Source organism: Pteronotus mesoamericanus, unplaced genomic scaffold (genome assembly GCF_021234165.1).
Source record: "Pteronotus mesoamericanus isolate MK-2021 breed Mesoamerican mustached bat unplaced genomic scaffold, CSHL_Meso_final contig_78, whole genome shotgun sequence".
Lineage (NCBI taxonomy): Eukaryota > Metazoa > Chordata > Mammalia > Chiroptera > Mormoopidae > Pteronotus > Pteronotus mesoamericanus.
In genome coordinates this window covers 11,515,094-11,622,041 of record NW_026555258.1, presented here as the reverse complement: position 1 = coordinate 11,622,041, position 106,948 = coordinate 11,515,094, and the positions used below count along the sequence as shown (strand labels likewise).

General features: G+C 45.1%; 5 protein-coding genes across 5 annotated transcripts; 2 read left to right on the top strand and 3 right to left on the bottom strand.

Annotated features, from left to right (window-relative positions):
• Positions 1–5,120: 5,120 nt before the first annotated feature.
• FBXW2 (F-box and WD repeat domain containing 2) lies at positions 5,121–35,753 on the bottom strand. Its single transcript, XM_054584467.1, has 8 exons — positions 35,686–35,753; positions 35,475–35,583; positions 30,458–30,967; positions 21,696–21,890; positions 19,303–19,436; positions 15,586–15,672; positions 14,590–14,759; positions 5,121–10,383 (listed from the first exon to the last, which is right to left on the bottom strand). Exons 1-8 carry the CDS (start codon positions 35,734–35,736, stop codon positions 10,095–10,097), a joined length of 1,545 nt encoding a protein of 514 aa, XP_054440442.1. The 5' UTR covers positions 35,737–35,753; the 3' UTR covers positions 5,121–10,094.
• Positions 35,754–39,873: 4,120 nt separating this feature from the next.
• Positions 39,874–40,974, top strand: B3GALT9 (beta-1,3-galactosyltransferase 9). Its single transcript, XM_054584469.1, has one exon. The coding sequence runs from the start codon at positions 40,000–40,002 to the stop codon at positions 40,972–40,974; it is 975 nt and encodes a 324-aa protein (XP_054440444.1). The 5' UTR covers positions 39,874–39,999.
• A 2,824-nt stretch (positions 40,975–43,798) lies between these two features.
• PSMD5 (proteasome 26S subunit, non-ATPase 5) lies at positions 43,799–57,886 on the bottom strand. The gene is made up of 10 exons (XM_054584468.1): positions 57,674–57,886; positions 56,409–56,553; positions 55,310–55,423; positions 54,742–54,870; positions 52,893–53,002; positions 51,206–51,348; positions 50,224–50,415; positions 48,478–48,587; positions 47,924–48,064; positions 43,799–44,433 (listed from the first exon to the last, which is right to left on the bottom strand). The coding sequence occupies exons 1-10, from the start codon at positions 57,847–57,849 to the stop codon at positions 44,176–44,178; spliced, it is 1,518 nt and encodes a 505-aa protein (XP_054440443.1). The 5' UTR covers positions 57,850–57,886; the 3' UTR covers positions 43,799–44,175.
• Positions 57,887–62,021: 4,135 nt separating this feature from the next.
• Positions 62,022–75,573, top strand: LOC129079620 (protein CutA homolog). The gene is made up of 6 exons (XM_054584906.1): positions 62,022–62,141; positions 65,862–66,010; positions 69,864–69,923; positions 71,576–71,621; positions 71,888–71,937; positions 74,995–75,573. The coding sequence occupies exons 1-6, from the start codon at positions 62,073–62,075 to the stop codon at positions 75,095–75,097; spliced, it is 477 nt and encodes a 158-aa protein (XP_054440881.1). The 5' UTR covers positions 62,022–62,072; the 3' UTR covers positions 75,098–75,573.
• A 5,571-nt stretch (positions 75,574–81,144) lies between these two features.
• On the bottom strand, positions 81,145–98,400 carry PHF19 (PHD finger protein 19). The gene is made up of 15 exons (XM_054584905.1): positions 98,334–98,400; positions 95,385–95,585; positions 94,785–94,866; positions 92,613–92,708; positions 91,993–92,093; positions 91,383–91,531; positions 89,853–89,948; positions 89,120–89,188; positions 88,807–88,927; positions 87,348–87,415; positions 86,101–86,262; positions 85,420–85,507; positions 84,586–84,671; positions 83,584–83,679; positions 81,145–82,361 (listed from the first exon to the last, which is right to left on the bottom strand). The coding sequence occupies exons 2-15, from the start codon at positions 95,568–95,570 to the stop codon at positions 82,019–82,021; spliced, it is 1,743 nt and encodes a 580-aa protein (XP_054440880.1). The 5' UTR covers positions 95,571–95,585; positions 98,334–98,400; the 3' UTR covers positions 81,145–82,018.
• Positions 98,401–106,948: the final 8,548 nt, after the last annotated feature.

The window sequence follows — 106,948 nt, the reverse complement described above, 5'->3', positions numbered from 1 at the left end:
ACTCCCACCAGCCATGCCTGAGGGTCCCAGTTTCTCCTTGCCTGTCAACACCTATTTCTTTTCTCTCTGATAGCGGCCACCCTCGTGAGCATGAGGTGGTGTCCCGTTGTTTTCCTCTGGTGTCTTTCGTGGCCTCTCACTCTGCTCCCTCTTAGTCCTTCTTTTTTTAACATAGCTTTATACAGAGTTTGGCCTTGATGCTTCTCTATTGTTTATTTTTATGTAAAATTATATTTTCCTGACTTTTGGGAATGAGGTTACATTCAGAAAGGATTTTTTCAACCTTCACAGAGCCACCTCTCCTGCTCTTTTTGTGTGGCATTTAAAAATAAGGCAGCTTGCTTTCTGGGACTTCCTGTCTTTGTTCTGATCCTTTGTTGAACCTGGTCCATCTCTCTTTTCCTCGTCTTCAAATTCTAGTAGTATCTTACATGTTCCTATATTGACTATAAAGACTCCATAAATAATACAGTATCTTCCCTTCCCTCTCATTCCTCTCTCTCCCCCACCCCCGCTATCTACCCCTGCCCTCTCTCTCGTCTCTGTCCAGCCCATTTTTTATTTTAGTCCCAGGAGTTTTCCCTAGAGTGGGACCCTGTCCTAGAAGACAGCAGGTCGGTCTCATGAGCTTAGAAGGGCTGCCCTGCTCCAGCCCTTTCAGGCGTCCTTACCGTAGGCCCCTGCACGCACTCACCTGCTGTGGGAGAGGACAGAACTCTCCTAGCTCGGCTGACACTTCCACGTCGGCTGCTCAGCTCTCCAGCGATCGCCCGTTGCCTCCTTTGGGTCCTCCTGTTCTCAGGTCCGTCATCTGCTACCCCTGTTCCATTTTTTTCCTTTTCTTTTAACATAAACGCTGTTCTTGTGGAGGCTTTTCGTTTTCCCTATTTGCTTGATTTTAGGGTTTGTGGGGTTACCTTGTCACCTAGTTTTATCATCAGTATTGTTTGGTTTTGGGGTTTTGCTATTTAGTTGCTGTTTTAGGTAGGAGATTGAAAAACTATATTGCTACCGCCAATAACCTGCCACTTTTGTGTTGAGTTTTGTTGTTTAATGATTTTTGTCTTCAAGTTTGGAGAGTGTCTTACATGTTCCTATATTGACTATGAAGACCCCCATGAGTAGTAACACAACCCCCTTAGTTCGGGAACTTTATGGAGGGTGACTTTCTCCGGGAAACTTCAGTGGTCCCCCGTAAGTAGAACGTCTGCCTTCTTTGTGCTTCCTTGCTGGGTCTGTGTGTGTGTCCTACCCCCCAGAGAACCATGAGCTCCCGGAAGCAAGAACCATACACAACTCACCTGTGTATCCCCAGCCCTTAGCACAATGTTCAGTACAGAAGAGGGACCCAATACCCCCTGGAAGAAGGAATTTCAGCCAAATAATGCCTGCAGCTGTATTACAGAACCAAAAATAGCATTCTTAAAAATAATTTATGCTCATTGTAGAAAACTCAGAAAATACAAACAATATATAGAAAATGTTTACCTATAACCTCACCCCTAGAGAGAACCACTATTACCCTGTTGGTGTATTTCATTTTGTCCCATGCACTTTTAAACCATTTAATTTGAAATATGCTGTATGCCATTTTTAAACCTGTTTTCCACTTATGTTTCTGCATTTCCCCATGTGTTAGTCTTCGAAGAATTGTTTAATAACTATGTAATATTCCAGTGTATAAGAGCCATCTTAGCACAAAATTAAAAGCATTTCTAAAGCAGTAAGGATTACTTTATGCAGACTGCCTGCTGATGTCTTGCCATCACATGCGCTATAACAACAGGAAATAAAGTGGGAGGCAACTCCAGTTTTAGAACACATTCAGAGTGGCGGTAACCTTAAGGGTAAGGAAGTCATGAATTCAACCCAATTCATTGCCAGATGCTGCTATTCCCCGAAGTTCCACTAGGTGGCAGAATGGGTTAGAGAATAGCAGTGGTCCTCTGCCTTAGAGGGCGTCACAATCACCTGCCACACCCCAGCTTGAATTTGTGTTAGGTCTGGGGTGGGGCCCACTAATTTGCATTCCCACCAGGTTCCCAAGGCAAACCACACTTTGAGAATTAACGAAGACTAATCAACAGCCCATTATTCTGAGTTTACTTTGGACCAGTTCTAGATGATACCAGTATAGAGAGTAAGATACAATTCCTGTTCTCAAGACTCAGTTTTTGAAAGGGAGAAAAAGAGAAATGAAGCAAATAACACTTATTTTTGGTAGTTTTGTCAGCATAGGCTGACACACAGCCTTCTTCCATGTTTTTGTTTGTTTTACTAATTCCCTCTCATTTAGAGGTCAAGCTTTGTGCCCTTAAAGCTTGAATGATCGACCTGCTCCAGACTGGCTTTACATGGCTAAATCTGCTGAACGAACACACTCGGGAATGTTTGCTCTCCTGTGAAACTCCCGCAGATGGAAAATCTCCTCTCTGACCTCACAGAGGCCTGACACATAAGCACCTGACACCCTCTCCCTGACTCCGCATTAATGAGTAAAAATAAACCACCAGGATGATTCTGTTCTTGCAGTTTCATTTGGATGCCTTCTAGATGAATCCCTCATTTTAAATTTCAGCACAGTTAATTTTGGAAAAAGAAACCTTTTAATTTATGATTGCTCATATTTTCCTTGAACTATTATTGATCACCTGTGGTACATCTTCATTAGGAATTTAAAGATACGGTTCTATATATGACCAATCCTGTCAGCAAGCTGTATCTTCCTAGGACTCTTTCAACAGGCAGTGCATAATCTGTGACATATCACAATAATTACTGGAACATAAATAAGGATTGTTGATAGGTTTGCTTGACACCAATCCTTTTTATGTAATGAAAGAAAATTTCAATGCATGCTTTGTGTTGAATTCTTATTTCTAAAATAGTGATGCCTAGATTAGTGAAATTGTATTTGTGACTCTATCTCAAACAATGTTTCCCAAATTATTTGAAAATGTAATAAAAATAAATGGGTAAAAGGTAAAGACAGAATTCAAAAGACATACAAATGAGCACACATACAAATATGCCTTCACATGTTCAAGACATGTCAATTAAAGCAATCTTGAGATACTTTCCTTAAACCTACTAAATTGGCAAACATGTTTACAATAACCACTCAAAATTGATGATGTGTTGAAATATACACACGCCAATCAGCAAAATGACAACATATATCCCTTTACTCCATTTGGAAAATTACATGATATATGTGAAGCAAAAGCCACAGGTATTTCTTCTTGAACAAAGAGATGCTTAGAAAGCCAGAAATGCTCTTTCTTGACTTGGGCCATGGTTAGAGGGTTGTTAACTCTTAACTATTCAGTAAACTGTGCCTGTGTGTTTTATGTGCTCTTCTGTGTCTGTAACAAAAAAAAAAAAAAAAAAAAAATTAAGAAAAACATATCCTTTGCTTTTACCAGTAAGTCATCTCCTGGGAATACGTTCTAAGGCAATATAAGCAAAGAACTTCTCTGTAGGATTATCTAGAAAGCAAAACTGGAAATTCCCTAATTATCCACCAAAATAGGAATGGTTTAGCAAATTACAGGTAATCACATTACAAAGTACTATGGTAATTGCAAAGACTTAAAGCACATTGCTGACAGCAGAATACAAAACAAGGACTTGCTATCACATAGATCTATACACATGTGCTGAAGGATTAGAAGGGAATATTATAAGTCATGATGATACAGGAACTCTGGGTAATTTTCTCCATAAATTGGTGTTGTTATTTTACCACACAGAGAACAGAACTTGTGGTTAAAATGGAGACAAAGCACAGGGACCTTCCACTGGCAAGGACTACATGTCTAATCACAAAATGATCATCAAATGTTCTGGCCCGAAGTGCTCAGAACACTGTAGATGCTTACAGGATATGGCAGAACAGGGAAGTTGGAGAGGAAGATCTGTGTGTAATTGGTCTTTCATTTTGCTTCAATGTTGATATTCTCAAAGATATTTTTCCTCCGTAACACATAGCCCCTGAGATAATCTATGACATTTATTAGAGTAACTTATCAAGAATTTACTGAGCATCATGAAAGAACTCAATCTTACAATGTTGCTGGGGAGATGAGGTATTCACCCAAATTTTGAAAAACTTATCCCTGGTGAACGTTCATGGTTTGCCAATTGCAAAAGGTACTTCATGATGAACTGCCAAATTGCAAAACTACCCTAGACAAAAACGTTGAGTTGGGTGGAGTGGGGGATGGTAGCCAGCAGAGGCTTTGATGATAGTGGGAGGCCAGTGGGGTCCTAGAGGCTGGCCCAAGCCAGGTGGAGAGGCACGGGGGCGGTAGGGGCAGGGCTTTCCCAGGAGGATGAAGAGCCAAAATGCAATGGCAGGAAAAGAAAGTGCAAGAACTGTCGGAAGAGAGGAGCTGGGGCTGTTATGGTAAGATCATAAATCTAGACACCTGCTGAGAGCAGGGAGTCATTAGGTGGTTTGAACCGAGGATGCGTGCATGCCAAGCGGAGGCTGGGGAGACCCCTGGAGGCAGGGCGAAAGCCGGTTCAGCAGGTGCTCACAAGTGGTGAGGGAGGAACGTAGCTGTTCGGGGTTTGGACTGAGGAGACTTGTAACAGGGAGAGATGGGGAGGGAAACAATGCAGGAAAAATGCAGGCTTGTGAAGGCTAAAATCGCAGCCCCAATCTCCACCTCACCATTTATGGCTCCACTAAGTAATGAGCCACATTTCTACGCCTCAGCTTTCTCATCTGCAAGTGGAATGAAAATCTGCCCTATTACGGTGCTTTTGGGAATCAAACGTACAGGACCATGTCTGATGACAAAGGGCCCTACACATTTAAATTAAGATGAAAGAATGAGCCAACTTGGGCACGCACGTGCGGAGTAGAGGAGGGAAAATGAGAGGAAGATGATTGCAAGGCCTCCACCTGACCTGCATAACGGTGCTTCCCCCCCCACCCCACCCCTGCCCCATTTGCATCCACAGGTCAGATTCCTTCTTTGCATTTTACTTTTAAATGTATTGTTTTCCATCTTGGATCTCATTCACAATCGTTATTGTTGGGCTTACGTTTTAGTGCATGCAGAAACAGTAAAGCAAGAGCCAGTTCCCATCACATGAGGGACAGTTCCATTTCTAAAAACAAATCTAAAACACACACACTTTTGAAAAGTCCCCTCTGAATTGGTGGTGGGGGGTGGGGAAGCAAGAAAATAGTCTTAACTACAGAATGTATTTTTAAGGAAATGCAGCTTTATTACTTTCAAGTACAAACAATAACTTGGGCTTGGCTAACCATATGTTGCCTAATTGAGGAACCTGTTTTAATGTATAGATATAAATGATTTCTAGTTAGCACGATCACTCATGGGTAAAAGGAAGTTCTATGATGCATGAGAAGAATGGCTTGTCTTACAGAGACACCTTGTACCACAATCACTCCACTATTTGTTTAAACAATCCCTACTTCCCCCCTGCCCTACAGACAGTTCAAATATAAACTTCACCTCGTTCCCCCTAGATCACAACATACATCAAATTAGTGAAACGTGAGTTAATGAATTTGACCACGTTGCTATAGATGTTGGAGAGCCTTAGTGAAATACGTCTGTTCACAATTTGAGTAAAGGGACTCCAAAAAACTGTTGAGTTTGTATCATCTGAATGAATAATTTACCTGGTTTAAATATGCAAACACACCTTTTTATCTGAGCACATTCCTGGTGGGCAGAAGCAGCTGATTCTTTAAGCTACAATGATTAAGTAGGTTTACACTGGTCAGGACTGTAAGACGAACTTTAACCAACAAAACCATTCTAGAGAAGGCTGGAAACATATTGGAAGAACCTGACAGCAAAACTCCTGTTTGCAGCGAGCATGATCCTCCAGCCTGGTTAGGCTGATGGGAAGGGTGCGAGACCAGCCAGTAACCCATCTGAGGATTTATCCTGAAAAAAGTTCACTTTCCTAGAGCAGCCATGGGGAACCTCTGGTTAGAGACACTGCCAAAGACAGCTAGTGGGCATTTCTGTCAAGGACACTAACCTGCTCCTTTCATCAGACACTTCATCTGGGGACTAAATCCCAACAGCATCTTAAATACCCTGGCCAGCACCAGCATAACCAGATACAAAGGCTCAGTCAGGGGGACAGACATAACAGGGCGTCTCCCTATCCTGACAACTCTGTGTCCGTAAAGGCAAAGGTGCCAGAGCGCCCTGCCCCAGGCTGCATCCTGGAGCAGCCCTCTGATACTGCACACCTCCCTGCAGTGAAAGCAGCTGATTCAGACACCTCGGCCTGCAGGAGGCCCAGAGGAGGCGGCTCAGGACGCTGGAAGTGATGGCGGGAAGACACACCTCTAGGTTCCCGGGCAGCCAGGGCACAGGAGCACAGCTTCGAAGAGCTAGCTGGCGGGGTCTGGCGAGAGCAATGTGTACAGCCAGACTCTGCTTTCCCCAGCTACTTTGGGCAAAATGCTTCATCTAACAGAAACAAATTCTTCATGTCTCAAATAATACTGTTTCCAAATATATTTTTTCTCCTTATTTTATAAATTCATAGCAGTAATCATTCTCCTGAGAGCAAATACTAGAATAATTATATAATCCTCATTCACATTTTACACTAAACATTTTCAATGGCCAGAACAGAGCAATTTTTAAATTTTGAAAAATGAAGTGTAAACCTTAAAAGTTAACAAGCAATGTTCCTCACCTTCCACTGATGAGAAGCTATCCAAACATGAACCTTCCCTCAGAGCTTTTTCAAAGTTGAGCCCCTCCCCGGAAGAAGTCTTTCTTCCTATTTCTCTACGAGGTCTGAAGGTCAGTTAAGGCCCAGTTTTGACAACACTGACTACTTCAAATAATAGGGCTGGAGGAAGCTACCGTATTTTGCCATGTATAATGCACTCCCATGTATAAGGTGCATCCACATTTTTTGGCCCAAACTTTCAGGGGGAAAATATCTTTTGTTTTAAATTTTTAATTCAATTATTTATTTATTTATATTTAGAAACAAAACCAATTATCATATGCCAGGGTATTATTTTGCATACGGATATTGTTATTGCTTTCTAGAGTTATACTTTTAATGCATAAACATAAAAAAAGGAATTAAAAACATTTATATAGATATGAATTAGTACTTACACATGTATAATGGGCATCCTTACTTTTCCCTCAAAAATTTGGGCACAAAAGTGCACATTATACACGGCAAAATACGGTTGCTTCCTTTGGACTGGGAACAAAGTCTGCTAAAAACCTCCCACTCAGCTGGCCTGGACCCCCTCACCCTGGAGCCTGGGTCGGTATGTGCTCTTCATGGCCCTGAGAGAAGCGCTTCACGTCCACCAAACTCAAGTGTCATTCAAGATGTCCAATGTGCTCAAAGGACGGAACCCATCTGCCCATGACTTAAGAATTTTTCAGAACTAAGAATAGTCACAAAAGAGGGAAAGCCCTGATCCTCGCCTCCGAGCTAAGGAAGCAGACACCAGCGTGTGGAAGACAGCCCCTCCCTCAGCGAAAGGCGGCCAAGCAACTACACCGTGGTACCCCTTGGCCACTCCTTTTGCTGCCTCCCCATTTCGCTTCCTTTTTTTACAGGATGAGTTAGTATTCCGTTTTTATAAAAGCTAGCAATAGTATGACCAAGTCTTGCAACTATAAGGCAATTAAATAAAAGGCTTTGGTGCCGTGAAGACCACTGCGAGGAGGAATCGAAGTTAGGACTCCAACCCCAGCCTCAAGGGCTGCCGTCAAAATCAGCCACTCGGTGCCACCTTGGTAACTTGGGTGTCCACACTGAAACGGGAAGTGGGGTACACCATACAAGTTCAGGCTTGTCATTTCCAAACGAACTTCCACCGACAATTGACTACTATAATAAATTTCTTGCTCTTTGAAGCTACGAATATATCTCGAGGCGAGGTGGGAGTAGGGATGGTCATAATAACAGTAGTCTCAGTTACTTGGTTGGCTGCATGAGGCAAAAGGCATTTGCCCTCATCACTGCCCCACGTCTCCTGAGGCTCCTGCAAAACAGATTCCAGCTGCAATTCAGGTTCCACTTCTTGGAGGACCAAGCAGAGCTGATACACAGAACTCAGTATGAGATGGGTTTGGGGGATGGGGTAAGATATTGCTCTTTTACCTAATTCCTTTAGAGTGGCACCGTGGATATTGACTAAAGCTGTCCTTGAAACCATCAATTCTCTAAACCTCACCGCAGTCAGCAGTCCGTTGCCAGGCTCTCGCAAATGCAGATCCTCAGAGAGCAGTGTCCCCACTGCAGAGTTTGCATCCTTCTCAGCTGTGCTGGGAGCCTTTTCCCACCTTACACGGGGACACACTCCATTACCCTCAGCAAGGGGACGGAATAACTCATACTGTCAGGCAGAGGCTCTCACTGAGGTTCTGGTTCTTATGTTCATCTTTAAACTGCTTTCCTGTCTGTGAATGAAGTATACCCCCTCCCCCACTCCCCTGTATCACAAAGGGACAGCTGAATGGCCAGATAATTTTGTTAAAACATTTCCACTGCTGAATCACACAGTATTCTTTAACTTTATAGCAATGAAAGGGTGGAGGATACCAGCTGGCAGCCATAGACATCGTTTGTTTAGCCCACTCTATTTTAAATTACCCTCAATTAGTTGTCAACATCTCTAAATCAGAAATTTCAAATAAAATTCTGTTCCTCCTGAAAAAAAACTGAAGACCTGCCAACGCTGGGCTCATTTCTGCCTAACACTTAGAGCTGAGTAACTGCCCTGTTCTATAAGCTTTCTGTGGTTCGGCCCGATCCGACCCAGCATGCCTCACTCATTTCTGTTATCTGCATAACTCTCCTGGGCATGTGAGTTTGAGAATCCTAATCTGGGGCAATTCCTTCATTGTAAAGATTCAAAGAAAGAGGGCCCAGGGATAGAAAGTGAACCTGCCTGAGGACATATATCAAGTCAGAGGGAAAATTAGGGTCAGGTATCCAATACAGCACATTGCCTCTCTACAGAACCACAACTCCTATCAGCATTCCTTCCACCAATTATTTAAAAATTCTAAGTGGCATATATTTTATACATGCTCCTTTTAGCCTTCTTTTTCATGTATTTGATTTCCTTACAGATGGCAGCTTTGTATGAATGATTTAATTTATATATTATCTCCAACCCCAAAGAAACAATGAATCAGGAATCAGACAAAACAAAAATAAGAACTTTTGCACAATTTAGTATATGCAGGACCAGAATCTTACAAATCATTTAGCTTAACAACTAGTTGTGCAGATAGAGAAACCAGGGTCAGGGGCATGATATGCTTAAGGTCACAGGATTCCTAGGTGAAAGAGCCAATCTTCTACTTCACTGCTCTTTCTACTGCACCATGTCACTCTGTGCAGTCACCTATACCGTGGGAGACCCAGGACCAGCTTGCTCCAGATGAAAAAAACTACAGAACTCTGTCCCATCTTAGACATGGGCCGACCTTGACTCTGCCGAGAACTAGGAGTTAGAATGCATTACAAACAACTTATCAAATTGGTTTTGTACTGGAAGACAAGACTTTCTTTAGAACTGGTATTTGGTGGAGAGTTTTTGAATATTACAGGACTTGGTGGTCTTCGTAACACTGGTTGTTATAAAAGCTAAGCCCCATGTCAAAAAAGTTGCTGTAAAACATCATAGCACCTTTGCTTCATCTTCAAAAGAAAAAAAAGGCAATGGTAAAAGCTTTAATAATAGACTGAGTGTGTGTTTATAGGCAACCAATTAGCAGATTAATAAACCATTTAAATTTCTTTACTTAAAAACCAATAGTCAAGAAAGATGAACCCAAAATGCATCCTCTCATACTGACCAACATAACTAAGTACAAATGAAATCAATGGTGTACTCATTAGCATGCTGCGCTGTATGTCAATAAAACGAGCCCTCCCCCACCCAGAGCCCTGGCCCCCAGCAAACGAGATAAATGATTGTGCACTGCGTGATGATACCATTAGGTGAGAACTTTGGTTCATGCAGTCGGCCACCACAGAGGTTGCACTCAACACCCGCAGCCCAGGCACCCCACGTCAGTCAGCAGTGGTGGCTCGTAGCATCAGCCGTGCTCCTTCCACAACACCAGGTGAATACTGTGGTCAGGCATGCTGGTGGCAAAGACCAAGCCCGTGTCATTGTGCCCATCCAGTCCATTCAGCCAGGAAGCTTCGCCTGCCAGGAAGCTTGAGCCTCTCTTTGATTTCCTGTACTCTGGCAGGGGCCAGCGGCTAATCAGGCTCTCTGTTCGCAAGTCCATGATGTATAGGTAGCGGTTGTCAAACAGCAGGGCAAAGACATCTCCAAAACCAAGCAAGGCCAAGTTTGGTATCTCAGGAGTCTTGATGACCCTACAAGAATGAGAGTAATAACATGAATCAGAAGACAACTTTGTTTTTGTTTATGCTACTGTAATACTCCGTGGAGACATTTATAAGCAATACAAAATTTAAACAAATTTCGAGTTAAAGTTTTTGATAAAAAGGAAAACAGGGACAAAAAGTTCAGCCTACTTTAAAACAGGGTCAGGGGGGCGTTCATAATAATATAACACAGACATGTAAGGAAACAGGCGGTATTTGATGAACGGTTAGTTATAAAAGCACAAAATGCCCATCAAAGCTGTAAAGGACCTTAAAGATTATCTCATTTAACATTCTCATTTACAAGATATAAAGACTGAAGCCCAGCCAGGGTAAATAATTTGGCTAAAGATTCACAACTAGTCGATTACCAGATAGAACTAGAACGTAAGACTCAACTCTTACCACTCAGTGAAAAGATTTATTCATCAAGCCCTAGAATACTGCCCTAGGGGAACCTCCTGAACAGAGGATGAAAACCAAGTGACTCAAGTGCTGCTCTCGGCAAGTAGCAAACACCTACAGGTTCCTCTCTAAAACAGTAGAGACTAAAAATATTAAAAGTTTCCCAAACAATCCAAAAACATTCATTAGTAACAGATTCACAAGAATTTGTTAAGAGAAAACTGGGGGAGTTGGAAGAAGAGCCTTCGCCTTCTCAGGTTCGCAGTTCCCAAGACATCAGCAACAAATGTACAAAATGGGAGAGATCTAGGTCAATGGCTGCACAAATGAAAAAAACCAAAACCAAAACAAAACTGAAGTGTCTGCTGTCTGCACACTTAGTAAAGTAAAAGATTGACAATAAAAAGTGATGTCCTCTTTGAAGGTAATAGGAAAAGAGCTACAGGATGAGGGATCTACAAATTCTTTCTGCAACATTAAGTTTGGGCCCCATGAAAAGCCAAGTTAGCCTATGTTTTAACAAGGACACTACCAACTAGAGTTATGTCCAAGAGGTCAACAGAATGGCAGAGCCTGGTAACCAGGAAAAGAAACAGATGAAGAAGATCAGCTGAGAGCGGGAGAAAAAGAATTGGCAGGGACATCACCATGTAATAGTGAAGGATGTGTAACAGGCCAGACATTACAAGCTCCAGAAGAGAGAATTAGGGTCCATGGGGGAGAAAGTGCACAGAAGCAGATTTCAGTTTGATACTAGAAAGGGAGACATGTTCCTCACACTCCACCTGTCCAAAACGGAACCTATTGGCCAAACCTGTCTCTCTTGTTTCCTTGCTTGCTCACTCATGCAGCTGCTCAAGCTACGAAACATGGCAACCATCCAACTCTCCTCTTTACTCAAACCATAAATTCAATCACCAAGATCTAATGGTTTTACCTCCTAAATTTCCCTCTAATTTATTTACTATTTGAATCGCCACAACTCTCATCTAAGACATCATCTTTCACCTGCACTACCGCCAAGAGTTTCTAATTGTTCTCCCCACATCTACTCTTGGTCCCTTTCAACCAGTTAACCTCACACTAAAATCTAATCCTATTACCATCTCATTTAAATTTTTAAACCCTTCTATGGCTCTCCACTGAACCCACCACACTGGCCTTCTTTCAGTTCCTCATCAAATGCACCAGACTTCCTTCAGTCTCACAGCCTTTGAACAGACTGCTCTCTCAATCTACAATGCTCCTCGATGAATGTCCCTGGCACTGAGTTAATGTAAATACTCAGCCCACACCTCTTACACCTCTTCCTCAAAGATTTCCCTTACTCCTCAATCTACGCGGGCTCTCAAAGTACCCAATACTATATTGCTCTTATCCTAACCATTCAAACATCTGTATACAATTAGCTATTTAATGTCAATCTTCCCTTCTGCTAGCTAGTAATTTCCACCAGTTTGGTAAGTATTTCCGCTGGTCCCCAGGGTACATCACGATGCCCAACACACAGGTAGGTACTTGATAAATATCTAATGAATAGAGTGATGGCGCAATGAACACAGGCAAATAAAAATTCCTACAAAAGAGATCCAAAAGAAACTGGTAGAAACAGCAAGAAAGTCTAGTTAAGTCCCACATCATCGTGCTAGCAGGAAATAACTAGAAACTTAGAACACTGGGCGGCTAGGGGTTAGGACTTCAGCCTGGTAAAAGTGAGCTGACTCTGAACCCTGAAGCACAAAAATGCTGCAGAACAGGATTCAGGTCTTCAGAACAGCCCCTGTCAATGGCTTCAGAATCGTAAGAGGACATCCCTGCACTGCAGTCTAGGCCCCTGAACCTAAATAACCCTGCCCGCTGTACTGATAGAACCTAGCTCAAGTGACTGCATCTTAGATGACTTAAGAACTATGCGGCCACCTGCCATTTGTACTTTGCTTCTTTTCAATCAGCTTCAAAGAGTAAGTAGCCCCTGCATGGTCTTAGCAACTAGGACCAGAGGATTTGTATAAAGATTTCAAAAGAGGCTGATTTCTTTGAGTTGAGGGGGTGGGGAGCAAGAGATTAAATAGCCCCCTTTCAAAGAAAAATCTGAACCTAGCACTTCTTAGCAGCAAACAATCTTGTCAATTTATTGCTTAAAATTAGTGGATCCAAACACGTAACTGAACTTTCAGCCAGGACTCCAGACTTTCTATGCTGTATATTCTTAGTAAGAAGCATACACGAGAAAGAATAATATTAAAACCTTTAGACACTCTAAGCATTAAAAAGGTTATATCTCTATTTTATCTTGCCTTTGCACCATTCCCTTGCAAATTTTAATTCAAAGCATAAACAACACTAAACTGTGAAAGACTCGTTTCTCCATGGTGACTACTTGGATTTATTTCTTTGCAAAGTATCAAGTTCTTTCAGAAGTTTCTTCTCTCTGACGTGCTGGTATCTTAAGCACAAGCTTGCTGGATGATCCAGCCACGGATAAATGGTGGAATGAATGGATGGATACATGGGTGGGTGGGTGCTGGACTAGGGTGTGCTGTGGGATGTTGGGCAAGGCCCCTGTGCTCTCTCAGCTTCAGTTTCTACATTTATAAGATGAAGAGCTTGGACTAATGTTTTCCAGGGTCTGTTCTGGTCTTTTTTTCCCTCAAAGCATAGAGAGCTTGGAGACCGAATTGGTTAGACACACAGGTATGACTCCAGGGAGACATAAATGGGGTTGTAACTTTATGGGCAGAGAAACAGTCCACTAAAGTCCTCTTGGCTAGTATGATCAGACTCCGTACAACCTGACTTCAAACAGTCTTGCATAAAAACAACGAAGGGAACATTCAATTTTCTGTACTTCCCCAAACTACCATGCTGCGGAACACTAATTCTGTGAGCTGTAAATGAGTGCTTCTCGAAAAAAAAGAAAAAGAGCTTTGTGCACTATGAATGTTAGGCACAGTAAGTTAAACAAATTCAAACAGATTTCTTTATGTAGGGTTTCTCAGAACTATTAGTAATAAATATCTGCGCTAAGTCCTGTGCTAGGTCCTCTTTACAGGCATTTCACTTAATCTTTACTTGACAGGCAAGAAATTGAGACAGAGAGGTTAAGAAACCTCCGTAATATCACAAATCTCATCAGAGATGGCACTATGTCTTAAACCAAAGTTTGTTTATCACCTAAGTAAGTTCTCTTAATCACCACAAGGTACTGGTTTCCATCGCCCTCCAATGTGCTAATAGATACTGCCAATTTCCAAGAGGGGTCTATGGTATGTATGGAATCACAATTTGTCCATGGATCTTTTCTTATTTATTTCCCTAGAAATAAACCTACAAGTCTATTTTTCTCTAAATACCTGTCTTTCTACTAGTCAGCAGAAGGCTACTCAATCCTTCAGTGAAGAATTTCAACTAACTAGGAAGTAGAAATTAAAATAGATGTGAAAGATCTTTCCATCCAAGACCCTCATTTTCCAGAAAAGCATTTTTAATTCTGACGGGGAAAGTGACTCAGAGTAAGAGGAGGGATTAGATACTACACTGTCTAGGTTCTAGCATGTAACCCTTCTAATAATGCCTGTAAAACATTTTTATGTGTGAAGTTTTCAGCATATAACCCTATTTATAACTGATGTAAAGATTTCCCAAAAGCAAGTTAGTGACTGGTTTATCCAATATTTAGTCTTGTCTTTACTATTAAACTGCAACAAAAGAAAGAGAAGACAGAAAGAGAGAGAGACAAGGGAGGGACTGCAACGAACTATCAAAAATAAAAGTCCAAGGAAACACTACCTGAGAATATCGTAACTGGCAAAGTCCCATTGGTAGAGGCCCAGTGCCGAACTACAGACAATGTATTTGCCATCAAAATGAAGTCTTGGCTGCAGGCAGATACTTCTATCCTCAGAGACAGACAATGTTTTTAAGCACTTGCAGTTGATTTCTCTCCCAATTGGCCAAATCTACAGATAAAAGAAAATCAGGAAATATGACAGATAACATCACCATAGAAAAGCTTGTCCTTAAAGTGGTTTCTGTTTGCTGAGATCAGATACAGATGGAAGCACACTGGAAAGACAACAGGTTTTATAGTTGAGAGGCATGGGTTCAAACTCTGATTCTTCATGTATGTGCTGTGCTGTCTGGGATAAAATACTTAACCTCTCTGCACATCAGTTTCCACAATGAAGATAATAATGCCTACCACATGAACAATGTAAAAGTTGCACTAAAAAAGTATGTAAGGGTGCTCTGTTAATATTTTTAATTTTTTTTATTATACAAATAAATGTTCATATTTTCATAGTTCAGACCTAAGAATTCAAGAGGGTAGAAGACACGTGTCTTCGGAAAACAGAATGGCCCTACCCGGGTGGCTCAGTTGGTTAAAGCATTGTCTCGTAAGCCAAAAGGTTGCGGATTCGATCCCTGGTCAGGGCACATACAGCAGGAAACCAATGATGTTTCTCTCTCCAATCAATGTCTCTCTCTCCCCCCACCCCTTCCTCTCTCTCTTTAAAAATCAATAAATATATCCTCAAGTGAGGATTTAAAAAAAAAAAAAAAAAAGAATACACTGAAGATAATTTTCTGTGGATTCTCTTTTCTTGATTTAAAAATCAGGGCTAGAAAACTGCCTAGAACATAGAGATAATGAGAATACTGACTTCCCTTGCCAATTGATTTAAGATGGCTTGGACAATGACATTCCTTGAAATTTTCATTTTAATGTTCTTATATTTGCCAGTTTTTCTTTGATAAGGCAATATAATAGAGAAAAGACTTTACCTTGATCTCATATTTGTCTGCACTTAACAGGATGTAGTCTCCAGGGCTGTGCAAGAGAGACTTGACTTTGCACTTCTGCAAAACCACCTAGAAATAAGAACATCCATGTTATAGAAAGATCCTTTCAATGCTACTCCTATATGGTTTTTTTTAAAATAAAATATGAAAAAGAGCTTGAAACGATATTGTATGCTAAAATAGCTGAGCTATAACTCTATGACAAAGTTAACCTCTACTAAGAGTTTTACTACAACCAGAGTATCTAAGTTACCAAGGATCTAAAAGTGTCTAATGTTGGCAGCATTTAATCTTGGCTTTAGTCTGGAGGCAAACATTAGGACTCATTTAAAAATTATAAAGTTACTTTATAGAAAATGTCTGTCTACTTCCACAGACATAGAAGTAGATTGAAATAATCTGTTTTCATAAGCCGGAGCACTATAAAGGTAAAAGCACTAGACTTCTTAGGACCAGAATCCGCTACATATTGACTCTGCAACCTCGGACAAGCCTCCATCTAGCCTCTTTCTCAGTCTCCCCGCTTTTAAAATAGGAGATGAGCCCTGGCTGGTATGGCTCACTGGACTGAGTGCTGACCTGCCAACCGAAAGGTTGCCGGATTGATTCCCAGCCAGGACACATGCCTGGGTTACAGGCCAGGTCTCCAGTTGGGGGCATGCAAGAGGCAACCTATCAATGCATCTCTCATACGTGATGTTTCTCTCCCTCTTTCTCCCTGCTTTCCCCTCACTCTAAGCATAAATAAATAAAAATAAATAAATAAATAATAACATAGGGGATGAGAAGAGAGGTTTCCAGGTAAGATGACGGCATAGGTAGACATGGTTCGCCTCTTCACACAACCACATCAATATTACAGCTAAAATATAGAACCATCACTTAGAACCATCAGGAATTCAGTTGAATGCAAGTCTGACAACTACAAATTAAAGAAACCAATCCATCCAGACTAGCAGGAGCGGGGTGCAGATGTAAAACAGGCTGGTCCCTCACCCATGTGTGGCGGATAAAAATTTGGGAGGTATCTCAAGAACAAGGAGTCCCAGCCCCACCCCAGGACCCCAGTCCAGGGTTCCAGTGCCAGGAAGATAAGTCCCCACAACTTCTGGCTGCAGAAACCAGTGGGGAATGAGTCAGTGGAAGAAACTACTGGAGTCCCAAGCAGTTCCTCTTAAAGAACCCACACACTGAATCACCTACTCAGACTCGCTCCCTCTGAGCTCTATCTAGCACTGGGGTAGCAGCTTGAAAGGCACCAGAGGTATAGGGGGAAAAACTGAAGTGTCTGGCATCAAGGACAGCAGAGGCCATTGTCCCTTTTCTAAACCCTCCTCCCAGGGCTGGCAAGCTGGGCCATATCTGAGACTCCATCAACCTGGCTAACACTGTCTGACCCTCCTTGGAGATACCCAGAGACTCCACCCCACCCAACTTACAGGCCCAGCCAAGCTGCTTTTCCATATGAATGGCTGGCCTTGGATCATGCTTCATAACTTCCTAAATCCGATCAAACAAGCAACAGCTGGCCTCAGTGAGCTCCAGGCCCAGCACTAGCAGAGGCCTGCCTATATGCACAGCTTGGCTTCCCCTGGGAATCTCTAAGCCCAGCACAAGTAGCAACCATCTCAGATTGCTTTATAGCTCAGGCAGGATGGTCCCAGGCAAAACACAGGTGGGGGCTAACCTTGGTCTGAACCACCTGGGAAACCCTGGGGCCAGTGCACCCACTGGAGAGCTACAGACCACGGTGGAGCACCACCACCCTGCCCTCGCACAGTTGATCTTCCACAGAGTGTGGAGGTTGGTGGTAAGTGGTCACAGCCTATCCTGGCAGCTGACTGGCCTGAGTAAATCCCTCCTGTTGATCTGCCAACAGCAACCAAGGCTCAACTACAAGAGGAGGGTGTGCTCAGCCCACATGAAGAGCGCACCTCAAGTACCCAGCTTGGGTGGTAGGGGAGGTTGTGCCACTGGACCCTACAGGACACCTACTACATTAGGCCACATTAACAAGACATGGAGTCAAAGCAGCTCTACCTTATACATAGAAACAAACACAGGGTGGCTGCCAAAATGAGGAGACAAAGAAAGATGGCCCAAATGAAAGAACAGGTCAAAACTCCCAAAAAAGAACTAAACAAAATGGAGATAAGCAGTCTATCAGATGCAGAGTTCAAAACACTGGTTATATAGATACTTAAGGAACTTAGTGAGGACCTCAAGAACATAAAAAAGATCTAGTCAGAAACGAAGATACACTAATTGAAATGAAGAACAATTTACAGGGAAACACCAGTGGAGAAGATGAAGCCAAGACTCAAACCAATGATCTGGAACATAAGGAAGCAAAAACAACCAGTCAGAACAACAAGAAGAAAAAAGAATCCAAAAAGCGAGGGTAGTGTAAGCAGCCTCTGGGACAATTTTAAGAGGTTCAACATTCCCCTCATAGAGGTGCCAAAAGGAGAAGAGAAAGAACACAAAATTGGAAATCTATTTGAAAAAAGAATGAAAGAAAACTTCCCTAATTTGGTAAAAGAAATAGGCATGCAAGTCCAGGAAGCACAGAGTCCCAAACAAGATGGATGAAAAGAGGCCCACTCCAAGACACATCATAATTAAAATGCCAAATGTTAAAGATAAAAGAAAGAATCTTAAAAGCAGCAAGAGAAAAGAGGTTAGTTACCTACAGGGGAGTTCCCATAAGACTGTCAGCTGATTTCTTGAAAGAAACTTTGCGGGCTAGAAGGGAGTGGCAAGAAATATTCAAAGTCATAAAAAGCAGGGACCTACAGCCAAGACTGTTCTACCTAGCAATGCTACCACCTAGAACCAAAGGGCAGATAAAGAACTTCGCAGACAAGAAAAAACTAAAGGAATTCATCATCACCAAACCATTACTACATGAAATGTTAAGGGGACTTATTTAAGAAAAAGATCAAACTGTTAACAGTAAAATAGCAAAAAATTCATATCTATCAACTGAAATAAAAATCTTTAAAAAATTGAATCTAAAAAACTAAGCAAAGAAGAAGAACAGAGGCAGAATCATGGATACAGAGAATGTTTTGATGGTTTCCAGATGGGAGGTGTGGGGGAATGGGTGAAGAGGTGAGGGGATTAAGGAGTACAAATAGGTAGTTACAGAATAGCCATGGGAATGTAAAGTACAGGATAGGATGGAGTAGCCAAAGAACTTACACACATGACCCATGGACATGAACACTATTGGGGAGGATGCCGGAGGGAATAGGGGTGCTAGGTGCAGGGGATGAAGGGGGATAAATCAGGACAATGTAGTAAAATGAGCAATGAAATATAATTTAAAAAAATACACTGTCCTATAGGGGGAAAAAGTGCCCACAATTCCACATGAAAACCATCTTCAACATTTTGGTACATGAACACATTCAGAAATGGGTATCAGATTCTATATAGTTTATTTTATTTTTTGTATGTGACCTGTTTTATTTGCTCCCTGTGCCCATCTATTACACTGTGGGCATTTTCCCATGTCCTTAAGTCATTCATATTCACAGCATGTCTTTTACATGCTGGTCACTGTTGTACACCATCATGGTTTGTGGTTACATCTATTCCAACTTACGGCTCACCTACCATTTACAAGGCAGCACGTACCATCCCTCCACCCCCCCGCCCCCACAAAGACCGACATTAAGGAGACTGTCCTCCTACCTTGGTAACCCATTCCGTATGCCCGGTGAGTGTGTTCAGGCATGTCCCAGCAGATAAAGCCCATACTTTCACAGTGAAGTCTGCAGAGCCGCTCACCAAGATATCCAGCTCATCATTGTAGTCGACACTAAACACTAATACATGTAACAGATGCAAAGTTAAATCATGCCTATCTGAGTCTTATTTATAAGAAAATTCAACAGTGTTTATTCTCCTTAGCTGCTCAATTTTATAATTTCTCAACCAGAGCTATGATAAGAATGGTATTACTCAACTAGCAATTTTATGAAAAAAAAATACCCATTTCAAAATTCTTGTTGGAAATAATGGCATTTCTTCTCAGGACTATCTGCCTGACACTGTACAAAGCTGACCTAGCTTATGCAGGGAAAACAGAATGAACATAGGTGGCCCTAGTCATACTTGCACTGTTTATTGCAGTGAGTCAAAATATCAATAATATGCTGTAAAACAATAACCATGCCCAAGAAAAGCCAGTGTAATGAGAAAACAAAACACAAACAAGGATCTCGAAGGCCAGACTAAGCCATTCCCTCAAAACTGTCTGCATTTCTTCATAGCTATACTTCAACACCTAAAACAATGTCTGAGTATACAGCAGGTACTCAAATATCTGTTTTTCAGTGCCTGCCACACTCTATAGAAACACTGGGAACCAAAGATGAAGACACTGGTCTTTTCTTTAAGGAACTCAGTCTAAGTAAGCAGTGGAGGAAGAAGTCCAGAAAAAACAAAATGTTTACCTCTTGCTAGGGAAACACCAAGGAGAATGACTAACTCTGCCCAGGGGTATCAGGGAGGACTTCAGGGAAGAGGCGATATTGGAGATGGGCCCTGAAGGATGAGTAGAGTTTATCAAGAAAAGACAGAGAATATTGCAGGTAGAGGGAACAGCAAAGGCATGGAGTTAGGAAAAGCCACAGCAATGTCCAGGGAACAACAAGGAGGAAATTTTTTAGAGCAGGGCTCTCAAAGTTCATCACTTATAAAATCACCTGGTAGTCAATGTATACCTTGACACTGTGGAATAGTACACTCAGTTTAACATGTAAGTTCCATGGTAAATCATGTATCTTCAAATATTAATTTCTATAATAAACAAGTGGTAGCAGACAAAAGACTGAGGAAAAATGCATAGGATGACAGACAAAATGAGGGAAAAAAACTGCTTTTAGCAATAAAACAGCTAGGTTTACTTCAAAGAATTACTGAGTGCCAGGTACAGTGCAAGAACTTGGGACCTAATGGTAAAGACGACTGGCAGGGCCCCGGCCAGCGTGGCTCAGCTGGTTGGGCATCATCCCATAACCTAAAGGTCGTGGGTTCAATTCCTGGTCAGGGCACATACCTGTGTTGCAGGGGCATGTAAAAGAGGCAATCAATTGATGTCTCCCTCCTTCTCCTTCTCCTTCCCTTCCCCACTCTCTAAAATCAGTAATAAGCATGTCCTTGGGTGAGGGGGGAAAAAGACAGACAGGATCCGTCTTTCTGGATCTTACTGCCTGGTGGGGAAATCAGGATTACCATACTTCTTTGTATGATGTGTGTTTTGACAAAAATACAGATTATTAGGAAACCTATAGCAGGGGAACTCAACCAGTTTTGGAAGTCGACAAATGCCGCTCATAATACGTGATGCTTAAGAGCATGGTCTATGACTTTCAGGGGGGCATGCAGTGTGCACATGGGGAAAGGAAAGGAGAGAGCTGATGCTCGCAAGTCTGGGGAATAGCTCACCATGGTTTCAGCACAAAATTCCAAAGTTCAATGCAGTGACGGAGCTCAGGTCTCCAGGCTATAACCAAATGACCAGCCTTGGCAAACTAAGGCTGCTATAAAATTATTAGGAGATACTCAAGTGTCTGTTTCTTTTCATCTTATCTCCAGGCAGTGACTTGTTATCAATTGTCAAATAAGCTCTAACTCAATGCAATATGTGCAGATGACACAAAGCGGGAACCACTATCACTCCAAAAGATTTTAGCCCTGTTTCTACAAATAGACTGAATTTTTAAGTGTAGGACTTGCTCAATTTGGAGGTAAGAAACCTAATAAAAGCAAAGGGGACTGACTGTTCAACAGGATATAAATGAAATAGGAGAGCAGGAGAACTGCCCCCTCCCAGCATAAGGGTATATGGAAAAGAGTTTTAAATGGCCCAAGGAAAAAGCAAAATTAGGAAAAAGATACCAAATAAAAATAACTTGAATAGAGGGATTAACTGTCATGGCTGAGAAGGAAAGGGGAGAAAGGCAAGTTAAGTTAAAAAACAAAAACAAAATTAAAAAAAAAAAGGAGATCACATTCCTGGCTCCTGACTTTAGAAATGAGGTTGAAGTAGCTGTAGAAAGCCTTGGAAGAGGGTAACCCACCCGCCCCTGTGTGCCCTCGAAAGTGCTGGGTCCTGGCTCCGGAACTCCATTCCCAGCAGGCCACAGTGTTGTCAAAGGAGCCTGTCACAAGCTTCTGCTCATCAAACTTCACTGCTGCACAAGTATGCGTCTGGATGCCGTAAACGCACTGCCCTGTGCTCACATCCCACAGTTTTGCAGACAAGTCATCTGACCCTTCAAGAGAAACACAGAGATTAGTAAGAAGAAGGAAAGTCAATCCCCAAATCACAGTATTCCTAAAGAACCTCAGCAGTTACCTCACTCCCACTTCATAGCAGAGAAAACCAAAGCACGGAGAGGGTAACACGACTTGTGCAGTCACCAAAATGGTGTTAAGAGCATGGGGGCTGAATGCAAACTTTTTGGTTTAGTCCTTTTCCCTTAACTTTTTAGGTTATAGAGGAATATATATATGTATGTATGTGTGTTTGTGTGTGTGTGTGTGTGTGTGTGTGTGTGTGAGGCTAACGCATCTCTTGGCGCTTCCACTTGTAAAATGTCATAAATCTTTCAGCTTTATGAGCTCTGATTTGAGCTTGAAATGATGGGTATTACCTATGACTGCATGTGTACACTTGCATGTTTGTCCATTACCCAACACCCTGAACAAATAAAGAGTGTTAAACAGTAAAGCTGTTGTTGGAACATGCTCTACTCAAGACAAGTCAAAAAGGAGCTTCAGATCACAGGTTAACTTCTGAAAAGATTAACTGCTCATTTCTCGAGCCATCTTGAAATGCATAAGGGAACCTCTAAGATAACCACAGATAAATCATTCCCAGGCATTCACAACTCAACAAGGAACTTTAAAAGCCTCTTAAGATTCTGTAGAAAAAAGCAGGTTTCATTTCTGCTTCTGATAAAAATATTATATTGATCATGGTGACAATTCAGGACTTTGCTTTAATTATATTTAAAATGCTTATGATTAGTTCATATCTCACAATTTACCTTTAGGATAGAAAATAATAAGAATCAAAGGACATTTTGAGGACACAAATACCATCACTATGACAAGGATACAATAATCTGGAAAGCACCAAATGACCAGTTTTCAAAATAACACCAATCCACAATTCTACATGTAAGGGATGGTCAAGAGCCACTGTTTCAGGCAATGGAAAAATAGCTATCACTATGAAAACAGCAGAGCACAAATTTTAATCTGGGCAAACCCTTAAGAGAACATACTGGAATGGAGATTATATTTGTTGTCACTTTGCTATTTAGAGATTCTGTTTACTTTCTATAAAATAAGGGGTTCGACTTGACTGGTTGTTCTCAGTGGGTATGTAAGACATCAGAATTATCCGAGGAGCTTAATCAAAGCATACATGCACGACTCCACCTTCAGAAACTCTAAATTAGAATAGCTGAGGTGAGGTCCAATACTTTTAAAAGCTTGCCAAGTGATTCTAATGCATAAGCAATATTTGAGAACCAATGTTCTAGAACAGTGCTGTTTGACAGAAATATGATGCAAGCCACATTAGTAATTTAAAATTTTCTTTTACTTGAAAAAGTAAACAATAAAATGTAATATAGTATAACTATCAAATTATCATTTCAACATGTAATCAATATAAAAATTATTAATAAAATATTTTATATATTGTCTTTGAAATCCAATAATGAGTATTTCACATTTCATATCTCAGTTTGGACTAGCCACATCTCAAGTGCTCAAAAGCTATAAGTGGCCTAGTGGCTATTATGTTATTGGACAGTGAAGGTCTAGATAATCTTTAATCTTGGGTATTTTGTGACTGTATTCCTAGTGAGCTAAGGCAGGAAATAATTTTAGGATCTAACATTGGTTCTGATTTATTGTCAGTATTCAACTGGAGCCACATTCATTCATTCATTCAACCTGTATTTACAGAACTTCTATGTCAGGCAGGCCTGGCTCCTGCCCACATGGTGCTTAGTCTACTTGGGAAAACAAGAAGGCTAAACAAGCAACAGTAATTCAGTATAGTAAGTAGCAGGCAGTACACAAGCCCATGGCAAGTACAAAGAAGAGTCAAAAGGAACAAATGCCTCAGATGAAGCTCCATGGAGTTTACCACTGTGCTCCTCAACATCTAGGTGGTCCACAAACGTGTTTTGGGAGATGACATGATTGGCTCCTCAACTAGACTCTTATTTGTTTTTAGGCTGGGCTTTAGCATAAGACTGTTTGAAAAAGGGATTTCAAGACTTAAAAAAAACTAGCTAAAGTCTGAGGTATGAGCAGGTTAACCTCTCCTACCTCAAAGGAAGAGTATATGCCAAAGGTGAGCAGAATTTTTTCAGTAAAAGACCAGAGAGTAAGTATTTTAGGCTTTTTGAGCCATATAGTCTCTTTTGGAATTACTCTCCTCTGCTGGAGCTGGCCTTGCAGCTGGGAGTTTGCCAACCCCAGACATATACCTATTAAAGTACCTATTAAGTATCTCTACATATTACATACATATATGTGAATAGATACTGGGGTCAATGCATAAAGAACTGCTTGGAAGCACCCTGAAAACTGCCTAGGAATAACTGACAATGCTTGTCAAAATGCTCTGTCTGAAACATGGGCACTCATTTTAAAAGCTGTTCAGTATGACTGAGAATGGTGGCAAGGTCCAGCTGGAGAACTGGGTCAGAAGGATCTCGAACTGTGACCTTATTAGTATTTCTAAAAGACCACTATGGCTGCATCACAGAAAATGGTTTCAAGTGGGCAAAACTGGAGGCAGGAAGGCTAAACACCAGAAGAGAGGACAAACAATATGTGGTATGTCCATACAATGGAGTATTATTCAACCTTAAAAAGGAAATTCTGACATATGCTACAACATGGAGGAATCTTGAAAATATTATGCCAGGTGAAATAAGTGGCATAAAAGAACAGGTACTGTATGATTCTACCCATACAAGGTACCCGAGTAGTCAAATTCAGAAACAGTAAGTAGAACAGCAGTTGCCAGGTCCTGAGGGGGGAGGGAATAGAGGTCAGTGTTTAATGAGTACAGTTTCAGTCTGAGAGATGTATAAAGATCTGGAGATGTATGTGAATGTGAATGTACTTAATGGCACTGAAGTATACATTTAAAAAATGGTTAAAGTGATAAATTTTATGTTATATATATTTTGCAATTTGATTTTAAAAAGTTAAGAGTTTAATCTAGTTTACATAGGAAAAAACGGGACCATTCAGCTTTACTCCTGAAAGAAACATGAAAAAACAATCAGACAGAGTTCTAGTGGCACAATTCTACTCTTAATTGCTAAGCCTTGAGGAGCCATTATTCTCTGTTCCTTTTTGGCTGTATGTCAATCTTCGTAATGGATTCCCATTTGCTGCATTTTCTAGCCCAACAGGTTTTCAAAGAGGTCATCAAAGATGCAGCCTAGAAACAAAAGGGGACTAAGTAAATGTAAACTATTTTTCATTAGAAGAGGGGAGGGGAGCCCTCTCAAATGAGAAAATAGGATGAAAACAATACTTTGATATAAAAAAAAAAATTAGAGGGATGGTTATGTAACAAAGGTTAAGCAGAAAAATGAGCTGAACACAAATGGAGTAAACTATCGTATCAAGCTAAGTTTAAATATTTAACTTGTAGAACAGATCTCAGCTCTCAGAAGCTTCTCTCTGAGGCATTTGACTCGGCAGACCAACTGAACAAACATTTACCAGTGCCCTCATTACGACAGGCAATTTTCATTCTTCCTGAACTCTCATCGCAGTTCTGTTTCTTTACCTCTCCCCTTCCCCTAAGTACACTCTTCAAGGATCCACCCCAGGCTCCGTTCTTCTCTACATCTCCTTTTAGAATTTCACGGTTGCAGTCAAAGCTGTGATGACTAACTCCTAAATCTTTTCTCTCCAGCTCTGAGCACTCTCCAGAGCTCTGATCCTGCATTTCCAGATACTTGTGGGAATCTCCACTTACACATCCAAAGGAATCAAGTTCACCCCAAATTGAACTCCATCTACCCTCTCAAATTTATTCCTTCATTTTCCGTTCTTGTTATTAGTACTGCTACCTTCCCAGGTATACACAAAGCTAGAAAACTCAGCTGTTTTTGAAATCTCCCTTTTCCTTGCCACATACACAATTCATTGCCAATTCCTGTCAATTCTATTTCAATGGCTACTCTTCCATTCAGCTGCTTCTTTTTAAAAATGTCTCTACCGTTAAATCTAGGCCTATGTACCCTCATCTAAACTGCAACAGGCTATGCCCTGGACAGGTGGCTCAGATGATTGGAGCGTTGTCCCATACACCAAAAGGGCTGCGGGTTCAATTCCCGTCAGGCACATACCTAGGTTGCAGGTTGGATTCCCCGGTTGGGGTGCATATGGGAGGCAACCAATCGATGTTTCTCTCTCTCCCTCTCTCTAAAATCAATAAACATATCCTCAGATGAGGGTTAACAATAAATAAAATTATGAAATAAACTGCAACACACTAATACTTTAATTTGAAACCTCTAGTTCTCTCTCTGTCCGAGAGTCTCACCAGAAAAGTCCTATCTCCTAAGAGAACATTTTAGAGATTCTTAAGGGCGGCTTCAATCGTCATACTGATTTAGGGGCAGAGGGGTACTACTGGCATCTACTGGGCAGAGGCCAGGAATGCTAGCCATACTGCAATGATTAGGACAGTGCACAAAAACAATCAGCTTGTAGTCTGCATGACATTCTTAAAGGTTTAGCCAGATAGCATAAGTGAAAAGTTTATTCTTAGTTACCTGAGATTAGAACCTGTTTTACAAAACATATTTGCAGTTTATTCTGAATTTCCCAAAAGTTTAACTACCAGGTATATTAAGGAAAAAATACACTTTGCTTTGTTGGAAACTTTACCAAGAATTTTTCACCATTTGAGAAATCACTCCACTGATGGTATCTGTGACACAGCTTTGACAACATTCTGCATTTACAGCTGTCATATTCAAAGTCGGTACATACAGGCGCAAATTACCTGATCACCTTACTGATTTCTAGCATAGCTGTGCTTGAGCACTGCATGTTTAATGTGTTATTTTAAGTTACAGTCTTCTTATTTATCCTCTCACACAGAGTTTAGGCATTATACTGATTTTTAAAATATGTATACTTATAAATTATTTCTATGAATTTTACTTCAAGATAAGAGATTACTGTAAAATATGTTATAAGAAGTAGACCAGGATCTGACAGAAATAAGAAACACTGATGTACTTGAAGCAGAGAGCTCTGATCCTGGCCCTTTTTCTGCTCAGAAATCTTTCAGATTTTTTTCTTATTTACAGAAAACTGTCCAAACTCATGTTCTCGGCATGCAAGGCTCTCACAACACAACCCAAGCCTATCTCTTTATTATATTCTAATAGTCTCTTATATAGAGTCCCTACTTATATCCTAAGGGCCCAGCTAAAATGAATTTTCTTTATTTTCTTCTTACATGCTTCATGCTTAGCCGTGTCATATCTTTGTTAACACCGATCTTCCTATTAGGAAGCCTCTACTTTGAATTTCGTTTCTCTAAAGTCTACCCATTCTTCAAGACTCAAAATAAACACACTACTCAATTTTCTCAAATGGAAGAAATAATTCCTTCTGAACAATTACATGAAAATTTTCTTACACACTTTAACTATATCATTTAATTATACCTATTTTATAGTTCTTGTTTTCTTATTTAACTATAAACCAGATGTTATAATATAGCAGCTTGCAGGTTGAATATGACCCAACCACAATATTTTTCAAATATAAATAATACTTTAAAAAATCAGGGTATTTCACAAAAATCTAGGTGCAGTACTTCCCTTAAAAGTGAGATCTGACAACTCTGAGCCTGAATTCCACATAGCAGTAATTCACGGCAGTGGAGTGGCAGCTACAGGCTCCAGAAGAGCAGGTGTTCTCTGATTAGCCATCGTCCACATGCAGACTTCTACTTAGCCGGGTTACCTTCCTGATCCCAGTATGTCTGTTCTCTGCTTCAACTTATCTGTGTATGCCTTCACATTGTCTTTCACATAGAAGGCATTTTAAAAGTAACTATCTACTGAACAGTATAAAGCATAACAGGTTCCTTTCTTACCATTTCAGCAATGAGCAGGATAATCACCTCATTCCATCTATACCATGTTAATTTAAGCATTAGCCATCAATCTTTTTGGCAATACTATTTTATTGCTGTTCAGTAGGCTAATCCAAGAGCCACTATAAGCTTACTTTTAACTTCAGAATTTCCCAATTCAACCACAGTGAAAAATATAAGCTCTCAAGAAACCAGATGACACAAACACTTGTACAGGCATACCTCAGAGGTATTGCAGGTTTGGTTCCAGATCATTGCACTAAAGTGAGTCACACAAATTTTTCAGTTTCCCAGTGCATACAAAAGTTATGTTTACACTATACCGTAGTCTTTTAAGTGTGCAATAGCATTGTGTCTTAAAAACAACAATGTACATACCTTAATTAAAAAATACTTTATTGCTAAAAAATGCTAACCATCATCTGAGCCTTCAGCGAGTCATAATCTTTTGCTGGCAGAGGGTCTTACCTTCAATTTGTTAAAAAAAAAAAAAAGCAATCTGTGAAGCACAATAAGGCAAAGGTCAATAAAATGAGGTATGCCTATATAATTCTATAACAAATACTTCTGTCACTAGTAACAGTGCTAGGGATGCTATGTTAGAAAAATTAAACTAATGCTTTGGATCATTTTCAAGAGACAAAGCATGACTTTCGGTATACAAACTCAATTAATTTAATCAGAATAAAAATAACAGAACACACATACCCACCTAGAGAATAATTTTAAAATGCAGGGTTGGGTTCAGTTACTGTAGACATTAACTTTCTGGGTAGTTAAAGAATTCAGTGAATGTGTCCCATTTATTTCTGCTCCAAGTAATTGAAGTTTTTGTACTTCAAAAGTAAAGTTTGATGAGAAATTTTTTTCAAAATGTTAGAGGTGGTACTGAAATGAGTCAGCTACCAGTAGTTACCCAGGTGCAAATGAGTGCCAAGCTCAAAGTTAATACTGCACCTTAATCTTTAAAAAAAATTTTTTTAAATACCCATCACTGATCATGGTATTAATCAAAGGACATGGAAAAGCCATCACCACAATTCAGAAAGTACATCGAGGTATAGAAGAACAGACAACATTCCAATAATCAGGCTTATGAAAATAATGTAAGCATAGAGTAACTTCAGTATGACAAACCAAACCAGGAGACACCTTAAATTTAATGTTTACTTTACAAAACAAAGTGTCTAGTATTTCAGAGAATGTAACACTACATGGAAAAAAAATGTACATCTTCAATGAAAAGTAAAATTTTAAAACAATCATGAGAAATAACATATGTCTTAACTATTCAAAAATAGTATAAGCTAGTAGAACTGTGAGAGAGAAGCAGATTATTTAACACTTTGCTGTAGGCATGACACCAATCTATCTGGAAAGGACACTAAGAGGAGCTATAAAAGCATTCACGTTTCTGGATTTGGTGATTATACTTTGAAGTTTCTGGCTCAAATAAGTAATTCAAGGGGAAAAAAACAATGCAAACAAAAGTATTCATAAAAGTGGAAATAACCTAACGAAAGTGGAATATACACTTTTAATGAATATTTTTATATTCATAAATATACTTATAATATAGTTTTATATTCATAAAATGTAAGTATTTTAATGGATATTTTAATAAAAATATTCATAAAGTAGAATATGCACTAATATGGAAATGGCTAAATAATGACACATTTACACAAAGGAACAGTATGTACTATTAAGAATGGCATCTACATAGTTTAGGTAATACTCAAATGTTTATTAGAAATTATCTTGGATGAAGAAAGAACTGAGAGTATCCCATTATATTACATACAATGGAAGTGAATAGGCATTGGGATCATTGATAAGAACTGCTAAGAGGCATTTGAAACACTGCCTAAGAATTAATTACAATGTCTGTCAAAATGCATTGCCTAAAATGTAGGCACTGATAATATGTAGAAACATATACCCATTATAATCGGAAGAGATACATAAGTCTAAATTTTAATGATTATATTTGTTATATATAAGTTAACTTAATTGCCTAGTTTTAAAATATCCACCCTGGCTAGTGTGGCTCAGTGGACTGAGCGCTGGCCTGCAAACCAAAGTGTCGCCAGTTCGATTTCCAGTCAGGGCACACACCTGGGTTTCAGGCCAGGTCCCCAGTAGGGGACACACGAGAGGCAACCACACACTGATGTTTCCCTCTCTGTCCCTTCCCCTCTCTAAAAATAAATAAAATCTTAAAAAAAAAAAACCCAACTGTTGACCCTGGCCAAGTAGTTCAGTTGATTACAGCATTATCCCAATACACCAAGGTTGTGGGTTTGATCCCTTGTCAGGGTACATACAAGCAGCAACCAATGAATGCATGAATAAGTGGAACAACAAATTGATGTTTCTATCTCACTCTCCCTAAAAATCAATCAATAAGAAATTAAAATATCCAACTGTTCTCATTCCCACGACTAAACTCTTAACCTCTAATCCTTCTTAGTCAAGAGTTTAGAGCAAGAAAGAAATACCTCCCTTCCTATACAGTACAGACAAGGAAGGAAACAAATACAGAGAGGTTATGTAATTCTTCCAAGAGGACCTAAATACTTGCTTGAACTAGACACAACCTTTCCACTGGGTTTTCCCCAAAATCATTGCTGATAGGGGGGAAAAAAAAAGAACAGTTCCAGGGTCCCTTACCTGTACAGAGAAGTCCATCTTTGTAGTAAAGTGCATACACTCTGGCACTGTGTCCAATTAATGATGAGGTTTCAAAGGCTTCATGGTCCTCCAGTTGCTTCATTCTCAAAATAGCCTTCAAATAAACCTTCTTCCAGTGCAAAGCGTCCTGAACAGAATCATCTATCTGCCAGCCCAAATTTTTACACGCAGTCTGCCACACCTCTGTACAGGCACTTATCACTTTATTCCACTGTTTAGAGACGAGGCAGCATGTGAGTAAAGTCTGAGGATCGAGCCATTTTAACAAATAAAAACTGAGCTCCAAGGGCAGGAGTTTGAGGAAGTCCCGCTTGAGGAGAGTCTCCAGGTTATTGGAGAGATGCCTGAGCTGGACTGCCCCACTCAGACTAATCAGGTGATCCAGAGTTTCATTTTTCTGCAAGTCCGTCAGAGAAAGAAACGTAACAGAAATGTTATCAAGCCATGTCTCAAAGTCCTTTCTCTCCATAAGGTTATGGAAAAATTTACCTGTGGCACATCAAAATATTGTATTAGTTCTGCTCAAAAAGACCGTTCAAGCAAGACTGCTAACAAATGAAGTATCAAAAATTAGTGTAAAAAACTTGGCATTACAACTTTATGCTTAGTTACTACATTACAACTATACAGTTAATACATTGTATCTGATGTTTCCATGCACACAAAAGAAAATACATTTGAAAAAACATTCTTTAACAAATCATGATCTCAGAAACATAAGTCAATGAAACTTATGTTGCTATGTGTGACTTGCTCCTTTTGAAGTCTAGCACATGCTACATGCATTTTTACAAAGATTTACAAAGCATTCATTCTTTAAGAAACAGTGTATTCTATATAATATACCTCTCCTTCATCAATACCATCACAACAGGACTTCCTTAACATATTCCATTTAGGCATTAAAATCACAAAAATAAGCACCATGATGTGACAACCACAAAGCAAGTCTGGAGCAGAAACCGGAGATATTAGTTATCATGCTAGGCACAACCTGACCTGTTACCAAAATCACAGAACTGATTACTGGCTTTTGCAACAGATATTCAGGCAGAAAGGTTTGGGGAAGAAAGATAAGCAGATTTAGTATGCTACGTGGCTCAGGTATTCTGGTTCTTCCACTTCCTTTATGGCACTGCCTGTTAGAACATGAATTACCAAAGGCCTTATTTGGCCTCACATAGTCTGTTTTTAGAAGCCTTATATGAACTGGTGACAACTCTTAACCATGTGCCTCAAAATAATGTGGGTCCTAGAAACCAGAACAAGTCAGTCAAATTAGTATTCCTGAGGCTTACAAAACACCAAAAACCAGGTATCATCATCTCCACTTTGCCAATAAGGAAGTTACAGGTCAGAGAAAGTAAGCGATTTGCCTGTAGTCAACAGAGCTAAAATAGCAGAACAGACTTGAGACCATTGCTCTCAGTATCAGTAATTTTCCAACCACACCAAACTGTCTTTCTCTGAAGTCAGCTACAACCAGGAGCATCACAACCTGGTGATAAGATCTGGGGGCACTGTGCCCATCTGATTATACTACCTTTCCCCTTAGGAGAATGACAAATTGCTCCAGGGCTAACCGAAACAAAAAAAAGAATTTACAAGTATCCAGCGTTATACAGTGTGTCAAGGTGGCAAATCGCTCAACGCTCAACAATGGGGACTAAACTAATGAAAAGAGAACAAAAATAAAGCAAATCAGTAAACACCATCTTTCTCAATACTGGCCGTATACTGATAAACATTAGTGCTGGGTGAAGGTTTATTATTCTTTTATTTTTTTGTTTAAACATTTCCACGATTAAAAAAAGAAAAAAACTTCCCTCCTAATCTGATCAGTTTTCCACCAAATGTATGTCCAAATTAACTTGGAAAAGGAAAATAAATCCCTTTCTACGTATGTCCCCTAGATCAGGTCTATATATATAAAAAAAAAAACAAAAACAAAAACAAAAAAAAAAAACAGATCTCATCTCCCAACTTTTGTTAATCTAAGGTGAGTAAAAACCATTTTCATTAATTTCCCCAATATCAAATTTGGCAAGAATGTCACTGGGCAAAAAAGCAGTAGAAGCAACCAAACCTTTCCAATCACTTCATCTACTTTTGTTCTTCAGAACAGTGAACAGACTTTAAAATAATACTCTTGAAGCCTCAAGGTTTAGGCTAGGTAGGATTTATTAATTTAGGGATTTACTTGGCTGCCAAAAGATAATCAGTTCACCAAAAGTTTTATTAACCCAAGATAACAAGCCTCTTACTCCTCGATCTTAAGATTCTATCTACAACATTTCTAAAAATTTTTGGCTTAAAACATCTTTTACACTAAGACAAAAAGAACACTTTCCAATGAACATTCACACAATGTCAGAACAGCTAATTATTAATACTGGTCAATTAAAAACATACACCTAAATATCCTCCCAGGAATCATTTTTTACCATATAAAAAAAGGGGATGGGGGAACAAGGGTTTCCTCCAATACCTACACCTCTACTCTACACACACACACACACACACACACACACACACACAATGCCACAGATTATAAAAATGCTTACATTTATGTAAGCTGAACTGTTATTTAAATAGCCACAAGACAAACGGATAACACCCATGATAACATTATCAGACTCCCACCATTAACAAATAACTAAGAGACATCCTACAGCAGGCAATGTGCTCATGACACCAACAGAGGATGAGCACTGTTAAAAAAAACAACAACAAAAACCAGCCACTTCTGAGAGTTATATATTCTTCTAACTCTTCAGAATATTTTTTTTCCAATTCTTACGTTAGGAATTGCCCTCTAAGCTACTGAACCCTTTATGGGTGGCTGTTTTTCCAGTTCTTCATCTCTGATTGTCACGAAAAAGGCATCTTTCTTTCAATAAAGCAGACCCATTAACCCAACTGAATGCATGATTTAAAAACACCTGTTCTTACTTTTCTAAAAAATCAACGAACTTTGGAGGAAACTCTCTTAAGGCCACATGACTAAAGTGCACTCTTTTAGAGAGCCTCTAGGAATATTATGTACTGGCAGCACAAGGCCCCAGGGGGAAAATTTCAGGAAGAGGAATTTCAATTCAACACAAGGAGAAGCTTTTAAATCATCAGAGTTTTAATAATGGAACAGCTGCCTCCAGACTGGTGAACTTCCCATCACTGGGAAGTCAAGGACAACTAGGTAGAGCAAGGTAAATGAAAATGCTTTGAAGTCAGTCAAATCCTTTACTGATTCAGCCACTTCCTATGTGATCATGGGCATGTTCAGCTAACTCTCAACTTCAACTGTGTCATCTGTAAAATGGAAGCTCTCATTTACCTTCACAGCTGGGAAAATCATAAAGAGGTACATGCTTAGCACAGAGCCCCATCTACAATAATACAAATGACACTTTGTGTTAGTTTGGTTTTTTTTTTTTTTTTAATGATAAATACCTGGCAGGAGAGCTTTTAGTTGCCCTGAAGCAGAAAAGGACATGACCACTAACATCCCTTTGAACTCTATGATCTTACTCTTATCACAAAGTTTCTCTTAAAATGGCTTAAGATATATGCAAGAAACACTCAAGGGCTCAAACGTACTGGGAGTTTCATTTTATAATTAAGGGCAGTTATTGACTCAAGGCTATCGTTTGCCAGTAGGTGCATTTTTGTCCCCACTCCAACCATGCGCAAGTTGTCTTGCCCTTTTTCCCTCCACTTCACACTAAACACTAAACTTGCCCTGCTGCCCTCAACAGTCACAACCACAAAGCTCTGAAGTGGGTGGTGGGATGAAGAGGCTCCTGGACTGGGAGACGGGAGACCGGGGTTTGGTCGGCGGTTCTGCCATTCACCCCCTCTGTTCCCCGGGGCAACTCGCATATTTGTATGGGTTCAATGTCTCCTTGTAGACATTACTTCACCTGATTTCACAACCTTGTGGAAGGTATCAGTACTACTGTCCTTCACTGAGAAATGAGGGCATTTATGGCCCAAGAAGTGGCATGGCGGATGCCCCGCGAACCAGCAGGCTCAAACATCTTGCCCAGCCCCCATCCTCTCCAAACAAAGCCAAACCTCTACCTCTAGGTCTTATCAAAGATACGGCGTTCTGGATGACACACAGTGACCTCAATTTCCTATTCTCCACCCGGACCTGGACTAACCAAGGGTGATGGAAGGCATTTGCTTCGGGGGAGGAGGCTTCATCTTCTCTCGCTTATCCGACATAACCAGCGGTTCGGGAGCACAGAGGCTTTCACAGACACAGAGTATCTTTTCAATGTTCAAGAAGCTGGTACCACTGGCTGCGTCCAGAGAAAACCGAAGAGCTGAGGAAGAGGGGCAGGGCCCCCTTTGTGAATTTAAAGCCACGTGAATGTACTATCTATTTAGAAGCCATCTTTAGTTTAAGATGAATTTTTAAAAGCTTTGAAAGAACACAAATAGAATAAAATAAGGGCTCGGCAACTCCACTTGTTGCGGGGTGACCCTGGGCAAATCACTTCACCTATTATCTCAAAAGCCCCGTTTCCTGACTCGTGTAATTGAGTTGTAACCACTTGTAACCACGAACAGCGTCGCCTATAAGGGGTTTCTGTATATAGGATACTGTATGGAAGTCGTTTAGCACCAGACCTGACACACTGGTAAGCCTACAAGAAATGCCAGTAACCCTTATTATTTAGCATTAATACTGTTACTGTATGTCAAGCCGCACCCCACATACACACCTGTTTCCATGCCATACCCACAACTATGGCGCGGTCCCTCACATTAGTACAGAGCTTGTACTTCATACACCACCTCTCCACACTTCATCTTTCAAACTCAGGGCAGCCCTGGACCATCATTGTTAACTCATTTCGTAGCTAAGGAAACTGAGGCAGTAACTCCGAGGCTCAATTTTCCCATCTCTAACATCAACTCCAGATCCCTTCACCCCGTCCGTCGCTCCCAGGTCCCCGGCTCCCGGAGCCGTGTTCCACGCGGCACTGACCTGAGCGAGCGCCCCGGGGCCCGGGACCTCGCGCCGGGCTCACACCGACTAGGCGCGCTCGGGCCGCCAGAGCCTCGCAGCGGCCAGGTCCGCTCCACAGCCATGGCGCCTGCACGGAGAAAAAAGACGAACGGCCGGAGGCGGGTCAGCAGAGGCGCGGGGGCCTAAAAACCCCCTCCCCGACCCGGCCCCGCCTGTACACAGAACAGACCTGGACCAGCGGCCGCCGCTCACGGTCCGCAACCTCACAGGGGAGCGGCATCCGGTGTGGCCTGCGTCATCTCCGCGCGTCCCTCCGCCCGCGGCGCCCTGCGGACGCGGGTGCACTTCCGGCCCCCGCCTCCAGGGGGGAGTGTGGGGGCAGAGGAGAGCGTAGAAGGAGGCGGAGCATGCGCGGTACGGCCCTCTGGACCGCTGTGGAAGGATCCTCGTCCAAAGCTTACTTCCAGGCTGCAGAGCCGAGTCTGTCTAGGCACTTACGACCCTCATCCAATCTGCTCTTGCTTCCACTCTGAGGCACTTTTGCTCTTACCCCCATTTTATGGAGGAGAAGGAGGAAAAATTCAGAGACGTGTCCAAATTCAAACAACCTACTGAGTAACTATTATGCCCCCAGCACTATTCAAGGGTTAGGGAATAAAAAGCGCAAAAATCCCTGAACCTCTGGGGCTTACCTCCTAGTAAAAGAGACAGACAAATTAAATAAGACATGGTGCAAATCTTCAGGAATCTTCAGTGCTAAGGAGAAAAATTAAGCAAGGTAAGGGGGTTGGTGAGGGAAAGAAGAACATTAGATGAGTGCATTTGAATCCCAACTCTCACACTCTGGCTGTGCCTGGTTACTTAAGCTTTCTGGCTTTATTTTCCCCATCTGCATAGCAGTTAGAGTACCCTCCTCATGTGATTGCTCTGAGGATTAAGGAGATGAAACATAAATCTTTAAGTGTCAAGAATTAAAACCATGTGTTTTCTATCTGCCAAGTACTCTTCTAGCCAATCTTTATGTTATAGCACTCAATTCCCACCACCACCCTACATGGTAGTTACTATTATAAGCTCCATTGTTAGAGATGGAGAAACCCAGGTCAAAGTATTTCAACACAGGCCCCCTTCAGAGCATAAGTTATCCTCGTCTTTCTATAAGGGCTCATAAACTTCATGCACACGCACACACACACACACACACACACACACATTTACAGGCATCTTATACCAACACTGCCCAATAGGACTTTAAGCAACATTGTTCTCTATCTGCCCTGTTCAATAGGGCAACCAGTAGCCTCTTGTGTCTATCAGCACTTGAAAATTACCTACTGTGACTGAGGAAACAAAATTTTAATTAATTGACATTTAAATAGCCACATGTGGCTTATGGCTACCATATATGACAGCTTGGTCCAATGATATAGACATAACACATAATATGGATAGTAAGACAGTCACATAACCAGTTAATGGTAGAGCACAGCCAAGGCTCCAAACAGCCTGAGTCCATCTAAGGTACTTGAAACATGTAAAATAAAATAATCAACCATGTTGGATGGAGCCAAGTATGATGTCCTCAAAGTCAGTTCTCAAGAGAGCAAATATGATTAAGTGGGCAACAGGAAGCCTCTGCAGGCTTCTAAGATAAAGAGTCACTGTCGACAACATTATAAGATCATTTAGGAAGACATGGGTACACAGGTCAGAGGACATCTATGAAAGGGATGGCAGTACTAAGGTAATCAAGAAAACCAAGCATGCCTATATATTTGCATCAAATGTGATAGGAGTTTGATGATTCAAGCTGGAAATTCCATATGGAGGTGCTCCAGAGACAATATATTGTTTGAACCTCTTAGAGACGAAGAAACCAAATTCTTTAAGTTTAAGTGGAGAGGAGACCTAAGAGCAAAATTTATGGAAAATTTAAGAACATGAAAAGAAAACTGCAAAATAGGAGATGCTTAATTAAATACCTGTAAGACATATTTAATTATTAGATTTAGTATATGTTTTAAAAATCCCTTTCATTTGAATGGTTTTTGAGATTAGATTTTCTCACTTTGTAAAAATTTCCAGGATTGAGCAATGATTGTTGAGAAAACAGAGGCAACTTTAAGTGTAATGAGTGATTCCTAGTCAAATAATTACAAAAACTGCTGTAAATAGCAAGTAGGAAGATCAATGTGTGAAAAGAAGAAAGAGAAAATAGAGCCTGGCCTGAGAACAGAATGCTCGAATGCTCATTACAACAGCTTATGTGACATAAACATGAAAACATGCTGGATGCTGTGCTTTCCTGAAAATAAGCTTGCTCATAGAAATAATGTTTGGGATAATTCCTACATATATAAGCTGTAGGAGAGTAGCTAATGCTAAACATCAAATGCTCAGTCTCTTCAATTCAAGCTGTAATAGACTACATGCTGTTTTCCATTTTGAGACAGTTATCTGGGAGAGGTAGTTGGATTACATATAATGGATCGAGTAAAGTTCTTCCATAGCCTACACTGGGAATTCAAAATCCTGCCCAATGAAACATACATCAAGCCTCACCATTTGTTTCTTTGGGGAGAAAAATTGCACCCTTTTGTATGACACATATTCCTTGATGTTTAGTACATATCTTGCATGTTCATCTACTGGGGGGCACAAACTACTTCAACTGTTTAATTTCTTGAGATGCAGTCCAAACACACTGACATTTCTCCTTATGTGATGATGCCATGGAGAGGTGATGTGGGTGAACTGTTCTTTCAACTCAACAGCCATGTGTACTTTACCAGGAACTGGCATAAAAACAGGGGTTCAGTTTCAAGAGATACAGAAGATTGGAAGCATTTGAAGAGGTTTGCTTTTCTTTTTTTTACTCTTTGTTCTGGATTCAGTCTAGCTGTAATATGATCAGTGCTTGCTCTCCTATACACCCATCAGGTATTCTGGGACAAAAGCTCAGGCCAACTGGCCAGAAACCTTATCCTTAAAGTCTGCGGCACAAAGTACTTTACTTCAATTGCTGTTAGACTGGCGTGATCCTGAGATACATTTGGGCATAATTTGGCATCTGGACTCAGTAATTTCCAAGGCCCTGAAAATTGCTCACAGGCAACATGCAGGTAAGTTTCCTATAATCTTTGGAGCATTTGCTATCTATTATAATAGATTTTTGACAAGGCTGGAGTTTCTTTGTTGTACAAATAACCAGCACTGAGAAAACGGAAATGAGTTCAGATTATAATTTCAAGAGTTTGTTTGGCTGTTGTTTTTTTCCTACACAACAGACATGGAAAAGTAAAAGACGGGAGCCAGGATTCTTTAGTGGTTAAGAGTGAGCGTTGGAAATTGACATACTTGAGTTCAAATCATGCCCATACCCTGCCTTCTAATGCACTGAATGACAATGGGCATTTTACTAAACAGATTGGATGCTCAGCTTAATTTTAAAGAAAACCTGCCTGAAAGAGATATTACCATGGCTAACTGATTAAGGCATGTAAAGTGCTGAGCACAGTACCTGGCCCATGACAAGTACTCAGTAAGAGGTAACTATTATTATGGAAGGCTTTGTTGATGAAAGCCCAATTAACAGAGACTTAATTCTTTTAATGCTCCAAGGCTGTTATATTACAATACCACATATGCTCTTTTAGATGGAAAGTTCCCATCTCCTTTGATCAAAGTTCCCAGTACTTTGATGAAGTGGTGGAAGTCTGACACAAGTCTGTCCTAGATCTCTGAAGGGGTACTAAGCAGATAGCAGGCAGTAGTCTGCCCACGTTGACAAACATGTCAGATGAATTAAGGGATGTTGTGGAAATAGACAATATCAGAATTCAGTGTTAGATTAAGTTGAAAAGTCATACTGGAAGAAAGTAAATATTTGATAGTAGCTACTGTGCAGTGGCCAACAAAAGCAACTACATCATTGAAAAATAGCCTTTGACCTTTGTAATTAGAGAAGAAACTGATCCAAGTGCTTCAATTCCAGGAAGAATATCATGTATTTTCCTATAGGCTTTTAGAACAATGATGCCACTTGTTACTTTATACGCATATGTCTAAGTCAGATTCCTGTTCGCTTCCTCCGTGTTTAACACAGAGCCTAATATATAGTATCCAAGCTTTCATCCAAACAGGTAAGAAAACAACCAGCTAACATTTTATTCAGTTTCCGCTTTGTGCCAAACACTGAACTCAGCAGCACTGAAGAAGACAGAGGCATGATACTTGCTCTCCAGAGGGCCACCGTCTAGTTGGAGAGACATTAACAAAAAGAAATAGTAAACACTCAAAATAGTGTACCCACCCGCTAAGCACTAAGAGTGCAAGAGGTACATATAGTGTTCAATGGGGCAAAAACAGAAGTGGAGATGAAGGTTGAATGAACATGTGTTCTTTTCTCACACAGGTGACATTCTGCAGACTTCGGACTCACCAGTGGTGTTTTGTTCTGTTTAATGTTATCCTATTTCATGCCTTGCTTTTTGGGGCTGATTTTGTAGAAGAATACTTTCTGCATGCTTTGCCTTATGTAGACATGAAAGTTCTTGAAATTAAGGATAAAGCAAGAAAATTGAACATGGAGCCCCTAAGAAGTAATCTTTCTAAATATTATATCTTGAGCCAATCGGAGGTGTGTAAAGGGAAGAACATATTTTTGCTCTCTCTTATCTTCAGTAGCCCAGGAAATCAGACAAGACGGGACCTCATCAGGAAGACCTGGGGTAATGTGACCAGCGTCCAAGGGCACCCCATTCTCACACTGTTTGCTTTGGGAATGCCTAATTTGGTAACTACCCAACAAGAGATAGACAAAGAGTCCCGTAAGAATAATGATATAATCGAAGGAATCTTTCTGGACAGTGCTGAGAACCAAACCCTGAAGATCATCACAATGACACAATGGGCTGTGACTTTCTGCCCTAATGCCCTGTTCATTCTCAAGGTTGATGATGAGATGTTTGTCAATCTGCCAAACTTGGTAGATTATCTTCTCAATCTGAAAGAACACCTTGAAGATATCTATGTAGGGAGAGTTATCCATCAGGATATGCCCAACAGAGACCCTACTGCCCAGGAATTTGTCCCTCTTAGTAAGTACCCAGAAAAGTACTACCCAGATTACTGCAGCGGTGAGGCCTTCATTATGTCCCAAGATGTGGCTCGGATGATGTATGTGGTTTTCAAAGAAGTACCCGTTATGGTGCCTGCTGATGTGTTTGTAGGAATTTGTGCCAAGTCTGTTGGCCTTATACCCATCCACAGTTCAAGGTTTTCTGGGAAAAGACACATCAGGTACAACAGATGTTGCTATAAATTCATCTTCACGTCTTCAGAAACTACAGATGCCGAAATGCTCTTGGCATGGAAGGAAGTTAATGATGGGAAAGAATGTACACTATTTGAGACTTACTCTGGACTCATTTCCTGCAAACTTCTGACATACCTTGACAGCTTTAAAGGTTTTCATCTTGGTACCATAAAAAACAATGCCATGTATTTTGGTGATTAGGATGTTTTTCTTATAGGTGTGTTCTTTTTAAATTACCGCCTACTTTGTTATAAAAAGAAAACATTTCTCCTTTGTGGTTAATATAGTTTTAATTGTACTCAGAAAGTTGCAAATTGTTTTTAGTGCCCTGATATAGTACATACTGAAATCTCATTTTAAAGAATTTAAGTTAGCGTAGCATGATTCTCTACAAAATAAAATCTCTCATCCAGAAAAGTTAGAACATTAAACTTAATTACAACCCAAAGTCTTGTTTCTCTTTACAACTAGTGAATTTTTTTAAATCACATTCTATAGAATGGTCATGACTCAGTGATAGCAGTGGTGACTAACTTTTGAGAATGCTCAGAATGAAAGAAAACACTAAGTAAGGAAGTTTAAAACTGTTCACCTTGTCTGCAAACAGGAAACATTTTAGTAACCTGGGTGGTAGATTACATTCACCTTAAAAGTTTCAGCTACCTAGTATGTATTAACTTAAACCTCATTAGAGTAACTTCTTGTGAAATGATTTTCATTATGTACTAATTAGGCAGTGCTTTACAGATGGGATGCAACAAATTTCCATTTCATGTTACATATACACTCTGTATTAGTTTCCTAGGGATGTTGTAACAAAGTTACCACAAACAGGGTGATGTGAAACAACAGGAACTTATTTAAGTTCTAGAGTCTAGAATTCCAAAATCAAGGCGTCACCTGGTACATGCTCTCTGAAGCCTAGAGGAAAATCCTCCCTTGTCTCTTCTAGCTTTTGGTGGTTGCCAGCAATCCTTGGCTTATAGACGTATGATCTTAATTTCTGCCTCCTTCTTCCCATGGCCTTCTCCTGTGTGTCTGTGACTTCATATAGTTTTTCCTCCGTGCTGCTGTGTCTCCGTGTCCAAATTTCCCTCTTCTTCTAAGGACACCAGTCATTGGGTTAGGGCCCATCCTAAAGACCTCATCTTAACTTGATTACATTAACATTCAAGCAAATTAGTTGACTTATCTTAAAGTAAGGTCACATTCATAGGTACCAGGGATTAGGATTTCAATATATCTTTTTGGGGGATGCAATTCAACCCACAATACACAGTTCCTGATTCCTCCTGTATTACCTAGACACTAAATCAATAGTTCCCATCCTGGGGTCTTGGGATTTAAGGTGTCCCCAAAGGAATTTATTTTGAAAATCCCTGCCATGACACTTATTAGATTGCATTTTTGGGTATATTGCTAAACTGTCCTGGACTTCAATCTATGTACAAAATCAACCTTGTAGGGATTATGGACTAAATGACATATGGCAAGTGGTTAGCAGTGGATCTGGCCCATAATATGTACTCAATAAAGGGAAGAGACAGAATTTAAGAACATACTTTCTGAGTTAAACAGCTTACAACTCATATTACAACTCCACCCATTTGCTGTGTGACCTTGTGCAAATTCTTTAACTCTGCTGGTTCTCCAGTGTGAACAGGGTAATAACAGAACCTACCTCCTGCGAGTGGGAGGATAGCAACATGAGTTACTACACGAAAAGCTTTTAGAACAATGCCCGACATATGTACCTTCAAAAGATAACCAAGTAACAAAAGGGGAACACCTCTGACTAATCCTCAGAAAGCCAGGTTAACATTCTGACTCTAGGCTGTGTGACTTGTACAAGGTATGTAGGCTTAGTGTCTCTGTCTGCAAAATGATACTTAACCTGTAAGGCTATTATAAGGACAAAATGAGAAAACACACACCAAGTGCCTAATGTAAAGTAAATGCTAGGAAATGGAAACTACTCTTAATAGTAACGATAAAGAATTTTGCAATTTTTCCGTAGGCTTTGGTCATATTGAATTACTTGTAGTTCTCCAAATGTGTTCTCTTGTTTTCATACCTGTACCTCTGCTTCCAGTAAATAATATTTATTAAATGCAAAATGAAAGCATTTGAAAATTTTATTTAATCTTTAAGAAAGTTATAGGCACAAAATCAGAGTATGTAGACCATACATAGGAGAGGTAATCCTCTGAACTCTGACATTATATAAATAAAATCAACCTCATGAATGAGATTAAACAAAAGTCACCTTTAAGAGATAGAATGTTTCTTCCAGGCCAGGAAAAGCTGGCTGTAGCCTAATTAGTTATGGAAACATGGAAAAAGTAGACTTAGGGCTACCAGAGATGGCAGAAAAGAGACGCTCAGTCTGGGGACTAGAGAATTCCAGGCAACCAAGAGCTGTTTTGTTACAAAGTAGGGATGGCTTATTAATGTAACCATGGCTTAAAAGAAATCTTTCTCTAGATTCTGAACTGTCATACTCTGACAGCATTCTCATGCAGAAAGGTCTGGATTGGGGGTTGGTGTCTTTAGAGAGCAGGGCACTGGAAAACAGGCTGATACAATTTTTGACATCGAAAACAAAGGGCATCTTTTGTTAACCCATGGTCTGGCATCCTGGTTTATACGCGGCATCCCCTCTGTTCTGACCCTGGTCATTAGAAGGCCGTTCCCTCTCTCTGGTCAACTCAATACTGACTTGACGGATTTGAAAAATTAAAAGCAAAACCCTCAACGATGATGACCCACCAATAAATAAAGACAGTTTGGGGACCTTTCTGGGTTAGCATGTTATCTTTCCTCCTCCCCCAAAACCACAACAAAGTAAAATTCCTTGATAAATAGCAAAAAGCATCAAAGAATACTAGAACCATTTTAGAAAGGTTTGCTATTTTCCAAAGGAAATATAGTAACAAAAAAATTCAAAAGAGACCTTATCAAAAGTATTTATTCTTAGGGAACATAATTTTAAGATCCAAAATTACTCGTTTTTCAAAGAATACTTACATCCAAGACTCTGTAAATGGAATCAGAAGCAGGAAAAGGACAAAAAAAAAATCATGAAGAGAAACAATTTAGTTCCATTTTAGATGAAGCAGATTTAAAAATAAGATAGTAAATCCACGAAAATTTTCTGGGAGAACAAAACTTCCATCTTCTTGCAAACAGTAAAGCAGTCAAATGAATGTGAAAAAAAAATCTCTTTCAATTATGCCCAAGTTTGCGTGCTCTCTTGGTTTCACACTGTATTTCAACGTAGGAACACGGCAAATGTCCATGATAACTCTGGGGGAGAAGAAGTCTTTGTTTTATAAAATACAGAGGAAGTCAAATGTCTTAGGAGAAATTTTGGTCCAAAAATGGTCTAGAGTCTGGAAGAAATCATTCAGCTCCTTCCACTGCTGTTGTGGAGACAGGTTTCACGTAGTATGGACCTTCACTCAGATAAGTTCTGAGCCTCAAATAATTTGGGTTCCCAAAGATTTCTGCAACTGTCTTAGAATTGGCTAGTGCTTTCACCAGTTCGTATTTGGCATCCTTTGAAGCTTTGTCATGCTCCACGGACCGGTCCATCACATACTCTACAAAACCAGGACTGTTAAACATAAGTTTCTGAGCCCAGGGTTGGTTTGCAATGGCCTGAAATGGAAGGCAGAAAGAATACAATTGCTCTGAGCCTTAAGTTAAGTTTGTTAGTGGGACAGAACAATCCTTAGAAATAAATCTGGCAACACGAACCTTAAAAATGTTAACTTTATGCCTAAGTAAATTCCCTCCTGGGAATCTACTTTAAGAAAATAATCTAAATGTTAGAAAAAACCTTTGTATACAAAGAAGTTCATAATAGTGTGACAGTTACAATATAGATGTCTAATAGTGGGGCACTGGTAAATTATGGTATTTAGTAATAAAAAATTAAACATTAAGAATATTTATTAAAAAACAGGTAAGTCTGTTATGTGAAAAAAATAGATTCAAATTATATACATGGCATAATCATAAAAGTGGAAAAATAAAGACAAAAACTAGAGCAGAAAAGACTTCTAAAAAAATTCTTACACATGTGCATCAGATGGTATTTTCAAGAACGTTCACTGTAGCATCGTTTGTAATAGATACTATCTAAATCTTCATTTACAGGAGAATGATATATTGTGAAATACTAATGACTTTATAATTGCCTCTTTAGTACAGATAAATCCTAAAAACTTTAACATTGAAGAGAAAAAGCAAATTGCAGAATGACAGAAACAGCACGATACCATTTATAAAGTTTAAGAATATGTAAAATACTGTTAATTTGTGTAAAGATATATACATATATAGTAAAAGTATAAAATGATTTGTGGGTTTGTAAATACTGAACTCATGACAGTGACTACATTCAGAGAAGTAGGAAAGGGAGTCAGATTAGGCAGGGGAACAAAGTATGACCGTATGTTTGAAATATTTCAATCAATCAATCAATATTAACACTATTACTAATAGGAAATACACCGAACAGGTATGACTTTAAAAATGTCATTTACATGATTTAAATGATTTTAAAAATGTCTACTCAATCTTTTCCAATTTTTAAAATAATGGGAAAGCAACTTTTAGAATGTTTTTAAAAACCTCACTGCTATGTTTTAAAGAAGAACAAGGAACAATCAAGTTTATAGCTTGGTGCCTTTCTCTCCAAAGGTGTTCTGCAGACCAGCAGCAGCAGAAGTATCATGTAGGAGCTTGTTTGAAATTCAGGATCTCAGGCTCCATCCCAGAATCACAGAATCAGAATCTACATTTTAACAAGATCTTAAAAGTTTGAGAAATATCAGCCTAGTTAACAATAGTAGAGGATGAAGGGTGGGCTGAAATAAAAACAGCTGTCACAACAATAAAAAAGTAGAGCATAAGGTAGAAGAGTGAGAAGAAAATAAGGTAATAATGAAAATACCATGACAGAAGCCAAAATGACCTCTACAGCGACTTTTGGCAGGAGTGAAATAGTCTACAGACAGTGTTCTTAAAGTTGACGGGAATATTGTGTCTTTTAAGACCCGGATCACGTACAAGGTGGGGACCCCCAAAAACCCCCCAAATTTATTCATTAAAAATTGTGCGTATATTATTGTACACGTTTAAACTTCAGTCACCTTCAAAGTACTCTCCATCTGATGCAATACACATATTGAGACTTTTTTCTACTGCTCAAAACAGTTTTGAGCTCATCTATTTTGATGCCTTTTAGTGCTTCTGCTATTTTTGTTTCACCTCATCCAAACCGACAAAATGTCTCCCTTGGAGGACTTTTTCATCCAGGGGAAACAAAAAAACAAAAGTTGCTCCGGGCAAGATGGGGTGAATAGGGAGGGTGGGGCACAGGGATCCTGCCATTTTTGGTTAAAAACTGTTCAACACTGACTGTCATGTGGGCAGGTGTGCTTGTAAATCACCCATCATGAAATGAACAAATGCTTTGAAAGAGTCTTCAAAAAAAATTCACTGGAGCCAAAAGTAGCCTCTCACGACAATGTCAGCTGGTGCACTGATACAGATGGGTGCCTAGAACACTCACCCTGCAGGGAAAGCCTGTACAAGTGACCCACCCTCCAGAATATAATTCCAGTATTTTTTGGGTCCCCCCTCATTTCACATCCTGCAGGGAGTCTTCCCTTCCTTATCATCTCCACTCTTCTTTCTCCCTGCCTCTGTAAGAAAACATGCTGCTTATATCCCATTATTAAGATCACTAAAGTGATAATTATATTTCCATGAGCCTAGGTACCATGGTAAGTGCTGGGGCTGCAAAGATAAATCAGGTACACAATTCTCAACAAACTCTGTTTAACAGTTTAGTAAATAAACATTTTCAACATAATATAATAAATAGAACACAGAAGTATAATCCTTACCACAACTATAATTATATAATTAACTGTACAATTATATTTACTGTCTGGGTCCCTAAATAGACAGTGAGTTACATGAAAGGAAGACTTTTGTGTATTTGTTTACTCTTGTATCCCTAGCACCTAGCAATAACAAAACAAACAAAAAAAGAAACTCAACCAATATTTGCTGAATGAATGAATAAATGCAAAGCGTAAGTCCTGGCTGATGTGGATCAGTGGATTGAGTGCCACCTTGTGAACCTAAAGGTCGCTGGTTTGATTCCCAGTCAGGGCACATGCCTGGGTTGCAGGCTGGGTCTCCAGTTGCAGACATGAGAGAAACAACTGATCAATGTATTTCTGTCTATCACACATCAATGTTTCTCTCTCCTTTTCTTTCTCTCTCCCTTCCCCTCTCTCTAAAAATAAATAAATAAAATCTTTAAAAAACAATGAGATTCTGCGGCACACCCACTGAATGCTAAAACTTAACATATCCAGGATACTAAGTGCTAGCAAAGATTTTACTTATTTATTTTTAAAGGGAAGGGAAGGAAGGGAAAAAGAGAGGGAGAGAAACATCAATGTGTGCTTGACACTCACACCCCCCCTCCACCCCCAACAACGACCTGGCCTGCAACCCAGGCACATGCCCTAGATTAGGAATTGAACTGGTGACCCTTTGGTTCACAGGCCAGCACTCAATCCACTGAGCCACACCAGCCAGGGCAAAAAATACAATCCTAAAAAAAAAAAAAAAGTATGAGAGTCAACATTTCTTAAGTCAACCTTGTAGGTTTGGGTAAATCTCACTGAAGATACCTGAGCTACTCCTAGAAGAATAAGAAAGATGTTAACAAGCAAAGTCAGGGAACAGTGTTGAAAGCAAAGGGCAAACAAAGGCCCAGAGATATGAAGCAAGCAGTTTGGGATCACTAGAGCATTAAGTGCCAGAAGGGGAATGGCCGCAGATAAGGCTCAGGAAGACGACCAGCCTAGGTCAGTATGGGCTTGCTTGGTGGCAGATAAGGAATCAGGAATTAATTGTCATCCCACAGCACCCTGTGCTCTGCCAGAGCATCTAATACCATGACACAGCTCTCACCCTCATTAGTCTATAGGAATAAGAGGCCAGAAAGGACTATGCACTAGTGTATTCCTGGGGCAGGGCAGAGGGCCTGGCTCACTGGAAGTCCCCAGGTGCGGAGTGGCAGAGTCCCAGGAGGACCTGCGGAAAGGAGGAGGATGCCTACCGTGAACACTTTTAAGGCAGCACAGTGCAGCTCAGGAAAGGGTTGATTACTCATGCCACGAAAGAGCTCCAGTGGGTCCCGAGCTAAGGAAGAAAACCAGGATTCTGTCATCCTCAGGAGGTCATCGGTCTGCTGCTCAGGCTATAGGACAGAAAAGAAAAATCTCAAGACGTTTGGAAGTCAGCAAACCAGGGCTCTGATGGCACCGTGTCATTAACGTGTTGTGTGATCACTGCCAAGTCTGGACACTTCTCCGCAAACCTAGCCCAGATTTCCCCAGTTTTTTTTGGATGAGGTTGATTAAGTATCTCTAGGGTCTGCTCCAGCTCCAGTACTCTATGATTCCACTTTAACTTTAAAAATGTCACCAGTCATATAAAGAGGGTTACCCTCTTTTACTAAGAGTAAGAAAGATGGCATTTATTTGGCCAACATTTATTTTATTTATTTTGTTATTTTTCAACATTTAAGTTAACCAGTATTATGTTAACTCATACAGATTTATTCTCCCAAATATATCCCATTATCCTTCATTAATTTCCTAGTCTACTTACCGGTAAATAAAGAAGAGATGAAATTGCATCCAAACACCTAAGTCTGAGCTCTGTTGAGGCATTCTTTGCTTGATATCCTATTCTCGTGAGTAAGCGTTCAAATCGAGTTCCTTTGAAGGATAAAGAGACTGCTTTTATTGTTGTAAAATACAAGTAACATAAAATTTACCATTTTAACCATTTTTAAGCACACAGCTCAGAGGCATTAAGTGCATTCATATCGTTGTGCAACCATCACCACCATCCGTCTCTAGAACTTTCTTGTCATTTCAAACCAAAAGTCATACTCATTAAACAGCAACTCCCCACCCCCCTTACCCCCTTGTACTTCCTGTCTCTATCTGACTATTTTAGGTACCTCATATAAGTGGAATTATACAGTATTTATCTTTTTGTGCCTGCTTATTTCACTTAGCATGTCTTCAAGGTTTCTCCATGTTGTAGCATGTATGAGAATTTCATTCAATTTTAAGGCTGAATAACATTCCATTGCATGTATATACCACATTTTGTTTATCCTTTCATCCATCAATGAACACCTGGGTTATTTCTACCCTTTTTGGCTATTGTTAAGAATAGCTATTAAGGGACACAGACGTACAAGTATCTATTGGAGTTAGTTTTCAATTCTTTTGGGTATATCCCTAGAAGTGGAATTGCAGGATCATATGGTAAGTCTATGTTTAATTTTTTGAGGAACCACCATACTGTCTTCCACAGTGGCCATACCATTTGACATTCCCACCAGATATGCACAAGGGTAAAATACAAATAACATAAAATTTCTCACATCCTTGTCAACAGCTGTTATTTTGTTTGTTTTTTTAAAATAGCCAGCTTAATGGGTGATATGTGAATAATGAGATTTTTTTAAATATGCTTTGCTTTCATACACTATGACCCCTACCAACCTAAACCAACATAAAAATAAACATGTAGTCAGAGACCAAGAGAGACAGCTACAAGACACATTTATATGCAATATAGCATATATGTGTAGATGATTTGGAATCAAAGGACTTGGATTTGAATAGCAGCTGCCCCACAGTCTGTATGATCTTAGAAAATTTCCTTAACTTCTCTGAGTTTCAGCTACCTTATCTATAAAATGAGAATGACAATGTATGTTCTTTGAAGGATTGCAGGATTCTATGTCATTAGAAAAGTACGTATAACAAGGATATTAGTTGTTACTCAGCAGCACATTAATTTTGAACATATAGTGCACAAAGGTTTTAACAGTGCTTCATATTATTTGTTTGTGTGAAATTCATAGTGCTTTCAAGATACTCATGGATGTTCTATAAAAGTATCATTCATAACATATCATCTTACAACAATTTTTTTCCTTCCTTGATATTACAAATATAAAAATTTATTTTCTCATTAAATGTTCATGACAACCTTGAGAAGTAGTTGTTATACCCTTTTTTAAAATAAGGAAAATAAGGCCTAGAGTAGTGGAGTAAAATGAAATTCAAAAAGCCACATCAATGTTAGAACTGGGACACGAACGCAGGTCTTTCTGACTCCAGCCCATCATCTCTCTACCATGAGTACTATTTAAGGAAGACGTAGGGGGGAAAGGGTGTTTGGTCCAGCCAAGTTTTAAAAAAAATTCACTAATGAGACTTCTTAGAGATCATTCTTTACCAAGGTCATGGTAAAAAGACTGCCATATGTACAAGCAGCTTCTACAATGCAATCAATGTACCAGCCAATGAACTTGTAACAAGTCGTACCAACCTGTCTTCTGCAAAACCTGTTTTCCTTCAACATTGGATCCCAGGATTCCAATTGTGTCTACTGCTACGCCAATCATGGTGGGGTCCTGACTTTCTGTCATTTCAAAGACTTTTTCCACAAAAACAGGATAACGCTCACAGATCTGCTGAGGACTATCCATGATAGCCAGGTTTCCAAAAAACTTCACAAATCCTAAAGATATTTACAAAAATATATTTTAACGAGGGAAGAAGACAGCATACACTGTGGGTCCTATGTTTTCATAGGGACAGTAATAAACTACAGGCCAGAAAGAGAAGAAAGGTTATGGTCCTGTATTGGCTGGAAATCAGACTGTAAGGAAATTCTAAAGGTCCTGAAATGTGCGGTGCTGAGAGAATAGGAACCCTAGGGGGCCCATGGAGCTGGGCCCAAATACTGAAGCGCTGTCACATGCAAGAGGGAGAACAAAGAAGGACCAGTGGATAGGTATCACAGAAAGGTTAAGTTTGGAGTCATTATGAGGAAGAAATTTTAAAACAGATTTTCATCAATGAAGTAATCTAGGCTACCTCATGAAGGAATAAATCTCCAATTTCTGGAAGTTCCCGAGAAAAACTAGCCAACCATGTCCTTGAACAGAATGGCTGGAGTAGTTCCTGTATTAGCTAAAGATTACAACTCAGAGATTTGACGAATCTGTGAATACACTGTAAATACCATTACTAGTATTTTTATTTATGTTTCTTTTAGTAGAGGTGCAAAGGAAACCATCGTAATGCTGTAAACAGCAGAACTTCCAGAAAATCAGAATCAACAGCGCATGGCCCCCAGAGCAACAGATTCGACCTCATTAAGGGCCTGTGGGTTGGGTGTCATCTCAAGGGAATAAGCTCTGAAGAAGATAATCTGTGCCCTCCAGCGCCCCCTGCCCCTGCCCAACAGAGATGACTCAGAAAACAAAACATGCACCATTGTTTCCACAAGCATCAACATTTCTTACCTGGCAAGTAGAAGCTAGAGAAAGGGTCAGAATCTGCCCCAACAATTATATTAGAAATCTGATCAATTACTCCTTCTTGAGCAAGGTACTGCCGTCCATGATGAGTATATGCCAGTGATGTCACCATTTCTACACAGGTGGCTCTGAAATGTCAAGATTTTGCACATGAATGGCATGGTTTAGAAATTGTTTTCACGTAGGTTATCTTTTTAACTCTTCCCACCAAATTGGTAATCCTGGCTCTACTTTTCAGACGAGGGTACAGGATGAAAAAGGGCAGTGACTTGTTTAGAGTCATATTTTTAATACAAGGTAGAGTTTAGACTTAAATCTTGACTTTCTAACTTAAGTCCCACTTATTGTTTCTACTATAACATAGCTACTTCCTACGAGATTTTATTTTTTAAACTTGTATTTTATTTTGAAATGTCAAACATATACAAAAGTAAAGAGAACAGAACAGTAAGCCCCCGGGTACCCATAATCCTGACTGTATAGTTATCTAGGTTTTGCTTTACTTATTTCATCTCCTTTTTCTCTATTTTTTGCTGAATTATCTTGAAGTAAATTCTAGTCATCTTAACATTTACCCCTGCATACTTTTGAATATATCTCTAAAAAACATGACTATTTTCTCATATAATTATAATGTCTTTACCACATATTAAAAATTTAACAATAATTCTTTGGTATCATACAATATCTAACCATGATCAAATTCTCCCAAGGTATTTTATGTGACTATTTGTAGGGTTTTCCCTTATGTCACAAAATCTGATACATAGCTAAAAAAGCTAACAAAACAATTTCCTTATCTGGAATGCTATGAATCCGTGTAACTGGTAACTGACTTATGCATAGGAGTTCAATAATTTCAATCACATTTAAAGAACATGGAACGATGATCAGAAAGTCATTTAAGAGATAGAAAGCAAAATCCTGTGCACACAAAGATAACTATAGTGCAATTATAACAGCAAAATACTTGAAGCACACCAAGTGTTCAACAGTGAGGAGGTATTAGTAAACTGTGGAATATCAACAAAGAAACATTTGACAAATATTGAGGGGACTTAGTAGATAGAGGGTTGGGAGTGAAAAGACTGAAATTAACAGTTCCTTCATGACCTATGTCAGCCATTGTACTGGTCTCTATGGTAAATGCACTTAATCCTCATATTACCTCCTTTATAAATTCGTCATTGATCTATTTAGCTGAGGAAACTTGAGGTGCAAAATGGTGATTATAATTTGTCAAAGATCAAACAGCTAATAAATAAAAATGCATGCGACCCAAATCTTACTCATTTTCCAAAGTCCAAGTTTTTCTATCATACTATAGTACTATTATTTGACACCACCAAAAAATGTGTATGATTAGTATATTAAGTAATACAAAACGGCAGTTATCATGAGACTACAACTTTTAGAGCAGGCATGTATGCCTAAGGACAGGGAACAGAGCCATTCAAAAGTAGCCATGTTGTCATACCAGGCTTTGCTAGGTTCCAGTAGGCTGTCACAATACCACCTGAGAAATTTTCTAAAGGCCTCTTCTTCAGGGCATATATCTGTTACGAGACTGCAGCCTGGGCACAAGCTCCACTACAGAGCCTAAGTCCCAAGATTGTTTCCTGGCCCTCCAAAGGGTGATATTTCACTCTAAGAACTCTCTCAGTCAACATACCTGACCAGCACATCCTCACCGGTCAGTTCTCTGAGGAGCTGGGTCACCAATCCACTGGTGGTACAGTAGTTTAAAGATTCTGGTGACACAGATGAAATCTCCACAATTAGCTGAAAGAAAAGAACAGAAAAAGCAGAAAAGATAAAAACCATGCCAAAGTTGTTAAATCTCATTTTAAGTTAAATGCAGAATTAGGCACTTTATATAAATGAATTTTTAAAAACCTATTATTTGTCTTCACAAGTAGGAAAATTCCACTGAACATGTAAGAAATTACTTATATACCCCAGTATATCTGCACTTTTTACTAAAGAACTAATCAAGGTACAAACACCTGAATCAGAAACAACAAACAGATTGCAAAAATCATTCATTCATTCATGCATTCTGTAAGTTCACTTACTCATCATTCATCAAGTATGTCCTGAGGGCTTAGTGGGAGACAGAGAACACTAAAGGATCTTGAGCAGAGAAATGACAGAACCAGATTTGGATTTTTAAAAGATCTTTCTGACTGCATGTGAAGACAGACTAGTCGTAACAAAAATGGGTAAGAGACCAGTTTGGATGCAAATACGGTAGCCCAGGTGAGAGATACTGGCAGCTTGGGCTAGGGTGCTGGTGGCTGTACCAACGAAGAGAAATGCAAGGGTTTAAGAAAAACTGACAAAACGTAATGACTGAATGGGTATGTGGCCTAGAGGACAAGGCCTCATAGAGAATGAGCTCGAGGTCTGATACCCAACCACATGGACTATGACACAGCACCAGTTTGTTGTTGCTGTTTTTTACCCAGAGTTTAGTTTCAACATGGTGTGAGGGGCCTATAATATGTCCAACAGGGAGAAAGTGAGTAAGCAGTTGGACATGAAGGTCTGGGTTAGAGGTTAACATCTAAGAGTCATCGCCACTATAGGCGAGATCGGAAATCACAGGATGAATAAAATTGCCTAGGAATGAATACAGATTACTGGGAGAAGAGGGCTCGGGACTTTGCCTTCACAAACCTCACAATTAATAATTCAGTAGAGGATAACCAGCTAGGAGCCTTAGAAGAAACAGTGAGAGAAGCAGAAGGAAAAATCAGGATAGCTTGCTATCAAGGCATAGAAAGTAATAAAGTGTTTTGAAGGGGAAATTACACTGTAGAGGATTTGTTTTAAATACACAGCCTATTAACTGTGTGGCCTTGGGTCAATTACTCTATCAATGGTGAGGTTAATGATAATGATGAATAGGGTTTACTATGAGAATTAAAAACAATACATGTGAGGATCTAGCACAGTGCTCAGGACAAAGATGGTGCAAACAAAAGCCATTTCTTCTTACTGCTACTACAACTAAGCTTTTCAAAGTCTAGTTTCAATGGTATCTCCTCTATAATAGTACTTAATAAAGCAGTACACACACACACACACACACACTCTCCCCCACAACATGTGGATCTGCTTATTTTTTCTTTTTTTAGAAAGAGAGGAAAGGGAGGAGAGAGAGTGAGAGAGAGAGAGAGAGAGAGAGATCGATCAGTTGCCTCCTGTATGCTCCCTGACCAGGGATCAAGTTCACAACCTAGATATATGCCCTGACCAGGAACCAAACCTGCAACCTTTCAGTGTACAGAACGATGTTCCAACCAACTGAGCCACCCAGCAAGGGCTGCAGTATACATAATTTTATATGCTTGTCTCATACACTAGGTGGGGAATTCATCCCTATATCCCCAATGCCCAGTATAGGGCCTAACACAGACTATACACTCAATAAATACATGTCAAATGAGCCATATCGCCTTCCAAAATAATTCTTACTGCATTCTGAATTACAGGCATCAGAAAGTGTACTTTCTTACCTCATAGACCCTATATCGAACAATATCATTTGTTTTCATTACAGTTTTCAAGTCATCCAGCAGATTGCTTTCAAATAAAGCCTCCAGTCCAGCTTGGGTCAGTGATATTCTTGACAGGGATTTAATGGCCTTATGAAGAAAGAAAATATCTCTTAAGCCATAAAAATACAAAATATTAATATCTACTTCGTAAGATTGATGTGATAATTAATGCATGGAATGCACCTTATACAATGAGCATTCACTATATTTTAGCCATTACTATTTACAATTGGAAAAGATACATGGTATTCTTAATAGAAAATAATTACATAAGTTTTGTTTCTTAGCAAGTAACCCAATGTACACTCTATGACAGGTAATTTAGACATGTGTGTTCTAGAAAATAGGGGTTTACTAGCACTTACTTGACACCATTTATTTATTTGATAACATATATATAAAGCTGCAAGGTCAATTATACAAATCATCCCTTCTAAACCTTCAACTCTCAATCCACAGAGCCTTCTTTGTCTCTTAGAACACTAATATCACTGCACGTTTGAGCTGATGGTTCTAGCTGACTCACCGCTTTAGCTACAGATAGATTCTCTCCACCAATACAATAAACAATTTGTTTCAGTAATTCAGGATTACTTAGAATCTCAGTAACAGCATCAGAATTTTCAACAATTCTTCCAACCTGAAAGAAAAAAACAATCAGAAATACTCTTCCACTTCAGGGTAACAGGTAAACACATGATAGTCAAGTTACCTGAGTGTGCAGTTATTTTAAGAGTCACTGTCTACAACCATAAGACAAGTCATTAAAAATTCCTAATGATCCCAATTCATTAGAGCCAAACACACATATTGCATAGTCAAATTTTTGAAAGAAAACGGAAAAAAAAATGGGTAAAGAGTTGAGAACCTCAGTGAGTAAAAACAATAAATATCCTAGTTATCCATTTTTAGCTACACTGAAACCCTGGGCAAAGTAAATAACTTCTCTGAGCCTAATTTCTTGTCTGTAAAATGGGAATACCACACCTAAGTGCAGGATAGTAATGAAGATTAAATGAGACTAAATAGACAAAGCACATACTACAGTGTCTGGCACGTAAATGATTATTCGATACTTTCCCCAATTTGTTGAATGAACACCTTAGAGGAGAAAGGGAAAAAAAGTAGTTGGATACCTACTAGATAAACTAGCTGTTCAGCTCCTAACATTCTCAGCAGCAGTTCTTCACTCAAATAGTAACATGTTTGATTACCAGGGTGATAAGAGTTACTGTCTTTGTTGGTTTAGGGTCCTTTTAACAGAACTTCATTCACGCCACTATAATAAGACTTAATATGGCAATCTTTTTCTCTAGACTAAGGACTCCTTTAAGGAAAGACATAGGCTTTATTTATCTTCGTAGCTCTAACAGCATTATGGCACACTATCTGGCATGTAAAAGTAACTCAGTATTTGATGAATGAACGATGCTGATGATACTTAGAACTTCTTACTTTAGCTTGTATTCCCCTGGTCTTAGTTACGTACACTACAGTAGACTAGACACTCCCTAGGGACAGAGAGAGAGAGATCATGATTTCTTCATCTCTCGGCACAGAGCCTCACCAGGGCAGGTAGTCAGCAAGTGCTGGTTCCCTTATTATGTGCTAGCAAAATTCCATACCTGGGATAGAGTGAGTATTTTTACAGAGTCATTGGGGTGGGTCAGTCCCTTCTGCAGGTCAACCCTGAGGTTCCGGGCCAAGTGAATTGGCTCTACAGCTTGGAGCAATCTCTCCAGAATGGATACACACAAAGTAGTCTGTTCCCTAAAGGAGACATGAAAGACCACATTAGTTCATGTCCTGCTAGGCGGAAAGGAACCTAGTAAAATCTGACACCTGGCTCGATGATGATCTCCACATAGACTGTTCCAAACACCAGCTTCTAAGCAGACTACAGGGTAATCGAAAAAACTACAATAAAGATTAAATTAAAAAATAAAAACAAACCAAAATTTAACTTGGAAATATCAAAAAACCCCACCGGCTTCTACTTTAAGTATTTATTTAACATTTACTAAGCACCTATGTGCTAGGGCTATAAAGAAGGGTAAGATACATTCTATAACCTCAAGGAACTCAGTCTAATGGAAGACGCAGAAAAATAGGTGACTATAACCCAGGTGGACAAATGCTACGTTAGAGCTGGAAGCTGTGGAAGATAGGGTGCAGAGTACCCCTGAGCCAAATTTTAAGAAAAAGTGGAAGTTACTAAGAGAAGAAAAGTGTTCCAGTTAAAGGGCGTAATTCTTTCATGCAACACAGAGATCTATATTCACGTAAACAGATCTGTCTCACCTTTTCTCATAGCGACAGAGTGTTACATGGTAATGTGTCAAAACTTATTTAGAATCCCTTTTTAATGGACATTTAGGTTGTTTCTAGTTTTTTTTATGTCACCTTCTGTTAGAATATTCCTGTATATTCATTTTGAGAGCGAGTATACCTGCATGTTAATTTCCATAACAGGAATTACTGCCTCAAATGGTACAGGAATCTAAAATATTGGTGAATCTTGCCACATTGCCACGGTAGCACCACCCCTTCCTCAGAGGAGAAAAAAAGTCAAGCACTCGTACAAGCGAATGTGGCGTCCTCCCTGTAGGTGGGCAGCCTTGTTCTCCCCCTCAATTCCTATTTCAAGGAAGAAGCCAGTGAGGCCAGGAGACGGCCAGGGGCGCAGCTCAGAGGCTGGACTCGAACCCCGTCTTTTGCCTCTCAACCTAGGGTCCTTCCCTCTCTGAAACAGCAGCTTCTTTTTTTTTTTTTTTTAACCTTCATTTGCGACTGGGAAAAGTCGTCCCTTCAACCCCTCCACACCCGTCTGCGTACTTGGGGGCGACGCTCCTCGCCCCCGCCACCCGCTCAAGCTGCAGGGTCCTCTCACCGTTGGTTCTCATTGAGCAGGGAGAAAAGTGGGCCAAGGTGCAGTTCCGCCGCGTGCTCGCGCAGCTCGCTCAGCGGCACGGCCTGCAGCACCGACTGAAGCTCGCGCAGCTCCTCCAGCGGCGCCTCCAGCCGCGACACCTCCCCCAACAGTGCCAGCACCTGGGCCGCCATCATCCCCCGCTCCAGCTCGGGGTTTGCCCCGCCGCCCGGCCGGCTCCCGGCGTGCCTCTCTAGGTCTCGCGAGATCTGACGGAGGCAGCCTCTCTAAGCGGAATTTTGACTGGGACTGCAAACCCTCCGGAAGCAAGGTGGAGCTGGCGGATAGCGCACGCTCGGGATCTGTCAGACTCGTGAGACGTGTGTCAGTTAGGGCCGAACCAGCGATCGTTCGTGGTTGCGGGGTTGCAGTCTGGCAACATCGGAGGCGCAGCTCAGTTGGTCACGCAGTTGTGCTTTTCCAGTTGACTTGTATATTTCCGACGGGGCATGAAGGCTCGTCAAATACCTGGCAAGAGGAATAGTGAGAATGAGGACCAGCGGAAGGTCAAGTGGTCTCGCGAGCAGCATCCTGGCTCTCAAGCCGTGCTCTCGGCCGCGGCGAGGGTGGGAGTGGCAGAGACTGCTGGGCCCCGGCAGCGGCTGAGGCTACCCCAGGCTGAGTGGAGGCGATGGGCATCCCAAACCTGGGTCAGACACGTATCGAGAGGCGATGGAGGGCCAATCCTCTGGAAGGCAAGATGAGAAAAATCTCAAGAAGCTGGGAGGATGCGTGAGTAACACCAACATGGGGCACTTTGGGGGCGTCAATGAGTCAACCGTGCGGCGCACCATTCAGAAAAACAAGGTCATCACGGACTGTTTTGCCCCTTTCCTCTAGGTGCTGTTCATTTCCTGTGATGCAGACATCCAGAAGATGGAGAGAGACTGAGTTAACCTTTTGGGTCGAGGACCAGACCAGACCATGGGGGTGGGGGTGGGCGACGGCCTCTGATGCTAAAGGCCATCTGCAGCCATTCCAAACGCATTACAAGGATCTGATGGAAACCCCTGGAAAGGGCAACACAGATAACTATCATGCGAACACGAGATGGCCTGAGAATTTAGAAATCGCTACAGTTTGCGCAATTCAGGGATGACAAAGGAGGAATAACTGGTAAATGCTCAGTCGGCACCGAAGTAACTCCAAGTAACTCCAAACAACTCCAGAAACTGATCAGAGCTAGAAGCTATGTGCCTCAGTGGGTCTTCCATGCCAAGAACATGAGCTTGTTTTGAAAGTGCATTCTTTAGTGGACTTTTAGGGAAAAAGACAATCCGGAAGTTTTAGGGGAAGCTCAGAACAGGATTTTCCTCTTTGTGTGCCAGTGCCACAGGTGACAAAAAGATAAAAGCCATTGCTGCTTTATAAAGATCCTAATCCCACTTGTCTCTTGGAAAAAGGTTAAAAAAACAAAACAAAACAAAAACAACAACAACGAAAAACCCCAAACCCTTCCTGTTTCCTGGTGATCACACCCCAGAGTATCATTAACTGCTGCCCTCTTTTTGGATTGGTTTCATAATTATTTTATCTATTAAGCCCAGAGTTGTTTAACAGAAAAAAAAATCTTTAATTCAGAATGTTGCTAATTTTGGACAGACGTCCCAATCACCCAGTCTCCTTATTCTTTGCTCACCCTCAGGTGATACTGTTTCTCCCTCTGGAAGGCACTAGCTATCTTCAGTCACTGGATCAGGGAGTAACCAAAGCATTCAGGAGGTATTATACCAAGCATATATTTGACTACTTTGCTGACTGTATTGGGGAAAAAAAACCCCAAAAAACCCTTGCCTTACTTTGAAAGAAACATAGCCACAACATTGCTGACACTTTGGTAGTGATAAAAGGCGATGGATGATATAAAACCAGCCATTCTTACTAAAGCCTAGTGGAAACTTTGGGACCGCGTGAATGATTATGCATATTTCCTAGAAGATGTTGAAAAAAATCAGAGTCTGCAAAAACGGATGGGCTGTAAATTCATCAATATCAATGAAAGTGAAATTAATGAGCTACTCAAGTTCCAAATTGTGGTGATAATGAGAGTCTGTAGATAAGAAGTCCCCAGAGCCAGAGGTAAAGATGAACCTAAGGAAATTGAGTGCGGTCTTACACTCTGCTTGAGGCCTCATTGATGCTACAATTAATATGGATCCTTTCTTGGATCGAAGTTTGACTTTTAAAAAAGATTATGATAAATTGTTGTATACCTATAAAGAGGTACAAACCTTCAAAATAAACAAAAGTTGAAGAAAGAGAAGGGAGACTCATTATGAAGAGGAAGTGTGAGTGAAGGAGATAGATACAGAAGGGGTGAAGCAGAGTATGAGTCTGAATCCTGTTAGGAGGAGGCGCAGGTAGAGAGAAGGAGGGTCAGAAGCCTTCAGTGGAAGAGCCTGGATTGTCAGGCAGTGGCACTGAAAATCTTGAGTAGGTATATCTGGAGAATCTGCGAAAGCCAGAAATGCAGGATTGGGCTTTTGTAATCTAACCTTGGAATTGAATTTGGAAAGAGTAGAGATGCCTGAGTTTACAGGAGAACCCAGAGGCAGTTTCTTCCAAATAAGTCATCTCTTGCCACCCTTTCCCTATTGTCTCAACATCACCTTCACCGTGACCATCCTTATAATCACCAGCCACACATCCACATCATTTAGTTGTTCAACAAACATTAAGCCTAAACTATGCGGAGTCCTGTGCTAAACTGGGAGACATCGTCTCAAATCTAAGGTAAATGGTCATTTAACAGTGGCCTTTCTTATTAATGTAGTAAGTATAAAAGATCACGGTCTTGCTTTATTTTAGTGGACTTTGAATATAAATTTTTCCTTAAAACCTCTTGGCCTCATTTACTATAACTGTTTTCCCTAGATACTAAATTCTTCAATCACAAATGGAGGTTTTCTGAGTTACCCTTGGTAGTTGTCATGAGGGTACTTGCTCTTGAATTGCTGACACGATCCTGTATTTTACAAAGCACTTTAACATTAATCTGTACTGTTGATCCTCACTTTAGACCTATGAAGTTCTGTTAGCCCATCCTTTAGCAATCCCCTCCTCTAAAAGTTCAGAGAGGTTAAGCAACTTGCCTGAGTGTGCACAGCTAATGATGTAAATGATAAGACTAGGGCCACAACTGATTTATTAGCTACTTTGTCAGACACTTTGATAGGAAGTGTATCACCCCTTTGAGAATTTATGGTCCCAGGCAATGAACAGGTAATTTAAAATAAACGTAGGAGCTGTGAACTGGCATCCTGCAGGCCAGATTTGGCCAACAGATGTGTTTTGTTTGATTTCCCCATTTTAAAACAATTTTGAATTGATTTCCAGTATCCTCATCCCAAGCCCTTTTTTGATTAAGGGCTATTTACATACAATACAATGCACCAATTAAAGTGTGTACTTTGTTGAATTTTTAACACTTGTGTAACTACCCCTGCAATCAAAATATAGAACAGTTCCCTTAATTTTAAAAAGTTTACTTATGCCCTTGGGCACTAAATCCCTTCTCCGGCCCCAGTAATGCCATCATTTAAAAATTAGGATATTTCACATTAAAAAACTGGATTAAACAATTGGAAACCCCGACAACAGTCGGGGTTTCTGCATTCCCAAAGGGCAACAGTCATTAGCTTGCTGCTTTGCTTACTTGCTTGCCGCTCCCCATAGATGATGTTAAGTGTCGCAGCAGAACTGCGTACCCAGTGCCTCCGGGGACCAGAGGACTGTGGGATTAGCTGGGGAAGGCTGGGGCGCAGCTGGCCTGGAGGGATGAATGAGTTCCTAGGAAGGGCAGTTGCGGGGCAAGAGTGTTCTAAACCAAGGAGGATTGGAAGGGAGGTCCTGGGAGGACGGGGTTCTGTGGGGGACAGGAAGGCAGCAGGGTGCATCACTCGTTTTTGATGGCAGATGGGCCTCTCAAGTGGAAGAGTTTACTGTATGTGTTTCAAAGTTTGTGAGCTTTGGTTTTTGAAGGCTTTCTGTAACTAAGGAACAGGTGTTTTTATCTGTACATCTCTGGGGATTTTATGATTCGTTGTTGTTGGAATGAGAAGGGAAAATTAGTATTTTTATTTTTGTAAGGATTATAGGTCTGCGTCTGGTACTTGGGTTGTATGTTTCTGAGGAAAGGAGCCAGGGAAAAGTGCTCCCTCTGTCCCCACCACCTCCACTTTCTCGTTCCAGCCAGCCAGCCTGGGGCCGGCCAGTAGGGTAAGCAGCAGGTGGCGAGGGGGGCGGGGGGGGGCGGGGCGGGGCGGGAGGGCGGTTCAGGCCCTCAGTTCCCGCCCCCCACCCCCACCCTGGGGAATTAGCTAGAGGCCACATTCGCTGCCGCTAAATTACCAGCGACGCCATGGATAGGCTGGGCTCACGGTGCCCTCTGCCAGGCTACCCTCGGGCCTCTGTCCTTATATGCCTCCTGGTGAGTGCCCCACGCTACGACTTTACCACCCTCCTCCGCGCTAAGCGTCCAAGCTGCAAACTGATGGAGCCAGACACACTTCCCTTTAATGCTTTTGGGATTTTGAGCTGGGGGCCAGCAGGCAGGGGGATGGACAGCAAAATCCCTGGGGACATCACTCGGTGTCCTGGAGATTGTGGTGTGGTTCTGAAGCTTACCAGCACCCTTTTTTCACTCTGAGAAGCCGTGACTTGGGCCGGGTGTCATAGCCAGGGTCAGGGAGGTCGAAGGGGTGTCTGGTAGTTGAGTCCTTGCCTACGGGTCACATGATAGATTCTTTTCTTTTTGTTGCAGTTACCATATTGTTTTTTTCTGGGGGCTTTGTTTTCTCATCTCAGAAATATCTTAAAATGTTAAGGTTGGAAGTGACTGTTCACAGAGGGCCTCCAGCTGAGGAGGAGGCTGAGGGGGAGGTGGGGAGGGTCAGAAGCCCAGGGATGGAGCCCAGCTCTGATGATCACTTTTAGGTGATTTCTTCCTCTTTATGGCCCTTTTTTCCTCATCTCTAACAATGTGCACGTATCAGGGGCTCTTAACTCTTCTGGGTCTGTAAATTTTCTCTCTCCTATTGTTTGTTTGTATTTGTACCCAAGGAAAATGTATAGATAAGCACAGTGTTTCATTCATTCAGAATATTCATGGATTCCTTAAAACTAGGTAGATTATAAATTCAGGTGGACTACAAATTTAGAACCACTCGGTGGTTTCTGGGTCCCCTTCTGCCTTAACAGAGACCAGATTGTATAGTCAGCCCTAACCTCTTAAAGGCTGTGCAAATACTCCAGGACATAAAAAGGAAAAAGGCAAAATGAAATACAAAGTAACTGAGGATACATAAAATATTTTAAAAGAATGTAAAAATAGAAAAGGTATATAGTAAAAGACATAAGTGGGAAAATCTCGAAAGACTTTAAAAAATTATAATATAGGTCTTTTTCCCTTTATAATGTTTCTGTTAGGGAATATTGTGATGCGTGTATTTTCCAACAATTTTGCATTAGTACAATGTCCCTTTCTAATATACCATAGTCTATCCTTGGTTCCAGGTTGACCTTTCATGCTTCTGATACTTTGATGTGGTCCACAAACATTTCTCAAGCCCTACTCCCTATCGGGAGTTGTAAAGTGCTGGGAATATAGAAATGAGTGAGACTGAAGAGCACGTGTCCCATGGAGGGGACCTACATAAATAGCTCCCTATATTTCCCTGCGATCAACGGTACAACAGCAGGATGTTTAGCAGCAATCCTAGCCTCTACCCAGTAGATGCGAACAGCATCTCTTTCCATTATGTCACAACAATAAAAATTGTCTCCAGACACTGCCAGATGTCCCCTTGTTGGGGGTTGGGGGGCGGGGAGGCAAATTGCCTTGAGAACCACAGGATTAAGTGAGGCTGAACCGACCCCACTAAATCAATTCCTAGTCGTGTCCATTGCAGTTCAAAGAGCCCTGAAAGGGAAGCAGGAGTCTTGGGTACAAGTGTTGGCCCTGTTGCAGTTTCTGAATATTCTGCCGTAGTTACCTTACCTGTTAAATTAAGGCTTATCTTAGATAGTACCTGAGAGCACAGCTCTCGGTGTCAGTAGCACAGGTCGCGTTGCTTTAGAGTTAGGCTACCGTTTCCACTAGCTCACCCACAGTGCCTGGCACATTTACACCTGACTGGAGGTGAAATTAACTCCTCAAACATCAAGACCTGTAAGAGCTCAGTATTTGACTGAGTTCATTTGTGTTCCAATACATTTGAGGTGAGTTTATATTTAATCTTAGCTATGTTGCAGTGATTCCTGCTGGCTGGAATGCCCCGAATCTTCCCTAGGAATGGCTTTTTTTTTTTTTCATTTGGGGGACAGGCTCTTGCTTCTTTTATTTGACATCTGTGCTGGAAGCCACCTTCAAGTCATATGGTTGACCCCTTACAGTGTTCTAGTATGTCTCGTTCTCTGCTAAGGCACTGCCAACAAGCCTTACCTCCTTCACAAGACCAGTCAATCTTAACAACATCTTGCTGGTGTATTAATTCACTAATCTACAAGTATTCGTAGCGAACCTGCTGTGTGTCGTGAACTGTGCTGGGGATACAGAGATAAACGAAGCACAACCCCTTTCTGTATTGAATTTGTGATTACAAATTATGTTTTTTCCTATCTCGTTTTAACTCATGGCAACTCTGAGAGAGGCAGCACAAGTGTCATAATCTCCACTTTCTAGATAAGCTTTATAGATGGTGAGGAAGAAAATTGTGGAAGGCCACGGCAGTTAGCAGTGTTGGCGCTAGGATTTAAATCCTTCTGCACTTACGTCCACACACACACTAAAAGCTTCATTGGAAAGTCTGGGTTTTTCTTTCATGCATGGTCACTGTTTCAGTTCAGAGGACTTAGTATGTTGAACTGGTGGTTTGGTGGAGGTAGTGGGAGGGAATGAGAAACCCAACCCAGGCAGGCCTCTCGTCAAACTGAAGCTCAAGACATAAAAACGCTGCTCAGGCCCTGCCAAGAAGTAGAAGTAGGAGCCAGGGCTTAGGCGACAGCATGAAAGGAGTGGGAGGGCAGAGGTTTATTTGGGCAAGGAATGAGCCCTGGGCTGGGAGGCAGGAGAAACAGGCTCTTGTTCAGCCTGGCTTAAGTCACAGTGGGGCTCCTTGCAAGATGCCTAGGTCCCTGTTAATGACTCCATTATATCCCCCAAGCAGAGAACTCTGGATGGAGGTGTTCTCCAGTTCTTTTCATTTCTTCTTATTTTAAATGTAAGAAAAAGTGTATCTTGAATGCCTTTTCCTCTCACGTTGTCATTGCCATCAGTTTCTTTTTCCTGGATCATTGTGATGGCTTTCTAAATAGGCTGCCTCTGACGATTCTTCATCCTCCCTCCTGCTACCCTACTCAGCTTCACTGTGTTATTACTTTGCTACTTAAAAACCTCCCAAAGTACCCTGTCACTTGAGTACAAACTCCAGGCTCCTTAGCCTGCCCCTTTTCCTTAGAGTGGTAGCCAGTTTCATTTCCTCCTGATCTCATACCCTCAGACCAAGACCTGTGCAGACTCTATCTCATCGATCCCTAAATACCTCTTGGGTTTGTGCATATTACCATTTGCTTAGCATGTCTCGTTCTCCTCTTTCCTACTTATTGTTTCACATCCAACTTAGAACTCTTGGAAGTCTTTTCCTGTTCCCTCAGGTCCAGCCTTCCTCATAGCCCCCCCCAGCTCTCAGTTTCAGTAGCACGGGTTGCATTACTTTAGAATTAGGCTACCTTTTGCACTAGCTCACCCATGGTGCCTAGCGCATATGTTATAACCTCCACAGGATGATAGCGGTTCAGCGGGTGCCAGTTGGTGTTATCTCTGTAAGAATGGATTCCATGTCCTCCAGACTTGAGTCCTCATCCTGGCTTCACCAAATGAAAGCTGCGTGATTTTGAGCAAGCATCTTGATGTCTGAGCCCCTGGGGTTTTTGTTTTTGTTTTGGGGTTTTTTTTTTAATCATCTGCAAAATGCAGAGGAAAATACCTAGGCATGAGAAGTTCGTTGAAGCACTAAAGCTTAGCCTCTCAGCATTTTGGATGGGGAATGGGTATGAGAAAACGATGCCCAGCCTTGGTTCCAGTCCGCGTGAGGGGGCGGGGGGTGAATCGCCGTGTCACTGCTGACTTGTGCCTTTTCCCACCATTTAGATCCTGGCAGCCTCTTTCCTGACATACCCCATGCTCAGGACCCTTAGCCTGCAGCTCCATTCCGCTGTCACTGGCAGTTTTGTCTCCGGCACTTACTCCATCGTCTTTGTCAACTGTCCCAACGAGCAAATTGCCAGAGATATTGCCAGGTATGGTAAAGGGGCTTAGTTGCTGCCCCAGGAGGCTCAGGGAGCTACCAGGATGCTCCAGAGGGGCCACTTTTGGGCCATTCTCTTGCTTCTGACACGCCTGTCCATGCAGTGCTGAACTGCACAGCTGTCTGCCTGGGGTGGCAGGAGGAGCACAGCTGAACGGCCCGCTGGGCTCTGCTGCGGGGCCTGAAAATGTTGCGCATGGGAGCATGTAAGGGGTGTGAGACCCAGAGGGATGTGTGGCTTATTTAAGGTATTAAGAGAAGAATGGAATCCTGCCTGTTGAGGACTTGAAGTCTCCCAATTCCTGGTCCATCTCTCTTTCTTCTTGGAGACGCTCTTTTTGCTCAGTCCTAGACGTGTTCATTGTGATAGGTGAGGAGGAGGAAGTGGCCATTCCAAATATTTAGACAATTTCTAGAAGCAGCTGTGGTATAGTAGAAAGAACACTGGACCTGTAAACAGACCAGCATTTGAATCTTGGCTCTACCACTTACTGTGTTAACTTGAGCAAGTCATTTCCCTTCTCTAAGCATTAGTTTTCTAAATTATAAGATAGGATAATGTCACCTACCTCACAGGATGGGGAGGATTAAATGATAGGAAATATGTACAATCCTTACCCTAGTAACTCGAATGTAGTAGGTGCTCAATAAATGTTTGTGGTATCTGAATTTTCCCTCCTTCATTTCTCTTTATAGATACAGTTTTGAAGAGGATTAGTTTGGCTTGAGGGTAATGGATTTGGCTTCTCGCTTCATAGCTCAGCACTCTTGAAGTTGATGATAGACTAGGTTACAGTGTTTTCAAATGTTGAATCTGGTCTTTGGGAAGACACGCCCTCCAAACTGTTGGTCATAGGTTAACTTTGTATTTGATTCCATCTTTCTTTCCTCCACCAGAGTATAATTTTTTCCCTTGTTAACACTACCTTTAGAAAACAGCTCTTATCTAAAAGACCCTGTAATTGCTTCAGAGATACAACCATAGTATTTAGCAGCTAGGAATTGAAATCCCTCCTGATGCTTCTCATATACCCAGGGTCTGTACTGAACTGTCTTTTTTCTGGACTCCCGGATCAGCCACACTGGATCCTGTCAAGGAAGAACTTCAGCTGACATTGGTGAGGTTTGGTGTTAGGAGGAACTTGATTCTAATGCCTGGATTCTACCTGGTTGAAATTCCAGTTTAGGTGAATGGAATCAGTATCAGCTTGGAGAGACATCTCTACTATCTTCTTGCATTCAAGGTTGTTAATGAGAAGTCAGGTGTTTCTCAGGGTCTCCTTCCTCTGTAGGTAATACTTTTTCTCTCTGATAATTTTTAAGATTTTCTCTTTATCTTAATGCTCAGTTATTAACTCGTTAAACGTTCTCTCTCTATTCTTTATGTGTCTTTTTCTTGGAATTCCTGTTAGAAGGCTGTTGAATTTGTTTCCTATGACTGAACTTTTATATTTTTCTGTTCCTTTATTCTGCACACTGGGAGAATTTCTGAGTCCATTGTCTCTCTTGTTTTTCATTTGCATCTATTTTGCTATTTGGCCCTGAGTTTTTTGTTTAAATGATACAGTTTTCCTTTTCAAGGTTTCTAATTGTTCTTTCATAACCAACTACTCATGTTTCATAAATGTCTAATCTCATTATAATCTGATTTTATCTTATGGATGCAATAACCTTGCCTAATCTTTCTGTATATGAATTATACTTATATTTTTAATTTTTGCCAGCTTCATTGAGATATAACTGACATATAATATTGTGTAAGTTTATGGTGTACAAATGATGATTCTATATATTATATATAGCAAAATGATTACCACCATAAGGTCAGTTAATACATTTATCGCCTCACACAGTTACCTTTTTTTGGGAAGTGAGAAATTTTAAGATTTCCTCTCAACAACTTTCAGGTGTACATAATTGTACTTATTTTAAAATCTTGGTTTTGAAGGTACTATTAACTGGTCCTCTTGCATAAATTCTTTTGTTTGTTGAATTTTTGTCTCTCATTATTGACTTTCCTCAAATAAGTACCTGTGTTTCTTAATTGTAACTTCTCTCGTCTTTTTAGCTGTTTGTGGGGAGGCGCAGGAACAGCTGCAAGGAATTGGTATTAGCAGCACTGTTTTCAGCGTGAGTGTGGTTTGGGGGGACATTCTACAGGCTGGGGTGCCCTAGTAACTGGTCTCCTGGGCATGAATTCTTCCTTTTACGCTTGGCTGTCACCAGCTACTAGGACACTGTTTTGCCTTTTCCCCCAAAGTGCCTACACTACTCCTCCTTCCTGGAGACAAACACCCCCTTATTGCTGCCTGGACCATGGGAGATTTGGGGCACCTACCTCTCCTGCCCTGGCATTCCAGCGATTCGCCGTGATGGCTGCCTCCAGGTTCCTGCCTGCTGCGGTTCTGTCGCCTCCTGAGACAGACCGTGGCTCTTATCTCTGTGGACAACCCCCTGCGTGCTCCCTTGCGTGTCTCGGGGCTGCCTTTTATTCTTTGAGTCTTCCTCATAGTTGCTGGTACGCAAAGCATTCTCCTTACTGTGTTCTGACATGGCTAAGTTGTGTGTTTGGTCCACAAAATTGAACTGAAAGTCAGAAGTGGAGTCTTTAGTGACGTGACTCTAAGGCAATGGATTGCTTTTCCAGACATTTAACTCACCCATTATGTTGGCCTGCCACCTTCAGAACCAATAAAATGTAATTCCTCAGCAAGTGATTGAGCGAGCAAGACTCGCAGCAGTTGCTTAAGCAAACCCGTGCCATGTGCCTCTCCTTATGGTCAGGGATTTATTTAGCTCCTCTAACTTTACAAGGGAATGAGGGTGTTGGTAATGCCTCATTAATGTGGAGCCTTAAATAGAGAGCGCTGTTGAGCCTGGAACTCAAGGGAAGAGAAAGTAGGTCAGTTCTCTTGGCAGCAGCTGGAGGAAGGAGGGATCAGTGAGCAGGGCTCAAACAAGATTTGTCTGGCAAGGTGTAAACACTCCAGAGACAGAGACTGGCTCCCAGGGCCGCCTGAGACGTGAGAGGGGTTTGTCAGGACCTGATTCTGAGGGCTTGAGGTTTTGATGTTTGGGGACACTTCTTTGCATCAACAACTTGGTGACTTGGTGATTCTCCTGTTTCTATGACACCTGTACTGGTTCAAGACCCTTTTATTGTGTTCCCCAGGGCGCGTCACAGGAATCTGAGGTTATCAGGCCAGGAATTCCAAGGTGTGGTCTGTCAAACAAACAAACAAACAAAAAACTTAGAGGGCTGCAGGGATGTAGATTGTGCTCTTAGGGCTATGATAGAGACCTTTACAGAAAGGGTGAGAAGAGCCTATATTTGCCAAAGACAAACACAAGGTAGGATGCTTTTCTTGCTTTTATTTGGAGTTGTGTGGTCACGTGGGTATCTACAGCTCAGAAGCACTGAGTGTCAGCCCGATACACACCTGTGCGAGAAAAGTAGCAGTGGCATAATAAAGGAGCCCTTGGTGGTGAACGGGCTTGGGAGCTCCTGGTTGAACCATTTTCACATCCAGCAGGAAGGTCAGGTGGAGTGAGGGGGACATGCCTGTCTTGGGTAGGTGGTTGAATACTTATTCCTGGAATGAAAGAAGGAACTTGCGGAAGGTCACACAGCCATCCTCCTGCAGGGTCAGGAATGGAATCCAGGCCTTCTTGTTCTCTGTCCAGAGTTAGTCCCCATTCCCCAGGCAGACTGGGCCTGGCCTTCACATTGCCAGGAGGAGGGGCACACTAAATGGTTATCTAGTTCCCAGCAACTCCTGTCCCTTCTCCCTTCCCTTAAGGTCCTGGACGTTTGCCCCAGTGACTGTCAAATGTCTTTGCTTTAGGGCTATACTGGACAAGAAGCTGGCTGCCTCTGTGAACATCCTGCCCAAGGCATCCTCACTGTGAGTTTTGCTACGGCCAGTGGAGGGGTGTGGGAACGCCGCTGGGTCAGGTCCTGGCTGGTGGGAAGGGCAGTGGACTACTGGGGAATCGTGAAAGAACAATTCAGAGGCATTTAATTAATCAACTGTTGATTTGTATTCAGAGGAAATTAACTAGTGGGTTTATGTCATCCATGAACAAAAGCAAAAATGTGCTATGTGTAGAGAAAGGAGGAAAAAAACTCTATAGTTTAGGAACAGTGAATCTTGTTTGCACATTCTTTGTTAAAATCGATTAGTTTGCTTTTAGCAAAGAAGCCAGGCTGGACAGTCCATCCCTGAATAAGCCATCTAGGAATATCAAAGAAAATAATTTCCACTGTTTTTAGATACTTTAGAAAACCGAGAAGCTGGCTTATGTGACGAGCTACATGCACGCCTTGCCTGTCTTGTATTTCATCGACAGCTTCATCGTAGTTAAGCCCGGTCGGCACCGTTTCTCTCATCAAAATATTTTAGCATCCCACTACATGTGTTTCAGGATTTGTCTTGTGACTTACTTGCTCTGATCAGCCTGTTTCTCATCCCCTTCCCTCCTGGGAAGAGAGAGAGAATGAGAGAATGGGGGGTGGGGTAGGTGGAGAGGGCAATCTTGCCCCCTCTGAAGGTCGGAGCAGAGGAGCGCTCTGCTGTGAGAGCTCCCTCGCCGGCCAGCAGTGTCGCTGCCTCCGTGGCTCGCATCGTCCGGTGCTGTGGTCCCAACTTGGGCTGGACGTTAGGCTCCTTAGCTCCAGTCTAGGTCTACTCAATCAGGCTCCCTGAGGGTGGGGCTTGGGTCTCTGAATTTTTAAAGAGTTATATAGCTGATTCACATCAAGCTAGTCTGGGAACCAATGCTTGGGACCTAGAATGGAATTTCAGCCTAGCAATTCTATCCTGTGGCCTGTAGTGGGTCCTTTCGCCACAGCTCTGTGAGACGAGGCCAGTGGCCTATGTCATCTTAGACTTGCCCAGGGTCAGTGTAGATATTCGCAGGCCAAATGACTTTCCCTTCACATGATGCTGTTCTCGTACTCTTTTCTGAACATTATCACTGACTTTTAACGTTTGGACCTGTTTCCATGTCTTGTAAGGCTCACTTCTTCCCTGAAGCCTCCTGTGCTTTTTATTTATCCTTTCCCGGGCACTCAGTACCCAGAGTCAGTGACAAAAGTAGCACCGTTCCAAAGGATGGGGAGGGGCCTGGAAGCCACGGATAGAAAATGAGTGTTGAAAGAGCTAGAGATGCCCAGTTCAGAGGTGAGAAAACAGGAGTTTCTGCAGGGCTTTCCTGAGGTGGTTGTTCACGTGGAAGTTGGGGAAAACAAGCGGGAGGCAGATGCTGGCACACCAGAAGAAAAACCACCTCATGTGTAGACCTATAAGGTAGAAGTTCTTCTTCAAGAAATGGTGAGCCTCTCACCTCCAGGAATGTTCAAGCCGATGCTAGAAGCACACGTTAGAACGGTTCCACTGGATGACCTGCAGTGCCTTGGCCAACCCTAGACACTTTTATGTGGGCTTGGAAAGATTTTAAAGTTCCCATCTCAGTAAGGCACCTGCCTGGGCCAGGTTTGACATTTCACTGGGCTTGTTTTATGAGCGTGATAATTTGGTTTTGTTCTCTTCTCCAGCTACTTTTGGAATGGACAAATAGAAGAAGCCACTGAGATCCTGTTGGTGAGTGCGGCGGGGTCACTAGGGGAGGGGGCTTGATAGAAGAAGCCCAAGCGAGACCTAGGCCTTTTTCCCAGGTTCCAATGAAAAATTAGCAAAAGTCAACTGATTGCGGTTCTTGCCCCACATAGACGTCTGAGGTTCACTTGTGAGACAGCGACAGGGCTGGTGACCAGGAGGGAATGCTGTCCCCTAAATAGCCAGGCGAATGGGCAGCTGCAGAGCTGGGCTGATGTCCTAAAGCAGTGATTTTTTTTTTTCTTTTACAGTTAACAAAGACAAAGACTTCCAAGGTCCACATTTTGTCCAGTTTTGTCAGGTAATGCTGGCGTCTCTTCTCAGCCAGGAGCGTTCGATAGGGATTCAGTGGAGGAGCTTGAAAAGCAGGAAACCTAGTCGCCCGACTTTCCGTGTGACCCTGGATATGTGCCTGTGCCTCAGATTCTCCATATGTAAAACGAGAGGCTAGAATGAGTTAGTTCATACCAGTGGTTCTCAAAATTTTGGTCTCAGGAGCCCTTTGCACTTTTAAAAATTATTGAGGACCTAAAAGAGCTTTGTTTATGTGGATTATATCAAAGTTTATTGCATTCGAAATTAAAACTGAGAATTAAAAAATTTTAAAATAACAATAATAAAACCATCACATAGTAATGTAAATAATGCATTTTTATGGAAAGTAACCATATGCCCCCCCCCCCCACCAAAGTGAGAGGAATGGCACCATTTTAAATTTTTGCAAAATCTGGCTTAGTAAGAAGGATCTTTAAATATTGGGACACTTTTAAAGCTCATGGTGATAAATTCAAGTTTTACAAACATCTAATTTTTGCTTGAAAACATAATTTTTTCCATTGGCAGCAAATGATTTAAATTGTTTTAATTTGAATGATGGACTCACTTTGTTCCTGTATTAAAATATGTCTACCTAATTCTCAAATCTGGGTAACCATAATTTGTAAAATTGACAAATTATGGGAACTCAGGCTTAAAAATGGTGTTCCATGAAAAAACCTAGTTTTAGCTTCTGACTCAAACAGTCAGCCAAGTTTAAGACACCATTGAATTTAGGCATACAGCAAAGTGTTCTATGTATACTTTCTGCTTTGTCGCACAGTAGTAAAAAGACGTACTCAGGGGTTGAAATGTAATAAAAGTAGTTATTTTACGCCTTAGCTGGTGTGGCTCAGTGGATTGAGCACCAGCCTGCAAATCAAAGGGTCGCTGGTTCGATTCCCAATTAGGGTACATGTCTGGGTGTGGGCCAGGTCCCCAGTAGGAGGTGCGTGAGAGGCAACCACACGTTGATGCTACTCTCCCTCTTTTTCTCCCTCGCTTCCCCTCTCTCTAAAAATAAATAAATAAAATCTTAAAATAAAAAATATTTAAAAAAATAAATAAAAATAGTAATTTTTACCACTTTGTCAAGGATGTTCTTCAGTGAATTTGACTTCTTGCAAATGCAGGTGTGGTGGAGGATACAGTGACAGCTAGTGCAGTTTGGTGCCAGGGTGTCTGTGCGTGCTAAGGTACCAGCGGTTTTACCCATCGTTGCTTTTGCACTGGTAGTGCAAATGTCAGCACAGCGAAGACATAAATAACATGTTAGTAGCATTATGAAATAGTTTTGGTCTCATGGACCTCCTGAAAGAATCTTGGCGTTCCCCAGGGTCGATGGACTTTACTTGCAGAACCACTGGTTTAACGCCCTCCCATTCGAAGTGTGGTTTTGGAATCACTGGCATTGCCTGGAATCTTGCTGGAAGTGCAGTCTCATGGTCTCCACCTACTGAACCAAGCTTCAGCTTAACATGATCCCCAGGTGATCCCTTGCACGTTAAAAGCTTGAGAAGTACTGGTCTAAACTAGTGACTCTTGATGCTGGCTAATCCTGTAATCGCTTGGAGGTGTTTTCAAATTACCAGTTTAGGCCCTGCTTCAGATTTTGACTTAATTTATCTGGGCTGAGGATCAAACATGTTCTTCAGAAGCACCCAGATTGACTCTAATGTGCAGTTAGGGATGCAAGTCACCGATCAATGATAAAAACTCTTTTCCTTCATTGCAACCAGGATTCTGTGACAAGATGGCTATAGTCTGGTCTCAGGTCTAGCAGTAGAGAAGGCCCGGTGTTACCGCCTTAGCAGAGGCGTGGGAATAAGGCACCTTTGGTGGAACCAGCACTACCAAGAAGTTACGGCTTATCGGGTGAGGGACAGCTTCAGGGTTAAGATGGTAAACCTCAGAGCTTGACCTCCAGGGTCCAATCCTGGCTTCTCTACTTGCTAATTGTAGCCCAAGTGCACGCAGATTAGCTAGACTGTGCCTCAGTTGGCCATCTATAAAACGCGGGCCATACTAGTGCCTCAGGATGAATTTATGTGAAGTGTACGCATGAAGTACCGTATCAATGGCAGCTCTTACTGCTGATGTGTTAGATGCCTCCCTCCCTATGTCTGAACACTGTATGTCTGCTTATAAAAACACATACACTGTTCCAGGCATCCATGAAATAAGAAAATTCATTATCCTGGGGCACTGGATAAAATTACCCAGCTCACTGCAAGTGATTAAGCACCTACACACGTGTTGTGATGCATGCTGTCCCCTGAGAACCTCACAGTGTCTCATTCCACGGAAAGGAGGCAGGGCATTAGGACTCCCTTTTGGCAGGTAGGAAACCAAAGCCCCAGGCCTCGTGTTTCCTCAGTCTGGAAAATGAAGAAAACTTGGCACTGGGTGCCAACGGCCCAGTGAAAGAAAGGGGAAGGAGGGAGGGGGAGTCTGTGGGTTTGGATGGTCAAGGAAGGTCCCTTGGGAAAAGTCAATAGTTGAGTTTAACCTTGAAGGATGGAGAGGTTTTTGATTGATGAACAGGAGTGCGGAGAACGTGCCACACACAACTTGCCAGATGGAGAAAATACAGCGGTGTTGGGGAGGGCGCAATGAGGAGCGCGGGATAGTGGTAAAGACAGCACTGACACTTAATGAAGGCATACTGTACCAGTCAGTGCACCAGGTAAGTCCTTTATGTACTTTGTCTTCTTTAATATTCAGGAGCCCAGTCATGTACATGCTATTTTCAGTCCCTCTTTTATAAGGCCTGTAGAGAAATTAAGTGAATTATCCAAAGTTACACAGCTCGTAAGGGGCAATCTTGGCATTTGAACCCATGTCTATGAGACTCAGAAGCCATCTGGCCCAGCTCACCACTTGCAGGCAGATGGAAAACATAGGCTCGGGGTGGCGGATCATGGAGCTGGCCAGGCAGGCCGCAGCAGACTGCAGAGGGCCTCGAGCGAGGCCGGCCTGCTGGGTTTTGTCGCATGGACCGATTTTAGTCACAGTCACTCATAAGACTGCTTTCTTTTCAAAGGCTGATGCACCCTTTTGAAATCCCAGAAATCTTCAGTCTTCCCATGGACCAAGGAGATGTGCACTATTTCAAGTGGCTGGAGGAGGGCATGGAGGAGGACTGAGCGCGGGAAGCTCTCTGTGGAACCTGCTGGCTGCCTGCGGCCTTCATGCTGCACTCCGGGGGAGGGAGGCCTCTTTCCGCCTCCCAGCATCTCTGGATTCCATGTTTTTGCCAGCACAGAAGAGCTACGTAACTCGTGGGTGCTGGAGGTCTGAGGCTTCTGAGGCTGGAGGAGGAGGCCAGGCCATCAGGCCAAGCAAAAACCCAGTGGAACTTGTCTCTGAGTGCTTCACCCTTAGAGGTGTCTGGGGCTGGGAGGGCAAGGGTGGTTGTGTGTAGGGGACAAAGGGTGGCGGCGAGGGTGAGGTGTGTCATCCTCAGCGGTCACTGGGCCCACCTTCAGTCTGTGGGGTAGAATTACCCTCCTGGTTCTCAGGAGGAATAGAGCTGATGACCTGTTTATCTAGAAGGATCTGGGATGAATGTCACCTCCTAGAGGAACTGGCAAGCACTTTCTTTATTCAGAAGGATGGATTGGGAATGGTGCAATTTCAGGGACAAGCAGGGCTCTTTCTCCAAGCTGCAGATGGGCGTTCGTTCTCGTTCTCCCCGAGCCCTGAGGGGGGGGCCTGAGGCAGGCTTCAGGGCGCGTGTGGGCCTGGGGGAAGGGCAGTGCTCAGACAGAGCCTCCTGGATTGGGACCCGGTCTTGCCTCTTTCCTAGCCTGAGTATGGCAGACATCAGAAGGCTCTGGTGCCTTGCTCCGTAGAGACGCAGGCTCTGAGCCCACCATACTCACCTTTTTACTTGAGCATTGAAACTGAGCATCCTAAAGCAGGCAAAAGCACCCTGGGGAACTTCTAGACCCGTGTTCTTCAGACTCGCTCCAGAGTCCCAGAGGTTGACAGAAGGGGCTGGGACTGCCTACCCCCCATGTGCCCCCCCACCAATACTTCAGCCAATGCAACTATACTTTGAGTATTTTAATGTATTGAGCTATCTAGTAAGATTAGTAGGATTTTTAAGTTTTCTTTGTTAAAAGTTATAAACTGGTGGTCTAAGCCAGTCTCTGTTGTGTAGATTACTGGAGAAAACTGAATGTACTGCGGTCCAGAAAGGGGGCATGTTGTCACGAACAGTACCGCCAAGGCTGCTGGCCCTGTGCCTGGCGCTCTCGTACACCCGCCCCATGGTCACAGTGGAGGAGGGCAGGGAAGGCCGAGCGCCCTGTAGGGAGAGACGAGAGGCTTGACCTAGGCCCCTCCAGGATTCTGTCACAAGGTAACACCACTCCGGGGAGCCCATGTGCAGTTTGGGGGAGGGTCCCCTGAGCGTGGGTCCGCAGGCATCTGTGGTAACCGGGCCCTTCTTCCCAGAGGGAATGGTATGTGGGAGGGGTTGTGCTAGGCTCTGTTCTGACTCCTGCTGTTCTTCTTGGACCTTTGTGCCTCCAGATATAAACTGGGGGAGAATTTCCAAGGGCCTTTATGTGAAGACCTTGTAGGGCCTTCCGGTGGAGGCCCTCCCAGAGGTCCAGAGAATCCTTTTTTGATAGCCACTGGGGATTGTGGCGGGCTCCTTCAGGAGAAGAACGAAGAGAATGATGATGATGATGTCCCTTTCTACAACAGGTGTTTCTGATACGTAAGAAAAATCTTGTGTAAAGTCAACTCTAGTGAAAACATACGGGAGACCTCAAATGGACTGCCCGTGTTGCTTTCAGGACAAAGTCCAGTTTCTTGGTCTGGCCTTTAAGGCCCGTCATAGCCGTGCCCTTCCTCACTTTTTCCGTCCTCACCTACCTCTCCTCTCCCACTTGGGCAAGGGACTGCCCCGGTGAGCTGCGCGCGCGATGGTGCTCCTGTGTCCATGCCGTCCCCGCTGCCTGGGGCGCCCCTCAGCGCGCACGCTGGGGAATGTGGCTGCTGCTCTGCGAGGCCTGGCGCCCCTGCCGGAAGCAATCCCTCCCGCCTGGTTGCCGTTACCCCGGTGCATCAGCCAGCCTTGTACTTCTAGACTGAGCTACTCGAGGTCGGCAGCAGGTCTGAATCTGTTTGATCTCTTGTACAGGACTTAGCAAATAGTTCCCAAATTGATGTTTCAAGGATTTGAATAACTGAAGCTCTTTCCACAGCCTGAGGTTACTTTCTAATTTATGGAATTGGCAAAACCCAACTTTTTGTCCTTGAACCTTCTTAAAGTGGGACTAATTCCAAATTTCTATCTGTGGCCTTTATTGGGTCATTCTCTGTGCCGACTGTGCATTGCAGATTGTTTCTTAGTGGCCTTTCTCGGCTGTGGCGACTATCACAGGAATTGGAAGGGGAGGGGGTGGGGCACCGGCTCTCTCTGCCAGGTACCGTCCTAGGTTCTTACCATTATTTCATCCTTAGAATTCAGTGTTTTCATTCTGCAGATCCAACCAGAGATCAGAAAGCATAAGACTCTTAAAATAAGTGGCAGCTAGGCTCTGAACGCAGATCTGATTCTAAATTGACGCTCTTTACAGGCTCTTTCAAAGAGGCTGGACAATATCCTTATGTAGACCAAAGACCCAGAGAGCCCGTTGTGGCCTACCCTAAAGGGAGAGTTCTCAGTTCCTAAACCATCTATGTACTAAGTTGGTCTGGCACTTAAAAATATATCACATTGTTTCCTTCTCCCCACAGATCTGGAGGTTAGTGACAGTATCCTCATTCCACAAATGAGAGGACAGACTTAGAGGAGTTCAGTCATGCTAGGGTCTGCGTGACCCCAGCGTCCATGGGCTGGCCTGTACCACACTGACCTCCCCGAGTGATGCTGCGGGAGCAGGGGCCGGGACCCAGACTGCTGTGCCCACGTGGGAATGCCTTCCCAGCATTTCCCAGGAAATGTATGTTTTTGAATCTGCAATCCCCAGAAAAATCAGTCGAGGAAATGAGAAAAAAATATTAAAATTACCTGTGAATACTAAAGCTTAAAAGCATAGGAACATTACTGGTTTGAAGGACTCCATCAAATAAAAAATGAGCAAGGAACACTAGCGTGCCAAGCAGAAGGTTAGGAGAACCAGGACAGGAGCATGTGGGAGAGAGAGGTGCGCTGTCCCAGCGGTCTTGCTTATGATGGTTATGTCAGAAGTGCCTGTCTAGTCCTGTCTGCCGTAGACCGTGAATTATTCTTGCAAATGAAATAAGTTTATACACAGAATATTTGATACAAATCCTGTGAGCAGTATTCCACAAAATAAGCATTGGAAGCAAAATAAAGTCTAAATTTGACAATTTTGACACATGATTCTTAATACTGTTCTCCCTGTAGGATACTTGAATGTTACGTTATTTGAATATTATTCAATAGTGTTCCCTGGCATTTTCCAGTATTTAAATATTCCCTCTAGGCTCCAGTTCTTTGTAGATACTGTGCAACTAAGCTTCGTATTCCTATTTGTTAAACAAAACATTTTCCAGATGCCTATAACAATAAGGAAAGAATATAAACTGTTTTAAGAATAACTTAAGGACTTAGGGATTTTCTGAGAATGCTCCTACATTCCAAAGATTAGTATTTGTTGTAGGTTTGTACACACTACCCCAGACCACTCTCCAGCCTGGGGAGGACTGCTGTCCGCAGGAGGGGCTCGTTAGCTGCTCACTGTGGGATCTGGACAAAAAACCAGGTCTCTTGACACCTCGTGGCCTTCACTTTCATTCCACTCCATTGATTTCAGCCCAAATAACAATCCTGATCCCCCGCCCCAGTTCCAACTGTGGTTTTGTTCCAAGGGCAGTTAAAAGGTTGAAACAACCCTGACGGGGTGACTCATTTGGTTGGAGCATCATCCCATACACCAGAAGGCTGCAGGTTCGACCCCTAGTCAGGGCACGTATAGGAGGCAACCAGTTAGTTCCTTTCTCACATACATGTTTTTCTCCCTTCCTCCCTTCTCTCTCTCTAAAATCAACATATCCTTGAGTGAAGATCTTTAAAAAAGCAGTTGGAGCCGAAGGAATGGTAGATAAAAGTGAAAGCCATAGTTCATGTTTTTAGGGGCAGACATGCGCACTTGCAGGGATTACTAGGCTGCACTCCCTGCCCCCAGAACCCCAGGTTCCCGTCAGACCCTTGGTCTTCACCTCCCTGTAGCTGACTTTTTCCTGCCCCTTCACATCTGTTTCTCTCTCTCCAAACTGCCCCAAATGCAGAGTTTATCTAAAGTAATAAGCCGTGATTTTCTATGTGGAAGGGTTCCCCCTCAGCACCGGGGACCTGAACGCTGGGGGGGTGGGTTACCTCTGCCACGTGAAGGATGAAGGGTCTGGGCCAATGGACTCTGACCAAAGGGGAACCGGTTCTACCCCGAAGAGCCAGGCCTGGCACTCACTCCGCATTTCTAGGACTGTGTGCCGCTGTGCACTGAAGAGTTTTAGAAGTCTGTGCTTACGGATTTTAACACAGCCAGCTTCTAGGTCCCCCTCCCCTCCTTTATTGCTTCTCTGTGGCCCTCAGCTAATGCTTCTTGCCCCCATGGGGCAGGTACTCACAGTAGGAAAAAGGCTCCACATCCTCTTGGTGGTGAGGGTGAGGGCCCTGCTGAGGGAACCGCAGGCAGTGGTGGGAGCGGCAGGGTGGCCAGGGAGCGGACGGTCCCGCCGTTCCTCAGCTTCCAGGGAACCAAGGCCAGAAACCCCAGCCAGCTCCTCCTGCTCCCCAACTGCTGATAGTTCAGTGGGGAGAAGATAGGCCACTTTCCAAAGAGAGCTTTTGAGTTGTACATCAGACACATTAATTAAACTTTAATATAACAAATGTTATTAAAAGCAGCAATTCAAAACCATTAATCTCAGAAGGTGCACAGGATTATGATAAGGTCAGTTGGCAGTAATGCAGCCATGATCTGGTACGAATGAAGTGCTGGGGTGAGGAGTCAGGGTGACCTCGCTAGGCCTTCTGCTCACTTCCCAATCGGGGAAGACACCCTCCCCTCCCTTCCCCCTCTTCAAGCCCAGAGCTGCTCTGGAGCCCAAGTAGAGAAGGTGCGTGTGCACCGCAACAGCTTGCTTGTCCTGTGCCTTCTCAGAGGCCTGGAGAGCAGGCCCGGGAGGTTGCGGTGCTCTCTGAAGCCAGGCAGGAGGCCACAGGTTGGGCCCCAGGTCCCGCACCCCTGCTGGGCCGGGGGCTGCCTTCTCAGCCCCTTCCACCTGGCCCGGCTGGGGGATTTGGTGGCAGCAGCTGTGGGGCTGAGAAGGGGGAGAACTGGGCCCAACGCTAGGCAATCCCTCTCTGGTCCATGCCAGGGAAGCACAGAGAAGTGGGAGGGCTGTGAACAGGAAGTGAGGGCCCACTGGAAAGGCACTGTAGGAGCCGCGGCTTAAGGCAAGGGGCATCCGATCACAGGGACCCCCTGGAGGCCCCCAGGCGGGGAGGGGGTCAGCCTGTGGGGCAAAACCAGCTCCTCGGGCCTGCAGCCCCGTGCCGTTCTCCCACCTTCGCCTTGCAGCCCGCAGCACTCAGCAGGGCTGGCCCGCATCCGGTGCACGCCCCGCCCCCGGTCAAGGCACTTCTTTCCATCTCTCAATCTAGTCCATTTCTAAGATCTCCGGAAGCAGCAAAAATGAGGGGTACCCTCCCATTTTTGGTTTCCCTCCAGACGGGTGTGAGTTTTAACGTCGGTTCTAAGAATTCTATTTATACTCCCACTGACAAGGGCCTCCCTTGGAGGGGACTGAATGACGCAGGCCCTTTAAATCTCCCAACCTGTCCCAAAAAGTGATTGTCAGTTCAAGGTGGGGCAGGGCATAAGGCCGAGGAGCAGGGGGTAAGGCCCCGTGCTTCCGGCGGGGGGGCAGAGATGGTTCATGGGCTGAAGGAAGGGGCAGGGGCTGGACTTTCACATTTCGTTGTAGCACATGGTCCCTGGAAGGCGCAGGGAGTAGGGGGCAAGGGAGACAAGGGCTGTCACTGGAGGGAGGGAGGGAGGGAGGGTGTGTGTGTGTGGGGGGGGTGTGTACACGTGTGTACACCTGGAGGCCAGGGGCCAAATGTTTGTGCCCGAGGGTGAAAGCACACGTGGGTGGAAGCTTATGCGTGAGGGAATGTGTATTCGGCTGCACATGGTGGGGGGGGGGGAGGCGTGGGAAACAGTCGGAGGTTTGGCACGCCATGCCTTTCTTTCATCCCACAGACTCTGACTCTCCCTGTCCCCAGGTTTTCAAGGCCACCTCCATTCCTGCAAGGCCAAGCCCAACTCCAGGATAACGAAGCGGGGTGTGGCCAAGCAAAGGAAAACGGGGGCCTCAGAAGCTTACTCCGCAGCCCCGACTCTGAGCCTTGGCAGCTGGGCTCTGGTGCTGGTACCTTCGCACCAGCCTCTTCACGCCTCAGATTCTGAGAGTCCCAGGGTCTCTGCCGCCCAGGCTTTCCCGGAGGCCTGCTACCCTCGCTGCCTCTTCCAAGGCTGGGGGCCGGGGGCAGGAAAGCGGAGAAAAGAGCTCAGAGAGCCCACCTCACCCGCCTTCACCCATCTTCCTAAGAGGCCCCTGTTCTCATGGTGTGGGTCCTGGGGGACTGGGCGCCCCGTGAGTCAGGGGTGAGGGACTGCATGCACGTGTAGGGGTCTAAACAGACACACCCCAAAGGGTTAAGAGGTAAGTGATACAAAGTTGGGGACAAAGATTCAGGCTTCAGGAACGAGGGTGCCAGGGCCAAGGGGACACACACTCAGAGGAACAGGTGAGCGGTTTGAGGGAGTGGGGAGTATGTGGAGACAGGGGGACCTTAGAGACACAGGCAAAGGGGTGATGAGCCTGAGGCGCCCGAGGACAGAACAGCGTAGCAGAGAGGTGCAGACCCCGGCCCGGAAGGTGTGCGGGAGGGCCCCGCGCCAGGCACTTGAGCTCTGTGTTGCTTCCTTCCCACACCCCAAAGGGAACTGGGGAGCCTGCAGCTTCCACTGTCCCTTCTTTGTTTCCCAGGGGTCTTGGCATCCCCTTAGGGCTAGTCAGTAAGGGGTGGTCCCTTCCCACTCCACCAGGTACTGAACCTTGCCCTCGGGCGTGACCCTTCGAGCCAACACCTGGTACTTCTCCCCACAGGCCAACCGCCCAGCTGCGCCGAAGTAGTTAGTGATGGAGGACTTGAGGTGGGACAAGGACGAGTCATCTTCACTGATGCTCTCAAATGTGTGGCTGTCGATGCCTTCGTCCGGCCGCTCGGGGCCCGAAGCCCCCTCTGCACCGCTGTCCGAGGGGCAGGGTCCCCCCAGCTCGGCCGCCCGCCGCTTTGCCCGCAGTGGCGTGTACGCCGTGGCTGCCAGCTTCCTCTTCCGGCTGCCCACTGTCCGTCTATGTCAGGGGGGGAAGAGAAGGATGGGAATGAGATGGACGAGCCCTCACAAGCCCCTCTCCCGGAGCACTCTGCTGGGCCCCAGGCCCGGGGCCAGCCCAGGCACAGACTCCCCCGCTGCAATCCACCACAGCTCCGTGAGGAAGGAAACTGGCTCCAGGGGAGAAGCCACCAGCCGGGGAATGACAGAGCTGGGACTCAGACCTAGGTGTGTCCAGCTCTAAAGCACACGCTCTCTATGTTTCGGATCTCAGCCCCGCGCAGGCCCAGGGGCACCGTCCTCTGTGCCTGCCGAAGCCGTGTCCTGCTCACCTGGCCTGCCCTCACCTGGGCTTGTGTAGCCAAAGGAGTCAGGTGGGGGTAGGGTGGCGGTTAGGGATGAAAGTGCCCCGTGCCCCAGAGTCTGGACTGGAGACAGACGTGTGCACATGTGCACACACAAGCGCACAGAGGCAGGCGTGGCAGGGAAATGGACACACAAGAAGAGGCATGTTCACAGACACGTGAAACAGAAAGAACTGAAGGACTAGTGAGAAGAAACTGGAAGAAACAAATGAAAATCCAGAGGCAACACCAGAGAAAGACGCCTAGACAGAGATGGCTGGTGATAGAGAATAACTCCCAAGACACGTAATTTTACTTTACAGGGGCCTCCAGTACCCCAAAATCCAGCTGAAGGAGACGGAGTTCAGAAGAACTAGTGTATGTGCTTTGTAGCACCACCCTCGCTGTGTTGCTGAGGACTGGCTGTGGCCACTGGACCCTCAGCGAGGCCTCCGGGACTTCTGTCCCTCTTCTAGACCCTATACCCTGCAGGGAGACACGCTCCTCTGCACCAGGTTTCCAAATCGATGGCTCTCTTCCTTCAAGACCCGGAAGACAGAACTAGGGGTGGGACCCTGCAGTCAGGCACAGACACGCAACACCATGGCACACAGAGGCTGAGGCCCCCAGAATGAAAGAACCTCGGGTCCAATGACCCCAGAGCTTGGAACTGCCCGGAAAGAAAAACGCGACACCACCTTCTGCAGCGGTCAAAACGGAGCAACCAGGAAGTCCATTCTCAGACCAGAGGGTCTCAGGCCCAGGCTCACAGTGGCAGACGGCCAGGTCCCTCCGCCCAAGACTCAGATGCACAGAAGGAGCCGCCCGTCACAGATGTGGGAGGTGGAGGGCTGAGGGCGAGGACAGAACGGGAGGCCAGACTGCCGGGAGGCTTACCTGGAGTCATAGGACAGGCTGGTGGAGGCGGAGCCAGAGGTGCTGGCGGCGTCTGTGGAGTCCACGTCTGAGAAGAAAGTCTGGCCTAAGCTGGCACTGGGAGGGAGGAGAGGGTGAGCCTGCCGTCAGCCCTCGGCGCCCCTCGTGACCTCTCCAGCGGTCCCTCGGCCCTCCGACACGCACCCTTCATCCCAGCAGGGCCCCGTTCCCACTGCTGAGCTCCCTGCCACCACGCCTGCAGTGGCTGTGTCCTCTCTGCCCGTCCGTTTCCCACCCTTCCAGAATCTAAGGCCAAGGAGTCAAGGAAGCCGCCCCTGACTGATCAGAAGGCGATGATGAACATGATCCCAGACACTTGTGCAACACTTCACAGGCCCAACGTGTTTTCCTTTACAGTATCTCCTTTGAATCTCATCGCCACACAAAACCAGGTGAGGAGGTTCACAGAGGTTAAAGAATTTTGCTCAAGTTACGCAGCCAGTAACCAGCGCCTACCGGAAAGCACTGAGCGACCTTAGTGATTTCAGAAGTAAAGCAATGGAATGTGCAGACCCTCCCCTTGGGTGGCCCACACCCCGGGTGCTGTGGGAACACACAGGGAATGTCCGAGGCAGCCTGCGGAGGGGCAGTGAGGGCTTCCCGGAGGAATGTGAGTGTGGGATACCCACAGCAATTCCGGTGTAACGTGTGGGGCCGGGAGAAGCAGGAGAGGGGCCGGAGAGGTGGGGAGAGCCCGGGCGAGGCTGGCCCTAAACGCCGCTCGGAGGGGCTGCCCGCGGGAGCCCTGAAGACCCCCCAGCAGGGGCTCTGATGTAGACCCTTCAAGCAGCCTTAGGCACCCAGAGTCCTTCAAAGGAGGGCTCCCAAGCCCTCAAAAGGCTCCTGCCTCGCACTTTCCAGAGCCTGCCTGCACCGCTGGGGGTGGGGGGGTGGAGGTGGGCGCCTGCTTGGTGTCATCGCAGCCTCCAGAGTGGACCTCTCTGCTGGGCCCCTCGCTGTTACCTCTTTAAACTCTGAATTTCATCCAATGTGAAGTCAAATATGCTGGCCAGGTGGTGGTTGGTGCTCCAAGCCGAGGTAAAGTCGCTCTGTGGACAGAGGAAGTGGGGGGAGGGTGGGTCCGCGAGCATCAGGTCTCCCCCCTTCCCCTGCCGCGCTGACTGAGGCCATGCAGGCTGGGCCGGTGCTGGTGCCCGCAGAGGGCGGGACCCTCCCGGGGCAGGACTCCTCGCTCGCTCGCTCTCATTCCCAGTCCGGACCAGGGAGCCACGCCACCCAGCTCTGGGCCTGGCTTTGTCCCTGGCCTGACTGCATGTCGCTCCCATGTCTGGGTCTCAGTACCTCAGCTGCAGAAGCAGACAACAGCCCCTGGCGCGCTCCACTCTGAGCGGTGTTAGGAAGCACCGTCGAACGGAAAGTGCCTTTGTAAACTGTGAGGTGCCTGACAGGAGGTGGGAGGCACTGCTGATGCTGCTGCCTGAAGGGGGGCTTCAGTGGGGCCGCAGGGCACTGAAGGGGGACAGCGACTGCTGGAGCCCTGGGCTCCGCCACTGCCTGAGGTGCGACCTCAGGAAGGTGACTGCCGCTCCCTGGCCCTCAGTTCCCCCACCTGGACAGTGGGGACAAGGATACTACCTACCCTAACCCCGCTTCAGGTTCTAGGGAGAACTTGGGGAGCCCGGGGTGTTTTTTGTTTAGTTGTAAGAGGAGCTGGCTCCTCCTTTATGGGAGATGGGACAATCCCCTGGGCCTGGGGGACTCACTTTCTGCACAGGAATCCCTAGTGTGTGCTGACCCTGCGTGTGAACGTGGAGAGTAAGAAAACAAGAAACTAACACTGGGAATGGCATCTTCCAGCAAAAACTTTGATCTTTTTCTTCTATAAACTCGCCTTTTTTGCTGCTGGAATTCATGAGGCAACAAACTGTGGAGACAGAAAAGGGAGAGGGTTGCCCAGTCAGAGCCTGAAGGCCCAGGAAGGGGCCCAGAGGGAGGAGTGGCAGGGGCTGCACTGGGACCACAGCCATGGGGGCGGGGACGGGCGCTCCTTCAGAAGGAGCCTGGGGCAGCAGGTGTGGGAGGGGACAGAGGGAAGTGTCATGGGCAGAAAATAAAGAAAGTGCCTCTCCAGGCACATGCATCCAGATGCTCTGCCCCCCAAGCCCAGGGTGAGGGGGCTCAGCTCCACCGAGGAGCCTCGGACTCCTTGCACTCCGACTTCCCTGCCTCAGCCCTTACCCGGCAAGGCTGGGTCCCAGGATCTGGCTTTCCCTCCAAGCAGGGCAATAAGGGGCTGTGGCGGAAGGAGTCGCAATGTGGGACCAGCCCTGGCTCGGCCCCTAACTGGCCGCACAGGGTGCCTCCAGCAGGCACTGGCTGGGCGTGCACCCTCCCTGCCTGCTTGGGTGCTAGCAGGCTGTCTGGGCCCATCGCCTGGCCTGTCGGCGGGGGCTGGGAGCGGAGAGCAGAGATCCAGGCTCGGCTGCAGCCCCGGTCCCTGGGTCCCCGGGCACTGACCCAGGCTTGCTCTTTCCTCTCTTACGCAGCTCAGAGGAGGCGCCATTCTCAGTGGGCACCAGGCCCTTGTCAGGCAGCAGCTTCCCTGGCGGGTTGGGCGGGACGCGGATTCGCAGGCGGAAGATGCACTTCTTCTTCTTGATCTCCTTGCCACAGAGGAACCTGGGGGTAGGGGTGGAGTGGGCAGGGGAGGAGAATCAAGCATTAAACCCACTCTCTCCGCCTCCCTGGACCCAGAGCCAAAATCCCGAAGAGCTGCAGATTCCTCAAACTCCCAGGTGGAGGCTGAGGATATGGCTGGTGGTCTCTCCCTCTCCTTCCGCTGCATGTGTGTGGCTTTTGCTGCTCCTCTCTTCTCTGCCTCAACCAGCCCTAAGGCCACCTGGCACAGGAAGGCTACCTCCAGCTCCCAGAGGAACACCATTCTGCTCTCCGTTCTCCTCAAGGAGACGCAAAGCACCCCTAGGCACTGCCCTCCCCCTTCCCACACCAGCTGGGCTGCCAGGAGGCTGCAGTGGTGACTCAGACACAGCCCTACCCTCAGGAGGCTCTCCCCTCGGAGGACAGGAGCCTCGCTGGCTCCAGAGCAGGGCTGTGTCTGGGCCCCAAACCGTGAGAAGGTGGGAGGGAGTGGGTGAGCCTGCCTCGCTGTGTCCTCACGCCTACACAGGGCTGATGGAGAGTGGCAGTTCCATAAATAGCTGTGGATGGAACAAATGAATGAAGGGGAAGAATGTGGGCAAAAGCACGAGTGGGAAAACAAAGGGCTCAGAATGGCAAAAGGGACCGTGGCGGAGTCTCATAGGAGGCCACGAATGATGTGCTAAGGAGCCTGGGCAGTCCCTGTGGTTGGGGGCGAGGGACATGTTCGCTGTGTGTCTGAGAAGCACTCAGACAAGTCTGGACAGGCAGCCATGGGCCATACGGCCCGCCTGAGGGAGGGTGAATCGGTCCCTCGGTGCCTGGCTCAGAGCTACTGTAGGTGGCTAGGGCAGCAGGGGCCCTCAGAGGTCGGGGTGCAGATGAGAATGTGTCACATGCTGCCGGGAGGGTCGAGGAAGCATCACAAAGGAGGTGGGGTGTCCCCTGCATCTTGAAGGACAGGTAGGATTTAGCCAGCCGAAGAAAAGGGGCGGGGGACTCAGGCGGGGAGCACACCTTGAGCAAGGACTATGAGGCAGGAAGAACCTTTAGATTGAAATCCCACCTGTAGGGGGGCCCCACGGCACTCCCTTCCCTGCACGCACCGGCTTTTGTAACTGTTCAGCGCGTTGAGGAGATGCGGTCCTCGGTCGGTCACGGGGGTGCTGGTGAGCTACGGGGGAGCAGGCCAGCAGGACAGTCAGACCCTGACATCTGGCGTCTGAGGAGGCCGCCGCCAAACACCCGCCTCCCCCTCAGTCTCCCGAGTCCTCCAGGTGAGATCCACTCACTTATCCATGACCTCAGACAAGTCTTTTCACCTGTGCTCAGTTCCCACCTGTAACTGGGGCGAGGCACTCCTGTCCCAAATGCATCAAGAGCCTTAAAGGCGTCCATGCCCTTGACCCAGTGATGCTACTCCATGGACTCTATCATAAGCACATAACACGAAACATGGACAAAGGTTTACGCACAAAAGTGTTCACGGCAGCCTGGTTTCCAATGCTGGGCCAATGGGAAAAATTGGGGAGAAACTATGTCCAACAGGAAAGAAGTAAACTATGGTGGAAATCCATGCAGCCTTTAAAATGTTCATGAAAACCCTTCCATGGTATGAAAAGGTATAATATAATGTAAACTGCAAAAGAGTAATTAAAATACTGAATAATCTAAACCACGTAAAAAGAGAAAACACACAGAGAACAGAGGATGGAAGGAAATGCGCCTGCGCATTAACAGCAGCTGTTTCTGGGTTGTGCTTTTCTTTTTTTTTTTTTTTAACACATATACCTCCTTATGCTTTTTAGTACTTTAAAATTGTTCTACCAGGAACATGTAGCTGTTTTGTAAATCAGAAAAAAAAGTTGTTTTAAAAAATATACCAGCTCTACCTATCCTTCGGGGCTTTATAATATGTATGTCTTATAAATTATCAAACACTGTAAATGAAGATGTTATACGAAAAACTTTGGCAAAGCATAAGATTACCTTCTTCTTTTTTTTTTTTTTTTTTGTAAATCCCTGTCTTTTCAAAGAAGGATTTGGAGCAGTCAGCAGAGAAGATGGCTCATTTGAGATGTGGCAGAGAGGATTCTAAGGGTGTCAAGAGGAAAAGGGGACATGGCTCCACCATGGGAGTCGTTGGGGAGGGCTCGGCTCGGCTGCATTCTTCTGCTATTCAAAGGAGGACCAGCAGGGGGCAGGCCCACCTCAGTTTTCGTCCTGGCCAGGCAAATTGGACTAGGTCAAATATCGGTGGAGAGTCCTGCTCCAGCCAGACTTGATCCTTAGTTCTGTACAGCTGAGTCTGTGAGATCCTAACCTGCCCACTGTCAAAACCTGGGTCAGGAAGCCCTGGGCACAGCACAGGCTCAGAAGTATGGATTCAGGGATACAGCAGCTCAGAGGCTCTGGGTCTTTATCCCAGCCAGCAGCTTACTAGTTAGGGTTCAGAGTCCTGGATCCTAGCCGACACTACGTGACCCTGGGAACACCTCTCTGGACCATGGGACCCCCACTGTGGTATGGGGTCCTGCCATTCCGCTGTCCCACAGTCCCGCATACCTTGCCAAGCTGCAGGAGCTCCCAGTGGTGGTTGACAAAGGCCAGGATCTCCTCGAAGTCAAAATACTTCTTCTTGCTCTGCACTCCGAGGTTGTAGAGGGCCAGGTGAACCACATCCACCCTGAGCAAGGGGGCAAGGATGCGGGGCCAGGGTGAGGCAGCAGCCAGGGCCGGAGCCTCCTGGGTCAGGGCTGAAGGGCAGGGGCAAGGCTGGGACCTGGTGGTTGGAACTGGAACTGCTCCTGGAGGGGCGGGGGGAGGAGAGGAGCTGGGAGAGGGCAGGGGGTGCCTGGGCCCAGCCCCGTGCTCTCACCATCGCAGGGGGAGCCTCTCAATGTACTCTGGGCCCTGGTTACACACGGAGCAGAAGAACAGGTAGAACCTGTGGGTGGGTGGAAAGGGGACCTGTGGTGGGAGGGACTCTGACGCCCCACCCTAATCCAGCCCCCTCACTCCCTCACCTCCCACCTGCCTTCCTCATTCCTAAGGCTCCTGGCTTGGGGGCGGTGGTGAGGACAGGGCAGGAAAGAGACCAGGAAATGCTCCCCTGCTCCTTCTAACCCTACCTCAGCCCCTGTCCCCAGTGTCATTGCCCTGGAGCATGGCTGCGTTCAGAGAGTTGAGCTAGGCTGGGCTGCAGGGGTCACACTCTTCCCCTCTAACGCACACATGCACGCAATCACCAAGGCACACACAAGCCTCCTGTTAGCTTAGCCTCGTTGGTTAGAAACTGGATCAAGTCATCCATTCACCCAGTGATTTCTATAGCAACCCTGAGCAGGGGTGGGGCAGGGCCTGTGTCACTCCCCCTTCCTTAGACTCTTAAAAAGACTAGGGCTTAGGGAAGGTGGGGCTTTGTCTAAGACACCCCACAAGTCACTGGCAACTGGGGATGCGTTCCAGAATGCTCCTCTATGGGAAGACCTCCCCCAGAGAACCCCACTCACTCTAGCGTGGCAGCGACTGAAGGAGTTGTTACTACTGTCCCCTGTCCCCTGTCCCCCCACCTCACACCCAAGGCTGAGCCAGACCCGATTAGCACCTACCGGTCTCCAAACATCATGGGCTCATTGAGGCACTGGGTGCAGGCCTCGTGGAACCACTGCCTGCACCGGTAACACTGCAGCATCCGCAGGTACCACCTGGAGACAAAGAGGAGCCAGGGTCACCAGGGCCCTCACTCCCAGCCAGACAGGAGCCTCAGCAACCTTTCCCAACGCAAACTCGCCCTCCGCTGCGGCAGGGGGAGAGAGCCCAGTTATCGGGCACTTAGGCTGAGCCAGGGGACGTCCTGGAAGCAGGGCACGTGAAACCTCATTTGATCTCAGGATGGGACACTATCCCCATTTTACAGGTGAATCAGAGATTAAATGGCTTGCTCAGGGTCACTCAGAAAGCAAGTGGCGGATGGTGATTCAAATCCTGGTCTCCCTGACTTCAAAGCACTCTTCCGCCACACTACGCTGGAGTTCCCATCTCTGGATTGCACCCCACACGCTTCTTCCCAAATACCACCGACAGGGGAGAGTTTGCCCAGGAGACTTCATGGAAGCCTAACGGCTCCTGTAACCAACAGGGCAGCACTACGTCTGGTTTCTCTCGCCTGGTACTGTAGCTGCCCTCTCATGGCCAGCCAACAACTACTGAACGAACATAAGTTAAGAGCAAAATGGTATTTCCTCAACAACAGCCAATGCTTGTCAGGTGTGGTCCATGGACCACTGGCATCAGAATTGCCCGGGGTCTAGGTTAAACTGCAGATCGCTCAGCCCACTCCAGACCCGCTCAGTCTTTGGGGAAGGCCCAGGGAAATGCATTTTAAACAATCACCCTGGGTAACGCTGCTCAGTCAGCACTGAAAACCACTGCCTTAATGCTGTAAAGGTCTCTATGAGAAAGGCATTTCTCCACAGCCTCCAGACCCCTACTTCTCAACAGAGCCTGGGGCTAAGATAAGGACTTTAAGGTGTCCTAGAGGCTGACTTTCTTGAGGGCAGAGATCTCTTCTGCCTGGTGGTCTGGAGCAGTCGCCATGGCTACATGGAGGCCGGGCCCTCAAGGAAGAATCGGGCAAAGACCCTTGTCCCATAGCCAGGGCGAGGATCCCCTCCACAGTATCCTCAACATAGGATCCCCCATCCCCTCCTTGCCCACCCCCAAGGACAAAGATCTTAGTATCTCACCAGCAGCCTGTTTCCTTGGCTCTGGCAATGGAAAGGTTTAACTTCTGTACATCCCCAGTAACAGCTCACATGTAAGTGCCTAACAAGTGCCAGGTCCTGTGAGAGCCTTTAGGGGAACCACCTGACTCAGGTGCTGCTCGCAGCCACCGTATAACGGGAAACTATTATGAGAACTGAGGCTCAGGGACTGCACAGCGATCACGGGGGTTTGGACACTGGTATCCAGGCTCTTAATCATTGTGTAATACCTCCTTCTTTTCCACGGTGCCCCAGGAAACCACCTTCACCCACTCTCGCTCATCCCTACCGTTCCCAGGAGGCCCCGGCCCCCGGAGCCAGGCCCCGCCCCGCCCGGAGGCCCCGCCCCATCCCTCCCCGCCCCGGCGGCCTTACTCTCCCGGCCCGCCGCAGTAGCAGTAGCACTGCTGCTGGTTGGTGCGGTGGGGCGAGTCCCACTCGAGTTCCTCGGGCTGGTAGGACAGCACCATCTTCACCGCCTGCAGCGTCCTGGCGATGGCGCCCTTCTTCACCGCTCCGCCTTTCTGCGGGAGATGAGGGGTCCCGGTTGGGCCAGAAGGGAAATGCCCACTAGGGGGACCCGCAGATATTCCAATAAAGTCAGACTCAAGGAGCTTTTCTCAACAATCCCAAATCCATCCTCTCCCTTTCCCAGAAGGATCTCCATTAACAGTAATAACCACAACAAATGTAATAACTAATGAGTGTGGGCACATCCATGGTTTTTTCTTTCAATAGTAAGACTCCACTTATTGGGGGGCCTCCTAGTCCTGATACTGATCCCGTATCCCTTTTACAGTTCAGGGAACTGAAGCTCCGGAAAGCTAAGGAAGCTGGCCAAGGACAAACGGCTGGTAAGTGACAGAGGCGCTGTCTGCCTCCAAAGCCTTGGCTCTGTGACCTGGAGTCAGGCCTGAGCCCAGAGAGTGGCTGGGCTTGGCGACTGGAGAGGGGAGAGGCAGGGGCTGGAGGACTGGGGGCTCACCCGCACAGCCAGTGCGAAGATGCAGCGTCGGCAGAACCAAGGTGTGAGCAGAGTCCGGTCGGCACTGCCTGCTATGGGGATGTGGCACTGCTGGTGGTAACCTAGGCGGAGGAGGGGTGGTGGGTGCCCGCAAGGAAGCCATGGCCCAAGGCCAGTCGGCCCAAAGGCGGCAGGGCTGGGAAGGGCTGCAGCAGGTCCTAGGAGCTGTGCGCCTGCCAGCTGCCAGGGGACTGGCTGGCCTTGCTCTCGCCAAAGCAAGCCAAGTCGGTGTCCAAGCAGGCGACTGAGAGACAGCCTGGGCCCCCGAGGGGGAGGGCACCAAGGTCTGACTTCAGCCTCTGGGCCCCATCTCTCCCACTTATCCTCTCCATCCAGGGAGGCTCCAAATTACATAACCGGTCTCACTTTCCAGAAGCCCCAGCTGGCCCCAAGAGTCCCCTTCTCGGGCCCTCACTCGCAGAGACTGGCCCCTGTCACTGCAGAGCTCCAAGAGAAACAGGAAGCCAGCCGAGGCCCCAACAGCGTGAGGCACTGCCTGTCAGCGTCCAGCGTGCGTGGAAGGGGCAGGGAGGGGAAGCACAGGTCGGGGCCTCCTCAGTGCCCGGCCAGGTCTCACTCACCCAGGCCGCACTTGCCACAGATGAGGATCTCATTCAATGGCCCTGATGTCTTCCCCAGGCAGATGTTACACTTGGGCTCCTCCCCTGGAACTCCAGCTGAAAGAAAGAGAGAGGCCCTCTGAGGTCTAGTTGGCTGGAACTAGGAGTTTTAAAATCACATTCCAGGTGCCAAGCTGCTGCATACTGAGCCCAGCCCTGGGCCCCACAGGCCAACTCACTGAATCTCCCCAACCCCTCTGAGGTGCCTACTGCCATTACCCCATTCTAAAGATGGGGAAAGTGAGGCTCCGAGAAGTTAAGCCCCTTCCTCAGTTAGCAAGCAGGAGAAGCGGGATTCAAACCCACGGCTGTTTGACATGGAAGCCTTTGTTCTTTTGATCATGCTCCCTCTCCTGCCTGATGTAACTTGATTTATTATGTAGTTTTTTTTTATGTTAAATAATGTTTTAAAATTTTATTATGGGAGAGCAATAGACAGAATGGTATAATCTAACTCGGTTCTCATTAACAATTATGAACTCATGGCCAATCCTGTTTTGACAATATTCCCTCCTACTTCCTGCCATTATTTTGCATCAAGTCCCAGATACCCAGTCATTTCCAGTCAAATTTCAGGATTTATCCCTGAAAGATTAGAACGGTCTTTATAAAAAATCTGTAACTACAGCATCTTTACTGCACCTAAAGATTAAAGATGATTTCTTTATATCAAAACTTTTCACATATCCAATTGTCTCAAGTATCATAACAATTTTAAGTTTGTTCAGTTGCTTTTAAACTCTAAGTTCCCTCTCCATCTCTTTTTCTTTGCATTTCCTTTTTGTCTTTGTTGAAGAAGATATGTGTTTATGTGTGAAAGGTTTGAGTCAATACATTAAATACATGTTGACATGCGTTTCTGTCTTGGCACTGCCCCCCGCTGTGGTCCCTGGCGCACAGGGGGCCTTCCTCCTCAAGGTCTGCTAAAGGCCTTTCCTCCCCAGGTGGCTCCCTGTGCTTCTCCTGAGAGGGTAACCCAGGAGAGCAGGCCCTTATTGCTCTGGATCTTTATATAAGAGGTCGAGGTGAGAGGGCAAAGCAGCCGTCTGCGTTAGCCACAACACCCTGGAGAAGAAGGCAGCTTAGAGGCTCTGCTAACTGCCTGGGTTCTGTGGCCCCTACTTGGTAGGCTCCTGAAATCATCTCTTATGGTAACAAATTCTTTAGAAACAGCCCCCCTATAACCCTGGGCTAAGCATTTTACGTGGATTACCTCGTTTAACCACTCTGTGAGGCCAGTACTTCCATCATGTCTTTGTTTCAGATGACGAGACTGAAGGTCAGAGAGGTTATGTCCCTTGCTCAAGGATATGCAACTAGTAAACGGCAGAACTAGACCTCTGTCCAAGGAATATCTGACCCTAAAACCTGACCCCCCCATACCACCACATTTATTCTTTGGATGGAGCATAAATGGCAAATAGTCTGCTAAGAGATCCATGCTGAAAATAGAGGAGTGTTGTGACTGATTATGTGACGTCTGTCATGTGTCTGGGAAGGGAGAATGGTAGCAAGAATGCCACCGATTTGCCATCTCTGTAAGACAGTGTCAGCTCTCTGAGGGTAGGGATGGTACCCAACCCAGCTCCCTTTCAACCCTGAAAGCTGGTCCGCCTCCACTGGGCACCTTGTCCATCTTCGCTCTGCCTGGTCCAGCTCTGCTTTCTTGGTCTTTCTCCCACGGACAGAGCTGCCTCCACTAGTTTTCCTCACAAGTTGATAGGGGACACTATGCTCACCTAGAGTGACAGTTGGGATTGCCTGGGCCCCTCCCTGTTCCTAGCCCAGAGTGGCTCCGAGCTGTGTGCAGCAGGCGAAGTGCAGCCAGGAGGGAGACACAGGCCTGGGACCCACCCGGCTCCCGCTATCTCCTAAGTCGCCTTCGCCACCTGCCGGCCTCCCTCATGAGGCGTGGGTACTCCAGGGGAAGACGAAGGTCCTAAGGGCCTTTCCATGCAAATGCACAACTGGCGTTCTGATCAGCCTCACAGGTGGGCTTGGGGTTTCATGGATAAGGTCGGATGGCAGGAATAAGAGACAGAAGGAGACGAGGGGGAAAATGGCGGTAGAAAAAGAGAGAAGACAGGAGGTGGGGTGCGGGGAGGGGGTCCTGAAATCTGAGGAAACACTCACCATGCTGTATGTCCTTCCACAGGACCCAGTACTTGGAATTATCTTCAAAAGTCACAAGGCAGCTCTGCTTTGAACTGCTGACCTGGGGCACAGAGAGGGAAAAACAATGGGAGAAAGTGGCTGGGGAGAAGCCATGCAGCGGTCTTCCTCTCCCATTTTCGTCCCCACAGGGCGCAGGGATTGATGTGACCCCCTCCTTGTGCTCCGGAGAGTAGAGGTGTCCCAGAGGGCAAGGTCGATGGTGGCTCCTGGAGGTAGTGTGTGCCCAGCCCTTGGAGTTGTACAGTCAGGGCCCAAGGGACAACGTGGTGGGAATGCTGAGGACAGAACAAGCCAGATGTCTGTCTGTGATCATCTCGAACCTTATTCCATTTTGTTTCATAGGCTCGCAGAGCACTTTTCTAAAGAGCTGGTTGGGTGATGTTAGCTCTAAGGATGGTACCTGCAAAAACTCCTTCCATGTTCTGCCTTTGAGTGTCAGGGACAAGAAGGGAATTTCCCCTCAATCCCCCATCCTCCGTCACCAGGCTGAGGTCTAGGCCACAGGCTGAGCAGAGAGATGCTGAACCTGGGAACAGGGGCCAGGGAGAAAAGGTTTACCCTCTTGATCTTCCCGAGGTAATACAGTCCATCTGTCCACCGGCACAGCACATACTGGCCCTCTGTCAGCTTGGACATCAGGTCTTTGAAGTTATTCTTGGCTTTTGCCAGGGCCCCCTTGTTGGGGACGTGGCTGGTGGCACCATAGGAGTCCCGAGTCCCTGGGTCCAGAGCTCGATTATCCATCGGTTTCCACTCTTACTGGAAGAGAAAGAGAACAGGCTTTTTCTTCCGTGCTTTGGGGATAGGGGAAGGGAGGGAACAACAATTTTATGTGCTCGGTGGTACATCCCAGACACTTTTATCATCTCACGAGATCTTCTTGACAGCCCTGCGAGGGGGACATTATTATTCCTATTTTACAGGTAGGGAAATTGAGGTTTGGCAAGGGGAAGTGGCTAAGGGGTTCAAGGCAGAATCATGGCTCATAGTCAGGTGAGCCGAACCTCAGTTCTGCTCCCTTTCCCACCCATACCACACTGCCTTCTGCTGAGAAGCATCTCTCAGCCAAACACAGAGCAAAGTCTTCCAGGTCAGGGACCTGAACCACACACACTCTCTGGCTTAGGAACCTGAGGCTTTATCCCCTAAATCCTTTCATCTCATTGCACGCACAAACTAATTACTAAAATTTGGCAACACACCAAAAATATATATTTTTTGCTGATCTGACCCCCCAAATAAGTATAATTTTGATTGATTTACAAACAAATAAAAATAGCAATTACCTACCCTTTTTGCTCCGAAGTGAGTTTTTAAAATATCCGGTGTCTATATTTGTATATAAGAATTTCTCGTACCAAAAGTTAACCAATCTGATGCAACCTTATTATGCATGTGACCAATAAGAGGCAACTCTATTATATGACCTATATATTTATGGTTCAAGACAGGGCATTCACACCTGACAGCTGTTGTTGTGTTTGCTGTTGTCATTTTTTATTTGACAATTGAAGGGAAAAGAGGTCAGTGCCCCTGACTAAATAGTCAGGTATTGCATGTTCTAAAAATTCTTGCGGCACACGAGTTGAAAATTGCCGCCTTAAGCAAACATACTGCATGCTTTCGTTCTCGAGACGAGCAGCAGGAAGCCTTATACTCTGAATCCTACCCTGAGAGCTGGCAGAGAAAACTCACCCAGAAAGGAAAAGGCCTGGGTGGCTTGTGAACTGGTATAGACTTGGCCATCTGTGTGTGTCTTCTGTAATCTCCCTTTCTGTTCTCAATTATGGGATGATTTAATGGAAACCAATGCTGGGACATTTAAACTCACTTGTGCTTTTTACTCAGCTGCAAATTTGCCCTGAGCAGTTGTCACCCCCATACCTGTCTCTCACCAGACTATAAAGTGCTTTCGCTCTTCCTGTTAATGGTACTACTGGGGTCCCTAGGACCCCCAAGCCTCTTAGATCTCTCTGACCAATGAGTTGCCACGTCCACCAACTTTAGGCGCAGTGACTTCTGGTGTCCTGTTGTCTTTTCCATCCCTCTGTCTTGGTCTGCGTTAGGGCCTCACCTTGCCTGGGCCACTGAGTCATTCATTAACTATTTCCTGCGCCTGTGCTCACCTTGTGCTCACCTATGCTGGTCAGCTGCATAGGATGGGGGATGATACCACCAGCGCCCAGGCCGCCTCCCCACCAGACTCCTCCACAGGGCCACCAATTCCCATCTTACTCTCTGCTGGAAACCTCTGCAATGCCTTCCTAAGGCCTCCTCCGCCCCTCTCTGGGCTCCCCTGGCTCCATGCCCCTCCATACACTCTCCACTAAGTCAAACACTGCCTCCTTCTGTTCCCTGCACCGGCTCCTCTGTCTGGTCTCCTCCCTCTCTGCCATGGCGCTGGGCACCTGGTGCTATGGTTATCTGTAGACAGGGACGTTCGAGTATATACTCCTGTGAGGCTGTTGGATGTCTACGCAGTATGCCGGTGAGCATAGTGAGCATATGAAGCTAAAGACATGTGTGTGCATGTCGAGGGTGCCCGGGCAGGCAGGGCACTGCTGGGGTCTTGGCTCCCCAGATGGCGGCGTGCCCACCCCGCGTCCCCATTCCTCTCTTTTCTTCAGGGCAGAGTGCACAGGCACTGAACAGGGTATGGGGACCTTCACCGCCACCTGACGCCCCGGTTCGGCGAGGTCCCCGCCCGCCGGCCTGGGGCCCGGGGCCGCGGCAGGTTCATAAACTGACACTTCCTCTCTAGCCCTGCCGCTGGGAGCTGGCCGGATCGCCGCGCCCCCCCCCGACCCCCCCGCCCGGTCCTGGCTGGGCGCGGGGTGGGGGGGGGTCACGGGTGGCGGCCCCCCACCCACATCTCCATCCCCCTGGAGCGGGCCCCCGTGGGCTGTGATTGGCTGATTCAAACCCATCTGCAAAGAAATGCCTCTTTGCGGGTTCTCGTCGGCGTCCAGTTCAAATCCGCGGCACAGCGCGGGGCCAGGCGGGGGCAGGAAGCGAGGATGATTCATGCGCCGGGGCCTCTCCCAGGGCGGCCGTTGGCTTTTTAAAAAGGGTGTTAAGGAGGGGGGGGAAAGCTTGCAGAAGAACCCCCTTCGGGTCAGTGGTCCTCTCTCTCCTCAGTCACTCCGACGCCGAGCCTCCTCCTTCCCCATTCGGCCGCAGCCTGACTTCGGACGTGAGCAAAATCCCAAACGCCCCTGTAGGTCTCCCCCACACACTACTCCTCCCCCCGAGAAGAAAAAGTAAAGATTTGGGACAAGGGAATAGCGACCTGTCACCCACGCCCCCCAAAGTTTCGGGGACCCGGGCGGGGTTCCCGCCGCAGACACCGGCCAGCACCGTTCGGCCCCCAGGCGCGCGGCTCCCCAGGACTCCAACCCCCCCGCCCGAGGCGTTCAACGCCCAGCCAAAGTTCTGGGAGATTGCAAAAGAGAAGAGTGTGGCGGAGAGTGCCCGGGCCCCACCGACTGCCTGCAGCGCTCAACTTACCGCGAGCCTGCGTGTCCGCCGGTCCCACTTGGAGTCTGGCCACCAGGCGCATCGGCGGCAGAGACCGATGCGCTCGGCCCGCGGCTGCCCGGCCGAGTGTCCGCTCGTGGGGCCGGGGTCGGGGTCTCGGCGGGGGCGGGGCGGGGCGGGGGCGCCGCGGGGAGGAGGGGGGAGGAGGAGGAGGGAGGGGCCGGGGCACTCAGGAAGGGGCCCCCCGGGCGCGGGGCGCCATCTTTTTCGCGTTTTCCCGCGAATTATTGACGTCCCGCTTATGTAATTAACGGGGGCCGTGCCGGCCTTGCCATTGGAGCCCGCGGCCGCGGGGCCCCGCAGCGACCCGCCCGCCCGCGCGCCCGCCCCCGGGCCGCCCCCGCCGCCACCGCGCGCCGGGCGCAGACACGCGGCGCGAGTGCACGGACGCAGAGGCAGTGGCGCGACACGGCCGCAGCACTGGGGTGCAGGCGCAACGCCGGCACACACAGAAGCAGCACTCGACACGCGCAGCGCTCAGAGCAGGCACACACTTGTCCAGGAAACAGCTTTGCGCACAGGACACAGACCTACAGCTGGCACAGACACAGCAGGGAGGTGCAGACTCACAGCGAAGACACGATCCAGCGCAACCCAAACGGGATTCACACAACAGAAACGCACAACACCCTGCGCTGGCAGTGCGGGCAGCACAGAGACACAGCACAGATACAAGTCCACATCACACCATATTGATGGCACGTCATACAATAAAGAGACAATTACAGAGTGTAGACACAGGTACAAAACACAGACAGACACACAGTGTACACAGCATAGACACACAACAGAACTTACGTATAAGATAGACCAGCAAGCACGGTAACAAAGTACACCAACAAATTGCACTCAGTGCAGGGAAACAACACAAAGATAACAGTTGGCAAAAACCTACCACATACACAAACAACGTATTAAACAAGTGGCACACAATGAAAGACAACATCCACGGTCCTAGGAATAGCAGATGGATGTTGAGGAGTAGCAGATAATAGCAATGAGCATGACTCCCGTCCTATCGGGCCCTTGCCCTGGGGAAAAAGGGCCAGTTTGACCCCCTCCTGACTCACTCTTGGGGGGTGGGGGGAGAACACTTGTCAACAACATCCCGCTCTTTACCTCCTTCCTTATCACCCAGCCCTCCTCTCACCTGCTACTGTCACCCTCTGCAAACACCCCTGTGAGGCTGGGGGTGTGTGTACATCATGGGAGTGGCCAGCGGACTTGACTTCCCCAGCCTACCCCAGCTTTTGCGGATCACCTCCAAGCTGCCCACCCTTGGCCTCCTGCTTCCAGCCCTCGGGCTATGATCTCTCTGGCTGGCTGGGTCTGCCTTTAGGATGTGCAAGGCAGAGATTACAGAAGGAAGCGCCTACCTCTTGTTCTTATAGGCCAGCTCTGCTGATCACTGGCTATGGAACCTGAGCATATCACTTTAGTCCTTCAGCCTCAGTTCGGGTGTCTAAGTAGAGTTGTTGGGAAGGTTAGAATTAATATATGCAAAACCCTGGGCACTCAGTGGGTATGCAGTGACTGTTGTACTTTGTCAAGAAGTTATATATTCATTGAGTGCCCCCCTGGATAGAACTAGAACAGGGAGCTGAGGGCCCACAGTCTCTTGCGGCTGTCAGGTGTTGGTAAAAGCAGGAGCAGCAACAACACATATATAAATATGGCAGGCGTGGTGCAGTGAGCTGGACGAGGAGGAAGGGTCTTGCCCTCAAGCCCAGCTCTGCCTTGGAGCCAGTGTACGATCTTGGGTGGTAAGCTAGCCTCCCTCTGGGCCACAGTTCCTCATCTGTTCAAAGGGGGTAATCATACTATTCCATCTCACAGGGCTGTTGCATAGATGAGGTTAATATCAGATTAAGGGTGAAAGTTAAAATAGCACGATGAAGGAGCAGGTACTTTTGTAATCAGAAAAAGAGATGTATAAAGAGGCATTGTTAAAACTGCCAAATGGGACAGAAATGCCACTGGAAAGGTATAGTGTCGCCAGTGATGTTCAGTGGCGGCTCTAACTTTGAATTGAGAAGATAAATATTATGAAAGAAGTGGCATTTGGGTAGAATGTGGAACTAGGGATGTGAGCCTTTCAGGTGAAGGCGATGGTACATGCAGGAGCCTGGGCTGGAGCGAGTTGTGTATGTTGGGCTGGAGTTCAGGTGCGTGGAGGGAAGCAGTGGAAGGTGAGGCTGGAAGAGAAGGTGGAGCTCAGTGTAATGGTCTGAACTTGATTTTCAGCTCATAGGCCATCCGAGGCCACTGAACTAGGTGACAAGTGGTGCGTGTTCTAGAAGACGCATCAGAAGTCAAGAGCAGAGAAATGCCATAATCTGAACTTGCTGTGAGATCTGCAGAAGTGGGTTCAAAGTGTGGACAAAGAAGAGAAAGACGGTCCAATGTTAAAAAAAAAAAATGGGTTAAGATATCAACAGGCAATTCACAAAAGAGGAAGCCTAAATGGCCAAAAATATGAAACAAGGTTCAACCTTGCTGGTCATGTGAGAGATGCAAATGAAAAGAGTCTGGACACACCATTTCACATCCCACAGACTGGCAGAGGAAAAAGTCTGTTAATCGGGAGAGGGGGTGGGGGTGGCAAGGATGTGGGACCTTTGGAACCCTTGTAAACAACACCGACAGAGACACAAATGGCTACCACTGCTGTGGAGCAGTCTTCGGCAACATCCAGTCACGTTCGAGATGCTGTTATTTACAGTTCACTGGGTTCACTCCACATATAATTGTGAAATTAGACAGTTATTAACTATTCATCAATAGCCATCTAGATAGAGACATTGTGATCTATTCATACAATGGAATAATATACTGAGATGAAAAAGAAACTAAGGCTGTAAGCTTCACCATAGATATTGTGTAGGAAAAGACAATATCAAGTTGTAGGGTAGGTACAGTGTGATACAAATAGTTGTTTTAAACACTCATATATATTTTTAGGGTTCCAGTCAGATAGGAAGAGTTTAAAAGATGCATGGAATATTAAAGACACCCCATTTAGCAGAGTGGTCATGTCTGGAAAAGGAGGAAGGGCAATGAGATCAGGAAGAGGTACACAGGGCTTTAATCCTATCTGTGATTTTTTTTTTATCCTCATGCAAGGACATCATTTCATTGCTTTTTAGAGAGAAGGAAAGGGAGAGAGAGAAACAGCCATTCGAGAGAGAAGCATTGTCTGCCTCCCATACGTGCCCAGACTGGGGATCATACGTGCCAGATTGGGCACTGAACCTACAACCCAGGCATGTGTCCTGTCCAGGAATCACACCTGCAACTTTCTGGCTACAGGACGATGCTCCAGCCAACCGAGTCACACCAGCCAGGGCTGTAATATTTTATTTTTTTAGGAAAAAATATCCGAAGCATATGTGACAAGGTGTCAAGATTTGACAACGCTGGGTCCATAGTTGTTCTTTCTGGTCCTTCTTCTCAAGTCTAAAACTGTTTCTCCATTTTCTGTGTGTTTGAGGTATTTGATAATATAAACATGGCAGGGGCAGGGAGATTCTGCCCAGGTGGCAGAAGAAGAAGTTTGTTCCCATATGCAGGGCCATTAGAGGTCAGTGTCCCAACATGACTGTTTTGTGATTTGCCACAGCTTGGTGAACCAGGCCCAGCAGGTGGCAGGTCCGTTTACAGGGGACAGAATGGAGGCTCGGAGAGGTGGAGTGATTCTCCCAAGGTCACTCACGCTGGGGGGTTTGGTCTCCTCCGCTTACCTTCGGCTGTGTCTTTGCGCCTGCCTATCATGGGGCACAATCAGAGGCCAAAGATCCTCAGAGAAGGTCTCCTGCTTTGCATCCTCCTCCTCAGTCCGCTACATTCATCTATTTTTTCTTTCATTTAAGGGCAACTTGGAAAATGTAGAAAAGCGCAAGGGAGAAAATGAAAGTCGCTTGTGACTTTTCACTGCCTTATTTTTATAGTCAACTTTTGAGGTGTGTAGATAATTCATACATAATAAATTTGCCTCTTTTAAATGCACAGCACTATCCTGAGAGAAAGATTTCATTTTGGAAATCTTTGTCAAGTGCTAGACGAGGTAGCCTATATGAAAGGGCTCTACAAAGAAGAAAAGGCTTCTCACAAATAGGAATACTTGTTACTGTGGTTCAGTTTTTGGAAACAACCATGATAAAGGTGCTATCGCCCTTGGATGCAGGTGAGCAGCCGGGCGGGCCTGTGTTTCGTTGCCTGAACTGGGGTGTCAGTTTATAATGTCCTCAGCATGGAGGTGCTGAGAGTTTTCAAATTATAGTAGAAAGCATATTACTGATCATAAATACTGATTGCTAGCAGTATTTAAAAATTTAAAAAGAACAAAAACCAAAAACAGAACAAGAAAAACGCAAAACAGATGACAGGGTCAGACTGTGACCTGCTGAAGGGCTTGTGGCCTTGGTTGGCTGCCAAGCCATAAACACTTCTACCTGCGGCTTTTGTGGGGAAACGAGAGAAGTCAAGCAGGAGGGTAGAAAAGTGCCTTCACCCAGGCCCGGGGGATCCTGTTGGAACTTCAGACTCACTGTGGAACCATACGTGTGTCTTACTTCTTCTCTAATATGTAGTCTCTCTGGCTGTTAAAAATAAAGTGGTGCCTTACCTGTATTTTCAATGGTCAGCAAATGTCTGGAAACAGGCTGAGGGCAGGCACTTTGCTAGGAACTGGGCAGGGAGGGGGAGGGGAACAGGGGCAGACGTGCAGTCAGGTTGGATGCGAGGCCCCTGGTGGGCAGGGGGCAGGACACACACATCGGGAGGTAAGTCAGCAGACGCCACGCTTTGCTCAGAGAGTTCCTTCCTATTGCGGCGGTGAGATCTCCAGCAGTCCTCTGGAATTGTTCTACTGCCAAAATTTCTTTAAAAGTCCCCTGGTTGAGTGAGTGTTCTGTGATATGTGACATTCTCACACATTGCAGAAGGAGTTTGTGCCTGGGTGGGGCAATGTCTGAGTGACCTTCGGGACCTCTTTCAGCCTGGAGAGGCTGTGAATCTGGCACCAGGATTCCAGGGCTATTTGGGATATCTTTGAGTCTCTTGCTGCTCTGGGAGAAATGCGCCGTGGTCTCTTTTCTGTGGTCTGTCCTGCTCGCCGGTCGCTGGGCCTAAATTGGGGGAATAGCTCCAAGAGGTTTAGATGGCACCACTCAGATCTGCATCTTTTGGCCACTTCTTCCGAGATCATAGTTCAAGGTTGCACATGCTTCTTGCTGCAGAGGAAAGGAACTGTCTGGGCCAGAGCTGCGTGTGGGTAGCTCAGCTTGCGTGGGAGATGCCCTGGGTCAGAGCTGTGGGCTGAGAGCTCTTGGTTCCAGGTGCGGTTCAGCCCCTTGGGGCTGGATCCCACCTATGAGGCTTCGACAGGCCCAGGGTGCGTGTGACGGCTGGTGTGTCTCAGGCAGCTAGAGGATAAGGGGAGGTGGGAATCCAGAGCAGCCGGCACTGAGGAAGGAGGCCCTAGGTAGGGTCCGTGGGGACAGCAGGCATGGTATGTATGGACATCCAGCCAAAACGGAGAGACGCTAAGGCAGCCGGGCAAAAGGCCAGGGGTGAGCACGGCGAGGTGGGGGAGACCGGGACGGGCCTCTGCAGCGGGTGCCGGGTCTGCGTGGGTCAGGGGAGAGCAGAGAGCAGCCCAGGCTCACACAGTGAGTGACCTGTTCACGAACCTGCACAGCCAGCCCTGCATGGCAACCCACCCTTGGTGTGGCTGCAGGGCTGTGTCCTGTTCTGCAGCCAGGGGGTGGCCCGGTGTCAGCTCGAGTGCTCCCCACTCCCCACTCCACTCGCTAGCCACCCCACTTTGGCCATCACAGGGGGCAGCACCGGGGGAGGGGAGGACCCTTCTCTCATGGCTAATTTTGTGTCCACTTGGCTAGATTTTATTTTATTTTTATTTTTAGAAAGAAGGGAAGGGAGAAAGAGAGGGAGAGAAACATCAGTGTGCCAGAGATACATCGAGAGGTTGCCTCTCATGTGCCCCCAACTGGGGACCTGGGACCTGCCCTGCGACCCAGGCATGTGCCCTGACCGGGAACCGAACCAGCAGCCTTTTGGGTTGGCAGGCCAGCGCTCAACTCACTGAGCCACACCAGCCAGGGCGCACCCAGTTATTTCATCAGGCACTAATCTAGGTGTGGCCGGGAGGTACTTTGAGATGTGGTGAGCATCTGACAGTTTGTGGATTTAAACAGAGATTACTGTTGATAGTGTGGGTGGGCCGCACCCAATCCGTTAGAGCCTTGAGAGCAAACACCGAGGTTTCCCAGAGAAGAACTGCTGCCTCCAGACTCCAGGACCAGCTCGGCCTGAGCTTCCAGCTCCTCAGCCTGCCCTGCACATTGCAGCCTTGGCAGGCCCACGGTCACGTGAGCCAGGCTCTAAAAACTAAAATAAAGATACCTCTAAATATATGTGTATGTTTACATATATATACATATCTATATATATACACACAAATATATACACACACATAAATATATCTCCAATTAGCTCTGTTTTTCTGGGGGACACTGGCTGAGGAACCACCTTTCACAGCCCTTGAGAACAGATCACTGGCCAGGCCTTTGGTAGCCCATCTCCCGAGCACCTAATGACACGTAGGCAGGTCCCCTCATTCCTTGCCCTCCTGCCTCCCTGTCTCTGTATCCCAGCTCGCCCCTCCTTTGGCAGACTGCACCCTTGAGCTTTACTGTGTCTCCCTGCTCAGGACCTTAAAGAGGCTGGAAGGACCCAGAGGGGAATGGAATCGAAGAAGAGCAAGCTTGGTGGTGGCTTGGAGCGCTGAGACCCAGCGGTGAGATGTCTGGCTTTTCAGGACGCAGGCGGCAGCCTGGACAACTGGGTCTGTCTGCTGATATTTCCTGGGCCTTGGCAAGAGAGACCGTGCCAACATTTTTACAGCATGCAGAAATGGTTTTCCCGGTAAGAATCTTCTGGGTCAGTGCCTGCTGCACCATGGGAGGTGGCTATTTCCGGCTAGCTATGTAAATAGGATGGAGACCTATGGCCTTGTTCAGTCGAGATTCTTGGTTAGAAGTACCCATAACTGTCTCTGGTCATCTTAAGCAAGACGGGGTGTACTGGAAGATCATGAGGGCTCTGGGAATTGACGAGTGGCTGGAGAGCAGGCTCGGACAAAGGGCGGAGCCAAGAGAGCGCAGGAATCCCAGCTAAGGAATGCTGCAGGCACAGTCTGATCCAGGGTCCTTTGCTGAGAGCGCCTTCGACCTGCCAGGGTCCCCTTACCCCTCACTCCGGAGGCAGCCCCAGGAATGAATATCTGATTGGGAGATATTACATTTCACCAGTGCCTGTCCGCTGTCCAGGTGGGAGGAGATGCTGGGGAAGAGTTTCGCTTCACAGGGCTTTGGTAGGGATGGTGGCCGTGGGAAGCCGATACTAGTTTTTCCCTTCCTCACAATGGGGAGTTTCCCCCAAAAGGGAAACCAGGCTTCTGACGTAGGGGTGAATACCAAACAGATTGTAAGTGGTAGCTTATAATCTCTTGGAGCTACAGTCCAACCCAAACCAATAACAACCATTAGATGGTATTGCTAAAAAAAGGAGCAAGGTAGAGTGGACAGAACTTAGGGTTTGAACTTGGGCGACCCAAGGTCAAATTCTACCACTTACTAGCATCATGAGTCTGGAGCAAGAGCCCCAATTTCTCACTCTGAAAAATGGGGATAGAACTAAAAATGGGGCTCATGAAATCGCATGTGACAATTTTGTGAACTGTGAAGTATTTTGAGCCTTGATGGGATGCAGCATTCACGCCTGAGGCATCCTCTCATTTCCGTGCTCAGCCGAAGGCCTGGTTCCCAGTAGAAGCCCCAGAAGTGTTTGTTGCGTGAATGGGTGAACAACTGATATGATGATGATCATCATCCTTATAACTTGACCATCAGCTTTGCAGGAAAAAACAAAAAACAAAACAAAAAAAAAACAGGCAAATGCTGTTGAACTCTGATGTGAGTTTCCAAAGCTGAGGCCTCACAAATGAGCCTGCATCTTTTTTTTTTTTTTCCTTTTTTAACAACCCTTTTGACGTTTTCACTTTAATATGTGAAACCTGGCTACTTGTCTCAGGGAGTGTTTATGGAAAAAAAGCTTCCAGTTGGCTTTGGGGCAGCCCATAAAAATGTACTGAAAACCCTGACCAGTTAGAAGTTCGGAGTTGTTGGAGGACAGAGACAGTGACGCCATAAACCCTGGTGAGGCCCACAGCATTTCAATAATTAGCTCTCTGGGCAAGAGGATGCGTCCTTCATTCCTTCCTGGTTCCTAGTCAAAGGATGGGGCCCACTGTCTGTTAAAGAGAAACCACAGCTTTCAAATAACAGACAAACACATCTTTAACACAGGCAGTCTGTGATTCAAACGGTTTCAAGAGGTACGGGGGAAGGAAGGGTTTCCAAGGGTTTTAACTGCAGCAGCTGATCAGAATACCCAAACCTCTCCCTCCCTGCCAGCTTTCCAAATCCTATCCCTCCCTTTGCTCAAGCTTGACCTCCTCCAGGCAGCCCTCCTTGATAAGCCCAGCCCACTAAGGGTTTGTTCTT

Bases quoted from the DNA above. Each gene is read 5' to 3' on its own strand.
- PHF19 (XM_054584905.1), bottom strand. From the start codon at position 95,570: ATGGATAATCGAGCTCTGGACCCAGGGACTCGGGACTCCTATGGTGCC. The intron at 89,189-89,852 runs GTAGGTGCTAAT...ACCCACCCACAG, and splicing joins CCCATGATGTTTGGAGACCG to GTTCTACCTGTTCTTCTGCT. The intron at 85,508-86,100 runs GTCAGTGCCCGG...CTGTCTCCACAG, and splicing joins AGAGGAAAGAGCAAGCCTGG to TTTGTTGCCTCATGAATTCC.
- PSMD5 (XM_054584468.1), bottom strand. From the start codon at position 57,849: ATGATGGCGGCCCAGGTGCTGGCACTGTTGGGGGAGGTGTCGCGGCTG. The intron at 50,416-51,205 runs GTAAGAAATGTT...AAATATCTTTAG, and splicing joins CTCTAGCTTCTACTTGCCAG to GATTTGTGAAGTTTTTTGGA. The intron at 48,065-48,477 runs GTAAGTAGACTA...TCTGTCCTATAG, and splicing joins CATCTCTTCTTTATTTACCG to CCTGAGCAGCAGACCGATGA.
- LOC129079620 (XM_054584906.1), top strand. From the start codon at position 62,073: ATGGATAGGCTGGGCTCACGGTGCCCTCTGCCAGGCTACCCTCGGGCC. The intron at 69,924-71,575 runs GTGAGTTTTGCT...TCTCTTCTCCAG, and splicing joins CTGCCCAAGGCATCCTCACT to CTACTTTTGGAATGGACAAA. The intron at 71,938-74,994 runs GTAATGCTGGCG...TTCTTTTCAAAG, and splicing joins ATTTTGTCCAGTTTTGTCAG to GCTGATGCACCCTTTTGAAA.
- B3GALT9 (XM_054584469.1), top strand. From the start codon at position 40,000: ATGAAAGTTCTTGAAATTAAGGATAAAGCAAGAAAATTGAACATGGAG.
- FBXW2 (XM_054584467.1), bottom strand. From the start codon at position 35,736: ATGCCGCTCCCCTGTGAGGTTGCGGACCGTGAGCGGCGGCCGCTGGTC. The intron at 14,760-15,585 runs GTAAAGTCTTTT...TTTTATCTGTAG, and splicing joins CAGACAAATATGAGATCAAG to ATTTGGCCAATTGGGAGAGA. The intron at 10,384-14,589 runs GTAGTGTTTCCT...TCATTCTTGTAG, and splicing joins GCCAGTTACGATATTCTCAG to GGTCATCAAGACTCCTGAGA.